Source organism: Salvelinus sp. IW2-2015, linkage group LG26 (genome assembly GCF_002910315.2).
Source record: "Salvelinus sp. IW2-2015 linkage group LG26, ASM291031v2, whole genome shotgun sequence".
NCBI lineage: Eukaryota > Metazoa > Chordata > Actinopteri > Salmoniformes > Salmonidae > Salvelinus > Salvelinus sp. IW2-2015.
The window spans coordinates 7,435,969-7,580,147 of record NC_036866.1 but is presented as its reverse complement, the minus strand read 5'-3'; the positions used below and the strand labels follow the sequence as shown (position 1 = coordinate 7,580,147).

Here is a 144,179-nt window from a genome sequence, read left to right as displayed (position 1 = left end):
GCCATTGTTGCATGTTTTCAGTCAGCTCTTAATGAAAAATGTTCGTTCCTTGTATGCATGCATAGTATTTTCATTTGGTCACAACATTTTACTGTTTGGAAAAAAACAGTTAATGGTTGGATAGTCTGCAGCAAATTGGACCAAAATATGCATTCCCTAAAAAGAATAGAAGCCAGTACAATAGAACAGTGACTCACAGCTTCCTTGATATGGCAAGAGAAGACGTGGACCTGGAAGTCCTCTGAGCTGCGGTAGCTCTCAGTGAAGGAGAAGCAGTCACTCTCGATGGAGCCCTCCCGACCCCGGGCGCAGAACAGCACCTTGTAAATGGGGAAGGAGGCGATCTCCGTGCCTGACGCCTGGTCCACAATCCTGAGGAAGGAGAGAGGAAAGGGGAGATCAGGAGATAAGCAATTGCAACTATTATTGAAGGGGATAGGGGTTCCTTAAGTAGGCCCACTCACCTTACAAACTTATGTTAATTGTTTTATTGTCATATTTTTACATTTACATTACATTTACATATTTTTCTATTGAGTCCAACGACATGCTCCGTTAATTTCCTCTGTTGTAATGTGTCATATTATTTCCCGCAAATGCAATGACAAAGGTATTTCAAGACACCTTGGTTCTTTATATAATTTCCTTTTTTCTGGTTAGGTGCAGAGAAATATCTATGATTTTACACATTAAAGTTTATTTTCTTATTTCGTGCGGTTATCTTGCTCATTCCCTAATTCCCACGGTTGGCTAGAGGATTGTTATGGATTTGTTTCTATACATTTGTCAAACTACTCAAACCAGAGTGTAGGTGCTTACAAATGACACTGCCAATAAAGTGTGTATTCAATCGTTCAACCTTTGTTTCGATGCAATATAAATGAGGCCCATTTCAGATGTGTAAGAGTTTAGCCTACTTGTTGCATAGTCATTCACACAGAATCAAGTACATGTAGCAATTATATTGAAGCCTTTAGTTTAGGTCTATGTAAATACAGGAGAAATTCCCCAGACATGAAATGCACACATAGATAACACACAGCTGTGCATTGGTGCAGTATAGTGGTGTGGATGACTGACCTGACACACAGACAGATATGCCACTACTTATAGTGACCACATACTCACACATACTATAGTCTCTACATGAATGACCTGACGCAGCCCCCGGGTACATTAGGCACATGAGGGTGACAGTATGGGGACTGACCTGACGCAGCCCCCGGGTACATTAGGCACATGAGGGTGACGGGTATGGGGACTGACCTGACGCAGCCCCCGGGTACATTAGGCACATGAGGGTGACAGTATGGGGACTGACCTGACGCAGCCTCCGGGTACATTGGGCACATGGAGCGTGACGGAGATGGGGATGGCACTCTCTGCCCGCAGTGTGGTCATGGCTCTCTGGGCCTCGGGCTCACTGCGTGGGGCCTTCACCCATGTACAGCCCAGGTAGGACAGCTTACTGAACTGAACACTGTCCTCCTCCTGGACCAGTGGGCTGCCTGCTGCAGGACACACTGACAGCTCTGAGGGGGACAGACAGACAATAGGTCAAAGGTCACTTATTGTTCAGAATGTTAGGGCAGCTCTGTGGAATAAATGGGTTGTCTAAACATCGGTAATCATCAGTAAAATGGTACCTGAACTGAAAATGGGATAATATTTACAAAACCACAAACAGTTATTTGAAGCTAATGTGATTTAGCCTTTGACGATTATAAAAGTAATTTGAGGCAAAGTTTGATGCTAATGTAGTAAAGAAGACAACCCACAATGCTAGTTTTAACATGTACTAGCCTGCCTAAATTAGTCCCCAGCAACTTGTGGAGAGAGGAAGCCAGGGTCATGTCAAACCTGTACTTGCGCTCAGCAACAGGAAGTGAAACTAAGGACAGCACAGTCATGGCCAAAACTGTTTGTGTCACACATACACACTACTTAGAACCAGGTTGGACTGAAGATCATTTGTTGTCAACTTGATCAATGAAAGTCAATGAAGTCAGGGTAACTGTATGGATCATTACAAAGCATGCTCACCCCTTTTGTGTTTCCTTGGTTTAATTTTAGAGGCATTTTCTTTTTTTGACTTGGTAAAACATCTGAGTGGCTGGTAGATTTTTTATTTTTTAATCTACCTGCCACAGCAGCTGGTGGTCCAAAAACGTAACCTTATGCCCTGTTTGGGTCAGACAGCCATGTACAATACAGTACCAGTCAGCATACGTTGACCGTTCCTTGTCTACATGATCAATACAGTACACTCTAATACAACTACTTAGTAACAATGATATGTTTACATTATTTTTCTACTGATTTAATCTACTGCACATAAAGCATGTGAAACTATTCTTCAATCGTGTACAGTGGGGCAAAAAAGTATTTAGTTAGCCACCAATTGTGCAAGTTCTCCCACTTAAAAAGATGAGGCCTGTAATTTATCATAGGTACACTTCAACTATGACAGACAAAATGAGAAGAAAAAAAATCCAGAAAATCACATTGTAGGATTTTTAATGAATTTATTTGCAAATTTGGTGGAAAATAAGTATTTGGTCATTAACAAAAGTTTCTCAATACTTTGTTATATACCCTTTGTTGGCAATGACAGAGGTCAAACGTTTTCTGTAAGTCTTTACAAGGTTTCACACACTGTTGCTGGTATTTTGGCCCATTCCTCATGCAGATCTCCTCTAGAGCAGTGATGTTTTGGGGCTGTTGCTGGGCAACACGGACTTTCAACTCCCTCCAAAGATTTTCTATGGGGTTGAGATCTGGAGACTGGCTAGACAACTCCAGGACCTTGAAATGCTTCTTACGAAGCCACTCCTTCGTTGCCCGGGCGGTGTGTTTGGGATCATTGTCATGCTGAAAGACCCAGCCACGTTTCATCTTCAATGCCCTTGCTGATGGAAGGAGGTTTTCACTCAAATCTCACGATACATGGCCCCATTCATTTTCTTCCTTTACACGGATCAGTCGTCCTGGTCCCTTTGCAGAAAACAGCCCCAAAGCATGATGCTTCCACCCACATGCTTCACAGTAGGTATGGTGTTCTTTGGATACAACTCAGCATTCTTTGTCCTCCAAACACGACGAGTTTTTACCAAAAAGTTCTATTTTGGTTTCATCTGACCATATGACATTCTCCCAATCTTCTTCTGGATCATCCAAATGCTTTCTAGCAAACTTCAGGGGCCTGGACATGTACTGGCTTAAGCAGGGGGACACGTCTGGCACTGCAGGATTTGAGTCCCTGGCGGCGTAGTGTGTTACTGATGGTAGGCTTTGTTACTTTGGTCCCAGCTCTCTGCAGGTCATTCACTAGGTCCCCCGTGTGGTTCTGGGATTTTTGCTCACCGTTCTTGTGATCATTTTGACCCCACGGGGTGAGATCTTGCGAAGAGCCCAGATCGAGGGAGATTATCAGTGGTCTTGTATGTCTTCCATTTCCTAATAATTGCTCCCACAGTTGATTTCTTCAAACCAAGCTGCTACCTATTGCAGATTCAGTCTTCCCAGCCTGGTGCAGGTCTACAATTTTGTTTCTGGTGTCCTTTGACAGCTCTTTGGTCTTAGCCATAGTGGAGTTTTGGAGTGTGACCTGTTGAGTGTTGTGGACAGGTGTCTTTTATACTGATAACAAGTTCAAACAGGTGCCATTAATACAGGTAACGAGTGGARGACAGAGGAGCCTCTTAAAGAAGAAGTTACAGGTCTGTGAGAGCCAGAAATCTTGAATGTTTGTAGGTGACCAAATACTTATTTTCCACCATAATTTGCAAATAAATTCATTAAAAATCCTACAATGTGATTTTCTGGAGAGAAAAAAAATCTCATTTTGTCTGTCATAGTTGAAGTGTACCTATGATGAAAATTACAGGCCTCTCTCATCTTTTTAAGTGGGAGAACTTGCACAATTGGTGGCTGACTAAATACTTTTTTGCCCCACTGTATATATGCTATAATGTACTTCTACATTGAGGTCACTGGAACAGCCAGCAAAAGCCTTGCATTTTCAGAGAGAACAAAATAGATATGAAAATGTATGGGATTCTATACAATGACATTTTCATGAGTTAACCATCCAATAGGCACATCCTGAACTGATTCATTGCCCTAAGGGATTGTACAGATGAGAGGTGTAGAGTAGTACCGGCAGGTGTGGAGTACAGCGCCAGGCCTTGGGGTTGTGTCTGTGAGCCGGGGGCTGTGGAGTTCAATGTGTCGCGAAACGTCTCGGTTCCCTCCTCTCCTGCTCCTCCACTCCGGTCCTCCATCACTACGTGGTCATCCAACAGCTCCTCCATGGCCCTCTCCAACTGTTCCTTCCCATTGCAGGACATCTGAGGAAAGGAAGGGATTGAGAGGTGAAACCCTGTGTGTTGGACTGGCTTTCAGAAGAGGCTCAAACTGTGGCTTTATACTAGAGTAATTGTATAGGAATAACCAATAGAGATGTGTGTGTGTATTTAACAGTTGACATATGACAAATCGACCGCTAGCTGCTACATGCCCCCTAGGCACTAGACAGGAGGAGTGGTGTGGATAGGTATTAGCAACATGGTAAAAGCTCCTCATAGGCTAGTGGAATCTCCATCATATTGCTATCCAATCCTTTCTGATCTACAGGAGAGCCAAGGGGTTAGGGGTCAATATTGGCATARTTGTTCAGCATTGTTAGCATCTACCTTGAGTCTGGGCTTGCCCTCTGAGCCTGAGGGGGATCCTCCGGTAGACGGCTGCACCAGCACAAACTCCTCGCTGGTGACAGTGGCCACTGATTCGGTGGAGCCGCTCACTTTGCCAAGAGAGGTGTTGTCCATCGTTAGCCAGGAGCCCCAGGGGCCAGCGCGCTCTGCCCCCGTCCTCTGCCACACAGCACAGCCTTCTGCTCAGCCCCCTGCTGCTGGAATCCTGGATTGGACAACACATTTCACTACATTTGGGATTGTCATGATAATATAGAAGCATAGGCTTAGCTTACATCCTCTACAGTGGGATATGGAGTAGGTAGGGACTGTCCATTTGTAATGTGTTTTTTCTATTTGCAAAGTCATCTCATGTCTGTGGCTACATTTGCCAGTTACCTGAACAGAAAGGCCTTATTTGAAACTGGAGTGGAGAGCATAAGCTGACAGCATAGCCAAGCCTGATATTACACTGAGCCTCAAAGCCCTATGTCATCTGAAATGGAGATCATCGATTCAAAGTCAAATTACGCTTAGGCCCAGCGTTTGCTGAACAGCTCATTAACTCATTGAAGTAAACCAATCAGTTGAACAAAACAGGCATCTGCTCTTCATTGTATTTGGAAGATTTAGAGGATCATATGCTAATTTCAGACCCTTTCGTATGATTCCTGTTTGAAAAGTGCATTATTTTCTGCTATTGTGAAAGATGTCATCTAAAAATAGCCTGTGAGTTGTTTTTCCCCTTAGTCTCAAATCTTGACAAGATCAAATCAAACGTGTCTTGGGTGTCCGAGGTTTCGGCTGAGTGTCAGTAGTGACTGCACAAGAGTCATTGCTTTGATCCGAATAAGACACTGAGTGCACTCACTGATTGAGTAAAAAGCCATTTCAAGTCTGTAATAACTTGCTTTAAAGTCATTCCAAAAACCAGGCAGGGGAAAGGCCTATGTAGGGAAATGTTGAACAAAATGTAAAATTCAAATATAGCCTAAAGCTTATCAAGACTACAAGCCTTGGTCTCACGCTGTAGTAATGACCTTAAGATGGTTAGAATGAATAGCAGAGCTGTTCTCATAACTGGGCAAACACAAAGACCTTCTTCCGAAGATAAATGTACCTTGAATTTCAGCAGACACAGCGACCGTCAGGAGTTGCTAGTAGCCTGGTAGAGGAGCTACTTGGTTGCTTTAGTGCTAACACAAGTTTGCTAGCCAGTATCCACCTACGCTAACACATTGACTAACATGTGGAGTAGGTGRACCTACATGTAGTGAGAGTCACTGACTCCTATTGGTGAAAAACTACAGCACACAGMCAGTTTCCCACTGAGGCAACAGACAGTCATGTGCTCCCATCACACTCATTCAATTATGTACATTACAATCTGCAGAGGAGGAAAATTATGCATGTTCCCAGCAAAGGTGTAAAAGTACCAAATTGTCATGCTTGAGTAAAGACACATTAATAGAAAATGGAAAGTAAGAGTCACCCAGTAAAATACTACTAGAGTAAGTCAAAGTATTTGGTTTTAAATATACTTAAAACCTGTTTGGGATAGGGGGCAGCATTTTCACATTTGGATGAAAAGCATGCCCAGAGTAAACTGCCTGCTACTCAGTCCCAGTTGCTAATATATGCATAKTATTAGTAGATTTGGACAGAAAACACTCTGAAGTTTCTAAAACTGTTTGAATGATGTCTGTGAGTAKAACAGAACTCATATGGCAGGCGAAAACCTGAGAAAAATCCAAACAGGAAGTGGGAAATCTGAGGTTTGTTGTTTTTCAACTCTTTGCCTATCGAATATACAGTGTCTATGGGGTCAAATTGCACTTCCTAATGCTTCCACTAGATGTCAAYAGTCCTTAAAACCTTGTTTGATGCTTCTACTGTAAAGGACGGGATTGAGTCAGTGGTCTGGCAGAGTGCCATGAGCTGACCACGCGCGTTCACGTGAGAGTTAGCTTGAGTTCCATTGCATTTCTGAAGACAAAGGAATTCTCCAGCTGGAACATTATTGAAGATTTGTGATAAAAACATCCTAAAGATTGATTCTATAATTCGTTTGACATGTTTCTACGAACTGTAATATGACTTTTTTTACTTTGTCTTAACTAAGCGATCGCGCATTGAGCATTTGAATTACTGGGCTAAACGTGCGAACAAAAACGAGGTATTTGGACATAGACTATGGATGTTATTGAACAAATCAAACATTTATTGTGGAACTGGGATTCCTGGGAGTGCATTCTGATGAGGATCAAAGGTAAGTGAATATTAATAATGCTATTTCTGACTTGTGTTGACTCCGCAACATGGAGGGTATAYGTTTGGCTTGTTTTGGTCTCTGAGCGCCGTACTCAGATTATTGCATGGTTTGCTTTCTCCGTAAAGCTTTTTTGAAATCTGACAAAGCGGTTGTATTAGGGAGAAGTATATCTATAATTCTGTGCATAATACTTGTATCTTTTATCAAAGTTTATTATGAGTATTTCTGTAAATTGATGTGGCTCTCTGCAAAAATCACCGGATGTTTTGGAATTACTGAACATAACGCACCAATGTAAACAGATTTTTCGATATAAATATGAACTTGATCGAACAAAACATACATGTATTGTGTAACATGTTTTCCCGGGAGTGTCATCTGATGAAGAATATCAAAGGTTAGTGATTAATTTTCTCTCTATTTCTGCTTTTTGTGACTGCTCTCTTTGGTTGGAAAATGGCTGTATGCTTTCTGTGACTAGTTGCTGACCCAACATAATGATGTTGTGCTTTCGCCGAAAAGCCTTTTTGAAAATTGGACACTGTGGTTGGATTAACGAGAAGTTTCTTTAAAATGGTGTCTAATACTTGTATGTTTGAGAAATTTGAATTATGAGATTTCTGTTGATTGAATTTGGCGCCCTGCAATTTCATTGGCTGTTGGCGCTAGCGGAACCCCATTCCCAGACAGGTTAAGTTTCAAAATAAAATGGCATTGCCAACACAAACTTAAGTGAAAATCATTCCTCATCTGTTACAATCCCTTAGGGCAATGAATCAGTACAGGATGTGCCTATTGGATGGTTCAAGTTAACTCGTGAAAATGTCATTGTACAGAATCACATATATTGAACAAGATCGGAAAATGTGAGGAATTTGAAATTATTTATACTTTTGATACTTAAGTATATTTTAAACCAAATACATTTAGACTTTTACTCAAGTAGTATTTTACTGGGTGACTTACTTTAGTCATTTTCTATTAAGGTATCTTTACATTTACTCAAGTATGACAATTTTCCACCACTGCATGTGGCTGGTGGTTATAGCATTTCTTTCACATGACCCATCAATTTAGACTAGCGTGTCTGGGTAAGTGTGATCTAATACTTATAGAATAATTTTTATCTGGACACTTTGTTTACCTGGAATGTTTCCTTATTGTATGCTACTACCACTTCTAGTCTTAATCTTTACTACACTACTCACTGTTTAGCACATGAACTCACATGTGAAACCATAAAGAGATGGGTGGGGCTGGCTTAAGAGTGTGAACAATGCTGAATGGGTGTAGACAAAGGAGAGCTCTTCAGTAGGTACCAAAACATTCAAAAGGCCCTTTTCTCAAAAGTGAGTTTACAAGTTTATCAACTTGCAAAGCAGAATTACTTTCCCATTGTTCCTCAAAAATGCAGTGAATGATATACCATTTTGTAGCTCTGAGTCTCTACTTGTATCCAATGTAAAAAACACAATTTCAAATGTTGCTACATAAGACTGAATGCAGGTGGTGAGTCACATTTTAGAACTCATTCTCAATAGAAAAATTATTAAAATTCACATTATTCAAATGGAATACTGAACTTCATGAATCTAATGCACTTGGAATACTACCTATATCACCTATCTAGAAACTTAATAAAATAGACTCAAACAAACACACAGTGATGTGTGTGGTGGTGTGAAAGCCCTGTGTGGGCCATGTACAGTGATTTCATTAAGTATTCAGACCGCTTGACTTTTTCCACATTTTGTTATAGCCTTATTCTAAAATKTATGAATTTATTTTTGTCTCAATCTATTTTCACACATTTTTTTAAAGTGAAACGTCTCATTTACAAGTATTCGGACCCTTTACTCAGTACTTTGTTGAAGCACCTCGAGTCTTCCTGGGTATGACGCTACCAGATGGATGATCAAATTCAAATCATGATTCTCCTTACAAAAACAAAAAAAGTATAAACTACAAAAATGCCCATAAATTATAATTCACATTTCCTGTTGCGGCAGGATTATTTTCCTGCTGTAGTAAACTGTCTGGTAGTCTGAGGACAATTCATTATTTTCTCCCACAGTTGGACAAAAAACTCAGACAAGATATGCACCACTGATGACCCAGAAAGCCTCAAGATTTGTGCGTCTCAAAACAAAAACKAAAGAATACAGTTTCTCCATCCTCCATTGAATGACAGTTTCACAAGTTTCAACTCCATCATTATACCCCATGTAAAATGTAAGACTCATGTTAAGGGGTTGTGTTAAGTTGGCTACCGCAAACTTCTCCACAAATCTCTTTGACCAACATCACGCAGTCATTTTATTGTGATTTGTTTCAACGTGTTCTTTAAAACATCCGAGTGGCGGCCATACGAGTGAGTGATCTTCGGGCTGGGGCTCTTTGTTACATCATCCTAATCACAGCTCTGACCTAGCTTTGATTCTAAGCTCTTTGAGCAAATTAAAAGTCTTCATCAGCTCTCCAGTTACAGATCATACATCTTCAAATCAAATCATTGTATTGGTCACGTACAAATACTTTGCAGATGTTATCGCAGGTGCAGCAACATGCTCTAGCACCAAAAGTGCAGTAATACCTAACAATACAAAATTAATACAACAATAAAAAAAGATTATATGATGGGGTGTATAGACATGGACAGTATATGAATAGAAAATGTGTCTTCAGAACGTGCACTCCCAGATAGGCCTAGTTAAACATTTCCTGTTCTTCCTCTTGTTCGTCCGTGTGCGGTTATCTGAACTAACTCAACTTTTTCACACATATTTACCAACACAATCATCACTGCACAGTAGTGATAAGTTATCTAGAGGGTAAAATGTAGCCTACTGGTATGCTACAGGTCTAGGCCAGGTTTCCCAAATAGGCAGACCGAGGGCCAAATTCATCCCAGGGTTGATTGTATTTGGCCCACCAAGTTTAAAAAAAAAAAWWWWWWTTTTTTTAATTGAACGACTTAAGACTAAAATCTTCAGGAAATCAGCTCAAGTGATTTAAACTTAGGAAATCTGTTTCCGAGTATTGCCACACATAAATAGAGAGGCATACGTGATCGTATCCCAAAGTAATCAAGGATTTTTTTTAAATCAGTTTGCAAGAATTCCAAATGGATAGTATTTGACAATCAATTTGCAGTGTACAAATTATTTATAACTATGTCCCCTCTAATTTTTGGTGCACTGAGCAAAATTTGAGCMTTTGGTGCGGAAACTTTAACATTGTGAACATTTTGTGCAACTTCAGGCGCAACTTACAGTGAAGACTGAGGCTGTACCCTTACAGTTTGACAGTAGCCAGCAGGCTATTGTAGCTATTTGAGCATAATGTAGGYCTACCAACAAAACCAATGGAGCAAATCCCATAACATTTTCATGTGGAAATAGAAATCAAAAGCTATGATATAGTCTACAATAGCCGATACGTGACCCGTTTAAGGAAACTAGGCGTATGTCGCGGGTCACTACTTCACATGAGCTATTTGATAGTATTCTGTGTTTTATATCAAAATGCATTTTTKGGCAGAAATTCCTTCTGGAACATGTGAACTTTCATGTGCCTTAACAAACTTGTCTGCCATCTGTAAATACAAATAAAATTGTTAAATTACAAGGTTTAGCCACAGAAAAAAACAGCAACCTTCCCACTAGCTATGATTGGCTGAGATAATGAGTGGACTGGACATGCAGGGTAGTAACATGCAGGGTAGTAACAACATGCAGGGTAGTTACAGACAAATAGGTGACTGTAAATTGCAAGAAACCACTTTACTAAATAAAATGTATTATTACCATACAAATAATTAGACAAACTCAGCAAAAAAAGAAACGTCCTCACTCTCAACTGCGTATATTTTCAGCAAACTTAACATGTGTAAATATTTGTATGAACATAAGATTCAACAACTGAGCCAAACTGAACAAGTTCCACAGACATGTGACTAACAGAAATGGAATRATGTGTCTCTGAACAAAGGGGGGGGTCAAAATCAAAAGTAACAATCTGGTGTGGCAACCAGCTGCATTAAGTACTGCAGTGCATCTCCTCCTCATGGACTGCACCAGATTTACCCGTTCTTGCTGTGAGATGTTACCCCACTCTTCTAMCAAGGCACCTGCAAGTTCCCGGACATTTCTGGGGGGAAAGGCCCTAGCCCTCACCCTCAGATCCAACAGGTCCCAGATGTGCTCAATGGGATTGAGATCCGGGCTCGTCGCTGGTCATGGCAGAACACTGACATTCCTGTCTTGCAGGAAATCACGCACAGAACGAGCAGTATGGCTGCTGGCATTGTCATGCTGGAGGGTCATGTCAGGATGAGCCTGTAGGAAGGGTACCACATGAGGGAGGAGGATGTCTTCCCTGTAACGCACAGCGTTGAGATTGCCTGCAATGACAACAAGCTCAGTCCGATGATGCTGTGACACACCGCCCCAGACCATGACGGACCCACCACCTCCAAATTGATCCCGCTCCAGAGTACAGGCCTCGGTGTAACGCTCATTCCTTCGACGATAAACGCGAATCCGACCATCACCCCTGGTGAGACAAAACCGTGACTCGTCAGTGAAGAGTACTTTTTGCCAGTCCTGTCTGATCCAGCAATGGTGGGTTTGTGCCCGTAGGTGACGTTGTTGCCGGTGATGTCTGGTGAGGACCTGCCGTACAATAGACCTACAAGCCCTCAGTCCAGCCTCTCTCAGCCTATTGCGGACAGTCTGAGCACTGATGGAGGGATTGTGCGTTCCTGGTGTAACTCGGGCAGTTGTGGTTGCCATCCTGTACCTGTCCCGCAGGTGTGATGTTCGGATGTACCAATCCTGTTTAGGTGTTGTTACACGTGGTCTGCCACTGCGAGGACGATCAGCTGTCCATCCTGTCTCCCTGTAGAGCTGTCTTAGGCGTCTCACGGTACGAACATTGCAATTTATTGGCCACATCCGCAGTCCTCATGTTCCTTGCAGCATTCCCAAGGCACGTTCACGCAGATGAGCAGGGACCCTGGGCATCTTTCTTTTGGTGTTTTTCAGAGACAGTATAAAGGCCTCTTTAGTGTCCTAAGTTTTCATAACTGTGAACTTAATTGCCTACCGTCTGTAAGTTRTTAGTGTCTTAACGACCGTTCCACAGGTGCATGTTCATTAATTGTTTATGGTTCATTGAACAAGAATGGAAAGCAGTGTTTAAACCCTTTACAATGAAGATCTGTGAAGTTATTTGGATTTTTTACAAATTATCTTTGAAAGACAAGGTCCTAAAAAAGGGACGTTTCTTTTTTTGCTGAGTTTAGTAGGCTACCCCTCTGCCTATTGACCTATTTACATATTCAAGCCCGTCTCAAAATACAACACTGTCCCTTTAATTAAGACAGACTTTTTACCTGACTGGTTTTTCAAAGACAATTTGAAAATATTGCTTACACGTTTTGTGCTCTTGTAGGAAGCAGTAAATCCCCATTGCTGCCCTATGCTTATCTATAACTGGACTTATAACTAGCAAAGAATATCAACAAATTCACACATGCGCAGCTCTGAACTGATCTGAAACGCGCATTCACTTGGGTCATTGACAGTTTGTTGCATTGAAAAGAAGCTGATATGTTGATTCGATCACAGAAGAAACATTGATCAATATATTTCGGCCCACAGCTGAATGTAATTTGGGATCCCTGCCATGGGCTAAATATTGCACAACAAATCTAGAATTTCTCACTACAGCGTGGGCTATATTTAAGCTAGGGTGTGGTGACGGCAATGAGCACGTCAACAGACCTTACAACATACAACAATACTGATGCAATTTAACTGACCTAACTGGGCGTGTGCATAAGCTACCTTACAGGAGAAACTGGCAACTTGTACTACCCAWATAAGACAAACGCTCTGCACCCGACCCTTTAACCAGTTATCACACCCTGGGACAATTACACGCACAACAAACTAGGCTATTCATCAGGGAAAAATAAAAGTCCACCCTGTACTTAATACTACAATAAAATATAGTCTAGCCAAACACAATAGTAAAACCTGCACACATTGAAGCGTCCATCGAAAACGACTGAGCTGACCCGTTGAGGTCATTCAAGGCAAGTCTGAATCATATTAGGTGGGGTAACAACTTCACATTTCCTTGCCTTGCATCTCCTTCCAGTTGATGGGCGAACGGCTGTCTACAGCCAGGGGCTATGACATCATAGGCTAGCTGCTAGGTTACAGCAAATTTCCTGCCTCTGGGAAATAAGTCTCAGTGTGGTAGGGTACACACAGGCCCGTCACCGATGCTTGGCTTGACACAGGATTTGACTAAGTGTGCATCCTCTAGTCCAGTGTTTCTAACTCCGGTCCTCCAGTACATGTTGGGGTCGGACAAACTCACCTGAGTCAACTCAATGATTAGTTAACTAATAGAATCAGGTGTGCTTGTCCGAGGCCACAACATGTACCGTTGGGGGTTCTGGAGGACTTGAGTTGGGAAACACCGCTCTAATCTAGCACACTTTGGTGAGAAACCACAGAATGAAAGACAAAGGGTAAAAAAAACATGTGCCCTGCATTTAGCTTTCTTCTCTAAGCAATTCTGAAAATATTGTTCTTCCAATGAATACCGAACACTACTTCTACTAGGCTAGAAGCCCATGTACTCATTTGWAAATTTAACTAGGCAAGTTAGTTAAGAACAAATAATTATTTAACAATAAATGCCGGCCTACCCTAACCTGGATGACACTGGGCCATTTGTGCACCGCCAGATAATGGCCAGTTGTGATACAGCCCGGTATCAAACCAGGGTCTGTAGTGACACCTCTAGCACTGAGATGCAGTGCCTTAGACCATTGCACCGCTCATAAACAGCATAATACTAGCGTGCCATATTTTGCTTAAGTTGTAGGCGAGGTTACATCATGTTGAGACGCCCCAACTAACTAGTCTGTTCAGCTGGTTTGCACAACAATGTTCAGTCTGTCTGCTCATGACTCCATACAGTATTCCTTTACCCAAGTTAGGTTATTCAAGACAAAACCTTGAGTTGTATGTCTGTATGTCTCTCTCAATGTGTATGTCACACACACACAGACACACACACTGCAAATGTGGACTTAAAATGCAAATAGGGCTGRGCAATATATATCACAACATTTTTCACAGTATTTGATGTTTTTGAATAAAACCGTTCAAATTTGCTTTATAAGTAGTGCATGACCTCAGGGTGGCAACATACATTCTAAGTGATTTCAATGAGTCTTTCTCCATTCTGATTGTTTTATACTGTTCAATCCAATTTCCACTAAAATGTATTCATCATTTTCATCCATTTCCTGCACTCATCGCAACAAGGTTGTCAAACATATATTTGCATCTGACCATGTAAACAGAGTGAACGGCAAACGCTTGTGACTGATCAATCAACAACTGCTCTCCTTGAGTGACAGCGGGTGAGGGAAGCGGAACGCAAGAGGAAGGGGGAGAGTGACGACTCAAATAGCAAAACAGAGTAAACATATGTATTTTTTCACGGACSTTACATGCAGAGGAGTGGCGTATCACATTTAACAAATATTGAAATACTGGTGTAGAAACCTAGCAGGTAATGTAAAACCCAAACCAGCCTGTGCATTAATACTAGTAAAAAGTCAAATATGCCACCCAGCCCCAAATGCAAACATCAGGTGCTTTATTAGAGAAAGGGGAGACCGAGTCCATTTCACAACTGAATGCGTTCAACCCGAAACGTGTCTTCCGCATTAAACCCAACCGCTCTGAATCAGTGTGGATCCATTACGCCTCGATCACACAGACAGTGTCATTGCATTTTGGTACACCAGAAGTACATTCATTTCCAATTGAACGCTGTGTTTGCTTTKCAGCATTGCGTTGCAGAGCGTTCTGTGTGGTGCATGCAAGTTGGCTTTATCTAACGTATGCATAAAACTGTATGGGTAGACGTCTTGACAAAAATGGTAACAGAAAGTGAATGTTATACTTTTGTTGCACACATATCCAGATGATGCTGCGTACAATTTTGCGCAATTACTATCGGTGTGATCAAGGTGTTAGTGCGAAGCCACAGTTCAGTAGCTGCGCGTCACTTCACTATAGTAAACAACTCCACTACCGTATCTGTTCTTCTGGTAAGAGGTCATTGTAAAACTAAACCAGCTTGTGAAATAAGGTTGTTTGCACTACCCGAGTCAGTGCTGAGGTWAGCTGCGTTTCTCAACTCCAGGATATGTAAATCTCTATGGATTTGGGTTGCTAGTACTGTGGGATGAGCGTACCTCCGACTACATCAAGTCGCTGTCAGTCGATACGAGGAAACAGTCGTTGGTTTTATTTGACTAAAGTTTTATTTAAAAATATGGATTTCAGCAAACAAACAAAGACACGCAGCTAGAGGACAAACATAGGTACACAGCCTGGGTTTAAGAACTTACATTTTTACAAGTATCAACTGACAGCGACTCAATATAGTCGGAGGTTCAGTCCGCCCACAGTCGCATCTGTTCAACTCCATTGATGTGATGTACATTGTGTTCTTATAAATGTCAACTTACAATTACATTCCTAAACTACAGACTTTTTTTGCAGGTTATAGTGCATTTAGACAATCGAGCCAGATACCATCAATGTGTAGAAATGGATCCTGCAAGTGAATTCTATTAAAACTAATTATAGATGGTTGCGGCCACAATCCAAACTTTTTAGCATACAAGCTGTCAACATTCGGTGTCCAGTTTGTTCATTTCACACCATCCCTAATTGTCCAGGATCAATTTCCCCCCGACTTATGAGCCGATACTATCAGACCTCGAATCAGTGATATGGTAACTGCAAGCCTCAGTGTCACGTGAATGGATAATAAGGTCCAACTGAGGTGAAGTAGTTGAAAAGCAAGTTACTGGTTAGCTAGCTAGTTAAGTTAATCAATCAATCAATGGTTCTGTGCTAGTCAGGTTCTGCTCTTTCTCCACCTCTACAATCCCCACAAACAGTGTTTACATAAACTATGCAACTAACGTTAGCTGCACAAGCTAACTACTGTTACAACATACGAAATGTATTATTTGTAGTTAATAGTTAACTAGTTATAGTAGCTGAGTTTACTCAACGGATCTAAAATAGAGCTACCTAGTTAAGTTAACTCGATTACAATGGTAGTTACGAAAAACGGTAACGTACTCTACCAATTACAAAGGAAGGAAAATAACGTTAATTAGCTAGCGAGCCTCTCAAAGCTGGCAGGTAGTTCATAGTAGAGAAAAATATGACAAAATGGTAAGCTAACTTAGCTAGCGAGCGAGGTTAACGTCCAAATTATGTATTTGGCCAAAAATTACTATTATTTAACACCGTTAAACTATCATAAACGGGACTGTAAAACCAGAAATGTCACAACATAACTATGTCACAGCACACATACTGGGCAACAGGAAGTGCCTAAAAGGCCATCTGTGCTAGCCATGCTAATGTGGCTAACACTAGCTAACCTGTTAGCTATGAATCAAAACAGTTCACCCACACCAGATAGAAAGTGGTGCAAGCTCACGCAAGAAATTGTCAGAACAAAGTCGCATAATAACCTAAAAATGTAAGAAAWCATATCAAATTGTCCTTTTCGTCACACGCAATTGTCGAAGCTGAATGTCTTCAGAAGGTAAATAGCTAACAACTTACTTGTTTAGAGTAAACACCTCCGGATAAATAGCAAACGTTAACTGCCAAGTTGCAGCAGCACCGCACACTCACCGCTCCTCCGCGAGCCACACTGGTCCGTGCGCGTTCACGGCGCAGTCAACCCTGGTTCTATCAGAGAGGAAGAGGTAAAGAGAGAGGTCCAACTCGACGAAATATGTGTCTCCCTCCTGCAGGTGGCGTTTTATCGCCCACCAAGCAAGTCTATTTTCTATGGAGGTCAATAAGTGTCGAATTTGGTCCCCAAGAAATTGCATGGCTTATTTCCTTACGTGAGGTTTATTTGTTTGAATAGAAGTCCCGTACGCTTAGGTTGTTACGATTCTTTTACATATATATATYTTTTTTTAATTTATTATAACATTTCAAATTACAACAACACCTGACATCCCCGTAGAACACGTGACATTCCTTAACTTTGAGGGGRAAAAAACTTTATATCGGAGTTGTCTTGAGATGGCTATGCATTATAATGTAATGAGGCTATGCATCTATCCATTGAATACAGACGGTTTTGACGTCAACAACCCTCATCGAATATTCAAAAAAGTAAAACAATTATTAGATGAATCCACCAAAGTAAAAAATAATTTGACGTTTCCACCAATACAAAGAAATGATTGGCGGGAGCTAGACAGCCAGCTGTGCCGCTTTGTGGACAATTACAAGGGTGGAGAGACAAGTATCTTGTCAGTATATCCATAATCTTTGACTTAATTCAATGTTGTAAACCCTGGCTTGATGATGCTATGTATTGGCCATTGAAAGGTTTGGTAGCCACCGGTCGGCCAATTCTACAGTATTTCAATTAAATATTTAAAGGACAAAATTGCATGCATGTATTTAAGTATTGTGTTGCTGTAGTGGGGACAGTAACATTAGTAATCTACATTTTTTCTTGTTTTATTTGAATATTTAGCTCACATAATATAATTGAAAAGTATGCATTAAGGTGTCTGTAATAGAATAAACGTGGCAATATCAAATGTAGACATTCATAAATGCATTTCTCTAGCTTCCAAAATATGTTTTATAACGGTGGGGGAGTGCCAACATGGAGGCACGGTGACTTCGAAACAACGCCCCCTATCTGTCATCTCTAGTGTATATTTAAATCAATGCTTTTATTACTCTCATTTGATTCGATTCCGGGAGAGAAAGGGTGGTAGTGTGATATAATTTATTCATTGCAACATTTTTGGTAGGCTAAATATGAAAACAGAAAGTTGGAAAATGCTGCAGACCACTGCAATACATTGTTGTTACATCCACTAAATTGGAAGTTGCCTATGGGCTTGTTTTTAGCTACTTTGAGCAGGCTGTGTGTGTGTGTGTGTGTGTGTGTGTGTGTGTGTGTGTGTGTGTGTGTGTGTGTGTGTGTGTGTGTTGTGTGTGTGTGTGTGTGTGTGTGTGTGTGTGTGTGTGTGTGTGTGTGTGTGTGTGTGTGTGTGTGTGTGTGTGCTAACAATAATGGACAACAAATATATTTCAAGCAGTTATAAATCTTTAATTGTCAAAAGGTAACAATGTGAAATCATTTTTTTGTTTGTTTCTCTTTTAATATTTCACCCTTTTGTTTTAGCATAGTATTTTCTTTTTATCTGTTAGTTATTTTATGAATAACCTAAACCAACAGGAATTAAATAAGAAAATGTATCCTTATGGGGCATGTAATTCGGTAGATATTCTCAATTGAAATGTTTTGTCTTTGTTTGGATTTAAATTGACAGATTTATAGAAGCTTTTGAACAGACACACACTTTTCACCCCTTTTTAAAGAGCAAATAAACACTAGAAACAACGCCCTAACACACAACTGCTTTTTCATGGACAATCATTTGTATAACAGCTTCCTGCTTCAATCTACATCTTACAGCATTTTTTCCAATATATGCATTCCTTTATTTAATGTTGGACAAAAATACAAGTACAAGACTTGCACTGGTGCAAAAAACTTGTAACATCTAATCAAAAGTGTAAGGACTTAATAGACAAATGTATGTTKATGTTGGTATCGTTGTATCCATATGAGCATTGCTGTTGTCACAGGTATGATAGGGTATAGGACTTTTCAGCTCTATACAGAAGTAGCTGATCAGGGTGCTTTTAGAAACCTATAGTAAAATTAATATCACCCCTATCATACATGTCTGTCATTTTTTGCTGTTTCACACTAAAACATAAAAAGACACCAGGGCAAAATAATATCATACATGGCAGGCAATGTTGTCTAATAATTGGTTAAAAATGAGTGCCATATAACAAGGTTAATAATTATGTATTTTGTTACCAATTACATAAATATTGTATTTCAAGTTCATCATAAGTTGAAATAAACACTCAAGTGTGTAAATACATGGATGTGTACAGTTCATAGAATCAACAATTAGATGATCAGAAGAGTGCAGACACCAAATGGCACAAACTACATCTAAATCATACCAGACTTACACGTCCCAATTCAAAATGCATCATGACCGAATCCAAAAAGTCATCAGCCAGTTAATCAAAGAGACAAACAAATAGAAATGCTTTCAATGCATTTGGTAATATATACATTTACAACTTTTTACATCATTGTCAATAAAGAGAAATACAATTTGAACTGTACTGTAGCTTCATTGTTCTGCACAAAGAATGGTAGTGCACTCAATGACACAGGTACAGAGACAGACAAATCATCACTAACTGCAATACTGCATCACCCACTTACAAAATGCCCCTGTCCTGACTTGAAAACTTATCTTTAAACTGTAATATTCTAGTTATTATATTATGTGATCAAATTCCATTGTCTCAAAAGTAGCCATGGTAGGCTACATACCTCTTTCAATAACATAAAACAATAGTCTTTCAATAGTTCCAGTTACATATGACAAACATTTGGAGGGAAAAAAACATACAAGCTGGACAGCTGCATTGTTAAACTTTTCTCTCCAACCAATTCGGGTTTTRCGTCTTGCATAGAGAAAGCTCTGAAGGAGTTAGGGTCTCTTCACTATTTTTGCTATGTTCATTTTCTTCTGATTACTTTCACTTGAAAATGTAATTTGCTTTTTTTTGTAGTTCAGAATCAAACAGAATCTCTTTTGGCAGATACAGGGAAATGACAAGAGTAGGTCCAGGTAAAACCACGATATAGATAGCCCTCGAACAGTGAAGATTAGAATYCCACACACTACCTCGCCAGACAGCGTATTGTTCTTGGTCTATTGAACACTAAGGGATGCTCCCTGCCTCTGTATTACAGGAGTCTAGTTTTTAATTCAACAGCAACAAACATGATAGCTACCTCTGTTTAAAAAACAATACTGTTTGAGTGTACTCAAATCCAGCTGGAAGCTAGCTGACACAGTGTAGGGAGAAAGAACAAGGAAGTGCATGACCAGGTCAAAGGGTCAACGCTCTGTGTTGTCTCTCAATGCTCCTTTTTCATCCTCTTCTCTTTAGTTGTCAGCAGAGAGACACAGTGGCTACCAGAGACTACCCTCATAAAAACATAGTCATTTACCAGTCTCTTTTATCCAAAGCAATAATGAACAAATATTCTGTGTACAGTGCATGGCCTATACAGGGATTGAGCTCACAGCCCTGCAGTAGAAAACACGACGCTCCAACCAAATGAGCCAACAGGACATCGGAAGTGGGTCACACGTCTGTACTTATAGCGCGAGTGTTGGTGTAGAAGTCCGGTGCTGGGTTGCTGCGATGCTGGCTGGTGCTCAGCARGGAGCCATGCAGGGAGGGCAGGGCGAGAGCCAGCGCTGGGTTCTCATAGTGCGTGGGCATGTAGGTGATGCGCTCGCCGCCGTTGTGCATCTCGTCGGTGGTTCTGATATAGAAGGGTGATTCGTAGGGCGAACAGGTGGGGCAGTAGTTACGGGGGGGGCCCGTGGCGTGGGAGGCAGGGAGTTCCGGGGAGAGGGAGAGGGGAGTGACGGCTGTCCTGTCCACCCCGGGAGCACTGCATGCGTTGCAGGCAAAGTGGGGCTGCGTGACGGWGCTGGTGTCCCCTTCTGACCCATTCTTCTTACAGCAGTAATACTGAAAGGCAGAGGGGGAGAGGGAGGGAGACGGAGAGAGGGATGTTGTGACAGTAAATAAGTGAACAGAGACTGTAGTGATTCTGAGGCTTAATATCTCTCTCTCACACACCTACCTGGAGTCTACAGTAACAGAGCACTGCTATGATACACAAGAGTATCACCGTGGCGAGAATTCCTCCGGTTATGACAACAGTTCCAGCTGTCATCCGACCAGCTCTCCATCAAACTCTGAAGGCACAGGAAGTGGCATAATCATCACAGATGGCCACTGGACCAACAGAAATCTGGGTCGTGTTCAGTAGGACACAATGTAGCAAAATGTTTTGTAACGAAAACGAGAATGTGTGTTCTAACGGTACATGTTCAGGTAGTACCTTCCCATTTCATTCAGAACATGACCCAGATGACCCAGATGAACTGAATACCATAAAACATTAATATATTGTTCTATGGCAGTGTTTCCCTATCCTGGTCCTGGGGTGCGCATTTTAGTTTTTGCCCTAGCACACTTCATTCAACTAATCATCTCCTCATCAAGCCTTTGATTTGAATCAGGTGTGTGAGTGCTAGGACCAGGATTGAAAACCCCTGTTCTAGGGAAGAAATTGGAACTCACATTCAGCAAAGTGTGCAATAAAACCTGTAAGAGAGAAGATCATGGGCAGTACAACGATCTCAGACAATGTCAATGATTAGTATACTGCAACATGCCTGCTTGTAATGTACAGTAGCCTTCTGTAACAATGGAGCTGTTCTCCTCTCTTACTACTATTTCATTTCATTACTTGTTTGGTTTTTATTGGGCCAGAACATTTGTATTCTCAATAGCATCTCATTTGATAAGAGAATGGGGGGTGGCTAAGACTCGATGACAGCTCAGCCCCTGTGTACTGTACTCACATCAGAAGATTGTTCTGGGGGTAGGAGAGGAAACCCCGGGGCAGGAGAGGAAACCCCAGGGCGGTAGAGGAAACCCTAGGGCGGGAGAAGAAACCCCAGGGCGGGAGAGGAAACCCTAGGGCAGGAGAGGAAACCCTAGGGCGGGAGAAGAAACCCCAGGGCGGGAGAAGAAACCCCAGGGCGGGAGAGGAAACCCTAGGGCGGGAGAAGAAAGACACCAGGCGGGAGAGGAACCTAGGGCGGGAGAAGGAAACCCCAGGGCGGAGAAACCTAGGGCGGGAGAGGAAACCCAGGCGGAAGAGGAACCCAGGCAGAGGACAGAGAGAAACCCAGGGCGGGAGAGGAACCCCAGGGCGGAGAGGAAACCCAGGGGCGGGAGAGAAACCCCAGGGCGGGAGAGGAAACCCAGGCGGGAGAAGAAAACCGGCGGAAGAGGAAACCCAGGCGGGAGAGAAACCCCAAGGCGGGAGAGGAAACCCTAAGGCGGGAGAGGAAACCCCAGGCGGGAGAGGAAACCCTAGGGCGGAGAGGAACCCAAGGCGGAGAGAAACCCAGGGCGGAGAGGAAGACCCCAAGGCGGAAGAGGAAACCCCAGGCGGGAGAGGAAACCCCAGGCGCGGAGAGGCAACCCAGGGCGGGAGCGACCAGCGTGAGAGGAACCCAGTGGCGGGCGAGGAACCCAGGGGGAGAATTGATGATGACAGATGTGACAGATACACAGCGTCGTCGTCTCGAGACCCAACCAAACTAAGCCCTGTTTAACACAACAAGAAATAAAGAATCCAATATCATTTCATATCATCAATCAATCAATCAAATGTATTTATAAAGCCCTCATTACATCAGCAGATGTCACAAAGTGCTATACAGAAACCCACCCTAAAACCCCAAACAGCAAGCAATGTAGATGTAGCAGTACTATGGCTAGGAAAAGATGTAGAAGTACTATGGCTAGGAAAAGATGTAGAAGTACTATGGCTAGGAAAAGATGTAGAAGTCCTATGGCTAGGAAAAACTATCTGCCATATATCATCTAATAAGCTATATTTAAACTATCTTTTTTATTTAAATATCCATGTTACTGTTTCCTGGCTACACTTCCTTATAAGTTATCTTGAAGAAAATAAAAAAATATATATATAAATATATAAAACAATATATATATATAACAAAAATAAGTTATCTTGAAGAAAAAATAATAATATATATATATACATAATAAAAATAAGTTATCTTGAAGTACAAATCCTTGCCACAAGATGGGGCTGCAAATTTACAAAATGGTCAGAGAGGAAAAAAGACGTCAGTGTGCTGGTCATGTCCGAAAAACAAAAACAATAGTTCACATCCAGGATGACGTTATACAGACGTCACTACACTCTTTGAAAGTGCAAGTGCATGCACGAGTACCCGAAGAGCATTCAGACCTAGTACATTGTTCTACTGTAGGTTCCTTAGATGTTTCCAGACAGGAATTATCTGGACAAATTCAGCCAATTACCATTCAAATGATGAGCTCTCACTGTAGCTGTGCCATATACTGTCATTATTTATCCACCACTATACTGTAACCTGGGCTACACCAAGTCCAAACAATACATTCTATTTCTATCACAATATGCTGGTGAACAAGAACCTCTTCATCAAATAGTTATTAAGGGATTTATTAAGGGAGTTATTAATATATTGTACTGCAGTGGGCTAAATCAGGGTCAAACAGAGTGTTTCTTGGTAGTCAAACAAATCTACAAATCTACTCTCTCGTCTACACACACACACCACACACACACAACCACACACACGACACACACACACACACAACACACCACACACACACACACACACACCACACACCACACACCAACACACACACACACACACACACCACACACACACACCACACACACACACACACAACACACACACACAGAGAGAGAACACACCAAGGTAGAATTGCAGACATCAGGTCAACGTCTCAGAAGCCATGCAGGGTCTATTATAGCAGTGGTTACAGCGTGGGACCTTCCTTGATTAGATTTTATAAATTTTATTTGCAATTGTTGTATACCGATCTAAAACAACGCGTAGGCTAGAAACAAGCTGTGAAATGCCAGAATATATTTGTGTGTCTCTACGACATTCAGAAGCTGTCACGACTTCCGCCAAAATTGGTGCCTCTCCTTGTTCGCGGCGGCGTTCGGCAGTCGACATCACCGGCTTTCTAGCCGCCACCGATCTACGTTTCTTTTCCATTTGTTTTGTCTTGATGTACACACTGGTTTCCATTACGTTATAATTTATTCCCTATTTAACCTCTGGTTCCCACATGGTTTGTTGCGTGCGTGTTTGTTTTTTGTTAAGTAGTCGCTCTTTTGTGTCGAGCTGGAATATTTTTCCCTGTATGGAATTTTTTGTGATTTTCCGAGTAAAGTACGTTTTTACTCAGTTCTGTGTCCTGCGCCTGACTCCGTCCTACCTGCTGCACACTGACTCTTGACAGAAGCTAAAGCAGAGGGAGCAAATAAATTGTATAAGTAATATAATGTGTGACCCTGTCGCTATCAACTGATCTAATCACTTTCTGTAAAATAGAAAATGTATAAATAAATTGAGGTTTCATATCAGTGGCGACCGTCATGAGCCCACACTGTTTAGCTAACATGCTTGTTTTGCATGTTACTTTGGCATTAATACATGTCACATATCAATTTGCAAACAATGTAAAAAATAAATAAAAAATAGAAGAAGAATAAAGCCGCATACAAACATGGTCTCTTTTTGCTTTTTGGATAAGGCAGCTCCAAAATGCAGGTGTTTCAGCCTTGTTCAGTGCTTTTCTGTTTTGGTGGGGCAGCCTGCAGAAAATACAGAGCGTTGGGGTTGGTAATGTTCCTCAGTAATGTTCTCTAGTTGAGCCTTGATTGGCTCAGTGTTCTGTCAGTCATGGGGACACTACGTCACTGCAAAATCTGCTGGAGGTCATTTTGCAGGTCTCTGCCAGTGCCCTCCTTGCACAAAGGCGGAGGTAGCGGTCCTGCTGCTGGGTTGTTGCCCTCACGGCCTCCTCCATGTCTCCTGATGTACTGGCCTGTCTCCTGGTAGCGCCTCCATGCTCTGGACACTACGCTGACGACACAGCAAACCTTCTTGCCAAGCTCGCATTGATGTGCCATCCTGGATGAGCTGCACTACCTGAGGCACTTGTGTGGGTTGTAGACTCCGTCTCATGCTACCACTAGAGTGAAAGCACCGCCAGCATTCAAAAGTGACCAAAACATCAGCCAGGAAGCATAGGAACTGAGAATTGTCTGTAGTCACCACCTGCAGAAATCACTCCTTTATGGGGTGTCTTGCTAATTGCCTATAATTTCCACCTTTTGTCTATTCCATTTGCACAACAGCATGTGATAATATTATTGTCAATCAGTGTTGCTTCCTAAGTGGACAGTTTGATTTCACAGAAGTGTGATTGACTTGGAGTTACATTGTGTTGTTTAAGTGTTCCCTTTATTTTTTTGAGCAGTGTACATTATCATAGTTAAACATATTTGGTAGTGGAATAACACTACATAGAACTGCAGAAAATTAGCTTCAAAACAACAAACATTTGTAGGTCCCTCAAATGAAACAAAATCAAGCTGGTGTTGTATTTAATAATCTCAATAAGCAAAAATAATTTTTTAATAAATCTAATGTGAAAAAAAGGGGACCTGGGGATAAAAGGTTGTACTACAGAATCATGGACTGTCTTAGAATGCTATAACAAATAGTTGGCCTTTAAAAGTGATTTAGTCGTCAGTCTCTCTGCTATCAGTGGTGTGTTTCAGGGATCAACCTATCCAGGTGATGTCAGATTAAACGCTTCGGTCATACTGACAGACAGACAGGCAGATGCCAACTCTAGTGTATAGTTAGGTATAGGCTTAAATACTGTGCATAGAAACACATAGAAACACACCATCTACACACCATCTTGGCTGTCCATTGTTGACACACACACACACATTCACACACAGACACACACACCATAGCCGTATATAGACTGTCTGCCACAGGGGCTAACATAGATCACACGGCAAACTGGCACACACTCTGACTGACACACTGCAAGTTGACACACACTCAAAACCAAGTGCTCAGCCAGGCATGCAGACACATAGTCAGTCAAAGACCAAGACACACAGACACACGACACACACAAAAACAATTTAACTAAACCAAATAAAATAAAATTTTATTTGTCACATGCTTTGTAGACAACAGGTGTAGTAGACTAACAGTGAAATGCTTATTTACGGGTCCTTTTCCAACAAATAGAAATAGTGACATGAGGAGTAAATACACAGTGGAATAAATACACAGTGGAATAAATACACAATGGAATAAATGCACGGTGGAGTAAATGCACGGTGGAGTAAATACATGGTGGAGTAAATACACAGTGGAGTAAATACACAGTGGAATAAATACACAATGGAATAAATGCACAATGGAATAAATGCACAGTGGAGTAAATACACGGTGGAGTAAATACATGGTTGAGTAAATACACAGTGGTGTAAATACACAGTGGAATAAATACACAGTGGAGTAAATACACAGTGAAATAAATACACAGTGGAGTAAATACACGGTGGAGTAAATACACCGTGGAGTAAATACACAGTGAAATAAATACACAGTGGAGTAAATACACAGTGAAATAAATACACAGTGGAATAAATACACAGTTTAATAAATACACAGTGGAGTAAATACACAGTGAAATAAATACACAGTAACTAACGAATAACAATAACAAGTAAAAAATAACATGGCGATACAGTGTTCAGACTCTTTACTCAGTACTTTGTTGAAGCACCTTTGCCAGCGATGACAGCATTGAGTCTTCTGATGGTATGACACTACAAGCTTGGCACACCTGTATTTGGGGAGGTTCTCCCATTCTTCTTTGCAGATCCTCTCAAGCTCTGTCAGGTTGGATGGGGAGCGTTGCTGCAAAGCAATTTTTAGGTCTCTCCAGAGATGTTAGATCGGGTGGAAGTCCGGGCTCTGGCTGGGCCACTTAAGGACATTCAGAGACTTGTCACAAAGAAGCCACTCCTGTGTTGTCTTGGCTGTGTACTTAGGGTTGTTGTCCTGTTGGAAGGTGAACCATCGCCCCAGTCTGAGGTCCTGAGCGCTCTGGAGCAGATTTTCACCAAAGATCTCTCTGTACTTTGCTCCGTTCATCTTTGCCTCGATCCTGAATAGTCTCCCAGTCCCTTGCAGCTGAAAAACATCCCCACAGCATGATGCTGCCACCACCATGCTTAAACGTAGGCATGGTGTTAGGTTTCCTCCAGACGTGACGGTTGGCATTCAGGCCAAAGAGTTATATCTTGGATTGATCAGACCAGAGATTCTTGTTTCTCATGGTCTAAGAGTCTTTAGTTGCCTTTTGGCAAACTCCAAGCGGGCTGTCATATGCCTTTTACTGAGGAGTGGCTTCCTACCATAAAGGCCTGATTGGTGGAGTGCTGCAGAGGCTGTTGTCTTTCTGGAAGGTTCTCCCATCTCCACAGAGGAACTCTGGAGCTCTGTCAGAGTGACCATCGGGTTCTTGGTCACCTCCCTGACCAAAACCCTTCTCCTATGATTGCTCAGCTCTAGGAAGAGTCTTGGTGGTTCCAAACTTCTTCCATTTAAGAATGATGGAGGCCACTGTGTTCTTGGGGACCTTCAATGCAGCAGACATTTTTTGGTACCCTTCCCCAGATCTGTGCCTCGACACAATCCTGTCTCGGAGCTCTACCGATAATTCCTTTGAGCTCATGGCTTGGTTTTAGCTCAGGTGTGTGCCTTTCCAAATCATGTCAAATCAATTGAATTTACCACAGGTGGACTCCAATCAAGTTGATGAAACATGTCAAGGATGATCAATGGAAACAGGATGCACCTGACCTCAATTTTGAGTCTCATAGCAAAGGGTCTGAATACTTATGTAAATAATTGCTTTGTCATTATGGGGTATTGTGTGTAGATTGTCGAAAAAAAAACATTTAATCAATATTAGAATAAGGCTGTAACGTAACAAAATGTGGGAAAAAATCAAGGGGTCTGAATACTTTCCGAAGGCACTGTACACAGTGAGTCAGTACCGAGTCGATGTGAGTGGTAATTTAGGTAGCTATGTACATATAGGTAGTGGTAAAGTGACCAGACAACAGGACAGATAATAGACAGTAGCAGCAGCGCATAGTGTTGTTTGTGTGTGTGTGTTTGTGTGTGTGTTGTGTGTGTTGTGTGTGTGTGTGTGTGTGTGGTGTGTGTGTGTGTGTGTGTGTGTGTGTGTGTGTTGTGTGTTGTGTGTGTGTGTGTGTGGTGTGTGTGTGTGTGTGTTGTGTGAAAAGTGCGCTGATAGAGGAAGTGTGGGCCCCCAGTCAGCCAGACAGAATTTAGTTTGAGCAGCAGAGCAAGATTGGATTAGTGGAGTCAGTCTAATGAGATAACAATCAGACGGCAGCAGGTGGACGCTGCGCCGCCACAGCAGGGATCCTAGGCTCCACGGAGGACGCACACCACTTCCTGTCAGAAGCACGAACAGGAAGTGACCAGTCATGTCTGTTTTTGTCCACCTGCATCTTTCCAGCTGTGGGCAATGACTTGCTCAGACGGTGATGTAACATCTTTTATTGGCGCACAACTATGCCTGTCTAATAGTTGGTCAATTGAAGTAAAAACCTTCTGTTGGCAATCTTTTCAAAAGGCCTCCTCCACATAATACCTTGATTAAACAAAAATATTCACTCTGCTTTTAGTTAGCTTTCATGCATGCTGTCATATTACTTCGTAAGTTCCCTTTGAAATCAGTGAAATCACTTAGGGGGAAAAAGTGCTGGTTCTGTGGCTGTCCCCAATAGAAAAACTTTGGTTCCATAACCCTTTTGGTTCATGTAGAACCCTTTCCACAGAGAGCTCTACATAGAACCCAAAGGAGTTTACCTGGAACTACAAAGGGTTCTACATGAAACCAAAAAGGTTCTCCTAAGGGGACAGCTGCAGAACGTTTTTTCTAGAGTTAGTGAAGTATACTAATTTCCTTGTCTAAGTACTATTGAAACATAGTTTTTTGACTGTAACACCAGAGCCTGTACTCAGAAAGCCCACAGAGTAGTAGTGCTTATCTAGAATCAGTTTTTGCGTTTTAGATTATAAGTGGATCGACCTGTTCCTAGATCAGCACTTTCTACTCTCTCTACGCTGAGACTCTTATGAATACGGGCCAAGGTTATTGCTACACAACCGCAATATATGTGGATGAAGAGACAGGTATGGGGAACACACACAGAAACACACCAGACCATCTCCCAGCACTAAGTAATTTACCATCCCATCAGTATGGAACCATTCATTCAGTATGGAACATCCCATCAGTATCGAACCATTCCATCATGTATGGAAGCATCCCATCAGTATGGAACCACCATCAGTATGGAACCATCCCATCAGTATGGAACCACCCCATCAGTATGGAACCATTCCATCAGTATGGAACCATCCCATCAGTATGAAAACCATTCCATCAGTATGGAACAATCCATCAGTATGGAACCATTCCATCAGTATGGAACCATCCCATCAGTATGGAACAATCCCTTCCATTTGTTATGTCATTTCAATATTTGCAGAGAGCTAATCCTGGCTATTTCACCATGTATTTCATGGACATGGGCTCCTGTTAGAGATTCTACACATGTGAATGCACAACACACACACACACACACCACACCACACACACACACACACACACACACACACACACACACACACACACACCACACACACACACACACACACACACACCACACCACACACACAACACACACACACACACACACACACACACACACACCCACACACACATGCACATAAACATTGTCTCAATTTCTCTCTTCTCTCGCGCTCTCACAAACACACACAGAATACAGAAAGAGGAGGGAGAGAGAGAGAGCTGGATAGCCACTCACACACCACCACCGCTGGGCCCAGATTAGAAAAACAACACCATGGCCCGTCGCAGCCTTCAATCCCCTTACACAGCCTGAAGAGCCCAAACACTGATAAGACTGCAATACACGAACAGGCTGTCGCACCAAGTCGCACTGTCTCTGTCAATGGACCAAGTACATTTAGGGACACTTTTCTGGAAGGGCCCATTGTAAGGATTTTACGTAAGCAGTTACAAATGTCCTCAGATTTGCAGAATTACGTAAGATCGAAGAATGCATGCCATTTATGTCAACAATCTAAGATGAAAAGGCTCCGAGATGCGGTCCTGGAGAGATGCAGCGTGTGGGGACCAGAAGTCAAGAAACAACATTTGACCAACTGGGGACATTTTTGTTGTCTCCACAAGGTCAAATGCTATTTCTAGGGGTTTAGGGTTAAGGTTAGAATTAGTGTGAGGGTTAGAATTAGGTTTAGGGTTAGGATTAGGAGCTAGGTTGGAGTGTTAAGGTTAGGAGGGTTAAGGGGAGAACGTTTAGGGTATAAAAGCCTAAGACGGTACCGGCTTAAGGCATTAGAGGGGTTTAACGTATAGCAAGGCAGGGTTAGGCGAAGCGAAAAAAAAATAAGGATTTTGATGCCGACCTTGAGTTAACTCCTAATAGTAGTCCCCAGTAAAGGTAATAAAAGAAGTACAAGGGACAGTTGGTTAAGTAGGTGTGTGGTGTGTCGATGTGTTCGGTCGTGTGTGCGATGTGGGAAGTTGTTGGTGGAGTGTAGAGTGAGGACCGCAGCGGCAGGTGGACTATGTAATGTGTGTCGTAGGTGATTTGTTGTGTCGTGTGTGTGGTGTGATGTTTTGGTGTGGCCTAGTGAGTGTGATAGTGTTGTTGTGGTGGTGTCGTCTAGCTGACGCCGGGCGGCGTCGCGGTGCGTGCGGCCTCAAGTGCGGTTGTTATGGTGTTATGCGTGTAGAGTATATGATGTGTGTGACTGATAGTGGTACAACCTGTCAAACACAGCCTTCAGTCATTCTACCCTCTATCACCATTATGAGTGTGACACGATCCGATGACTGACTCGCATACATTTCGTGAAAGTTGCCATGACACTGGGAATGTTCCTCGACCCTGACCAAGCCCAGCTTCCTGAAGACAGACCTTTCATACCACACACACACAACGTCAACAACATCTATTGGACACTCACAACACTCCCTCGTAGTGCTAAAAGCGTCTCATCAACCTCTCACCTCACAATCTTCCATACTTCCCCCATGCTCACTCCATCTCTCAATCCTATATAACCTGTTAGTTTCTCATCCGAGCCCCACACATCTCTGCACCCCAATTCTTCATTATCATAGGATTTCCATTATCAATCCTGTCTAGATTCCATGCAAGTACCGACCCAGCGACGCAGGTTCTCACTCCCTCTCTCATTAATTCCGCCGCAGCCTAATGACCAAGCGCCCTCATAGTTAACCGTCATTGTGGAATGATAACAGTCGGCCAGATGGTATAGTAATCAACCAGAGGCCATAAAACTCAAAAAGAGTGAGGCAACAGTGGCTTCAATAGGCCAGAGGACAGGAAAAGAGACCAACCACCCATCATAGGGACACTAGGCCATCTCATCACAAGGAGAGCGTAAAGGAAATCCATAAAATATAACCTCATGTTTACGTACCATCCAGCCACATACAATCGAGACGCTACGGCCCGCGGTCGAGTCACGTCACAGTCAGCATATGACACCTAATTGATTATCCTTGTCAAGGATCCAGACCCATCTCACCTCCCTCTGCTAACAACCTATAGCTAGACTGGTTAGTCGTTCAATCCAAGCCTATCTCACTCCTCTCAATCCTATTAATCCTGTTGTTCTTCAACATCCACCACATCTCACCTCCATCGCTCATCTATTAACCTGTTGTTATCTATCATCCAGCCCACACATCTACACTCCATCTCACATCCTATAACCTGTGTGCTCATCCAGCCCATCTCACATCCATCTCTCTCCTTATTAACCTGTTTTCTTCATCCAGCCCATCTCACTCCATCTTCTCATCCTAAATTAACTTCTTTGTTTCTTCATCCAGCCCATCACACTCCATCTCTTCCTATTAACCTGTTTTTACTTCATCCAGCCCATCTCACTCCATCTCTCATCCTATTAACCTGTTGTTTCTCATCCAGCCATCCTCACTCCATCTCTCATGCCTATTAACCTGTTGTTTCTTCATCCAGCCCATCTACTCCATCTCTTCATCCCATTAACCTTTATAGACTCTAAACATTCATTCCACTTCTGCGCAGAGCTCGACACTCCCTGTCGTCTGTACTGCTCACTATCACCCTCCAAGTTCTCTGTCACAGTGCTTGTGCACATCTGATACAGCTCTCATCAGATGCATAGACTGTTTGGCCTGACTACCTACAGACACCAATTTCATACTCTAATAAGATAAAGTGAGTATTATTAACTCTACACTGCCGATTGATTACACGCCTACACTACAAGATAGATCTGCAGTACGATCTAATAGCAGGACCATCTGCAGTAGAGTAATGAGAGTTATGACCATCTGCAGTAACAGACTAATAGAGAAACATTCTGCATGAATAACCACCCTATCATAAGAGATCGCATCTCAGCAGTAAAACTAAATAGATGACTCACTGCATGCCAGTACTCACTCGGAGATACGATCCGCACGTAGCACATCATAGAGACTCCATCTGCCAGTACAGACTAATATGATAGCCATCCTGCTGTATGGCCACTGTGCCTACCCTAGTGTGAACTGAATGAACTCATTGACCTTTACAAAAAAAGGAGCTACTGTTTGGAGAGGAGTGAATAGTTCGGAGTGGACACGTCCTCCACACTATCCGTTATATTCTTTCTATTTTGCGAAGGGAACGAGTGAACTAATATATTCAAAAGTCGATCTAGCTAGTACACTAACTTTACCGGATCCATCTGCACAGTACAGTACTAATAGAGACCTCTATACTGCATGTGACACAAAGAGACCAATCTCCCAGCTATCAGGACTAATCAAAGAAATCAGGTTCTGCGTGTACCTATGCATAATAGAGACCATCTGCAGTACAGACTAATAGAGAACATCTGCAGTACACTAATAGAGACCATCTGCAGTACAGACTAATAGAGACATCTGCAATTTAGTAGAGACTAACTGTCCTCTCCCAAGCCAACTATCCACTTCAGTTGATCCAGTTTATTTTATGCCATTGTTAATTAATTAAAGGATTAGAGAGAGAGAAGAGAGTGAGGAGAGAGAGGGAATAATTTAATTGGATAAGACACTGACGGTTACCCAAATTGTACCCTATTTCCTATATAGTGCATTATGTAGGGAATAGGGTGCCATTTTGGATGCACAGTAAGCCATCTTTTTACATTCAGCAATTCATGCCAAAGTATTAGGCCTACACATTGATGGTGGATGGAGTGAGTTTCCCCTATAAAACGATAAGAGCTCTTGAAGACCTAGTGAAAGGCGCTATATTTTATAAATGCAAATCACATTCATAACACACAAACCTGCCACAAGACAGGGGTATGTATTCCAAGCACCACTTCCAGATCACATTCACACATGACATCACATCCACATAGGCTTAGCGATGTTACACTGTCACTGAACATTATCCCCAAACAGTGCCGTGGTCATGGACATCAACACATTACACATGCAATCACATGACCATATGCAGAGCCCATGTGTCGGATACACTGGGTACCGGCACAGACTAAATCCTTTTTCACTAGGATGTCATCAGCAGCCCCTCACACAGCGTCACGTCTTCTGAAGGTGGAATTCAACGCCTTGGCATACATTATCACATATTAAGAGTGTCCAAAGCCAACAGCTTGCAATAGGAGAGTATTTTCAACCATTGCGAGCTGGAGGTGTATCACTTCACCAAGCAGGCTCCTACCAATGGTTTAGTCATTGACACTGGCCTAAAAGTAGAGGTAGGATGTTTTCAGAAAGTTTTGATGAGTAGGACTTACTGCCAAATTCTCTAAAACCACGTTGAAGGCGGCTTATGGTAAAGAAATGAACATTCAATTCTCTGGCAACAGCTCTGGTGGACATTCCTGCAGTCAGCATGCCAATTGCACGCTCCCTCAAAACTTGAGACATCTGTGGCATTGTATTGTGTAACAAAACTTCACATTTTAGAGTGGCCTTTTACTGTCCCCACCTGTGTAATGATCATGTTGTTTAATCAGCTTCTTCATATGCCACACCCGTCAGGTGGATGGATTATCTTGGTCAAGGACAAATGCTCACTAACAGGGATGTAGATAAATATGTGCACAACATTTGAGAGAAATAAGCTTTTTGTGCGCATGGATAATTTCTGGGATCTTTTATTTCAGCTCATGAAACATGTGACTAACACTTCACATGTTGCGTTTATATTTTTGTTCAGTGTACATCACTGAAATATAACAAAACTGTTTGACATAGAAACACCTGATTTTCTGAAGGTTTTTTGAAATAATGTTGATTAATTATACAATCATGAAGAATGTTAATAACATTCCACCCATGACCACTAGAGGGMGATTTGGTCATTCTGCGGCCGGAATTACCCCTCTCTGCCTCTGCTGCTTGAGCACATATCCATATATCCATAAGGCATGGCAATCATTCTCTACATGAGAGTATGAGAAGAAGAGAACCTAGGGCATTTTTACAGATGATTGATCGAGACAGTCCTAAACTAAACTGCCCAGCCAACCAGTGTTTTCTCTAGCCATCTCTGCGATACGTACAATACTTTATTGTCCAAATGCATGGAAATTCAAATGATACCCCCGGTAAGAACAGTGTAGCTAAACCACAACCACTGAGCACATCTGTGCTGTAATCTGGCCGCCACTATGTCATCAGTATGGTGTGTGGTGACAGAGTGACGATGAGGGTACAGCATTCATCTCCTAGGAATTACATGTACCTGACTGCCACACCAGTGATTGGAGCCCTACCTTCCTTCAGGCCTCTAGGGAGAAGGGCATCTGTGAGCTGATACTCAATTATGCTGTAGTGCTTTCTCTCTCTCTCTCTCTCTCTCTCTCTCTCTCTCTCATCTCACAACACACACCACACACACACACACACACACACACACACACACACACACACACACACACACAACACACACACACACACACACAACACACACACACACACACACACACACACACACACACACACACACACACACACACACAACACACACACAACAACACAACAACAACACACAACAACACAAACAACACACACTACCCTCTCTCTCTCACACACACACAGACACACAACAGCCCTGTGTCCGTCTGTCTGTCTCTCTCGCTCTCTCTAGAGCCCACATGGAATCAAAAAGGGTTCTCCAATGGGGACAGCCACAGAACCCTTTTGGAATACTTTTTCTAAGAATGTACCAGTCATCCAATCCAAAGCAGCTGACGCTACTAAAACGTAGAGCCTCAAGAAATAATGTAATACCTTTAGAACTGTAATAACCATGGACCTACTTAATTCTCTGCATACTATTCTTCAATCGATGTTCAACCATTAGTGGGATGACACAATCAAAGAAACCTTGGCCTCCATCTCTGGGTTATAATGTCTTAATTACAAATCCATTCTAATCAACAGAGATCACATCTTCCTATAGACCTTGGGTGTTCCAACTTGACTTCAAACAGCTGACTGGAGCATGTTACGAACAGCTTCATTTTTCAGAGCCAAACTAAAATCCGCTTACCCATGTGGCATCCCCCTAAATCTCAAAGTGGGCACAGGGAGCACATTATATGTGGAAGCCTTAAAGCCTTGCTGCTGTATGGGATGCCTGGGCTTGCTATCAGGGAGCACATTATATGTGGAAGCCTTAAAGCCTTGCTGCTGTATGGGATGCCTGGGCTTGCTATCAGGGAGCACATTATATTGTGGAAGCCTCCAAGACTTGCCGCTGTATGGGGTGCCTGGGCTTGCTATCAGGGAGCACATTATATTGTGGAAGCCTCCAAGCCTTGCCGCTGTTTGGGGTGCCTGGGCTTGCTATCAGGGAACACATTATATTGTGGAAGCCTTGCCACTGTATGGGATGCCTGGGCTTGCTATCTTGCACAAAAAGCACAACCCAAATGGGATTCATGGTCACAGAGTTAATGTAATTTGTGTCATTCTGTTATCCAGAGCTACAGTAGGCTCTAACGTCTTTGTGTTACAGTATGTTTGGCTGGATAGAGAACAGAGAGGGAGAGAGCCTCAGACTAAATTAAGAAGGGTTGATTCTATTGCATGTGGAAGAGCAGACTCATATTTTATGTTGTCTTATAATGGGCCTACCTTGCAGAAGAACATTGTTTCCTTGTTATTACAACTTACTTTTTGAACAAAATCGTCATCTTTCTCATTTTAACCCAGATAAGGTTTGGTTTAATGTTTGTTGACAACTGAATCCAAGATGTATTTGCCTGAAGGGAAGCCATCTACAGTAAACCAGGGATTCAATTTTACCACCAGTACACAGGCAGCAAACACTGGAAGCTGAATAGGTTGCTTCTGGTTATTTCTGTTTAAAGACAGGACTTGCAAAACCCCATCTGATACATTAACAGAGCCAAGCAACATTTGGTTATGGACAGCTATCCACAAAGAAAGGTAGAGGGGCAAAGGACAGACAGTTATGGACAGCTATCCACAAAGAAAAAAGTAGAGGAGCAAAGGACAGACAGTTATGGACAGCTATCCCACAAAAAAGGTAGAGGGCCAAAGGACAGACAGTTATGGACAGCTATCCACAAAGAAAGGGAGAGGGCAAAGGACAGACAGTTATGACAGCTATCCACAAAGAAAGTAGAGGGGCAAAGGACAGACAGTTATGGACACTATCCACAAAGAAAGGTAGAGGGCAAACGACAGACAGTTATGGACAGCTATCCACAAAGAAAGGTAGAGGAGCAAAGGACAGACAGTTATGGACAGCTACCACAAAGAAGGTAGAGGGGCAAAGACAGACATTATGGACAGCTATCCACAAAGAAAGGTAGAGCAAAGACAGACAGTTATGGACAGCTATCCACAAAGAAAGGTAGAGGCAAAGGACAGACAGTTATGACAGCTATCCACAAAGAAAGGTAGAGGGGCAAAGGACAGACAGTTATGGACAGCTATCCACAAAAGAAAGGTAGAGGGCAAAGGACAGACAGTTATGGACAGCTATCCACAAAGAAAAGTAGAGGGCAAAGGACAGACAGTTATGGACAGCTATCCACAAAGAAAGGTAGAGGGGCAAAGGACAGACAGTTATGGACAGCTATCCACACAAAGAAAGGTAGAGGGGCAAAGGACAGACAGTTATGGACAACTATCCACAAAGAAAGGTAGAGGGCAAAGGACAGACAGTTATGGATAGCCATGCCAAAAATGTAACATTTTGGTTCAATTACTTGAATTCTCCTGGTCATTTAGGGCAGCGGGAATTCACTATTTTCCCTCCACCCTTGATAAAAGCATTGGATCAATGATGACTTTCCTTCATAGATTACTGAGATGTATTATAGATGTCCTCTACCATCCAAGGTTTCTCAGTGTATGTGGAGAAAAAAGAGAGCGTCCGTCTCCATCTCCATCCCGCTCCCCGACCATTTCCATCTCCAGCTGAGGCTGTATGTGCCGACAGGGCACTCCGGAAGATGAATGAACGCTCTACACCTCGCTGTAAAGCTATTCTTCTACTCTACTACACTCCATTCAGTTTATTGGGCTCTAATCTCGACCCCTGCCTGCGTGTATGCTAGCCTGCTCCTCCTGAGTTCTACTCTACTACACTCCATTCAGTTTAGTTGGCTCTAATCTCGACCCCTGCCTGCTGTATGCTAGCCTCCTCCCCTGAGTTCTACTCTACTACACTCCATCAGTTTAGTTGGCTCTAATCTCGACCCTGCCTGCTGTATGCTAGCCTGCTCCTCCTGAGTTCTACTCTTTGCTCCCCATAATCTGTATAGATTTCTGGTTTATATCTGTTCCAGCTCTGTTCACTCCTGCTCTGCTCAGCTCTCACTGTTCAGCTCTTCACAGATTCTTGTCTCAAGAGGACCACAACGAAATAAGTCCCAGACTTTATTGTGTGTTATCCTCGATGATTTTATTCATGTGCATGTATGACTTTACGTTTTATGTGTGCTTGTTTTTTAAATGGTTGAATTAATAAACTAAACTAAAACTAAAACTCTTCAAGACTCTACCTCTTCAACACTCTCTTCAAGACTCTACCTCTTCAACACTCTACCTCTTCAACACTCTCTTCAAGACTCTACCTCTTCAAGACTCTTACTCTTCAAAACTCTACCTCTTCAACACTCTCTTCAAGACTCTACCTCTTCAACATTCTCTTCAAGACTCTACCTCTTCAACACTCTATTCAAGACTCTACCTCTTCAACACTCTCTTCAACTCTACCTCTTTCAACACTCTCTTCAAGACTCTACCTCTCAACACTCTCTTCAAGACTACCTCTTCAACACTCTCTTCAAGACTCTAACGCTTCAACACACTCTTCGAGACTCTACCTCTTCAACACTCTCTTCAAGACTCTACCTCTTCAACACTCTCTTCAAGACTCTACCTCTTCAACACTCTCTTTAGATCTACCTCTTCAACACTCTCTTCAAGACTACTCTTCAACACTCTCTTCAAGACTCTACCTCTTCAACACTCTCTTCAAGACTCTAACCTCTTCAAGACTCTACCTCTTCAAGACTCTCTCTACCTCTTCAACACTCTCTTCAAGACTCTACCTCTTCAACACTTCTCTTCAAGACTCTACCTCTTCAACACTCTAATTCAAGACTATACCTCTTCAACACTCTCTTCAACTCTACCTCTGCAACACTCTCTTCAAGACTCTACCTCTTCAACACTCTCTTCAAGACTACCTCTTCAAACACTCTCTTTCAAGACTCTACCTCTTCAACACTCTCTTCCGAGACTCTCACCTCTTCAACACTCCTCTTCAAGAAACTCTACCTCTTCAACACTCTCTTCAAGACTCTACCTCTTCAACACTCTCTTTGAGACTCTACCTCTTCAACACTCTCTTCAAGATCTACCTCTTCAACACTCGTCTTCAACTCTACCTCTTCAACACTTCTACCTCTTCAACACTCTCTTCAAGACTCTACCTCTTCAACACTCTCTTCAAGACTCTTACTCTCTTCAAGACTCTACCTCTTCAACACTCTCTCAAGACTCTACCTCTCAACACTCTCTTCAAGACTCTACCTCTTCAACACTCTCTTCAAGACTCTACCTCTTCAACACTCTCTTCAAGACTCTACCTCTTCAACACTCTCTTCGAGACTCTACCTCTTCAACACTCTGTTCAAGACTCTACCTCTTCTCTTAACATTCTTCAAAACTCTTAAATCAATGTCAATGTAGAGACCATCAGATATTCAGGTCATACAAGGCCTTACATGTTTTCTGGGGGTCTACTGGTATTCAAATTTATTCTATTGTCACTGTAATAGTCATTGGAAATATTCTGTTGGTATTCTCAGACCATGTTATGGTAATGATGACAACCATAATATAACGGTTTCAACTGTTTTCCTAGTAGGGCTCCTCTGTAGTTCTCTGGCCTGCAGGCTTTGACATTTTTCTGCTCAGCTCACACGTCTGGTCTGGTCTGGTCTGGTCTGGTCTGGTCTGGTCTGTCTGTCTGTCTGTCTGTCTGTCTGTCTGTCTCACCCCAAGGACAGCCGACTGGCCGAGCAGACAACTTCAGGTGTTAGGCCCAGCCTAGGCAGTACAGCAGCGAAGCAGTGCTCAGACCTTATTCAGCACACGCCTGAGAGCATCTTCATTCACATTCGGTTACTCAAAGAGCCCCCAGAGGAGAACTGGTCTGCGGGTTTAACTCAAAGAGCCCCCAGAGGAAAACTGGTCTGCGGGTTTAACTCAAAGAGCCCCCAGAGGAGAACTGGTCTGCAGGTTTAACTCAAAGAGCCCCCAGAGGAGAACTGGTTCAAGGTATTAACTCAAAGAGCCCCCAGAGGAAAACTGGTTTGAGGGTTTAACTCAAAGAGCCTCCATGAGATGGGAATGCTTATAGGGCACACCCTGGCTGGCAGAAATGTTCTCCACACAAAGTGCTTTAGTTAGCTAAATCAGCGCCTAGCTAAATCGGCATGCACTTGAAGCTTGACTGTGTAAATGGCAGTACGAGTGAACTACGACTTAGCTATAATGTTGCAGGTTTTGCTAAAATGAACAGATATTATTAATTGTGAATTTGGGGCCAGGACCGAGTTTGGGAAGCCCTGCTGTAGGGCAATTCAAAAGGCTGGTTTAGTACCTTTTTACTGAAGAATGTGTTTGATTTCTATGACTGTTATTATTTTCGTGTATTGACGTGTATAATGATGTGTATAGTGTATATTGATGTGTATCCTGATGTGTATAGTGTATACTGATGTGTATAGTGTATATTGATGTGTATACTGATGTGTATATTGTATATTGATGTATATAGTGTATACTGATGTGTATAGTGTATATTGATGTGTATAGTGTATACTGATGTGTATAGTGTATATTGATGTGTATAGTGTATACTGATGTGTATAGTGTATACTGATGTGTATAGTGTATAGTGTATACTGATGTATATAGTGTATACTGATGTGTATAGTGTATATTGATGTTTATAGTGTATATTGATGTATATGCAGCTGTGCATCTGTGAAAGAGACCTTGGTCCCTGTTAAAATAAAGGTTAAATAAAAGTTAATACATTACAACCATACAAAATGCCTGGACAGTTGGTACAGATGGATCATTCGGGGGATTGCATTGACACAGCTCTTTACGAGGCTTTCTCAAATCACTTTTAACAACACTGGGGTAAACTCACCCCTACTCTTCTCTACCAATGTACAGCCAAGCACCTACCTGGGTGAACACATGGCAGCTATTCTGCAGTCAAATTCTCACAACACACCGGCTATGAGGAAAGCAGAGGGTTGCACGTTTGACATCAGCTAAGGACAACTGAACTGTGTTTCTGAGAAGGTTTCCTTGTTCTGGAGTAAAAACAGCAACACCAGAGAGTGTAGCTGATGAGTCACCCTAGATAAACCCCCTGCAAGAGGGATTTTAGCAGAAAATAACAATTCCCAAGTACAGTAGTAGTGTTCCAAGAGCGAGGCAGGTCCTGGTGAGGTGCTGTGCCAGGGATCTGCCCCCAGCTCTGCCTCCAACTCTGGCCTGACAGTCTTCATTCACCTTGGCAGTGTTTCAATGCTCTGCTGCTCTACTCATACTGCAGATCGCCCTGAGCACTCGGCAGAGCAGCATGGTGCTTTCACCAACCCCAAACGCTGCTGTGCAAACATAAAAAGAAAAACCCACAAAGTCGTTTCACACGGATAAAATCTACATTCTTACCCCGAATGGGGAAGAACTACAACATCCATGTTTGATTGATTGTTAAATATTCTAAATGTTTTAAATCTTATAGAGACGGGTGCAAATCTTAAGTGCGCTTTGCATGTCGTGTCAATGTTTGAATGTTTGGATAGACAGAGCAGAACTGATCTCCAATAATACTCTATTTTCGTTGGCCTCTGGCCTTCAAGCAGCCGTCCAGCTAACACAGTGGATTGTTMCTCTTTGTCCAATTACATTAAAAGTGATGAAGAAACCCTGTGGTTTCATCATGGTCTTTGGGTTTTGAATGCTCCTACTCAGCCCACAAGGTCTCTCACTCATTGTTAGATAATGACATTCATCTTTTGATAGATCCATCTCTAACTTTGCACTTGGAAACACCAGGATCCTGCAACTATAAAAACTTGGCTTTTCAATATTTAAAATAGCAATCCAGCAATGCTATTTTTTTTTATCACAGAGTAGTTTTGGCAAAGTATTCCATCTCCCTTGAAAAGCATTCATCTCCGCCTGTTCTCCAAGGGAATTACATATATGGCAACGTCAGGAGGTGGTTCGAAAACTTGACCAAAAGGAAAGGCGAGAGAGTGCTTCCTTCTCTAGGGCGAGTTATGGGAGATACCAGATACCAATCCAGAAGGGGATATCATCAAGTATATATTCTGTAACTTTTCTTGGGGAAAATATAGCTTAAAATAGTTCATTACATTTACAAACCAGAGGAGCAACTAATAGAGTATGTTCTACCGTTTGGTTTCATGTATGAAGGGGATGCATATCAGTGCTATTAGTTCAGCTAGCTACAGTAGCTGCTTTAGTGGTCAATGAAGTCTTCTCCTGAGATCCTTGACTATCCTCCTCTGGTAAATGAGACGTTTTAACCCGACTGCACTCTCACCTCACTTAAAGTGCTGTATGTAAGCAATAAGGCACAAGAGGAAGTGCTGTATCGTGAATATAGTCACAGGTAAATGGTGTTGTTCGGTCCGACACGATAGCGGACGTTTCTCCTGTGTGTGCTAAAGAGCTGTCTGCTCCAAGGTCGGACAGGCAGACAGCGAGGCTTATATTAACCCCTGCTGTACCAAACTAAATACTAGACTGGAAGCAAGGGGAAATAATGGGCAAACTGAGATAAATGCAGGAGATGATTCGGACAGCTACATGAACATGATATTCTTATGGAGGCGCAGTAATCATTTTCAGATGTAAATGTTAGCAGGCATAGGTGTGCCTTTGACCGCCAATACAGCACGGCTTGGAAACGCTGCTCATCCAATCAGCATCCAGGATCCAAACAACCAGTTGTATACGTATTTTAAATCATCACTTAGATCTCAGAAGTTAAAATGCCAAAGAGAGACTTCGACATGAGAGATATGGAACTTTTAGAACAAGGAATGCTTATGTAATGAAGGTGGAGAGGGGAGTAGTGCAGTGATTTATTTTAGTACAATAACCTTATTGTCAATTTCAAAACATGATCGTAATTAAGATCTAATTACTCACTGCCTCACCACATTTCTAATGTCAGAGTTTCTACATGGATAAATACTGTATCATCAAGTTATTGCCTGCACTTCTAAACACTGGTTGGTACCTAGTGAAAAAGCTCAGTGATGCATTGTGCCGTAAAAGATGGTTAAAAAATTWAAATAAACCCTCACTCAAGACATGGGCTATCAGCTCCATCAACAGAAGCCAATGGGATTGCACTGTAAGTAGCCTACAGTATGACATGGCATATTCTCTCTATGTTGTAGCTGTGATCTTCTGATCTCATATCCTGTTAGACACATATGGACAACACTGCAGAGTCCCATGGGAAATCAGTCCATTGCAGCATTGCCTCTGCTGAAGGTGAAAGAATAAGGGGGAGATGGCGTGATAGAGTCAGAGAGAGGACAGGCGACCTTATCAATCCATTCTTATTGAGTAGTCTTTCCCCTCTCTGTGTGCATGGGTCAGTGAGTGGGCTCAACATCCAGACCTGCAGCATAACCACTTCATTTTGATCTGTGTGTGTGTGTGTGTGTGTGTGTGTGTGGTTGTGGTGTGTGTGTGTGTGTGTGTGTGTGTGTGTGTGTGTGTGTGTGTGTGTGTGTGTGTGTGTGTGTGTGTGTGTGTGTGTGTGTGTGTGTGTGTGTGTGTGTGTGTGTGTGTGTGTGACTGATATCCTCTTCAATATGACAGTCATGCAAGCAGCACTGTGTCCCCAAAGTACAAAACAATGTTTTGGATTTTTTTTGGGGGGGGAGAGAATACATGTCAGAGCTGTTATTTAAGCATAACATAGTTCACAATAATACTTAAGTCGAATGTGAGGTATAGGTTGAAATGGTAGCCTACACCTTGAGTTTCATATTGTTCTCAGCTACATTCTACAATTAGTGGGTTTTAATCGCCTCGGGTCTATCGACCCCTACTGATACCCATGACAGGCACATTTCACGTTCAAATACGTGCAGAAATAGACTCAAGAGAGCCACATTAGTCTATAATGTTTGATCCTGCCAGGTGGCACACTATAAAGTCAAATTTCTCCACATCGCCGCATGAATCATTTTTATTATATTCTAGAGACAATAAACTAACGCTACCACATATCTGTCCATAAACAAAACGCTCATACCTAAATGGAACGTCTGGATTTATTTGACCGTCTGGATTTATTTGACCAAGTATGTGAATGTTTAAGGTTTTCCAGAACGAATAGAATATCTCAAACTGTTGTAGGCTATTTCGCGTMGTCCGATAATTGAGCCCACATCACAAAACAAAGGTTATACTTACCTGTCGGGCACTGTGGGTGTTACATTGTTCGTTTCCTCAACTTGCGTTATTGCTCTTGAGTTTTACCACGGTTAAAGGCACCCCAAAACGTTATTGCATTGCCGAAAATAAAAGAGGGCACTTGATAGGCTACGGATTGCGGCGGACTGTCATTAGATGAGTAGCCTGCACCGTGTGGTGTCTCTGGAAGAACGCAACAGTCTTGKTGATGGATAGTAGGCTATGTTCAATAGAGGTCAGAGTATAGGAATAACCATTATCATCCGGTGAAAAATAGGTATCGTCGCGATAATTTAGTTTACTCACGAAAAATATATGGAAGAAATACCCACACGCGAACTAGTGAAAAGCAAATAATCGATACGCATCAAATTATTGTTTGGAAAGAATGATGGAACTAACAATGTTACGCCCTTAAAGCTAATTTAATTAATGGAAACCTCTAATATTCTCTGCGCAAAGAAACTCAGTAATCCAGAAGGTGGAAATGCAGATATCCAAACCAACAAGTTAAGAGTGGATGAGTGAATGGCTAGGTTGGTGAGAGAGATTGCATGCGCAAGGCCACTTCAACGACCCTAGCTAGAGGTGTAAATAACAGAGGACTCGTAACAAATTGCACGGGGCAAATGTGAGGCGCCACCYTAGTGGCCACGAGGTTCTGCTGAAATTATGTCCCTGGGTAAAGTACCACATCTGCTAGTATTGGTGCCATTGGAGACTAAATGCAGTTACGCATTGAAAGATAATTGCACTTTATAAATGTATAAATGCAGKTATTTTCAGCAATGTATTTGAGAAATTCCGGTAATGTTAATTACAAAAAGAGAGCAATCTCTTGAATGATTTGCCGTCAATCACCTGCACGAATTAGCCTGATCTACTCAGTCAAAATAAAGCCACCGCAAACATTGACAGCGCTATCTAGGCCTCGATACAGTGCCATCGGAAACTATTCAGACCCCTTGACTTTTTCCAAACTTTGTTACGTTTCAGCCTTATTCTAAAATGTATTACATCACCCCCCCCCCCCACCCAAAACAGGTTTTTGGACATTTATTAAACATAAAAACATAAATAACTTATTTACATAAGTATTCAGACCCTTTGCTATGACTGGAAATTGAGCTTAGGTGCATCCTGTTTTCATTGATCATCCTTGAGATGTTTCTACGACTTGATTGAAGTCCACCTGTTGTAAATTCAATTGATTGGACATGATTTGGAAAGGCACACACCTGTCTATAGGTCCTACAGTTGACAGTTCATGTCAGAGCAAAAACCAAGCCATGAGGTCAAAGGAATTGTCCGTAGAGCTCTGAGTCAGGATTGGGTCAAGGCACAGATCTGGGGAAGGGTACCAAAACATTTCTGCAGCATTGAAGGTCCCCAAGAACACAGTGGCCTCCATCATTCTTAAATGGAAGAAGTTTGGAACCACCAAGATTCTTCCTAGAGCTGGCTGCCCGGCCATACTGAGCAATCCGGGAGAAGGGCCTTGGTCAGAGAGGTGACCAAGAACCCAGTGGTCACTCTGACAGAGCTCTAGAGTTCCTCTGTGGAGATGGGAGAACCTTCCAGAAAGACAACCATCTCTGTAGCACTACACCAATCAGGCCTTTATGGTAGAGTGGCCAGATGGTAGCCACTAGTACCTAAAGTTTGCCAAAAGGTACCTAAAGACTCTCAGATCATGAGAAACAAGATTCTCTGGTCTGATGAATCCAAGATTGAACTCTTTGGCCTGAATGCCATTCGTCATGTCTGGAGGAAACCTGGCACCAACGCTACGGTGAAGCATGGTGCTGTTAGCATCATGCTGTGGGGATGTTTTTCAGTGGCAGGGACTGGGAGACTAGTCAGGATCAAGGGAAAGATGAACAGAGAGATCCTTGAACAGAGAGATCCTTGATGGAAACCTGCTCCAGAGCGCTCAGGAAGGTTCACCTTCCAACACGACAACGACCCTAAGCACACAGCCAAGACAACACAGGAGTGGGACAAATCTCAGAATGTCCTTGAGTGGCCCAGCCAGAGCCCGGACTTAAACCCGATCGAACATCTCTGGAGAGACCTGAAAAAGCTGTGCAGCAACGCTCTCCATCCAACCTGACAGCGCTTGAGAGGATCTGCAGAGAAGAATGGGAGAAACTCCCCAAATACAGGTGTGCAAAGCTTGTAGAGTCATACCCAATAATGAAAATAACATAAAATTGATCAGAAATACAATGTAGACTTTGTTAATGTTGTAAATTATGTTGATGTTGAGACTGGTGTTTTGTGGGTACTATTTAATGAAGCTGCCAGTTGAGGACTTGTGAGGCGTCTGTTTCTCAAACTAGACACTCTAATGTACTTGTCCTCTTGCTCAGTTGTGCACCGGGGCCTCCCACTCCTCTTTCTATTCTGGTTAGAGCCAGTTTGCGCTGTTCTGTGAAGGGAGTAGTACACAGCATTGTGTGAGATCTTCAGTTTCTTGGCAATTTCTCACATGGAATAGCCTTCATTTCTCAGAACAAGAATATACTGATGAGTTTCAGAAGAAAGTATTTTGTTTCTGGACATTTTGAGCCTGTAATCGAACCAACAAATGCTGATGCTCCAGATACTCAACTAGTCTAAAGGCCAGTTTTATTGCTTCTTTAATCAGAACAACAGTTTTCAGCTGTGCTAACATAATTGCAAAAGGGTTTTCTAATGATCAATTAGACTTTTAAAATGATAAAATTGGATTAGCTAACACAACGTGCCATTGGAACACAGGACTGATGGTTGCTGATAATGGGCCTCTGTACACCTATATAGATATTCCATTAAAAATCAGCCACTTCCAGCTACAATAGTCATTTACAACATTAACAATTTCTACACTATATTTCTGATCAAATTGATGTTATTTTAAAGGACAAAAAATTTGCTTTTCTTTCAAAAACAAGGACATTTCTAAAGACCACAAACTTTTGAACGGTAATATTTGCAAAATCTAAAAACCTATTTTTGCTTTGTCATTATGGGGTATTTTGTGTAGATTGATGAGGGGGAAAAAACTATTTAATACATTTTAGAATAAAGCTGTAATGTAACAAAATGTGGAAAAAGTCAAGGGGTCTGAATACTTTCCGAATGCACTGTACATACTGTTTTTAATTGCACATGACTACTGCATGATACATAAGTATAATAGGCAGATGATAGCCACAACTATCTTTACATTGAGTTGATGGGAAACCTAATGGCCAAACATGTCAAATCAAGAGTCAAACTCCCCCTCTCTCTAATGAAGAACACTATTTCCAGTTCAATGTCTTTTCATTCCCATTATAATAACAACATCTTACAGATCGCTGAACACGGCCCTAGAGATGGGATAAGGTCCTGAGTAGGTTGGGAATGGATCCATCCAGGAGTTTACCACTTAGGCTTACAGGCTACATTCTCCTAATCTAAACCATWACAGGCCACAAAATGTGCAGTGTAATGCCCATATTGAAGAGGTCGGTATACATAAAACACTTTATTTGGAGAGTCCCCTTACAAAGGGTTTATAGATGTTCAACAGAGTTGCAGTTAATAGTTTGATAACATCTATAGAGCCTCTCCAAATAGTGTGATCAGAYATAATATCCGATTACTCAAAAATAATGTATCATTTTTTTATTTTTTTAATCACACGTGCCGCCTTTTTGGAGGTGAGGGAAGAAAAAGTGACACATGAGAAGAGAGGAGAATGAAAGATTAGACCATTTTGACAGAAATACCGTGGGAAGGAAGGGACGTCATGGGGAGGGTATTCTGTTGAAGCATTGTGACAGAGTGTTTTGATCAGTGGAGATTCTAGAACCAAGTGTGAAACAAGATCTGTGTTTAAAATGCTGGGTCAGTCCGTCCCACCCAGACATTCTGAGAGGAGTGACCTTTCAGGAACACAGAGTCTGCATCCCAAATGGCACCCTATTCCCTACATAGTACACTACTTTCCCCCTATCAGCCCTGGTCGAAAGTAGTGCATCTGTCTAATGGTTATTAATAGTGGTGATTTTGCCCATTGACAACAATAAGGCCCAACCAACTGTAAAGGCTAATCATTTGTTTCAATCAACCTTCCATAATGACAACCCATTACACTAATAATTACACACTAGTAGGCGGTTAGTGTAAGTTCTATCCAGACTCTCCAGGAGTTAGTGATTCAATGAAATGGAGGGGTAAAAATTGAGGAGGGTAAAATTGTCATTGACTATAGGACAACTCTTGTAACATTGATCTCCACCTAACACCTAACACAATTGCTTGTTGGATATTTGAGGAACCAGTTTAACCTTGTGTTCCTAACCCTGTAATAAACAAACTTAGATCTACTACTAACAACTAACAGAATACAGCATCTCCCTTTGCTTTTGGCCTTTTAGTGGGGGACAATTATTGCAAACGTCAACAGGCTACAGTAGTTGTTTGTTCCTCATTAATAGCCAATAAGCAAGTCCACCTCGAAGAAACCAATGACAACATGGGCCGGGGGAGCCATCCCGTATCCATGGCGACCAGCGGCTTCCTGGTGAGCATGAGGTCTGTGGCTGTCTGATCAGAGCTAATATCATTTCCCGGGCTGCAGGGTGCTCTTATGTTTATCTGGCCTGCCTGCCCCTCCTGCTACTGTGCTGGGCTGAGCTCTCTCTGTCAAAGGGAGAGGCATAATGCTTCCCTCAGTTTAACAGCATCAATTACTGTGTCATACAGCTCATACAGTAGACCACTGGACAGCTKCTTTTCACTAGGTGAAAGGGTGTCACTTTGTCATGCCTGGCTGGCTGACAAATATCTATCTTTTTGGTGTTTGAAAGAGGGAGAGTAAAAGAGTAAGCTGGAGAGGGAGAGTGAGTGAGTGAGTTCATCTTTGCAAAAGATTGGCACAAAATCTCCAATACAAATTACAGACCTATCCTGACTGAGGGATATTTAATGAGGGATTGTTGGGGTGTAACTGACAATATGAATAATGCATCATCCATTATTATTCCTCAGTCACTGACTGTACGGAGAGGAAAGGTGGTGCATATTTAACATGCAGACAGTGTTAGAGGACCAAATGACCTCTGGGACAGCGGAGGAGTGCGGGAGATGATTGATCATGACTAAGCATTGTGCCGGCTCTCTCTGTAAGTGTATCCATCCATCATGTGACCCACTAGCTGTGTCCCAAACAGCCCCCTATTTCCCGATGGGCTCAGGTCAAAAATAGGTGTACTTGTCTCCACTATGCTAGTCCTCAGTCACCGGCACTGCAGCTCCACTATATCAGGCTTTTTTATGGATAAAAAGAGGCTTAGGTGGTGGGCGTTTCAGGAAGTGTGGCAATGGGCGCTGTCTGCCTGTCGGTGCCGCTGAATTTTAGAGAAAAGAAGCCCCCATCTTGGTGGTATAAAGAGATCTTTGAATGCCTATTTCCTCCAATCTCAAAATTTCTCTATGGAGCTGAAAGAAATTGTTTCAGTTTTCAAGATAATTTCCTGCAATTCTGTGCATGTTGCCATGGCTAATGCTGTGTTCTTTTGCTCAAACATAATAACAAAATCAATACTGGTTAAAAAAAATACTGCTTATACTATGTTTTTGGAATTTTCAATTTTCCCTGACTGTCCAGCTTTTATTTTGGTAATTGTCAGTTCTCAAATATTATATAATTTAAGAATATATAGGTCCATTATCTTTTCTACATGCACTACATGACTAAAAGTATGTGGACACCTGCTCGTCGTTCATCTCATTCCAAAATCATGGGCATTAATATGGCGTTGGTCCCCTCTTTGCAGTTATAACAGCCTCCACTCTTCTGGAATGGCTTTCCACTAGATGTTGGAACATTGCTGCGGGGACTTGCTTCCACTCAGCCACAAGAGCATTAGTGACGTCGGGCACTGATGTTGAAGGATTAGGCCTGGCTTGCAGTTGGCATTCCAATTCATCCCAAAGGTGTTCGATGGGGTTGAGGTAAGGGCTCTGCACAGGCCAGTCAAGTTCTTCCACACCGATCTCAACAAACCATTTCTGTATGGACCTTGGATTGTGCACAAGGGCATTGTCATGCTAAAACAGGAAAGGGTCTTCCCCAAACTGTTGCCACAAAGTTGGAAGCACAGAATTGTCTAGAATGTCATTGTACGCTGTAGCGTTAAGATTTCCCTTCACTGGAACTAAGGGGTCTAGCCCAAACCATGAAAAACAGCCCCAGACCATTATTCCTCCTCCACCAAACTTTACAGTTGGCACTATGCATTGGGGCAGGTAGCGTTCTTCTGGTATCCACCAAACCCAGATTTGTCCTTCGGACTGCAAGACGGTGAAGCATGATTCATCACTCCAGAGAACGTGTTTCCACTGCTCCATAGTCCAATGGCGGTGAGCTTCACACCACTCCAGCCAACGCTTGGCATTGCGCATGGTGATCTTAGGCTTGTGTGCGGCTGCTCGGCCATGCGCTACGCGCTTCAGCACTCTGTGGTTCCGTTCTGTGACTGAGCAGTTGTTGCTCCTAAACGTTTCCACTTCACAAAAACAGCACTTACAGTTGACCGTGGCAGCTCTAAACTGACTTTTTGAAAAGGTGCCATCCTATGACGATGCAGCATTGTAAGTCACAGAGCTCTTCAGTAAGGCCATTCTATTACCAATGTTTGTCTATGGAGATTGCATGGCTGTGTGCTCTATTTTATACACCTGTCAGCAATGGGTGTGGCTGAAATAGCCAAATCCACTAATTTAAAGGGGTGTCCACATACTTTTGTATATATAGTGTACTTTATGTCTGGTTTTAAGTCGCTTGAGTTTACACTGAAAGCATTTGTACACTGTTTGGACCCAAGTATTTCAATGGCATAAAAATCCCTGTACACATACAACAGACAGCTCATGATAAGACAAGCAGTAAGGCATACTGCAGCTGATAGACTTCATGGATAGTCAATGAAGTGGAAATGATCTCTTCTAGATCACAAACCTTTTGTGTGATGCTGACTACCGGAAGAAACAAATGAGAGCACACTTCTCTCGTTGCAATTAACGTTAGTTTCCACTGCTATTAACAATTCAGCTAAAAGGCCTTCTTTCTATGGAATGACTAGAGTAGGTTAACAAGAATCTGTACACAAGTGTAAAACAGAATAACTTAAATTCACCCGCCAGTGCGGCACATTTCCTCTCAAGTCCCTGCTTGCTATTACATTCAGTGTGGCAGCTTTGAAGCCCCACACCCCTCACACACTCCCAGTCGAGACGATGCTTCTGCAACTGCTGACAGCGCTATGCTGTGGTATCTGCATATCTATTATACTTGGCCCTCATAAATAACCTGTAATGGAACTGTCATCTCACTAGTGCCATCACATATTAACTCTGCCTCAACGCCAACAGACTAGAACAGCACACAGGAGCTGCATTTGACTACAGTAAACTGTTTGACTACTGCAGATTGCGGCTGTCTTATCAAATGAACAGTGGATGCCATCAGTAACCGTGTGGTTAGGGGCCATTGTTGAGAATGTTTTTGGGTACTTACTGACTGACTTATTGACAGCAGTACACATTTTTGGAAGAAAGTGGATTGGAATTAAACACACACACACACTGAATCTAACATCCCCTCAGGGGTTAGCCCATAGGGTTGTAACTGATCTCCACCACATTGTTTTCAACAGGTAGCCAGCCTACTGCGTGTAGGGAGGCAGGTAGTTGCTAATTCAAATCCCAGAGCCGACAAAGTGTAAAAAAAAATCAGTCGATCTGCCCTTGAGCGAGGCACTTAACCCTAAATGCTTCAGGGTCGCCGTCACTAATGGCTGATCCCTGGCCGTGACCCCGCTCTCCGACGGTGTCTCAGGGGGAGTTGGGATAAGCAAAAAACACCTTTCCATTTCACACCTCACACTCGTACATGCCGTGAAACATGACAAATATAATCACCCCCTATTTGACCTTTGATCAGTGCCCTGACCAAAACATTCCCAGCAGCCAATATTACCCAGACAGCCAACTACACTCCATCCCTGTGGTCACACTGCTCCATTGAGCCGAGCTGAAGTACTCTGCCCCCAGGGAACCTTCAAGGCCTGCATTCATTCACACAGCCATAAATTCTCCCAGAGAGAGCACTGGGCGTGCCTGCCTCACTCGCCGGCCAGCCCCATTCCCATCCTCTGGCCAACCAGCCTCCTTCCCATCCTCTGACCAACCAGCCTCCTTCCCATCCTCTGACCAACCAGCCTCCTTCCCCAATCCTATTCTGGCAACCAGCCTCCTTCCCATCCTCTGACCAACCAGCCTCCTTCCCATCCTCTGCCAACCCGCCACTCATTTCCATCCTCTGACCACCAGCCTTCCTTCCCATCCTGACTTCTGACCAACCAGCCTTTCTCCGATTCCCATCCTCTGGCCAACCAGCCTACATGAATGATCCTCATTACCACCAAGCCTCCATTGGTCAGATATTGAGCGATAGCTGTATAGGTGAGTTGCCTTTCCAGCACTTGTTTACAATGGTGTCCCCCTTCGACATAGTTGTTACCAGCTTGAAAAAGTGTGTGTGAAAGACCTAGCTATCACTGTAATGTCTATGGACTTGGATTATCAACCAAATGGTTAACCAGGTGTTAGTTTTTCTGCGCCCCAAAGATGCGCTGGGGGCATTATGGAAATGATAAGCTTCTCAATTTGCTTTCACTTAATTTGTTCCTAAAATGTAATATATATTAATATAAAGACTTAAAAGTATTAAAATAAGAAGCCCATCATTCACACCACACAACACAACACACACCACACACACACACACACACACACACACACACACACACACACACACACAACAACACACACACACACACACACACACACACCAACACACACACACACACTGCTCAGAGGCTCCTCTTGAATATGGGAGTTATTATTGTACTGTGAGCATTGTTGATTGAAGCCATCAGAATTCAGCAGTTGACCAGTGCATAATGAAAGAGGGAGGGAGCACAAACACAGCTAATGACTCACTATGGGTGTGTTGTGTGTTGCAATTGCGTAGCGTATGTTTGCCTATCGGTCTATATTGCCAAGCTAGGTTCCTGGAGTAACATTGTAACAGGGGGGGGGGGGGGGGGGGCATGGCGACTATATCTAAGTACAAAGGTTTGAACTTGTAAACATATCTAGATCAGAGACCTCTAACCCTTTCCTGAAGAACTACCCTCCTGTTAGTTTTACACCAGACCCTGCAACACCTGTTCCTGAACGAACTAACCCTCCTGTAGGTTACAACCAGGCCCTCCAACCTGTTCTTCTGAAGAAAACTCCTCCTGTAGGTTTACACCAGGCCCTCCAACCCTGTTCCTGAAGAACTACCCTCCTGTAGGTTTATCAGGGCCCCTCCAAACCCTGTTCCTGAGAACTACCCTCCTTAGGTTTACACCAGGACCCTCCAACCCTGTTCCTGAAGAACTACCTCCTGTAGGTTTACACCAGGGCCCCCAACCTGTTCCTGAAGACTACCCTCCTGTAGTTTACACCAAGCCCTCCAACCACTGTTCCTGCAAGAACTACCCTCCTGTAGGTTTACACCAGGCCCTCGCTCCCTGTTCCAATGTGAAGAACTACTCTGTAGGTTTACACCAGGGCCCTCCAACCCTGTTTCCTGAAGAGCTACCCTCCTGTAGGTTTATACACCAGAAGCTTACACCAACCCTGTTCTACCTGAAAGAACTACCTCCTGTAGTTTACACCGGGCCCTCCAACCCTGTTTCCTGAAAGACTACCCTCCTGTAGGTTTACACCAGAGCCCTCCAACCCTGTTCCTGAAGAACTATCCTCCTGTAGGTTTACACCAGGGCTCTCCAACCGTGTTACTGAAGAGCTACCATCCTGTAGGTTTACACCAGGGCTCTCCAACCCTGTTCCTCAAGAGCTACCCTCCTGTAGGTTTACACCAGGGCTCTCCAAACCTGTTCCTGGACAGCAACCCTCCTGTAGGTTTTCATTTCAACAGGGTTGGAGGCCCTGATGTAAACCTTTAGGAGGGTAGCTTTCCAGGAACAGAGTTGGAGAGCCCTGCTTTAGATGGTCTATCCTAAGGTTTCCCAAACCCAGTTCAAATCTACACAGGAGTTGCTTACCAAGAACACCGTGAATGTTTCTGTGGCCAAGTTAAAGTTGACTTAAAATCTATGGCGAGACTTGAAAATCGTTCTCTACCAATGAACAACAACCGATTTGACAGAGCTTGAACCATTTTGAAAAGAATAATGGGAAAATGTTGCACAATCCAGGTGTGCAAAGCTCTTAGAGACTTACCCAGAAAGACTAGCAGCTGTAAGTCAGGGGTGTGAACACATAGAGTACCAGTCAAAAGTTTGGACACACCTACTCATTTCAAAGGTTTTTATTTATTTTCACTATTTTCTACATGGTAGAATAATAGTGAAGACATCAAAACTATGAAATTACACATATGGAATCATGTGGTAACCAAAAAAGTGTTAAACAAATCAAAATATATTTTATATTTGAGATTCTTCAAAGTAGCCACCCTTTGCCTTGATGACAGCTTTGCACACTCTTGGTGCTCTGTCAGCCAGCTTCATGAGGTAGTCAACTGGAATGCATTTCAATGAACAGGTGTTCCTTGTTAATTTGTGGAATTTCTTTCCTTCTTAATGCGTTTGAGACATTCAGTTGTGTTGTGACAAAGTAGGGGTGGTATACAGAGCATAGCCCTACTTTGTAAAAGACCAAGTTCATATTATGGCAAAAAACAGCTCAAATAAGCAAAGATAAATGACAGTCCATCATTACTTTAAGACATGAAGGTCAGTCAATGCGGAAAATTCAATAACTTTGAAAGTTTCGTCAAGTGCAGTTGCAAAAACCATCAAGCGCTATGATGAAACTGGCTCTGAGGACCGCCACAGGAAAGGAAGACCCTGAGTTACCTCCCATGTGAGTTAACAGCCTCAGAAATTGCAGCCCGAGTTCAAGTAACTAACAGACACATCTCAACATCAACTGTTCAGAAGAGATTGCGTGAATGAGACTTTCATAGTCGAATTGCTGCAAAGAAACCACTACTAAAGGACACCAATAAGGAGACTTGCTTGGGCCATAAAACATGAGCAATGGAAATTTGACAGGTGGAAATCTGTCCTTTGGTCTGACGAGTCCAAATTTGAGATTTTTTATCCAACCGCCGTGTCTTTGTGAGACGCAGTGTAGGTGAACGGATGATCTCCGCATGTGTGGTTCCCACCGTGAAGCATGGAGGAGGTGGTGTGATGGTGCTTTGCTGGTGACACAGTCAGTGATTTATTTAGAATTCAAGACACACTTAACCAGCATGGCTACCACAGCATTCTGCAGCGATACGCCATACCATTTGGTTTGCGCTTAGTGGGACTATCATTTGTTTTTCAACAGGACAATGACCCAATACACCTCCAGGCTGTGTAAGGGCTATTTGACCAAGAAGGAGAGTGATGGAGTGCTGCATCAGATGACCTGGCCTCCACAATCACCTGACCTCAACCCAATTGAGATGGTTTGGGATGAGTTGGACCGCAGAGTGAAGGAAAATCAGCCATTATCTAAAATATATTTTGATTTGTTTAACACTTTTTTTGGTCACTACATAATTCCATATGTGTTATTTAATAGTTTTGATGTCTTTACTATTATTCTAGAAACGTAGAAAATATTCCAAAATAAAATATTCATAAAGTAAAACTCTTGAATAAGTAGGTGTCCAAACTTTTGACTGGTCCTGTTTGTAAATTAGATATTTCTGGATATCATTTTCAATAAATTTGCAAAAATGTATAAAGATATTTTTTCACTTTGTCATAATGGGGCATTGTGTATATTATGGATCCCCATTAGCCTCTTCCTGGGGTAAAGCAAAATTAAGGCAGTTGTACAATTTTAAAAACATTACAATACATTCATAACAGATTTCACAACACACTAACTGTGTGCCCTCAGGCCCCTAATCCACTACCACATATCTACAACACAAAATCCATGTGTATGTTATCGTGTGTGTGTATGCATGTGTCTATGTTTGTGTTGCTTCACAGTCCCTGCTTTCCATAAGGTGTATTTTTATATTTTAATTATTTAAAAAAAAAGTTTACTGCTTGCATCAGCTACTTGATGTGGAATATAGTTCCATGTAGTCATGGGTGAGAAAAAATTATATATTTAATCAATTTTGAATTCAGGCTGTACCAACAAAATGTGGAGTAAGTTAAGGGGTGTGTATACTTCCTGAAAGTACTGTATACTCCAGGTTATTTTTAATCAACCTGTGAACAGTCAGATCGAGAAGCAGAGGATAAAGCAGATATTAAATGGTTTCTTAACCAGCAAGATATGACCCTCCCTCCTTGGAGGAAGACTTGCATTCTAGTTAACACTTAAGAGCTGACTAAATTGGTGTCAACTCACCATCTCAGGCCAGGGACCTAGAGGTTTAAGCCACTGCTATACAGTACTATAACTTCTGCTTTCCGTTGCTAATTCTAGTTTCTGTGCTGCCCGCCCCCCTTTGAGCTGTAATGAGGCATTACCCTGAAGGCAGCATACGTTCTCCCTGCTATGGCCTTCTAAATGTCCAGGCCTCCTCCAATGCTGCTGGGGCAGGGCTCATTAAGGAACCATTTAATAGACTAATTGGCAGAGTTCAGTGCACAGGGGCCAGTGAGGATCCAAGGAGACAACACAGGCACATTCGGACCCCTGGCTCGCCATGTCACCTGGATCCAAAATGAAGGACGATATAGTCTTGTCGTGTCACAGACAGCACCGCAATAGAAAACAACGTCCTGTGTCCTCTGACATTGATCGTTTTGACAGGGGGAACATTTTTAGATACAGCTGTACACAGGGGTGAGTGGGTGGTGTTTCCTGATGAGGCAGAGAGTAGTTTAGTCATAGGGAAACAAGTCGTCAACTCAGATCACTCATGGTCTGATGCAGACGAGTTATTTTATTTATTGTTTTTCCATCATCATGTCCCAGGATTCTTCGTCCTCTCTCCGAGTACACCTCAACACGCTGTAGGCCTGATGTAACGTCTTATTTGAAGTGACGTGCTGCAGAAAAAGCAGAGCATGAATAAAATGAGGAGCGAATGAGTAAAAGGATGAATCAGTGGATTGGTGGTTGGGGTGGGAGGGTTAGGTTCCGTCACATGTGATGGATGCACAGGGAGGTGATGGGTGGGGGCAGCCTTGGCCGGCCGGAGGGCAGGACAGCGAGGGGTACGGGGCGATGGAGGATGACAGGCTGCTTTCTCCTCTCTTTTCTTAGATGCTGACCACCTCTTCACACTCATAACTACCTGGGGTCACCGTTCATTTGGCACAAACAGATGAACAAGTTTTGAAATGGTAAACAAAAAAGACCGATCTTTTGCGACAGGTTTGGGTAGTGCTGTCCACAGTACTTCCTCCGTTTCAAAAGCTTTTCTGTCATTTGTGTGCCACTTGACCCCGATGTGTGGGCGTATCTGATGGGACAAGATTTTAAGCATTTGCATTATAATTCTTACCTTTATTTGACCTTCTTGTTCTACTTTGGACATTGTCACTGTACTGTTCCTACTCTGTGTGAACGTGAAATCAAATTCAACATCTCCACAAGTTTTCAATTTGGTTTATTTTCAAAAAAATAAAATGACATTGTTTCTTTCTGTTTCATAACAGTGTCATTTGAAAAGTCCCTCGTCCTCTAAGGAAACTAACCTGCTGAGCAGTTAAACAGGCAACAGGTAGAAAAGGAGGAAACTAACCTGGTCATTACAATATGAAACACATAAAACGTATCAAAGCGTACCTAAAGGCAGAAAATAAAACTTAACTGGTAAAAACCCAACTCAAAGTTCTACAAAACAAGCTTTAGGATTATTTTCTATTTCGAAGGAGCGATCGACTCTGCACACATTCCTTGTAGTGTTAGAGAAAACATGGGAGACGTCTACATGACATCAATATCAAACCAAAAAAAGAGGACTGACTGTAGGTAGCTAACATTCTAACACGTAAGGATCATGTCTGCACATAGTAGGATGATGCTGGTTTGACCAGCTGTGCATTGAGGAAGTGTGTGTGTTCAGGCCATTTTGTGAGGGTACCAGTTGAGGAGGTGGGAACCAGTGCCGGTAGCCAGACGGGCGGCTGGGCCCAGGGCAAAGGGCGAGGTCACACGCAGCATGTCCCCCGTCCCAAACAGAGGGAACACGGATGTACCTAGACAACACAGGAAACACCTCATTAATGTAGACATCTTCCATGGCAGCAGAGTCAGAATCCTAACATAAGATAAAAACAGCATCTTTGCATTAGTCGCCAACAGACATCAATGCACAATTTTCGTATGCGCGACTTTTCCGGTGCCCCCGCACATTGACTCTGTACCGGTACCCCCTGTATATAGCCTCCACATTGACTCTGTACCGGTACCCCCTGTATATAGCCTCCACATTGACTCTTGTACGGTACCCCCTGTATACAGCCTCAACATTGACTTCTGATACCCAGCGGGTACCGGTAAGTTGCTCACATTGACTCTGTACCGGTACCCCCTGTATATAGCCTCCACATTGACTCTGTACCGTACCCCTGTATATAAGCCTCCACATTGACTCTGTACCAATAACACCCTGTATTAATAGCCTCCACATTGACTCTGTAACGGTACCCCTGTATATAGCCTCCACATTGACTCTGTAACGTACCCCCTGTATATACCTCCACATTGACTCTGTACCGGTACCCCTGTATATAGCCTCCACATTGACTCTGTACCATAACACCCTGTATATAGCCTCCACATTGACTCTGTAACGTACCCCTGTATATAGCCTCCACATTGACTCTGTACCATAACACCCTGTATATAGCCTCCACATTGACTCTGTACCGGTACCTCCTGTATATAGCCTCCACATTGACTCTGTACCGTGTAACCCCTGTAATACAGCCCCTCACATTGACTCTATATACAGGGGTACCGGTACAGTCTCCACATTGACTCTGTACATAACACCCTGTATATAGCTCCACATGACTCTGTACCGGTTACCCCCTGTATATAGCCTCCCACATGATTCTGTACCGGTACCCCCTGTATATAGCCTCCACATTGACTCTGTACCATAACACCCTGTATATAGCTCCACATTGACTCTGTAACGGTACCCCCTGTATATAGCCTCCACATTGACTCTGTACCGGTACCCCCTGTATATAGCCTTCACATTGACTCTGTACCATAACACCCTGTATATAGCTCTCCACATTGACTCTGTAACGGTACCCCTGTATATAGCCTCCACATGAACTCTGTACCATAACACCCTGTATATAGCCTCCCACATTGACTCGTGTACCGGTACCCCCTGTATATAGCCTCCACATTGATCTGGTACCGACCCCTGTATATAGCCCCACATTGACTCTGTACCGGTACCCCTGTATATAGCCTCCACATTGACTCTGTACCGGTACCCCCTGTATATAGCCTCCACAATGACTCTGTACCGGTACCCCTGTAACAGCCTCACATTGACTCTATATACAGGGGGTACCGGTACAGTCCTCCACATGACTCTGTACTGGTAGCCCCTGAATATAGCCCTCCAATTGACTCTGTACCGGTACCCCTGTATATAGCCTCCACATTGACTCTGTACCGGTACCCCTGTATATAGCCTCCACATTGACTCTGTACCGGTACCCCTGTATATAGCCTCCACATTGACTCTGTACCGGTACCCCCTGTATATAGCCTCCACATTGACTCTGTACCATAACACCCTGTATATAGCCTCCACATTGACTCTGTACCGGTACCCCCTGTATATAGCCTCCACATTGACTCTGTACCGGTACCCCTGTATATAGCCTCCACATTGACTCTGTACCGGTACCCTGTATTATAGCATCCACATTGACTCTGTACCGGTACCCCCTGTATATAGCCTCCACATTGACTCTGTACCATAACACCCTGTTATATAGCCTCCACATTGACTCTGTACCGGTACCCTCTTGTATATGGCCTCCACATTGATTCTGTACCGGTACCCACCCTGTATATAGCCTCCACATTGACTCTGTACCATAACACCCTGTATATAGCCTCCACATTGACTCTGTAACGGTACCCCCTGTATATAGCCTCCACATTGACTCTGTAACGGTACCCCCTGTATATAGCCTCCACATTGACTCTGTACCAGTACCCCTGTATATTAGCCTCCACATTGACTCTGTACCATAAACCCTGTATATAGCCTCCACATTGACTCTGTAACGGTACCCCTGTATATAGCCTCACATTGATTCTGTACGGTACCCCCTGTATATATAGCCTCCACATTTGACCTGTACCGGTACCCCTGTATTAGCCTCCACATTGACTCTGTACGGTACCCCCTGTATATAGCCTCACATTGACTCTGTACATAACACTGTATATAGCCTCACATTGACTCTGTACGGTACCCCTGTAGTATAGCCTCCACATTGACTCTGTTACCGGTACCCCCTGATATATAGCCTCACATTGACTCTGTACCGGTACCCCTGTATATAGCCTCCACATTGACTCTGTACCGGTACCCCCTGTATATAGCTCCAATTGACTCTGTACCGGTACCCCCTGTATATAGCCTCCACATTGACTCTGTACCGGTACCCCTGTATATAGCATCCACATTGACTCTGTACCGTACCCCCTGTATATAGCCTCCACATTGACTCTGTACCATACACCCTGTATATAGCCTCCACATTGACTCTGTACCGGTACCCTCTGTATATAGCCTCCACATTGATTCTGTACGGTACCCCTGTATATAGCCTCCACATTGACCTGTACCATAACACCCTGTATATAGCCTCCACTTGACTCTGTAACGGTACCCCTGTATATAGCCTCCACATTGACTCTGTAACGGTACCCCCTGTATATAGCCTCCACATTGACTCTGTACCAGTACCCCTGTATTAGCCTCCACATTGACTCTGTACCATAACACCCTGTATATAGCCTCCACATTGACTCTGTACCGGTACCTCTGTATATAGCCCCACATTGATTCTGTACCGGTACCCCCTGTTATTAGCCTCCACATTGACTCTGTACCAGTAACACCCTGTATATAGCCTCCACATTGACTCTGTAACGGTACCCCTGTATACAGCTCGCTATTGTTATTTTTCTGCTGCTCTTTAATTATTTGTTACTCTATCTTTGTTTTGTTGTTGGTATTTTTAAAACTGTATTGTTGGTTAAGGGCTTGTTAGTATGCATTTCACTGTAAGGTTGCTGTTGTATTTGGCGCATGTGACAAATACAATTTGATTCATATAGCTGCAACACTGCTGCTGAACAACATTATATGCTGGGTAAAGCTCAGCCTGCATGTTGTATTTCCATGGCCTTGTGGGTCTTTTTTCACAGCTTAACCAAAACCACGCACTGTAACAGTGTATCAATATCAAGGCTTATGCAATTAGGTAACACAATTTGGTCAAATAGCTATGGTAACAGGTCTAATAGGATCAGTGTCAGTTTCTCTGTGCAGGGCATTCACTAGTGGGAATTTCATTGTGTTTCTCTAGCTAATTAGTGCTCAGGCTAACCATGTGTGTGTATGTAAAATGTTTCTGCATCGTGTGTGTGTGTGTGTAATGGATGTGTTTACTGGTGTGTGTGTGAGTGTGTGTGGAATGGTTTGTTTACCGTGTGTGTGTGTTGTGTGTGTGTGTTGTGTAATGGTTTGTTTCCGTTATGTGTGTGTATGTGTGTGTGTGTGTAATGGTTTGTTTCCGTTTATGTGTGTGTAGTGTGTGTGTGATGTGTGTGTGTAATGGTTGTTTCCGTATGTTGTGTGTGTGTGTGTGTTGTGTGGTGTGTTGTGTGTGTTAAGTGGTCTGTTTACCGTGTGTGTGTGGTTGTAATGGTTTATGTTTACTGGTTGTGTGTGTAATGTTTTGTTTACCGTGTGTGTGTGTGTAATGTGTTGTTTACCGTTTGTGTGTGTGTGTAATGGTGTTTACCGTGTGTGTGTGTGTGGTGTGTGTTAATGGTCTGTTTACCGTGTGTGTGTGTGTGTGTAATGGTCTGTTTACGTGTGTGTGTGTAATGGTTTGTGTACCGTGTGGTGTGTGGTGTGTGTAATGGTCTGTTTTACGTGTGTGTGTGTGTGTGTTGTTGTGTTGTGTGTGTAATGGTCTGTTTACCGTGTGTGTGTGTGTGTGTGTGGGTGTGTGTTTTTTGTGTGTGTGTTGTGTGTGTGATGTGTGTGTGTGTGTGTGTGTGTGTAATGTCTGTTTTACGGTGTTTGGTGTTGTTGTGTGTGTTGTATGATTGTTCCGTGTGTGTGTGTGTGTGTGTGTGTAATGGTCTGTTTACGTGGTGTGTGTTGTGTGTGTGTGTGTGTGTGTGTGTGTGTAATGGTCTGTTTACCGTGTGTGTGTGTGTGTGTGTGTGTGTGTGTGTGTGTGTGTGTGTGTGTGTGTGTGTAATGGTCTGTGTTACCGTGTGTGTGTGTGTGTGTGTGTGTTGGTTGTGTGTGTGTGTGTGTGTGTGTGTGTGTTGTGTGTAATGGTTTGTTTCCGTGTGTGTGTGTGTGTGTGTGTGTAATGGTTTGTTACCGGGTGTGTGTGTGTGTGTGTGTGTGTGTAATGATCTGTTTACCGTGTGTGTGTGTGTGTGTTTGTGTAATGGTCTGTTCCGTGTGTGTGTGATGGTCTGTTTACGTGTGTGTGTTGTGTGTGTAATGGTCTGTTTACGTGTGTGTGTGTGGTGTGTGTGTGTGTGTGTGTGTGTGTGTAATGGTCTGTTTACCGTTGTGTGTGTGTGTGTGTGGTGTGTTAATGGTTGTTTACCGTGTGTGTGTGTGTGTGTGTGTGTGTGTGTGTTGTGTGTGTGTGTGTTAATGGTTTGTTTACCGGTTGTGTGTGTGTGTAATGGTTTGTTTTACCGTGTGGTGTATTTGTAACCGTACCGTATGGGGCACTCTGGGCTGCGTCAATCCGGGGTATGGAGGCTCAGGGTTTTCAGTAGTGGAGGCTGGGGGGGCACAGCAGGTATGAGGGACACCACCCTCCCATTTACATAGCATGGCTGCTTCAGCTCACCGGCACTAGGTGAAGGAGGAGGGGGCTGAAACCACCTTGGGGACAGAGTGGGTAGTAAGGAAGATCATGCATTGACTGGGACTTCGGGGAAAGCACCAAATCATAGAAACACAACCGGATAAAACAAATGCATTTTAGGGCACCAGCAATACATTCACACAGCATTCAGCATTAATAACACGCTCATTTAGAAGAATGTGAAAACAAAACCATTCAATAGAAATAAAACCCATCTCAAAGTAGAGCTGGGGGGATACAGGCTAGAGCTGGGGAATACAGGCTAGAAGCTGGGTGAATACAGGCTAGAGCTGGGTATACAGGCTAGAGCTGGGTGAATACAGGCTAGAGCTGGGTGAATACAGGTTAGAGCTGGGGGATACAGGCTAGAGCTGGGTGAATACAGGCTAGAGCTGGGTGAATACAGGTTAGAGCTGGGTGAATACAGGCTAGAGCTGGGTGGATACAGGCTAGGCTGGGGGATACGGCTAGAGCTGGGGGATACAGGCTAGAGCTGGGGGGATACAGGCTAGAGCTGGGTGAATACAGGCTAGAGCTGGGGGATACAGGCTAGAGCTGGTGAATACAGGCTGAGCTGGGGATACAAGCTAGAGCGGGTGAATCAGGCTAGAGCTGGGGGATACAGGCTAGAGCTGGGGGATACAGGCTAGAGCGGGGATAGCTAGATGTTGGGGATACAGGAAGGAGCTGGGGATACAGGCTAGAGTTGGGGGAATATAAGCTAGAGCTGGGGGATACAGCTAGAAGCTGGGGATACAGGCTACGAGCTGGGGGATACAGGCTAGAGCTGGGGGATACAGGCTAGAGCTGGGGGATACAGGCTAGAGCTGGGGAGTACAGGCTAGAGCTGGGGGATTACAAGCTAGAGCTGGTGAATACAGGCTAGAGCTGGGGGATACAGGCTAGAAGCTGGGGGATACGGCTAGAGCGGGGGGATACGGCTAGAGCTGGGTGAATACAGGCTAGATGGCTGGGGATACGGCTAGAGCTGGGTGAATACAGGCTAGAGCTGGGGGATACAAGCTAGAGCTGGGTGAATACAGGCTAGAGCTGGGGATACAGGCTAGAAGCTGGGGGATACAGGCTAGAGCTGGGGGATACGGCTAGAGTGGGGGATACAGGAAGGAGCTGGGGGATACAGGCTAGAGTTGGGGAATATAAGCTGAGCTGGGGGATACAGGCTAGAGCTGGGGGAATACAGGCTAGAGCTGGGGGAATACAGGCTAGAGCTGGGGATACAGGGTAGAGCTGGGGGATACAGGCTAGAGCTGGGGGATACAGGCTAGAGCTGGGGGATACAGGCTAGAGCTGGGGGATACAGGCTAGAGCTGGGTGGATACAGGCTAGAGCTGGGGAACACAGGCTAGAGCGGGGGAATACAGGCTAGAGCTGGGGGAATTACAGGCTAGAGCTGGGGGAATACAGGCTAGAGCTGGGGATACAGGCTAGAGCTGGGGATACAGGCTAGGAGCTGGGGGATACAGGCTAGAGCTGGGGATACAGGCTAGAGCTGGGGGATACAGGCTAGAGCTGGGTGGATACAGGCGTGAGAGCTGGGTGGAATACAGGCTAGAGCTGGGTGGATTACAGGCTAGGCTGGGGGATACAGGCTAGAGCTGGGGATACAAGCTAGAGCTGGGTGATATACAGGCTAGAGCTGGGGGAATACAGGCTAGGCTGCGGGGGATACAGGCTAGAGCTGGGGGATACAAGCTAGAGCTGGGTGAATACAGGCTAGAGCTGGGGGAATACAGGCTAGAGCTGGGTGGATACAGGTTAGAGCTGGGTGAATACAGGCTAGAGCTGGGGGGATACAGGCTAGAGCTGGGGGATACAGGCTAGAGCTGGGTGATACAGGCTAGAGCTGGGTGATACAGGCTAGAGCTGGGGGATACAGGCTAGAGCTGGGAATACAGGCTAGAGCTGGGGAATACAGGCTAGAAGCTGGGGGAATACAGGCTAGAGCTGGGGAATACAGGCTAGAGCTGGGTGAATACAGGCTAGAGCTGGGGGATACAGGCTAGAGCTGGGGGATACAAGCTAGAGCTGGGTGAATACAGGCTAGAGCTGGGTGAATACAGGCTAGAGCTGGGTGATACAGGCTAGAGTTGGGGGATACAGGAAGGAGCTGGGGGGATACAGGCTAGTAGTAATATCACTTTTTTCCAGAGGTTTGGATGATATATCTCTCCATTTCCTGTTTTTCTCTAAACAAATTAAAAAAGGCCAAGACATAATTCTTAACTGAATTTTCTTTATTAAAAAAAATACGAGGCCTCAAATAAACACACCCCCACACGTCTATTCTATTGTTTACGAATGTTTGACCACTAGCTATTTCAATATCTCATTTATATAATCATTTTGATTGAAAATGTATGAATTTAGTTCATTTTTTGATATAATTAAAACAGCCTGTGGTTATTTGCTATTGGATTGGCAAAATGACACAACTACTAACATATTAGCCTACAGCTGGCCTGAACATCACTGTTTTGAATGGACTTTAATCATCCAACGTCACACTTACCGATGGCGAGGTGAAGCCTGTTCCCAAAGCACTGCAGGTCCAGTTGTTCAAGCGCAATGCTTTTATCATGTTGCTCCTGCTGTCAGTTGTCATGCACACCTGTCGGTCTTCGCTCATCTTCCACAATGCCACAGGCCTTGAAACCATGGGTTATTACTTCCCCCGTATGATCATCAGGGAAGTAAGACGTCTGGAGGCAGACATTTTGCAATTTCCAGTCTTGATTTATGTAGTGGACTGTCAAACTTAGGTATGGCTCTGACGTTCTGCTCGACCACAGATCGGCTGTGGTGGAAAAATGACAAACACTAGCTAGCTTCTCTGCCATTCTTTTGCGGGTAGCAGTGTATAATCACGGCAGGGCCTCTTCCGTGAAATACTTGCGGCTTGGCAGCTGATATTTGTGGTCAACTGTACCTAGCAGCTTTTTAAAGCCTGGCTTTTCTACTGTAAAGACTGGAACCATATCCTTCACTATGTAATAGGTCACTGCATCCGTTACCTTCTTCCACCTCAAACTTCTCTTGTCATAAGGGATCCCGTTTGTAAAGGATGCGGGTATGGTAGTTTGTCTTTCAGCAGACGTTTTGGGAATGGGGCGACTGGAATCGGCGTTGCGTAGTCTCACGCGTTCCTCCCATTCCACCGCGTGTTGCAGGTGATGGAAGAGGTTGGTTGTGCTGCTGCTTTTCGTAGCAATTGTCTTTGACACATTTTGCACAGGACATTCGTTTGCTGAACATCAGACCTCTTCAACCCGAACCACTTCCATATTACTGAAAAAACATTGCAGCCCTTTTTGGGGATGATTTCATCCTCACGAGAGGCTGAGTTGGCCCCCTCACGTTCCATGTTGAGAGGCTGAGTTGGCCCCCTCACGTTCCATGTTGAGAGGCTGAGTTGGCCCCCTCACGTTCCATGTTGGTGGAACTCTTACCGCTGCTACACTTCTCCGGAGGGGTTACAATTCGTGAAAGGCTGTCTAGGGTTGTGATTGGTGGATAACCTCTGTGCACGTGTTTGGCTGACAGAAGAGACCGTGAGATGCTGTGTTTGTAAAAAGTTACAACATTATAACAGAACCTCCATTCTTGCCATACAGGCATTTTCCACATCGCACTAAAACAAACTTGAATATATCGAAAAAAACTCGATATCGCCCGGCCCTCTCTCAAAGTTCTTCATTTGTGTTTTATTTTGTTCCTCATGCAGGAATTTGGCACAAACAGGCTTTTTATTTTAGTTAATGAATTCAGAAATGAGAACATCGGGGGAGAGGAATTGTTCTCATTTTCTTCCAATTAACAAACAATTAAATATGCATTGCAGCAGTGCGTCCGGGGAGGATGTGCAGGGGCAGAGGTCTAATGCCTAACAAACACGACAACAGGAGGTCAGACTGCAGACTGCAATTGCTTTCCAATGAAATTAGTTCTTACCAGCTGCTTAGTGGTGTTAGGCAGGTTGCCAGATAATGACGCAAACAACTGGACCTCAGGTAGAATATAAAACAGTCTAGTTGTGACTGTTCTTTCAGTCTGACAACCTAAAACAAAGTATGCAGTATTTTCTGAGGCCAAAAGTCTGACCTCTGTCCTTACCTTAGCTGTGTCTCCATGGTTACCCAGGTCTGCCTTGGGCTGTACCACCTCTAGGGCAGGGGTGGGGGCAGGGGCGTTGGGTGTCCAGCCCTGGTCCCAGTCACTACAGCACAGCAGCAGCGGGTCCTTACTCTGCAGAGCTGCAAACGGGTTGGCATTTAGGCCCCCCTGGAGAAACACAAACACACAACCTTAGATCATTCCCTTTGTAATCCCAGTTCCATTCTACATTAGCCTCGTTCCAGGTCTGTTTGAGCAGTCTCATCACGATTGACCATAGGAGTTGGAGAGACAGCACACATATATAGGACCAGTCTAATTGCACACATTATAACAAGGTCTTATAACGTCACCATATTCTAGAACCAAAGATAGCGGATAAATGAAGATAGTTCACTCAGGCCATTTACATTGAGAAAAAAATTGTCAGTTCCGGTCTACTTAACTGGGTGGGTCTCCAATAGTCATCAATGAGATAGCAGCTGGGTCTGGTCTACTTAGTTCATTGAACCAGGAAAAAAAACAGCAAGTGGGGTGTCTCGCTTTCTCTTTCGGCTATGCTAAAATTATGTTCTGATAATTGTGGGGTCAAAGGTCATACTTGGGCTGTGGAGTTGACTTCTGTGACCTCGATGAACTCCAGTGCCGGGAGGTCAGGCAGAACTTCCTCTTCGTTGGTTTTGTTCCCGCCCACGAGGTTAGGGGTCTAAAACACACATCCATTACTTAACTACTGCACTTTACAATGCATCCTTCTTCCCTCCTATCCTTGAAGAAGTCACTACAACATGATGGGATATAGAGAAATATATATATATATATATATATATATATATATATATATATATATATATATATATATATATATATACACACACACACACACACACACACACAAAACACTCTCTCTTTCTCCCATATATTTTTTTTTAAAACAAAATATATATATATATATATATATACACACACACACACACACACAGAGATATAACACAATGGGATATATACAGGGAGAGAGATAACACGTTGGGATATAGAGAAAGAGAGATATATATACACACACACAGAGAGCGATATAACAATGGGATATAGAGAGAGAGAGAGAGATATAACATTGGGATATATACAGAGAGATATAACACGATGGGATATAGAGACACAGTGCACAAAACATTAAGAACACCTGCTCTTTCCACGACATAGACCGACTAGGTGAATCGAGGTGAAAGCTATGATCCCTTATTGATGTCACTTGTTAAATCCACTTCAAATCAGTGTAGATGAAGGGGAGGAGACAGGTTAAAGAAGGATTTCTAAGCCTTGAGACAATTGAGACATGGATTGTGTATGTGTGCCATAAAGCTGGTGAATGTGCAAGACAAAATATTTAAGTGCCTTTGAACGGGTTATGGTAGTAGGTGCCAGGCGCACCGGTTTGTGTCAAGAACTGCAACGCTGCTGGGTTTTTCACACTCAACAGTTTCCCGTGTGCATCAAGAATGGTCCATCACCCAAAGGACATCACTCAAAGCCAACTTGACACAACTGTGGGAAGCATTGTAGTCCACAAGGAACAGCATTCTTGTGGAACGCTTTTGACACMTTGTAGAGTCCATGCTCTGATACATTGAGGCTGTTCTGAGTGCAAAAAGGAAGGGAGGGGGTGTAACTGAATATTAGGAAGGTATTCCTAATATTTGGTACACTCAGTATAAACAAGGATTCTATTAAAAGGCTTTTGCTGAACCCTGTTGTGTCAGATCAGTGATCTGTTCAAGGAAAAGAGGAAGGATGCATTATATAGTATTTAAAAATGGTTGCTTACTTCTACCACATCAGTGTTGAATCATTCTCTCCCTGCATGGCATGAGGCTGTGGACTCAACACTATTCATTCTTCTAAATGCACCAGGACAAGACCATCTCCATGAATGAGAAAAATCTAACAGGTCTGAAGCTGAAAACGCCTCCCTATGACTTGAATGGAAAACAGTAATGTGTGACAAAATCCATGGCTGTCTACCAGACTCCAGCCAGACCTCGACACAGTGCATGGGTGTTAACCAGCCAGGCCTCAGACCTCCACACAGCACAAGGCTGTTAAGAAGCCTCCAGCCAGGCCTCAGACCTCCACACAGCACAAGGCTGTTAGAAGCCTCCAGCCAGGCCCTCAGACCTCTACAACAGCACAAGGCCTGTTAAGAAGCCTCCAGCCAGGCCTCAGACCTCCACACAGCACAAGGCTGTTAAGAAGCCTCCAGCCAGGCCTCAGACCTCCACAGTAGTTTCCATAACGGGTGGATGATGCTCTTGCATCCCCACATAACACAGTCCTGACGGAACACTGCAAATCATCTCTTTCCCGTTTCAGCAGAACTACTTTAACTGCCCCCCCCCCACTCTCTCTCGCTCTCTCTGCCTCCCCCTCTCAATCAATTCAAGGGGCTTTATTGGCATGGGAAACACATGTTAACATTGCCAAAGCAAGTGAAGTAGATAAACAAAAGTGAAATAAACAAAAATAAACATTACACTCACAGAAGTTCCAAAAGAAGAAAGACATTTGAAATGTCATATATGTATATATACAGTGTTGTAACGATGTGCAAATGGTTAAAGTACAAACCGGAAAATAAAAACAAATATGGGTTGTATTTACAATGTTGTTTGTTCTTCACTGGTTGACCTTTTCTTGTGGCAACAGGTCACAAATCTTGCTGCTGTGATGTCACACTGGAATTTCACCCAGTAGATATTACTCATATCTGCTGTCCTGCGCCTGACTCATCTCACCAGCTACACACAGACGCATTACAGAATTATTCACCACCGAATGGAGTCAGCAGGACCAGTGGTGGTAGAGGAGCGCATCCAGCAGCACACGACCATGTTGCAACGTCTGGGCACCGCCATGGATCGCATGCTGCAGACGATGGATCGTTGGGAGAGAGGAGGTCGTCCAGCGCCTCCACCAGCCACACTACAGCAGGCCCCACTGTCCACCCCTCCTTCACCCGGTCCCAGCGGGATTTGGCTCGCTCTCCCGAGGGAGTATGATGGGACGGCTGCCGGATGCCAGGGGTTTCTACTCCAGCTGGAGCTCTAACTGGCGACCGTCCACCCGGCTCCTTCGGGACGTGAGAAAGTGTCCGCCCTCGTCTCCTGCCTCTCAGGCAAAGCCCTGGAGTGGACAATTACGCTGAGTTCACCCGCCGCTTTCGGGCAGTTTTCGACCACCCGCCTGAGGGTCGAGCGGCGGATGACTGTCTGTTCCACCTGAGGCAGGGGACAAGGAGCGTGCAGGATTTCACTTTGAACTTCCGGACCCTGGCCGCCAGCGCGGGATGGAACGACAGGGCTCTGATCGATCACTACAGGTGCAGTTTGCGCGAGGACGTTCGTCGGGAGTTGGCCTGCCGAGACACCACCCTCACGTTGGACCAGCTGTTGGATCTGTCTATCCAGCTGGACAACCTGCTGGCTGCCTGAGGATGTCCGAATCGGGGCCTGTCAGTTCCATCCCCCAGCACCTACGCTCCAACGCCCATGAAGCTGGGAGGTGCTGCGCTTAGGGCGACCGGAGTAGGGGCCATTCCCTGCACCATCTGTGGCCGCAGAGGGCACACTGCTGGTCGGTGCTGGGGAGGTTCCTCAGGGAGTCGAGGCAGCAGGCAGGGCACTATCGTGTCACCCCAGGTGAATCGGCACCAGGCTCACCCAGAGCCCCCTGTTGTTCACATATATGTGTTTATTAAATATCCTGAGTTTTCCCCGCATTCCCAGCATAAGACGCTTGTAGATTCAGGCGCAGCTGGGAATTTTATTGACCGTTCATTTGCTCATAGTTTAGAGATCCCCCTTGTTCCTGTGGATATGCCCTTCCCTGTGCACGCCCTAGATAGTCGACCATTAGGGTCAGGGCTGATTAGGGAGGCAACCGCTCCACTAAGCATGGTTACRCAGGAGGGTCACAAGGAGAGAATCAGTCTCTTCCTTATTGATTCTCCTGCGTTTCCCGTGGTGCTGGGCCTACCTTGGTTGGCCTGTCATGACCCCACTATTTCGTGGCAACAGAGGGCTCTCAAGGGGTGGTCATGAGAGTGCTCAGGGAGGTGTGTAGGAGTTTCCATCGGTGCGACTACGGTGGAAAGTCCAGACCAGGTCTCCACCGTGCGCATCCCCTCAGAATATGCCGATTTGGCTCTCGCCTTCTGTAAGAAGAAGGCGACTCAATTACCACGCCATCGACGGGGGGAATGTGCGATAAATCTCATGGTAGACGCAGCACTTCCCAGGAGTCAAGTGTATCCTCTGTCACAAGAGGAGACGGCGGATATGGAAACATATGTCTCCGAATCTCTGGGGCAGGGATACAATCGGCCCTCCACTTCACCTGCCTCTTCAAGTTTCTTTATTGTGAAGAAGAAGGATGGAGGTCTGCGCCCGTGTATTGACTATCGGGGTATCAGTCAGATCACAGTGAGGTACAGCTACCCGCTGCCTCTCATCGCCAGTGCGATCGAGTCAATGCACGGGGTGCGCTTCTTCACAAAATTGGATCTCAGGAGCGCTTACAACCTGGTGCGTATCCGGGAGGGAAACGAGTGGAAGACGGCATTTAGAACCACCTCAGGGCACTATGAGTACCTCGTCATGCCGTACGGGTTGATGAATGCTCTATCAGTCTTCCAATCCTTTGTAGACGAGATTTTCCAGGACCTGCACGGGCAGGGTGTAGTCGTGTATATCGACGACATTCTGATATACTCCGCTACACACGCCGAGCATGTGTCCCTGGTGCGCAGGGTGCTTGGTCGACTGTTGGAGCATGACCTGTACGTCAAGGCTGAGAAATGTCTGTTCTTCCAACAGTCCGTCTCCTTCCTAGGGTACCGCATTTCCACTTCAGGGGTGGAGATGGAGAGTGACCGCATTTCAGCCGTGCGTAATTGGCCGACTCCCACCACGGTAGAGGAAATGCAGCGGTTTCTAGGGTTTGCCAACTACTACCGGAGGTTTAGGTCAGGTAGCGGCTCCCATTACCTCATTGCTGAAGGGGAGACCGGTGCGACTGCAGTGGTTGGCTGAGGCGGACAGGGCTTTGGGTCACCTGAAGGCTCTGTTTACCTCGGCTCCCGTGCTGGCTCATCCGGATCCCTCTTTGGCATTTATAGTGGAGGTGGACGCGTCCGAGGCTGGGATAGGAGCCGTGCTCTCTCAGTGCTCGGGCACGCCACCAAAGCTCCGCCCCTGTGCTTTCTTTTCGAAGAAGCTCAGCCCGGCAGAGCGAAACTATGATGTGGGGCACCGGGAGCTGTTGGCTGTTGTCAAGGCTCTGAAGGTGTGGAGACATTGGCTTGAGGGGGCTAAACACCCTTTCCTCATCTGGACTGACCACCGCAATCTGGAGTACATCCGGGCGGCGAGGAGACGGAACCCTCGCCAGGCAAGGTGGGCCATGTTCTTTACCCATTTTATTTTCACTCTGTCCTGTCCTACAGACCAGGATCCCAGAACGCTAAGGCAGACGCACTGTCCCGGATGTATGACACAGAGGAGCGGTCCATGGATCACACTCCCATACTTCCGGCCTCTTGCCTGGTGGCACCGGTGGTGTGGGAGCTGGACGTGGAAATCGAGCGGGCGTTACGCACAGAGCACACTCCCCCCGCAGTGTCCAGCAGGGCGCCTGTACGTTCCGTCTGCTGTCCGCGACCGTTTGATCTATTGGGCCCACATGTCACCCTCCTCTGGTCATCCTGGCATCGGTCGGACGGTGCGTTGCCTTAGTGGGAAGTACTGGTGGTCCACCTTGGCCAAGGACGTGAGGGTTTATGTTTCCTCCTGCTCGGTGTGCTCCCAGTGCAAGGCTCCCAGGCACCTGCCCAGAGGGAAGTTACAACCCCTACCCGTTCCACAACGGCCATTGTCGCACCTGTTGGTGGACTTCTTGATGGACCTTCCTCCCTCACAGGGCAACACCACGATCCTGGTCGTTGTGGATCGGTTTTCTAAGTCCTGCCGTCTCCTCCCTTTGCCTGATCTCCCTACGGCCCTACAGACTGCGGAGGCCCTGTTCACTCACGTCTTCCGGCACTACGGGGTGCCTGAGGACATAGTCTCTGATCGGGGTCCCCAGTTCACGTCCAGGGTCTGGAGAGCGTTCATGGAACGTCTGGGGGTCTCGGTCAGCCGCACCTCAGGTTTTCACCCCGAGAGTAACGGGCAGGTGGAGAGAGTAAACCAGGATGTGGGTAGGTTTCTGCGGTCATATTGCCAGGACCAGCCGGGGGAGTGGGCGGCGTTCATCCCCTGGGCAGAGATGGCCCAAAACTCACTCCGCCACTCCTCCACTAACCTCTCTCCCTTCCAGGGCGTACTGGGGTATCAGTCGGTTCTGGTACCTTGGCATCAGAGCCAGATCGAAGATGCAGTGGTGGACGAATGGTTTAAGCGCTCGGAGGAGACCTGGTATGCCGCCCATGTGCACCTGCAACGGGCCGTGAGGCGGCAGAAGGCGAGCGCCAACTGCAGTGAGGCCCCGGTGTTCGCACCGGGGGACCGGGTCTGGCTCTCGACCCGAAACCTGCCCCTCCGCCTGCCCTGCAGGAAGCTGGGTCCGCGGTTTGTGGGGCCATTCAAAGTCCTGAGGAGACTGAACGAGGTATGCTACATGTTACAGCTTCCCCCAGATTACCGTATTAATCCCTTGCTCCATGTGTCTCTCCTCAGGCCGGTGGTGGCTGGTTAACTCCAGGAGTCTGAGGTGTGGGAGGTTCCTCCGCCCCCTCTGGACATTGAGGAGGCCCCGGCTTATGCTGTTCGAGCCATCCTGGACGCGAGGCGTCGGGCGAGGGGCCTTCAGTACCTCGTGAAGGGGTACGGTCCGGAGGAGAGATGCTGGGTGCCGGTGGAGGACGTCTTGGACCCTTCGTTGCTGCGGGAGTTCAACCTTCTTCATCCGGATCGCCCTGCGCCTCGTCCTTCGGGTCGTCCCCGAGGTCTGTGTCGGCGCGCTGCTGGAGCTGCGCGTCAAGGGGGGATACTGTCACGACTTCCGCCCGAAGTCGGTCCCTCTCCTTGTTCGGGCGGCGTTCAACGTCATCGACCTTCTAGCCATCGCCGATCCACTTTTCATTTTCCATTTGTTTTGTCTTACACACCTGGTTTCAATCCCCCAATTACTTGTTCATTATTTAACCCTCTGTTCCCCCATGTTTGTTTGTGAGTAATTGTTTATTGTATTGCGGTCCGTATTTGTGGCCTTGTATTTATACGATGTGTATTGTGATATATTTTAGTAAAATTGTTTTCATTACTCATATCTGCTGTACTGCGCCTGACTCATCTCACCAGCTACACACAGACGCATTACAGTCTGTGTAATCTGAGGGAAATGTGTGTCTCCAATATGGTCATTCTTTTGGCAGGAGGCTAGGAAGTGCAGCTCAGTTTCCACCTCATTTTGTGGGCAATGTGCACACAGCCTGTCTTCTCTTCAGAGCCAGGTCTGCCTACGGCGGCCTTTCACAATAGCAAGGCTATGCTCACTGAGTCTGCACATAGTCAAAGCTTTCCTTAAGTTTGGCTCAGTCAGTGGTCAGGTATTCTGCCACTGTGTACTCTCTGTTTAGGGCCAAATAGCATTCTAGTTTGCTCTGTTTTTTTTGTTAATTACTTGACACATTGGAAATAATTTTCTTTTTGTTTTCTCATGATTTGGTTGGGTCTAATTGTGTTGCTGTCCTGGGCTCTGTGTGGTCTGTTTGCGTTTGTGAAAAGAGCCCCAGGACCAGCTTGCTTAGGGGACTCTTCTCCAGGTTCATTTCTCTGTAGGTGATGGCTTTGTTATGGAAGGTTTGGGAATCGCTTCCTTTTAGGTGGTTGTAGAATTTAACGTCTCTTTTCTGGATTTTGATAATTAGCGGGTATCGTCCTATTATCTGCTCTGCATGCATTATTGGTGTTTTACGTTGTACACAGAGGATATTTTTGCAGAATCTCAATTTTGGTGTTTGTCCCATTTTGTGTATTCTTGGTTGGTGACAACCATAAAGGGCAATGGGTTCTATAACTGATTCAAGGGCCACCTTGGTTCTCTTCTCCTCTCCCCCTCTCCCTCCCCTCCTAAAGCTGGGGCCGCCGCTAATGACTACTAACGCTGGGGCCGCCACACTGACTACTAACGCTGGGCCGCCGCTACTGACTACTAGCGCTGGCCCGCCCTACTAACGCTGGGGCCGCCGCTACTAACTACTAACGCTGGGCCGCCGCTACTGACTACTAACGCTGGGCGCCGCTACTGACTACTAACACTGGGGCCGCCGCTACTGATTACTAACGCTGGGCCGCCGCTACTAACGCTGGGCCGCCGCTACTAACTACTAACGCTGGCCCGCCGCTACTGACTACTAACGCTGGCCGCCGCTACTGATTACTAACGCTGGGGCCCGCCGCTACTAACGCTGGGGCCGCCGCTACTGACTACTAACGCTGGGGCCGCCACTACTGACTACTAACGCTGGGCCCGGCGCTACTGATTACTAACGCTGGGGCCCGCCGCTACTAACGCTGGGCCGCCGCTACTAACTACTACGCTGGGCCCGCCGCTACTGACTACTAACGCTGGCCGCCTGCTTAAACTGATAACTAACGGCTGGGGCCCGCCGCTAACTAACGCTGGGGCCGCCGCTCGACTACAACGCTGCCGCCCGCTACTGACTACTAACGCTGGGGCCGCCGCCGCTTACTGACTACTAAGGCGGAGCCGCGCGCTACTGACACTAACGCTGGGGCCGCGCCGCTACTAACTACTACAGCTGGGACCCGCCGCTACTAGACTACTAACGGCTGGGCCGCCGCTACTGACACTAACACGGGGCCGCACTACTAACGCTGGGGCCTGCCGCTACTGGAACTACTAACGCTGGGCCGCTGCTACGAACTACTAACACTGGGCCGCCACTACTACGCTGGGGCCTTCCGCTACTGACTACTAAACGCTGGGGCCAGCCGCTACTGAACGCTGGGGCTGCTTCTACTACTGCTACTAACTACTAACGCTGGGGCTGCTACTACTACTGCTACTAACTACTAACGCTGGGACTGCTACTATTAACGCTGGGACTGCTACTACTATTAACGCTGGGACTGCTACTACTACTAACGCTGGGACTGCTCTGCCAGTTCTTCTGTAGTCTGATAAGGGCTGTTATGTGGACAGTGTTAGTGGAGGAGAGAATGCTATAGTAAGAGAGACAGGGTGTCGTCTCTGTGTGTGTGTGTGTGTGTGTGTGTGTGTGTGTGTGTGTGTGTGTGTGTGTGTGTGTGTGAAATATGCGTGCATGTGAGAGGGTATTCTGTACCGTGTGAGTGGGGCAAAGGGAGCTCTTGGGCAGGGGTTGGGTGGTGTGCTGGAAAGTGATGGTGGTGGCTTCGTGGCAAGGCTCCAGGGTGGGGTCCTCGTCCTCTATTTCCATTCCCTCGCCGAACACGCCTTCRCCCAGATAGAGGCTCACTGGGTTGAATTGGTTACACAACTGAGAGGACAGATGGGATGAAGAGAAGGTTATGGGAGATTGCATTGGATCATTGAATAACTAAATGGGAAATGCCTTGACATTTGATAGGTTTGTAATGTCAGCACGTGACTGACCGCTGCGCTGACGGCGGGGGYGCAGCAGAGCCCATGGCCCTGGGCCTGCAGGGCGCTGTGGATGTACACGTCCTCCTCGGTGTGCGTGTCGCACAGAAAGAGCTGCAGGAAGTCGGCGTGGTAGCCATGCAGGGCTGCCACCAGGGTACGGTCACAACATAGCTTCTGAAAGGAGGTCTTGGCGTTGGCACTCCAGCTGCCCTGGGAGGAGAGAAACACGGTGGGTTTCAGTTCTTCTCAGTTCAGAGACTGTATGTATTAAGAGGGTGGGTTTCAGTTCTTCTCAGATCAGAGACTGTATGTATTAAGAGGGTGGGTTTCAGTTCTTCTCAGACCAGNTTCTCAGACCAGAGACTGTATGTATTAAGAGGGTGGGTTTCAGTTCTTCTCAGATCAGAGACTGTATGTATTAAGAGGGTGGGTTTCAGTTCTTCGCAGAACAGAGACTGTATATATTAAGAGGGTGGGTTTCAGTTCTTCTCAGATCAGAGACTGTATGTATTAAGCGTCTCAGAGAAGTAGTACTGATATAGGATTTGTTTGATATTATATGGACAGCAGGGTGGGGGATCTGATCCTAAATCCAGCCAGCGATACTAAAGACACTTTATTAATTCATGAATCTAGGTCCACGGAAGGTAGATTGTGTAAACAGTAGCGTAGAAGGTCTTACACCGAAAGGCTTGATTCCAGCCAGCGATGACGGGACTGCTTGTGCTGGGAGCTCTGAGTAACAAGACCTGAGGGGGATAGACAACTCTTTCTGTTACCACCTTGCACAGAGCAACGCATCAACCAACACATGGTGACATCAGATACTAGGGATACAAACAGTCACTTCCAATACCTTTCCTTCTCAATTCTACAGCTGATGATTAGTGGGCAAAAGAAAGGAAAACATTGTCTTCATCCCAAATGAGACCCTATTGCCTTTTCAGTGCACTACCTATCCAGTCCCCCATCTAGACAATTGCCTAAGGAGTAGGGGTCTAGGGTTCTGGACATGACCACAGGCTACGTCCCAAATTACACACTATTCCCTTTTAAGTACACTACCTATCCAGTCCTTTCAGATCTATGCCACGGGCAAGGGGAAAAGGGTTGGTTGTGGACAGGGGATTTGTCCCAAATGGCTGGTCAATAGTAGTGTACGATATACAGGGTTCATACACATTTTGACAGATGGAATTTCATGACTTTTAACCAAATTTCCATGACCAACAATTGGCGCCGCGTCTATGTACACTACCATTCAAAAGTTTGGGGTCACTTAGAAAAGCACATGTTTTGTCCATTAAAATAACATAAAATGTATCAGAAATACAGTGTAGAAATTGTTAATGTTGTAAATGGCTATTGTAGCTGGAAACGGCTAATTTTGTTTTTTAATGGAATATCTACAGAGGCGTAGAGGCCCATTATCAACAACCATCACTCCAGTGTTCCAATGGCACGTTGTGTTAGCTAATCCAAGTTTATCATTTTAAAAGGCTAATTGATCATTAGAAAACCCTTTTGCAATTATGTTAGCACAGCTGAAAACTGTTGATTAAAGAAGCTTCAGATAAAGGAGCATCAGTATTTGTGGGTTCGATTACAGGCTCAAACTGGCTAGAAACAAAGACCTTTCTTCTGAAACTTGTCAGTCTATTCTTGTTCAGAGAAATTAAGGCTATTCCATGTGAGAAATTGCCAAGAAACTGAAGATCTCGTACAACGCTGGGTAGCCTCAACTGGCTGCTTCATTAAATAGTACCTGCAAAACACCAGTCTCAACGTCAACAGTGAAGAGGCGACTCCGGGATGCTGGTCTTCTAGGCAGAGTTCCTCTGTCCAGTGTCTGTTCTTTTTCTCATAATATTTTATTTTTATTAGCCAGTCAGAGATGTGGCTTTTTCTTTGCAACTCTGCCTAGGAAGGCCAGCATCCCGGAGTCGCCTCTTCACTGTTGACGTTGAGACTGGTGTTTTGCAGGTACTATTTAATGAAGCTGCTAGTTGAGGACTTGTGAGGCGTCTGTTTCTCAAACTAGACACTAATGTACTTGTCCTCTTGCTCAGGTTGTGCACCTGGGCCTCCCACTCCCGCGCTGTTCTATGAAGGGAGTAGTACACAGCGTTGTACGAGATCTTCAGTTTCCTTGCAATTTCTCGCATGGAATAGCCTTCATTTCTCAGAACAAGAATAGACTGATGAGTTTCAGAAGAAAGGTCTTTGTTTCTGACCATTTTGAGCCTGTAACTGAATCCACAAATGCCGATGCTCCAGATACTCAGCCATTGGAACACAGTAGTGACGGTTGCTGATAATGGGCCTCTGTAATTTGATGTTATTTTAACGGACAAAAAAAAACTTTTTTTTTTTTTTTTWWWAAAAAAAAAAAMGTGCTTTTCTTTCATAAACAAGTGACCCCAAACTTTTGAACGGTAGTGTATATATAAAAAATGAAGTGTAATGTCGTCTCGACACTGGGAGGCTGCTCTCTGATCCCATGAACCATCTTCTGTCGTTGTGCAAGGCCCTTAACCCCCCCAAAGTAGAATACCTGTTTGACAACTGTATGAAACATGTGGTCAACCCTCAGTCTGGAGAGCTACTGGGTGTGCAGGCGTTTGATCAAGCCCTGCTCAAACACAGTTTATCAAGGTCCAGTTGAGATGCTAATTTTCTAAAAATGAGGTTTGTTAGAGGGGGGAATAAAAGCCTGGGCACCATTAGCTCTCCTGGAGGATGGTTGACCACTCTTCATGTATAACATTGCAACCAAATACGTATTATGCCTTTTGAAATAATTCGCTGATTCAATATATCAAAGATTAAAAGATTAAATGAATGGTAGGCTACAAATCTTTATATTCAACCAGACCAAAAATGGACTTGAGGAAATGTAACTTCGCTATGCATCTTAGCTACCTTAGAAGTGTTTACTTTGCAGGCTGACAAGCATCTATTGAGTTGCAATGTCCCCTACATTGGATGTCCAAATCAACTGGAAGTATCTACAAAAATAGTTTTGAAGCCACATAATCCAAAAGAAAGTCTAGAAATACTTTTTCCTAAAATTACTGTTTGCGGGTCACAAATTATCATTTTGATTCACATGATTCGATTCACCGCAATTGAACCGAATCCCAACTAATACAACGGCGTGAATTGTTTGTTTCGTCAAAAATAATCATTTAAATCATTATAAAAAGGTTAACTTTCTATGTCCTTATTCGCAATTGTCGTTGAAAGTTTTTTGGGACATGACTAAAAAATGAATACACGCTCATAATAGGTTAACAGTTACCGAGCGTGTACAAGATATGTTTTGAATTGGCTACCTAGTTATTAGTCTGTTCTCCATCATAGTCTAAAGGCCTACCTGCTACTGCAATGTCCGACTGTACCTCTAACACAGACGCACTAAAGATCCTGGCTGATATGATAATGTGCCTAAATAAATTACATTAACAGACATTTTGAAATTAATTACCATTACTTTTCCAAAACTTTTCAGATTTGATCAATTCCCCAAAATTTCCAGGCCTGGAAAACATCATTTAAAAATTGTATGACTTTTCCAGGATTTTCATGACCTTACAAACCCTGTATATAGGAAATATGGTGTCATTTGGTCACAGTCGGGATCCTACTTGAGGAAGTTGAGGCTGCTCCTCTGGACAGTGGTGAGGTCTCCAAAGTCCACGTAGTAGACCTCTGCATGGGTGTCGTTGAGGACACGGTGAACCACCACGCGGTAGAACCAGATGCCCTGGGGCGCCACGCAGCACACCTGGCCCGTACGCACGTAGCGCTCCGGCAGACGGTAACGCTCCGACACCTCGGGACAGGTGTAGCAGCTCCTGGAGGGAGGGAGGGGAATGAGAGGGAGGACGAGAGAGCACCAAAACATAGCATTCAGTTTCTTACACCCCTAGTCTCCTCTCCTTCATGTGCATTGACCTAAAAACACACTAGATAGTTGAGGGTAACACAGTGGACAACTACTAGATATGAACAGTTACTGCACATTCATACCAAACAAGCCAATTGGACTACATGTCAAATCCCAGCCACTGAGGCAGGGAAGCCTCTCCTCCCTATCCCTCCAGTCCAGCAGAGGGCTGTTGTTCACCTCATCTCAATCATCATGTTCTCCAGGGCGCGGGCCTCCTGGGTCTCATCAAAGCGGATGTAGAAGTTCGAGGGTGACTCCACGTGCTCCACCAGCACGGCCACCAGCTCCCGAGGGCCCCTGCACGTGGGGGCCCTCAGCCTCTGGCCCCGCATGGCGTCCGGGGGAATCACYGCCCCACGCCGACAACGCACCGGCAACGAGCCGTACATATCCACCTTCTGAGGGAAGTGGCCATAAACAGAATGTGTGTACACTCTTATGCATGTGAACAAGTATACATAAGCACATTCTACACAGATATGGACCATACTGACATAGATTTTCCGGTCTGCAAAACTGCAGGCTTTGGGTGCAGGCTTTCATTTGTGCCCAGCACGTACACACTTCATGTATTTTATCAGCACTATGAGCGTTGTGTCCCTCCAGGAGCGGAGCTGGCGGCCCTTTGTCTCAAGCCAAGGCAGATGCCTTTCCCCAGGCTCCAGCTCACCTGGTAGAAGGTCTTGGTGGTGATGCGGAGCTCCATGTCTTCCTCCAGGTTGGGCTTGGTCTCGCCTCCCTCTCCCTCCCAGAGAGACTCCCCACAGCTGAAGTAGTAGCCCGTACCTGACGGGTTCAGAGCCTTGACACCCTCAACGGGGCCTTCGGGCTCCGCCGTTCCTACCACAGCACCACACAAATAATACCAAAGTGACATATTGAATGAGATCAGTCATGACACACTTAGACCCAAAATACCTGTTTTGTTGAAACTTAAATGGGCAACAAAAGTTATACTTTTTGGTTATAACAATGAGTTAGTAATCAATCAAAATGTGATTGTCCTGAACTAACATATGGCTAGGAATAAAGTGGATAGGTGTTGTGTGTGAGCCAGAGATTGCCCCCTAACCACTGATCTAAGGTCAGATATTTGTTTACCCACCTGATGGTTCATTTGAGGATTGGTAGTGGTGTAATCTGATCCTAGGTTAAAGCCAGAGGAGCGTAGCAGACCTGGTTGTTGAGGCGTTGTGTGTCCAGGGGCATTCTGGATGTCCATGACCACCCATTGGTTGCCCTCGTTGCCCGCCATGCGCTGCAGGTAGAGCGTGTCGCTCAGGGCGCCCACCATCTCCGTGGTACTCATGAAGCCACTCTGGACCACCGGCAGCTCCTCCCCAAACACCCTCTGGTGTCAACCGTGGGTCATAAGGGCAACAAAGGTCAGCGCAACATACAAGACACTAACAAGAAGTAATACTTTGTGATTAAAAAAACTCAAAATGATTAGGCTTCATTAGGCATTGGTTAGTATGTAGGCATTCCAAAGGGAATGCATTTGATTTGTCAGTATAAATGATAAATTACCTTGAATTCTGCAGGGAGATCGTGGACGGATAGTCCCTCACTGTTTTGGGCTACAACCTATATGGAAGGTTCGTCGTGTTAGAATCTCTACTGTCATTAGATGGATTTGGTATTTGGGTGGAGACAGCATGTGTCCCAAATGGCACCTTAGTCCTTATATAGTGCCCTGGTCAATAGTAGTATACTATATGAGCCCTGGTAAAATGGGCCCTGGTCAATAGTAGTGTACTATATGAGCCCTGGTAAAATGGGCCCTGGTCAATAGTAGTGTACTATATGAGCCCTGGTAAAATGGGCCCTGGTCAATAGTAGTGTACTATAAAGGGAATAGGGTGCTCATTGGGATGCAGACAGTGGACTGACCTGGCGAAGCTTGGCCTTAAGTTCTGGACTGACAGTGCCCGCTTGCCCGTTCTCCAGAATACGCTGCCTAAGCTCCTCCTCCAGCTGCAGATGCCAATCAACACAAGCAAAACATGACAAGGGGGAGGGGCTACAAGGCATTTGTTCTACTTTTCACTACTGCTATTCAGAAGCACATTCGATTCCCTTCTCTAAAAATCAGGACTTTTGCCCTCTAAAGCTTCACAAGCACAGACCCAAGATACAGCACAGTAACTTGGTTGTAAGCCTGATGTTGGCAGATCTGAATGTTACGTTGTTTTTGATTGTGTGCAAAGCCTGCCAAGATCACGGGGGAAACTATTTTTACGTGGCTGAACACACAGCACAGAGGTAAAGACAGCAGGAACGACAGCAGAATACACACCTTGATGACACACTTCTGAAACAGTTGTCCGTCCTGCGTGGGTTCAGGTTCAGGCTGTGGTGTTGTGTAATCCATTGGCAGAGAGCCCTGGTCCCCCTCTGGGCTGTTAAGGACTGCAGCCTCAGGGAGGGGCGCTGGTACCACAAGATTCTGGGTACTGGACACTGGATTCGGAGTACTGGACTCCGTGGTGTGTCTTTCTACTGGGACTGGATATATAAAACCGATATTCTTTTTTCAATGTTTACTGTACATGAGCAGCAATCAATTAAATTCAACATTATCTGCTTGAAATAGAGTTATAGGTTTCACTGTGGGACCAACCAACCTGAGTTTGTCTGGGTCATCTGCCTTACGATAGGAACAGTTTTGAAGGTCTGCTTCAATGGGAATAACGGCTTTATTGGTCCGGTCCTCATCCGTGATGCCACCACTGCCCTCCTGAGGGACAGCTGGGAGCCCATCCTGCTTTGTGTGACTGCCACCAGGTCGGCGGCCGCCGCCAGCATCTCGGCGATGGAATAGAAGCCGTAGTTGTTGACACGTAAAGGGAAGCCGAAGCGGCGGGCGAAGGCTGTCTCCAGCTCCGATAGACCCACGGCCCCATGGGAGAGCAGCTGGTGGAGCTGGGCCCGGAGCTGAGCCGGCAGGGCCGGGGGTGCGTGGCCACGCCGCAGCAGGACCATGGGGTTGTGATGCTGGTAGCGTGGGGAGAAGAAGCCCACACCGCCACGCTGAGCAGGGGCCTTCCTGGCACTGCGCTGCTTGGCCACCAACTCCACGATGCCTCTGGTGGCGTCATCAGCCACGGCTGCAGAATGGGGGGAAAAAAATATGCACTGGTGTACGACACCCCCCCCTCCCCCCCCCGCAAGGCAGGAGGGACCACAGGCTCTGGGGACCCCCCCAAAATATCAACAAATAATGTTGGGTTGGGGGCCCCCTGGAGGTCACCCCCCCTTCCCAGATAGCATATGAACAGGTCATAAGCCATGGCAAAAATGTTGAGAATTACAGAACATTTGCTGTAAAATATTTTCGCTCAGCCTCATTGCAAAAAGGCCTTGCTCAGACCTTGCGGGGCTCCGTGACACTGCGGTATGCCACTGGAGAGATGGGTTGATATGCTGGAGTTGAATTGATATCTGTGTTCTGGTATATTCTTCCTCTCCTGTTACTGTGCATACTATACTCAAGCATGAGGCAAAATGTAACTCTTGTCAACAAATATGAAAACGATAGCATGCTATGTGCCAAAACAATTCTGCCTATAATGTCACGTGTTAAAGACAAAACAAACTTGCTTTGACACAACAGTCAGCAAATCAACAGTGGGACTAGTACTCAGTACTTACCCTTCAACACTATGCTGCCATCTCCCAGATAGAGGACATACACCACGTCGGGCATCTCGCGGATCATGTCCAGCACGTTGCGGAAGCCAAGGATCCTCAGGGGCATGGGGTGGCCCAGCATGTTGATGTAGTCTCTCTTCAGCTGATCTGGGGTCAGGCCCTGCTTGGCTGAGATGAGCAGGGAGCGCACATCCTTCTTCAGGCTCGAGAGCAACTGCTCCTGGGTCATTCTGCGAGACTTGACAGAGGCTACAGTTTAGCTAACTAATGCATTTTCTTTACAATAAACACTGAAATGTGCAAAGAATCCACCCCCCATTGGACCAACTAGCTAATTAGGCTAACGACTGGTCACAATGTGAAACGTATTTCATCAAAGTACTAACGTTAACTACTGTAGGTCGCTCACAAAAAAAAGATAGACTGGCTAGCCTATTTCAACAAGCATTCAGTTTCCATATTTTAGCTAACTTACACTAGCAACTCGTGAAGACCAATCTTTCCTACAGGAGGTCAATCAGTCTGTCAATTTATTCCACGGTACTCGTCTGAAGTCTGCAGGTGCAGATAAATGAATGGATTCAATTCGTTAACAGCATGTAGCCAACACTGTCCACATAGCATCAATTAGCACAGCTGAAACAGGTGGTTAGCGGTGTTCCATTCCACTTAGCTCTCGTGCAGGGCGTTAGTAACGTGCTGGACCAGAGATACATTCCACTTAGCTCTGGTGCAAGGCGTTAGTAACGTGCTGRMCCAGAGATACATTCCACTTAGCTCTGGTGCAGGGCGTTAGTAACGTGCTGACCCAGAGATACATTCCACTTAGCTCTGGTGCAGGGCGTTAGTAACGTGCTGACCCAGAGATACATTCCACCACACTAGCGAGACAAAATCGGTGCACGTCACGAGCCATACAGTTAGAAGATAACTACTTAAAGATGTATTTAGATTTTTTTAAATGCATTTGGCTTATTCACATCTAGTAGTCTCAGAACACATGTTTTCTTCCAAAGCTGTGCAATATATAGGAAAATTGAATGGTTACTCACTGAAGACACATTTTCTGGAATCAGGCAACGAGTGAGTGTGTACGTGCATGTATGGCGAGCAAATACAGACAAAATCACTTCCAAAATCATGATTAACCTGGTTATTGCCATGGCAAGTTGCTTAATTAACGTTATCAAAAATGATTACATATATCTACAAAAGTTACTACAACTATGAATACAATACAATTATTATATTAAAACACTTAATTATTTCAAAAGCTGAAACAACGGAGCTATAATTAATAGCCTAATATTAATGAACAATAATAAGACATATGAATGACAGACTATTCAATAATTTGTTCATCAAATCTAATCATTTCTAATAAACTAAAATACTTTGTTTCTTGGCCTAGGTGAGGGCCTTGATGAGAATTCATTACAGCAGGGGAAATGTAGGTCAAATACTTAATTTACAGTTTAATTAAATTGTGTCTGGGAGGATGTGTGTCTTTCCTGTACTAAAAACCAAACACCTTTTTGGAAAAGACAAACATCTGAGTCTGCACATTCCCAACAGTGACTCCCCGACCCAAGCACAAAGATCTGCAAAGTAACCCTTTCTCCAATTATATTCCTCACATGACTGGGTATGATCATGTAAACAAAACAAAAATTTCAACTTATATTTCAAACTAGCAGCCCTTGACAAAGGCTTCCTCCCTGTCCTATCGGTGATCGCAACTGAGGAAGGGAGGGCCGTTGAAATCAAGACAGCCACTCAAACAGCAAACCAACTAGCAACAAGCTTTGGGTTGCACACTTCTCACCAGCCACAGACATGCCAAGAGGGATGGAGAAACACCTGGAGTCAGCTTCCCCTTGCCACGGGCATGGAAGATGGCGAAGAGAGAACATTCTGGGTCCCCGACTTTCAGGGGCCGCCGTCACAGGGGCACCAAGACAGTGAGGCTCCCCGAGGAACATGAGGAAAGTAGTGCCAAAGAGGGATTACCCAGGAGACCAAGGGAGAGGAAGAGATAGAAGACAGGCCAGTCAAGTCCACCTCAACTGTTGTGGACGGCATAGCGTGAGAGAACGTGAGCGGAGAGGAGAACAAAGAGTTTATGGCCTTAATAGAGAGTGAATTTATGGCCTTATTGCTTAAATATACTGGGCCCTTATTCACAAAGTGTGCCAGAGTGAGAGTACTGACTAGGATCAGTTTAGAAATCATAATGAATAAGAGGGAGGAGCTGATCCTAAATGAGCCCTCCTACTCTGAGACACTTTGTGAATAAGGGCCCTATTTTTTTATTTTAAATTATAATTTATTTGAAAGGACCTTAGTTTACTGTTACTGTACAGTACGTCTGAATGCAGTGTACTGTAAGTCAATGTACTGTGAAGTAAATCTGAATGTACTGCGTAGTATGTCTGAATGTACTGTGCAGTAGGTCTGAATGTACTGTGCAGTAGGTCTGAATGTACTGTGCAGTAGGTCTGAATGTACTGTGCAGTAGGTCTGAATGTACTGTGCAGTAGGTCTGAATATCCTGTGCAGTAAGTCAATGTACTGTAAGTCTGAATGTTATTTGTCGCCACCAGGCTTGAAGTCGTGGAGTCTTGGAGTGTGTGAGTCGCTATTTCATGATGTCATCTCCAACTGGTTCTGTGTGAAGGTAAGCATTTTCCACCTTCCCTTACTGTAGACAAACAACACTTATTACACACAGGATGTACAGTACAGTACAAACCTTGACGTTGACTGTATAAAAATGTTTCAGGCAATAGTTCAGCTTAAAATATTTCTGGGTTTGACTATTTTCCACATTGTGTTGAACAGCACTCATCAATTAGTAGATTTCCTTATTGTACTTTGTAAGTATATAATTGTATTGTATCATTGAAATGTAATATTTTGTGAATGACTACATTTACAAGGATTCAGAACCCAATGTATTTTTAAAGAATAATATAAACTTTGGAGTAAGAAGGTGTTTGGTTCTTTGTATATTACATTGACAAACACAGTGGGCTGTCTTTCTCTGTGTGTCATTCCGATACGGCAAGTATTGATTGACAGCTAGCCACTGTGTTGATTGACAGGTTGTGAGGGAGCATGAGAGAGCTGTGATCTTCAGATAGGGTCACTTACTGCAAGGGAGACCCAGGGGACTTGTTATTATAATATTATTTGATGWCTCATTGAACGAGTCATTCATAGTTTCTACGAATAATTGGATTGTCTTAGGGACACACCTTGCGGGCTACTCGTAAAATGGTGACACAGGAAAACGCAATGACACATTTTTTTTCAAACATGGAAGAATTGTCTTAGTCTAGATGAGACATGCATCAAACAAATCTCTCTGAATTTCTCAAATGAGTTTAAAATGGATTTGAAAAGGCAACTGGTAAGATTTACCACAGCACAAGTCTTGTGAACAACCTCCATTGTCCATATGTTCATTATACTGTACACTACACAGTATGTCAGTACCTCTACAATCTCTATCTACTGCTTCCGGGACCAAGGCCTACTTTTCTACCTCCCACTCCTCTATGTTTTTTAGAAAGTGGACATCCGTCCAAAAATGCTCAATTGTTATCCAATTGGTCACAGTACGGTAACTCCTCTGACAGCTCTACAGAGAAACACAAACTACATCAAATATTCAAATATAATTTTCTCTGAGCATGAATCTTTTCCAGGTGGTAACCAAGGATCTGGTGAGCACGGAATGTTATAATTACTGAATAGAGAACATGGTTCTATGCTGTACTGCCCTGTCAASTGTGAGTGCTGTGCTGCAGGTGACAGACAGAGATGTTTACATTTAAGTGCCTTGCTCAAAGGCACCATCACCTAGTCGGCTCGGGGATTCAAACCAGCAACCTATCGGTTAATGGCCTAACACTCTTAACCGCTAGGCTTCCTGCTGCCCCATTCTAGCCCACCACAACTTCACCCACATCCTTCTGGGCAGGAAGAGGCTCGCCCAGGAGATCCAGGTACCTAACCTACAGTTCACTCTTTGATACGGGTCTGTATATTTTCCAGACCTGGGATCAGATACTATTTAAAATTGTTCAAATACTGTTTGCTCAGTCTAACCTAACTAGAGTGCCAGATAGGTGGGGTTTACAGTTTGAACTATTCAATTGGTCCATTAAGCCAGGCAAGCTAAATCATGCACAGATAATGTATTTTAAATGATTTCAAATAGTATTTAAACCTATGTGTGATATTGACATTTGATATTGACCTTGGTTGTTCATGGAATTTGGTAGTGAGCAGGCTCACTGATGTGTGAATCACATGGAGTGTCCAAGAACTTGAGTGAATGGGTGGTGGTATATATTCTCAACACTAGAGTGAATCATGCTGCCTTTTATATCTACATGTGGCTTTTGATTCTGTAGCTTGCCAATGTGGGATCAAGATGGACAGAGCAGAAATGTAAGACTCATCATCAATGACAGATTACAAACGGGCATTTGTAACATTTCCTGAACAAAACAACGCAACGACTCATTTCATTTTCAAAGGCTGGTGTCGTAAAACATTCTGTGAATGGAGCAGGTACATGTTGGAATTTCCAAAAACGTGTGTGTCCACTGTGTGCGCATTTCACCATTGTGATGGACTGAAAGGGTGGGTGTGTGAAGACCGGTCTATTCCTGCTCGTTGGCGACATCTGTTGGCCAGAAGAGAGGTAGGCCCGGAAGGGTAAGAGCCTAATTACACACACCTGAATATAATTAGCTTGGAAGTTGGGTGGTGTTTTTTATTAATTTTTTACCTGGCTTTAGCCAGATCTATATTTGGTCTGGAGCAGCAAGAGCTGACATACAAAGCCCTTCAACGCTGGGAGGGATCTCGAACCCAGATGTTATTTGGCCCTAGACCTGACCCCAGTAAGGTTTAAGCCTGTTGAATTTCTGTTTTCTTTTGTTGGATACGCCAGTAAACAGCTTAGCTGTCTGGTAGCAGAGAGGGACCGGAAGACCCGTGTAGGAAGGCTCAAGGAAGAGCTAGGTTTTGGTTTTATTGTTATCCGGCACTGTGGCGTTTTCCAGGAGAAAGGTCAATTTTGGTCTACGCTTGTGTTACTTCACACTCTAGTCACTTGCTGGCCAGCCCCCCACCGCTACACCGTGTTCATTTCAGAGAGGACCTTTGTCTCCCCATTGAGCTGCAGCATAGTCTAGCTGTAGAGGCTGAGACCAGCCCAAATAAAAGTACGTAATAAAAGAGGTGTGTGTCCAGACATCAACGTATGTCAGAATGATAAACATAAAAAGCCAAACAGCAAGCATTGCCAACTTGCAGGCCTTGCCTCCCCTCCTCCCTGTCCTGTAGGTGATTGTTGCAGCGGGAGAGAAGGCAGCCTGTGAGACTGAAGTCTTCCCTGGACTCCCTCTGTTTCCCCCCACCACCGCCACCATCCACCTCCTGCTACACACCCTCACCATCCCCTCTGACCTGCCCCCTGATGCTTAACCACCCCAGCTCCAGCCAATCCCATTCTGACAGGAGAGACCAAAGAGAAAGACAGATGGCCCATGATGTAGTAAGTAGACAGACAAAGGGAAGCGTCTTAATTCAGATGCAAGAGCTGCGTGGTTGGTCCCAGGGAACCTGATTTTGCCACTCGTTGTTTCATATCAGTGCTGATGAAGGGAAGGAAGCAAGGAGAGGACACCATTTAAGATTGAGATACACCCTTCATATCAGTTTGAAGAAGTGTGAAAATATAACTGTTTTGGGGGGGGGTTCTCTGTAAATAAATATAAATCAGTAGAAATATGTTTTTATTGTATGATTCATTCAACATACTGATGACACACTGCAAACCAGCTAAGTCAGACAGGGTAATATGAGGGTAAATAGGGTCCATAATAAATAAATGATAATATTATTATTAAAAAGGAACCATATAGTATAAACATGACTAGAGGGAACCATATAGTATGAACATGACTAGAGGGAACCATATAGTATGAACATGACTAGAGGGAACCATATAGTATGAACATGACTATAGAGGGAACCATATGTCACATAACCTTGTTGTAAGGACATGATTGCTTAACAAATAGCATGTAAATTACAGAACAACCCCCAAAAAAGGCAACTGATTAAACACTGTTGAACGCCGAGTCATACAATACATCACGTTGCGTTTATTCGTTTGTCAAATACAAAGTGGTTGGATCTTCAGAGGAGCAGAGTTTCACATTCCATCTGAAGCTACAGTACTGTTTTCAGGGTTCAGCGTTTCTTGGGCTTGGTTTGTCTGGGGCTAGGCTCAGTCTTCTGACTCACTGGTTTGGGTTCAGGGCTGGACACCTTTGACTTGGGAGACACTGCCACAGACTGCTTGCTCACTGTAATGCAAATTGTATGGATGAGTGTCCAAAACCCAAATCCAAAAGTTTTGACCTATCACTGAAGGGGTGTTATGGTGATGACCTATCACTGAGGTGCGTTACGCTGTTGACCTATCACAGCGGTGTTACGTTGTTGTCCTATCACAGCAGTGTGTTGACCTGTCACAGAGGTGTGTTATGGTGTTGACCTTTCACAGCGGTGTTACGCTGTTGACCTATCACAGAGGTGTGTTACGCTGTTGACCTAACACAGAGGTGTGTTACGGTGTTGACCTATCACAGCGGTGTGTTACGCTGTTGACCTATCACAGCGGTGTGTTACGCTGTTGACCTATCACAGAGGTGTGTTAGCGGTGTTTGACCTATTCACAGAGGTGTGTTATGGTGTTGATCTATCACGAGGTGTGTACGGTGTTGACCTATCACAGAGGTGTGTTACGGTGTTGATCTATCACAGAGGTGTGTTACGGTGTTGATCTATCACAGAGGTGTGTTACGGTGTTGACCTATCACAGAGGTGTGTTACGGTGTTGATCTATCACAGAGGTGTGTTACGGTGTTGATCTATCACAGAGGTGTGTTACGGTGTTGACCTACCTTTGGCCTCCAGACTGGGCCTGCCCTGTAGCTGTCTCTCCAGATCTTGGATCTTCTCCAGCGCAGCCTGGAGGGCCTCCTCTGCCTTTAGGGCCCGCTCCTCTGCTCGCTGGACACGAGCCTCAACCCCACTGACAGACAGGCACAGACAGACACAGACAGACAGGCAGGTACAGACAGAGACAAACAGGCACACAAAATCAAAAAAGCACACAGGCAAGATGGCCCTTGTAGGACAGAAAAATAAAGTGAAGCACTTTAGATAGTGTGAATGACAAATAACTTACAGTAACTCGTGCTGCAGAACCCCTACTGTGGCCAGGGCATCAAAGGCTCTCTGACCGTTAGGTGTGTGTGGACGGGCAACCATGTCTTCAGTCTGCCGAGGGCCAAACAAAGAAGATTTGGACATTGGATATGAATGTCTGTCTTTCTACAACAATGTTTTCATAATGAAATTATATACTGGTAAAACACACAGCACCATGTACTGACCCCATCCAGCTGAATAGTATCCTCCCCCAGGGTTCGCTCAATGATGTTACCATCATGGCCTATCAGCTTCATAATAGAGCCGGCCAGTGAGCACTCCATGGCCTCTTCTGGGTACTCTGTCTCCACCTGCAGGTCAAAAATAGGTATTGCAGAACAATTCCAAAACTGCAGTCGATGAGACATCTAACCTCTGGCTCTCTGGACAATATTAAATCGTGAGTGAAAATATGTGAAGGGTGAAGTTGCTAATAGAACTAGGGTCCATTTAGCATTTCCCCATTAATGGTAAAGATTAGGATTGGGGGATGGGAAGCTCATTCTAGATCTCACTCCGGAGCTGTATAAAAACAAATCACTTGCAAATCAAATCAAATGTTATTTGTCACATAGCCAAATATAACAGGTGTAGACCTTACCGTGAAATGCATACTTATAAGCCCTTAACCAACAATGCAGTTCAAGAAATAAAGTTAAGAAAATATTTACTAAATAAACTAAAGTTTAAAAAAATTAAGTAACACAATAAAATAACAATAACGAGGCTATATACAGGGGGTACTGGTACCGAGTCAGGTAATTTCAATGATTAGGATTACTTGTTGAACACCTCTCAGGTACTGGAATAGGACATGGCCAGTTTTGTTTCAAAATGTGTTTTAGTAGTATTTTTTGGTGTAGCTACTGCAGGTGTTAGCTCATCATGTGTAMGACCTCAATGAATTCCATTGGACTCTTCTTGTTCGGCTCCTCTTCTTCATCCAAAGCTTCTAGTGGATCAACTGCCGGTAGGTTCATCTAAGGAAAGTAGGTGATGTAATTATAAACGCAGCAATAAAATAAACTGCCTTTTTCAGGACCCTGTCTTTCAAAGATAATACGTAAAAATCCAAATAACTTCACAGATCTTCATTGTAAAGGGTTGAAACACTGTTTCTCATGCTTGTTCAATGAACCATGAACAATGTATGAACACGCACCTGTGGAACGGTTGTTAAAACACTAACAGCTTACAGACGGTAGGCAATTAAGGTCACAGTTATGAAAACTTAGGACACTAAAAAGAGGCCTTTCTACTGACTCTGACAAACACCAAAAGAAAGATGCCCAGGGTCCCTGCTCATCTGCGTGAACGTGCCTTACAGGCTGACTACACCGCTGTGTCGCGTGCACGAGCGTTGCAAAATAAATTAGAAATCTATATTATTCAATTTTTGCACCCACACTGCTCGCGCGCACCAACGAGCGTCTGCGTTACCAAGGGCTAAAATAGAAGTCAGTTCTATTTCTGACGCAGATCACGCTGCAAGTCCTACCTCTCCCATCTCCTCATTGGTTTATAGAAGCAGGTACCCACGTGCCATCTCCTCATTGGTTATACCCACGTGAGTGACTGAAGACGAACAAGGTCAGTGGCGGTAATGCACTTAATTTATGAAAGTTGCCAATCGCAATATAAAGTCAAGAGAAGAAAAAGCCTGGAAGGATGAGAGTATGAATAAAATTGATTCGGTTGACCGTTTTATGTGTGCATTAATTGGTGGAGTAGGGACCTTGTGCATTTCAGGTAAAATAGCAACTCAATGTTTATATCCCAGGACAAATTAGCTAGCAATTGCAAGCTACCTAGCTAAATTGCCATAAATGTTTATGCTTTCGACCTGTACCCAAATTAAAATAATTGGTTTTTTTTGATATTTTAACCTGCGTGTCGTGATCGCGTTTGTGGTGGGGGCAAAAATACATTTATGCACGAGTGGCGCACGCACACAGCCAGTTTGAGTTCCGTCTTAGGCCTGCTGCAAGGAGGCATGAGGACTGCAATGTGGCCAGGGCAATAATTGCAATGTCCGTACTGTAAAACGCCTAAGACAGCGCTACAGGGAGACAGGACGGACAGCTGATCGTCCTGCAGTGGCAGACCACGTGTAACAACACCTGCACGGATCGGTATATCCAAACATCACACCTGCGGGACAGGTACAGAATGGCAACAACAACTGCCCGAGTTACACCAGGAATGCACAATTCTCCATCAGTGCTCAGACTGTGCGCAATAGGCTGAGAGAGGCTGGACTGAGGCTTGTAAGCCTGTTGTAAGGCAGGTCCTCACCAGACATCACGGCAACAACGTCGCCTATGGGCACAAACCCACCATCGCTGGACCAGACAGGACTGGCAAAAGTGCTCTTTACTGACAAGTCGCGGTTTTCTCTCACCAGGGGTGATGGTCGGATTCGCGTTATCGTCGAAGGAATGAGCGTTACACCGAGGCCTGTACTCTGGAGCGGGATCGATTGGAGTGTGAGGGTCCATCATGGTCTGGGACGGTGTGTCCACGCATCATCGGACTGAGCTTGTTGTCATTGCAGGCAATCTCAACGCTGTGCGTTACAGGGAAGACATCCTCCTCACTCATTTGATACCCTTCCTGCAGGTCATCCTGACATGACTCTCCAGCATGACAATGCCACCAGCCATACTGCTCGTTCTGTGCGTGATTTCCTGCAAGACAGGAATGTCAGTGTTCTGCCATGGCCAGCGAAGGGGAAGCACGGGATCTCAATCCCATTAAGCACGTCTGGGACCTGTTGGATCAGAGGGTGAGGGCTAGGGCCATTCCCCCCAGAAATGTCCGGGAACTTGCAGGTGCCTTGGTAGAAGAGTGGGGTAACATCTCACAGCAAGAACTGGCAAATCTGGTGCAGTCCATGAGGAGGAGATTCACTGCAGTACTTAATGCAGCTGGTGGCCACACCAGATACTGACTGTTACTTTTGATTTTGACCCCCCCTTCGTTCAGGGACACATTATTCCATTTCCGTTAGTCACATGTCTGTGGAACTTGTTCAATTTATGTCTCAGTTGTTGAATCTTGTTATGTTCAGACATATTTTTACACATGTTAAGTTTGTTGAAAATAAACGCAGTTGACAGTAAGAGGACGTTTCTTTTTTTGCTGAGTTTATATCACATAAACAAAGCACTTTACTTTTTTAATTTTTTTAAATGACATCCCACCAGCCATCAAGCTAGTTGAATCAACGTTGTTTCCACGTCATTTCAACAACAACAATTTAGGCTATATTTTTCCTACTGATGATCCCGAATGAAAACGGAAAACTGATTGGGTTTCAAAGAAGTCATCAACGTGAAGGAATTTGGGATTATTATTTTTTTACACAACTGTTTACCTACCTCTATATATTCAACCTACAATGATATGGCAAAAAAAAATTCATTCACTTTGAATTTACGTTAGTTGACATTTCAATCAAATTTAAATCAAAACTAGACATTAAACTGACATCAGTGCCCAGTGGGATGGTATTCACACATCAGGTGGCTAACTGCAAGGTAGGGAGGGATCACAGTAAAGGATTATGACAGGCTCACCAGAGATTCCATGCTGGGCATCGCAGAGGGAAGGAGTTCCGTAAAAGAACGGTGGACCAAATTCAGTGTGACGCGCAGCTCCACGGGACTGCCCTTCTTGTCGGACAGCAGGATTCGACAGGACTCCATCCACTCGCCACATTCCCTCTGAGCAGCGTGAACGCGCACACATACACACACACACATACACGCATGCACACACGCGCACAAACACACAAAGTTTAGCATTCACATCCTTGATTCCAAAACATTGAGAATGTTAGCAGGCTCTACACAGCAAGCCTTTGTGTGGGTCAGTGAGTACCTGCAGTTTGTTGAGCTCAGAAAGCTCATTCTCTGAGTCATCCCGAGCCATGCTCCTCTGAATCTCCTCCTCCACAATGGCCCGGCAAGAGCTGCACAGGGAGAGAGAGAAAAAAAGCTCTGAGTTAGTGTGAACCATCTTCTTATACCCGAAATCCCCATGATCCACTCATCGCTAGGTTTTCAGACTTTACAATCCAGTGTGGCTCAGTTGGTAGAGCATGGCGCTTGCAATGTCAGGATTGTGAGTTCGATTCCCTCTGGGGCCACCCACACGAAAATGTATACACGCACTGTAAGTCAGTCTACTGTAAGTCAGATAAAAGCTTCTGCTAAATGGCATTGAGGAGTATACCACCTCAGTCATCGGCTTCATCAATAAGGGAAACCCAGGCGAGAGCCTACCAGATGAGCTAAATGCCTTTTATGCTCGCTTCGAGGCAAGCAACACTAAAGCAWGCATGAGAGCACCAGCTGTTCTGGATGACTATGTAATAACGCTCTCGGTAGCCGATGGGAGCAAGACCTTTAAACAGGTCAACATTCACAAAGCCGCGGGCCAGATGGATTACCCGGACGTGTCCTCAAAGCATGTCTGGACCAACTGGCAAGTGTCTTCACTGACATTTTCAACCTCTCCCTGACAGAGTATGTAATACCTACATGTTTAAGGCAGACCACCATAGTCCCTGCGCCCAAGGGAGCGAAGGTAACCTGCCTAAATGATTACCGCCCCATAGCACTCACGTCGGTAGCCATGAAGTACTTTGAAAGGCTGGTCATGGCTCACCTCAACAGCATCCTCCCGGATACCCTAGACCCATTCCAATTCGCATACCGCCCCAACAGATCCACAGATATCGCACTCAATCGCACGCAACACTGCCCTTTCCCACCTGGACAAAAGGAACACATGTGAAAGGAAAAAAAAGCGTTCAACACCATAGTGCCCACAAAGCTCATCACTAAGCTAGGGACCATGAGACTAAACACCTCCCTCTGCAACTGGATCCTGGAATTCCTGACGGGCCGCCCCCAGTTGGTAAGGGTAGGCAACAACACGTCTGCCACGCTGATCTTCAACACTGGGGCCCCTCAGGGGTGTGTACTTAGTCCCCTCCTGTACTCCCTGTTCACCCACGACTGTGTGGCCAAACACGACACCAACACCATCATTAAGTTTGCTGACGACACAACAGTGGTAGGCCTGATCACCGACAACGATGAGACGCCTATAGGGAGGAGGTCAGAGAACTGGCAGTGTGGTGCCAGGACAACAACCTCTCCTCTCCCTCAATGTGAGCTAGACAAAGGAGCTGATCGTGGACTACAGGAAAAGGCAGGCCGAACAGGCCCCCATTAATAACATCAACGGGGCTGTTGTGGAGCGGGTGGAGATTTTCAAGTTCCTTGGTGTCCAAATCACCAACRAACTATCATGGTCCAAACACACCAAGACAGTCGTGAAGAGGGCACGACAAAACCTTTTCCCTCTCAGGAGACTGAAAAGATTTGGCATGGGTTCTCAGATCCTCAAAATGTTCTACAGCTGCACCATCGAGAGCATCCTGATCGGTTGCATCACCGCCTGGTATGGCAACTGCTCGGCATCTGACGGTAAGGTGCTACAGATGGTAGTGCATACGGCCCAGTACATCACTGGGGCCAAGCTTCTTGCCACCCAGGACATATATAACAGGCGGTGTCAGAGGAAAGCCCATAAAATTGTCAGCGACTCCAGTCATCCAAGTTAGACTGTTTTCTCTGCTACCGCACGGCAAACGGTACCAGAGCGCGAAGTCTAGGACCAAAAGGCACCTTAACAGCTTCTACCCCCAAGCCATTAGACTGCTGAACAATTAAACAAATGGCCACCGGTACCCCCTCCATTTGTTTGTACACTGCTACGACTTGCTGTTTATTATCTATGCATAGTCACTTCACTCCTACCTACATGTACATATTACCTCAACTAACCTGTACCCCTGCACACTGACTCAGTACCAGTACCCCCTGTATATAGCCTCGTTATTGTTATGTTATTGTGTTACTTTTTGTTATTATTATTTTTAAATGTATTATTATTATTTATTTTTACTTTAGTTTATTTGGTAAATATTTTCTTAACTCTTCTTGAACTCCGCTGTTGGTTAAGGGCTGGTAAGTAAGCATTTCACGGTAAGGTCTACACTTATTCGGAGCATGTGACAAATAAAGTTTGATTTGATATTTACCTGGTGATATATTTGGAGAAGTAGTCCAGTTTCTCTGAGAGGTTCTTGGCGTCTTCCTCTAGTTGCTCCAGGGAGACCTCCATGATGGCGGTGGTGTTGAGCCCCGGCAGGACGTCACAGTGGTCTGGGACCATCTGGAGGAGCATGTCCACCATCCAGCGAGTCAGAGCCGTGTGGATGGAGTTCACCTGGAAACACAGGCCAGAGACAATACGTAGGGGCTGGAGGGGTACTCTATTCCTTTTATAGTGACCCTATTCTCTTGATAGTGCACTAACAGTAGTGCACTATATAGGGAATAGGGTGTCTTTTGGGACGCATCCAATATCTTCCCAGAAGGTCTCTGGTCAAAACCAGTGCACTATAAAGGGAATAGAGTGCAATTTGGAATGCATCCATAAAATCAAACGTACACACATTCCAATAGCAGGTAAAGGAATTGCTATCCAGGGACAGCTATGCCCGTCTCCAGTACCTCCTCACATAGCCTTCGGTTCTCACAGTCAAAGAAGTTGGCTTGGGTCAAGATGAACTCCCGGAGAGTGTTGAAGACATCATTGATCTCGATCCTGGAATAGACACAAATTGTTTGACAAAAAAAAAAAGAAGCTTCGCAACAAACGGGCTCTGGTCAAAAGTAGTTTAATATTGTGCAATTTGGGACAAACATATAGAGTACAAAGAGGGGCCAGGAGAACTCACTGGACGTGTGGTTTGTGCTTGACCCTCTCATTCTCAGGCTGGGTGCTGTGGACGTGCTTCAAGGACTCCTCCGCCAGCAACATCCAGCTACCCAGGGCCTTCTCCAGCTTCAGCCAATCACAGTGGGGCAGCTTCTCGGGGCGGCCAACAAGGGCCTTCAGTCGGGTGGCCCAGAATTCCATCACCCTAACCAGACACATCAGTTGCTTGTGGATTCCTGAAAGGGCCACACAGACCACCAAGGGATACATTCAGGTATGTATGGGATTATCAGGGTTCTTCAGTATGGACCAACATTTGTTGAATCCGGGGGGGTTCATGATGGGATGAAGAAAACCCTGCACACCCAGTACATAGTTCTCCAGAATTCTACCCTCGTGCTCCGGTTTCCTGGGTTCTGCTGTATATTCCCTCCAGACTGCGTCCGTCTCTCACACTCTCTCACCGCCATAGAAATGCAATCTATAGAACATGCATCCCAATTCTAATCAACTTTTCTGTGACGATGGGTCATTCCATTTCTAAGCTCACCACTCTCGCCGTTGATGCGTGTGCCCAGCTGCTTGTGAAGCTCCGACACAGCAAGGCCCAGCTCCCTCATGGCCTCCTGGCCCCTGGGGGGCTCGCCGTCTGGGGCCGGGTGTCTCCTGAAGAGCCGGAGGCCCACCTCCTCCCAGGCCTCCTGCAGCTGGCCCAGCATGTTGAGGGTCTCCTGGCAGGAGAGGAGGTCTTCGCCCCCATAGCGCTCACACTGAATGGTCAACGCCTGGAGGATGGGGGAGAGGATGGAGATGTCAGTGGGACTGTCTGTTATACCTGACTCACAGCAGCAGCTCCCGAGTGGCGCAGCGGCTAAGGGACTGCATCTCAGTGCTAGAGGCGTCACTACAGACTCTGGTGCGATTCCAGGCTGTATCACAACCGGCCGTGATTGGGAGTCCCATAGAGCAACGCACAATTGGCCTAGCATGGTCCGCGTTTGGGTTTGGCCTGGGTAGGCCGTCATTGTAAATATCTGTTCTTAACTGACTTGCCTAGTTAAATAAAGGTTCAATAAAATAAACAGGCCAGCTCAGTACAGCTAAGCTTGGCGCAGCACGGTTTGACTCAGTAGTGTGAAAAGGGTATTATAGTGGTGCTACACTAGTGACATACAGTGGAGCAGTATTCTTCAATCCTGGTCCTGAGGACTCACAGAGTGTGCAGGGTTTTGTTCCAGTCTAGTACTAAAATATATCCGGTGATACACATATGAAAGCGTTAAAAACCTCAACATTATAACAGGAACAGAAAAAAATTCTTACATTTGACCACTGTTTCAAATCTGAATAAAGCTGTTCTTCTGAAACTTTCTCAAATTTCGGATCCGGGCTCCTACAAAACAAACAAACATCGCAATGATATGAAGACAAAACAATGACAACTGCTCCCGTGACAGGCTGACAGTCATCTCTATGAGTAGGTGCCAGTGGGCATGTCTACGCTACCTGATGTTGGCGCCAACGGACGTGTGCCATTTGACGATGTCAGCCTGTATGCTACTTATCCCCTCACAGTGGCCATGCTCAGCCTCTCTCAGACTCTGCACGAAGGACGTCAGCTGCTCCTTCCACTGCTCTGTCAGCTGCATGATATGGTTCAGGTCTTCTGTGTCCTACGAGATACAAGGTTTGTTTATGTATCATTATTATTTTCATCAGTATGAAGTTGTTTTATTCCAATTCAGTCAATTTGGCAGTATATGAGGGATGAGACCAGAACAACATAGAAAAATAGGATACTGTATCAATAATAAAGGATTTCAGAAAAGCAGGAATTCCCATCCCGGTGAATGGCCTGTGACAGTGTGGAGTTTACCTTGGAGGTCAGGAAGAGTGTAAAGTGCTCAGCAGTCTTGGTCCAGGTCTGCTCACTGACGTGAAGCCTGCTGGCCAGCTGGAGGTTGTTCAACTTGATCACCTGGGAGGAAACAAATCAATATCAACAACTCTGATACATATGCAAATAGGGTTGTATTCATAACGGTACTTCGTAGCAAAACATTTTGCAACGGAAAACTAAAATGTCCTGGTAGCTCCTCCCTGTTTCTTCCGTTTGGTGCCAAAAGAATAAACCCCAGTTAACACTAGGATCAGGACGAGAGAAGTCTGCGGTTCTGCTCCCTTCTCTCCTCCCCTTCACTTTGAGATCTACAGTACCAGTCAAAAGTTTGGACACACCTACTCATTCAAGGGTTTTTCTTAATTTTTACTATTTTCTACATTGTAGAATAATAGTGAAGACATCAAAACTATGAAATTACACATATGGAATCATGTAGTTACTAAAAAAAAAGTGTTAAACAAATAAAAATATATTTTAGATTTTAAATTCTACACAGTAGCCACCCTTTGCCTTGATGACAGCTTTGCACACTCTTGGCATTCTCTCAACCAGCTGCATGAGGTAGTCACCTGGAATGCATTTCAATTAACAGGTGTGCCTTCTTAAAAGTTAATTTGGGGAATTTATTTCCTTCTTAATGCGTTTGAGCCAATCAGTTGTGTTGTGACAAGGTAGGGGTGGTATACAGAAGACAGTCCTATTTGGTAAAATACCAAGTACATATTATGGCAAGAACTGTTCAAATAAGCAAAGAGAAACGACAGTCCATCATTACTTTAAGACACGAAGGTCAGTCAATGCGGAAAATTTCAAGAACTGCTGCAGAGGATAAGTTCATTAGAGCACCTCAGATTGCAGCCCAAATAAAGGCTTCACATAGTTCAAGTAACAGATACATCTCAACATCAACTGTTCAGAGGAGATTGCGTCAATCAGGTCCTTTATGGTCAAATTGCTGCAAAGAAACCACTACTAAAGGACACAATAAAAAGAAGAGACTTGCTTGGGCCAAGAAACACAAGCAATGGACATTAGACCGGTGGAAATCTGTCCTTTGGTCCGATCAGATTTGAGATTTTTGGTTCCAACCGCCGTGTTTTTGTGAGACGTAGAGTAGGTGAATGGATGAACTCCGCAAGTGTGGTTCCCACCGTGAAGCATGGAGGAGGAGGTGTGATGGTGCTTTGCTGGTGACACTGTCAGTGATTTATTTAGAATTCAAGGCACACTTAACCAGCATGGCTACCACAGCATTCTGCAGCGATACGCCATACCATCTGGTTTGCGCTTAGTAGGACTATCATTTTTTTTCAACAGGAGAATGACCCAAAACACACCTCCAGGCTGTGTAAGGGCTATTTGACCAAGAAGGAGAGTGATGGAGTGCTGCATCAGATGACCTGGCCTCCACAACCACCCGACCTCAACCCAATTGAGATGGTTTGGGATGAGTTGGACCGCATAGTGAAGGAAAAGCAGCCAACAAGTGCTCAGCATATGTGGGAACTCTTTCAAGACTGTTGGAAAAGTATTCCTCATGAAGCTGGTTGAGAGAATGCCAAGAGTGTGCAAAGCTGTCATCAAGGCAAAGGGTGACTACTTTGAAGAATCTAAAATATATTTTGATTTGTTTAACACTTTTTCGGTTACTACATGATTCCATATGTGTTATTTTATAGTTTTGATGTATTCAATATTATTTGAGTAAAAATTAAAACAAACCCTTGAATGAGTAGGTATGTCTAAACTTTTGACTCGTACTGTATGTCCTAACCTAGCTATGCATTCTATTGTATTTCAACATGTCCTAATGTTGCTAATGCTACGACAAAATGGCTGACAAGGACTGACAAGATAGATGGAAAGACAGACAAACAGAAATACTGACAGAAGGACAGCAGGCCGACAGACAAGACAAGACAGACAGACAGACAGACAGACAGACAGACAGACCTTGAGTGACAGGTTGTAGGTGGTAGGAACGGACGGGCGGACAGACTGACAGAGACAGACAGACAGAGGACCAAAGAGAGAAGGACAGAGGAACGGACGGGCGTACAGACAGACAGAGACCGACCTTGAGGGCCAAGTTGTAAGTGACTCTGCTCCACAGGTCCCTCTCGTTCGTCAGTCTGGCCACCTGTCCCTCCAATCTCCTCCTCTGCATCTCATACAGGCCATGGTACTCTCCCACCACACTGAGGACACAGGTACATAGAGGTCATACATCCAAGTTCAGTTTACAGTACAGTAGATAAGAGTTGTTCCTACTTTTTCATATTTAGCCGTTTGTGTACATATTATGTACATATTATCCCAGATTATTTTCAGAGATTTCGTCTTTGCACAATTTAGATAAGGGGTAGAAGGATAGGAGACATAAAGCATGTTCAGATAGGGGATAGAAGACAAGAAGCAAAGCTAAAAACATTAAACTTAGTAAACAGCGTCTGTGTACAGTATGCACAGCAGCAGGTATGATGATGCCCAATCAGTCACTTACTCAGAGTTCTTCTGTGATTGTTCCAGAGCCTTGGCCAGCTCCTGCTGTGCTTTCTCAGCCTGCTTGGACACATACTCGTCATGCTCCTTCATCTTACACAGCTCTCTGAAGTGCAAACGCACAAGAATACACAGACAAAAATCATATACATAGCTAAGGGAAAAAAAATWGTATAAATTATGTACTGTATATATCAATATAGATTCTGTAATTGCAGACACACACAAACACCCCCCCTCCACCCAACACACACACAGTCCCAGGCTCACGTGTTGAGCTTAGAGATGGAGCTCCTGAAGCAGATGATCTCCTCTGTGAGCCTGCGGTCCAGAGCTCTCTGGGCCAGTGTCTCTGTATGGAGACCCTTCAGCTGCCTGGGGATACGGTCCAACAGAGCCACATACCTCTGTCTGGACCACAGGAGCACACAAGGAGGGACACAGTTAGACCTACACTGAGTATACCAAACATTAGGAATACCTTCCTAATATTGAGTTACACCCCCTCCCTTCCTTTTTACACTCAGAACAGCCTCAATTTGTCGGGGCATGGACTCTACAAGGTGTTGAAAGTGTTCCACAGGGATGCTGACCCATGTTGACTCTAATGCTTCCCACAGTTTTGTCAAGTTGGCTTGATGTCCTTTGGGTGGTGGACCATTTTTAATACACACGGGAAACTGTTGAGTGTGAAAAACCCAGCAGTGTTTGTTGCAGTTCTTGACACAAACCGGTGCGCCTGACACCTACTGCCGTACTCCGTTCAAAGGCACTTAAATATTTTGTCTTGCCCATTCACCCTCTGAATGGCACACATACACAATCCATGTCTCAATTTTCTGAAGGCTTCAAAATCCTTCTTTAACCCGTCTCCTCCCCTTCATCTACACTGATTGAAGTGGATTTAACAAGTGACATCAATAAGGGATCATAGCTTTCACCTGGATTCACCTGGTCAGTCTATGTCATGGAAAGAGCAGGTGTTCTTAATGTTTTGTACACTCAGTGTATGAACTGGATCCTGGATCGCATTCATAAGGGCACACTGGAGAAAAAGGTTCATGGAGTCCCCTCCCCCCTGTACTTACCTGAGCTTAGCCAGGAGCTGTCCTCTCTCAGCACACTCCACACTGACCTGTCTGATCAGCTCATGGAACACTATGTTGTAGATGTTCTGTTCCACACGCACGAGCTCTAGAAGGCCTTGCATCTGGGTAGGGGGTCACAGAGATGATGTGTGTCTCAAATGGCACACTATTCACTACATAGGGTAATACTTTGACCCGGGACCCATAGGGCTCTGTGTACACTATAGGGAATAGGGTGCCATTTGGAACGCAAACGATATCATCAAACAAGGCACAGAGAACAAAATGAGCTAAAATGGTTGAATTAAGTCAAAGGTAATGTCCTGTCCAATCCAGTTCAATTACCTACATTATGTCACTTCAGGAAACGTACATATGTTACCTATGCCAATTCTGTCACACTTGATTTGAACTGTACGTCATTACATGTTGTCATAAACATGACAACAAATGTGATAAAATGTCAGAGACAGAAAGCTATAGAATAAACATGATACTGTTTGCATCCCAAATGGCACCCTATTCCCTATATAGTGCATTATTTATAGGCCCTGGTCAAAAGTAGTGCACTACCTAGGGAATAGGGTGCTATTTGGGATTGACTCTGTGTCCTGGTTTACCTGTGACAGTCCAGTCAGCGCTCTGTACTCCTGGTTGACCCCTGCTCTGTCCAACATCTCATCCATCACCTTCATCAGCTGCACTGCCTCCAGCCGCCCGCTGGGCCTCCTGTGGCATTAACACACAGATACACGTATACACACACGTACAAACACACAAACACATGCACAGACACACACACACACGCACGTACAAACACACACGCACGTACAAACACACACCCACAAACACACACGCACGCACAAACACACATGTACAAACACACACGCACAGAAACACACACGCACAGAAACACACACGCACAGAAACACATACATAACAGTGGTCACCAACCCTGGTCGTGAGAGCTACAGTGTGTGTACAGATCAAGAACCTGATCAGGCCGGCCACGACCGGGAGGTCCATGGGGCGACGCACAATTGGCCCAGCATCGTCCGGGTTAGGGAGGGTTTGGCCGGCAGGGATATCCTTGTCTCATTGCGCACTAGCGACTCCTGTGGCGGGCCAGGTGCAGTGCACGCTGACCAGGTCGCCAGGTGTACAGTGTTTCCTCCGACACATTGGTGCGGCTGGCTTCTGGGTTGGATGTGCGTTGTGTCAAGAAGCAGTGCGGCTTGGTTGGGTTGTGTTTCGGAGGACGCATGGCTCTCGGCCTTCGCCTCCCGAGTCTGTACGGGAGTTGCAGCGATGAGACAAGACTGTAACTAATTGGATACGACGAAATTAGGGAGAAAAAAAGGGGTAAAATTAAAAAATTAAAAAAGAACCTGATCAGCTGAATTAGGTGTTAGTGCTGGGATAGAACAAAAGTCTGCACTTCCTGTAACTCTGATTACGGCTATAGACATTTGCCATGTTGTTACACCCATCATGATCCATTGTCATTCAGAACACTGCATGTTGACATGATCACTTTTTCACTCACATTGATGGAAAGACTTTGAGCATCCTTTCGTCGTCCTCCAACAGTACTGTGAATTTACTAAAACGGGAGAGAGGAATAGAAGTCAGAAGGTGAGGACATTATCATTAAGCAGAGGGGGAAAATACAACACACAGTAGAATCCTCCTCACTCACTCGTCATAGCACTCCAGTCCTTGAACCCCTTTGTTTTTCACAATGTGATATTCCTCTGGGATGAGGCTCTCCATAAGGCTCATGTCCTGGGGAGAACAACACAAGGGCCTGTTAAACYACACAGAACAGACTGTGTCTGGTAATGACTGTGTCTGGAATCAGATCAATTCATTGACGATGGCCACACATTTAAAGGCAATGGCATTTGGGTGCACTCATTTGCATCTCCCGGTGCCCCGGTGCGTAGAGATTTCACTTTAGAACCAATGGAATGGTCTAAAATGTGCAGCCTCCGCCAATCTGGTGCACCGGACTATGCAAAATATAAGCGCCCATTTGTGTTTTTACATGTATGTCCGGGCTCTACTTGCCTTTTGAATGCCCTGTGTGTGGGTGGTGCCCCTGTCAGCCATGGGTGGCAGGGGAATCCTCTCCCTCTGAGAGGCCATGGAATCACACAAAAAGGAGATGTCCCTGAGCCAACACACGGTACACAACACAAAACAATCACAGACAGAAAATTAGTAATGTATTTTTCTATAAACATGTAGATACACTGATATGGCAGCTCATGTCCCCCCTCCCCGTCCCCCATGGCTTTTGCATTGCAAATTCTCAACAAGGATTATTTTTGGTCAAACCTGCCCGCTCCTGTCAATGACGTTGGTTGATCGAGAAAGTATTTGTATTTCTTGCGTCCGACTGGGTGATGCCAAACCGCGTCCGTGTGTCGTATTCCATAGACCTAAGGGAGGCAGTTAAACCAACAATAAACAACCATAAACAAACAAAAAACGATTTACTTACAAACAATGTAGTAACACTGTATTGACTTCCTGGGACCACGCATTGAGAATGTGGCAGGAATCTGGTTAGACTTGACTCTGGCATTTGACATCTATGCTGGACCAAACCGCACTAAAGCCCTGGACCAGAGTTACCATACATAAACCATACCTTGAAGTCTTTGGGGGTCTTGGTTAGCTTTGGGGGTCCCAGCCTATCATGGGGACAGATGGTTGAGGTGAGGGTGGCCAGGAGCTCATCTGGGATCAAGTCATTCTGCATCGGGACAAGCTGCATCTTTGATCGATCTGTCACTGGCACCTGTTTCTCTTTCAGCTCAGGGAGTTCTGAAAGGGCTGAAGACAGTACACAGACATACAAAATAATGCTCAATTRAGTCAATCAATCAAATGTATTTATAAAGGTGTTCTGCAAAGTATTGTATTGTAAGGGAAAATGTCTGAAAGCTGAAATATTGGAATTCATAGGTACATGATAGAGAGAGAGCACATGTTATGCCACAGCTACTGTTGCAAGCTATGTGTAACTAGGGTCAGTGCTATCTTAACCATTTTAAATGTCACCTTCAGGGACGTCTGAAGGATCCCGCATAGCACACACCGTGTAGCTAGTAGCTAGCTAGCTAGCTTCACAAGCAGGATAGAAACACCACGCATACACCTGTCTGTCCATAGTTTACCTCTATCATGATCTTCCACAGGCGATACAAGAGAATGACTTGACTTTATCCTTCGGCCCTCTGGTTTCGGTAAGACAGGAGGTGACGGGCTTGATTTTATGGATGCAGACATCCTCAACTAACGTTAGCTAGCTAGCTAGAAAATGTAAACAATAATACTAATTATAGCGAGCTATCTAACGTTAGCCAAAAATAGCCCAATTAACGTTAGCATGTTCGCATGTAGTCGATAACTCGCCACTTCCAAGCAACTTTGTTCTGCATAGCGTTGTTATAAATATTAGCGTCCATGAGAGAGCAAAGTACCTAGCTAAAACCTTACTGAAGAACTTTAGTGTCACTGGAATTATTTCAAAACTCCTGTCAGACACTTCCCCCCATGGAGTTGTTGCTATGGACGCTCAACTGCAACAGATGGGCGTGTCTGTAGACTAGGAGGGTCGGAGAAAATCCCTCGTTCCCATGGAGAGTCCAAATTTCATAAACCCAGTCCCAGGAGGTTGGTGGCACCTTAATTGGGGAGGACCAGCTCGTGGTAATGGCTGGAATGGTATCAAATACATCGAGAGCATCCTGACCGGTTCCATCACAGCCTGGTATGGCAACTGCTCGGCATCTGACCGTAAKAAGCTACAGAGGGTAGTGCGTATGGCCCAGTGGCTTCCAGCCATCCAGGACCTATATACTAGGAGGTGTCAGATGACAGCCCCAAAAAATGTCACAGACTCCAGTCACCTAAGTCATAGACTGTTCTCTCTGCTACCGCACGGCAAGCGGTACCGGAGCGCCAAGTCTAGAACCAAAAGGCTCCTTAACAGCTTCTACCCCCAAGCCATAAGACTGCTGAACAATTAATCAAATGGCCACCCGGACTATTCTTTTTTTAAATGCATTGGTCTCAGAGCATTTCGTGTTATATTATATGTAAATCAGCGACCATGATATGTTACGAACTACAAATCGTATTAAATGTTACGAATTTGCAAAACGTAAAATATGTTACGAATTTGCAAAACCTACTATATGTTACGATTTTGCAAAACATGATATCTTACGAATTCTAGCTGGTTAACGTTAGCTAAGATAGGGTTTAGGGCTAAGGTTATGGTTATGGTTACTTTTAGGAGTTAAGTTAAAAGGTTGGGGAAAGGGTTAGCTAAAATAGTTAATGTTAGGGTTAGGCGATGAGAGGGTTAGCTAAAAGGATTAGGGGAAGGGTTAGCTAAACAAGTTGTAAGTAGTTGAAAAGTTGCTAATTAGCTAAAATTTGAACTGCAACCTTTGGGTAGCTAGACATTCACGTTATATTGAAGTGGATTAAAACAAGTGACATCAATAAGGGATCATAGTTTTCACCTGGATTCACCTAGTCAGTCTATGTCATGGAAAGAGCAGGTGTTCCTAATGTTTTGTACACTCAGTGTATGTACAAATGTGTTGGACGTGCGCTGACAATGAAATTGTTATTGTCTAATGCTGACTATTCTAACTATTTGCTGTATAATCAAATACAAACAATTTATGAATTTAAAAAAAACATGCTACTAATCACAATAACAAGTAAATCAATGTTAGTAGACAATAGTTAATCAGGTGGCAAGGCATGGGAATGTTTCCTGGGGAGTGTCAATGCTTGTTATCACTTTAGTGTTGTTTTGCACATTTAGCCACACCGATCTTAGGTTTAAGCWAAATTTGTAACGTTTTGAGCAGTGGTGTAAAGTACCTAAGTAAAAATACTTTTAAGTACTACTTAAATAGTTTTTTGGGGTATCTGTACTTCACTTTACTATTTATATTTTTAACAACTTTTACTCCACTACATTCCTAAAGAAAATAATGTACTTGTTACTCCTTACATTTTCCCTGACACCCAAAAGTACTCGTTACATTTTGAATGCTTAGCAGGACAGGAAAATGGTCTAATTCGCGCACTTATCAAGCGAACATCCCTGGTCATCCCTACTGCCGCTGATCTGGCAGACTCACTAAACACAAATGCTTCGACTCACTAAACACAAATGCTTCGTTTGTAAATGAAGTCTGCGTGCTGAACTGTGACCCTGGCTATCCGTAAATTTAAAAAACAAGAAAATCGTGTTGTCTGGTTTGCTTAATATAAGACATTGTAAATKATTTATACTTTTATTTTTKATGCTTAAGTACATTTAAAACCAAATACTTTTAGATTTTTACTCAAGTAGTATTTTACTGGGTGACTTTTACTTTTGTCATTTTATTTTAAGGTATCTTTACTTTTACTCAAATATGAAAATTGGGTACTTTGGTTTTGAGTTTTAAAACATGTTAAAATGATTCAAAGGCCTATGCTATGTTTATGTGTAGGTMCATCCACATAATTATATATAGAACAGTATTGTAATGTTTCTCTATTGACTTWAAAAAAAWAMWWWWTTGTAACACAGTGTCGTTTTTTGGGTCCAAGATTTTTTAAATAAATGGCGTTAATTGTCTTCGTATCTGTGTCCTCTATCTATATCTCTATATCCTCTATTCTCACATTTCTAATGACACTCAGACATATCCGAMAATTGTACGGACTAAATGTACTATATTTTTAATTGGTTTCTAAATGGATTATGTAAAGATTCGAATAACCGCCTTCATCTCTGGTTTATGTCTGTAGTCCATGCTGGACAGGCGCGTGCGCATTGTGTGCAATGATTTCCAACAAGCAACTCCATTGGCTAAGAATTTGGAAACGTGATTGGCGTRGTACTCTCACGCAGTCTTGTAGTGCGGAATGCTTCTTCGTTTACAGTAGGTTGGAGTCTCTGTTACAACTGTAACGTTRTAAACCCTCTAACAACATCAACTGACTCAWAGACAAATGCCGTGTGTCTGTGTAGATTAGGGTACAAAATAATTTGAGGTACCTTGCTATAACAAGATTGTCAGTCCATTTGTGGGACACAATGTCGTCTTCCGTTCCTTTTCACACACAGCTCACCTCCATTATGGAGGTCTTGATGAACGCGGCCGTGTCAGAAATATGCGAACTTGTGGACGATGGATACGCCGTTTTACACTTGGAAATATCTCGAAGTCAAAAAGAAAATGACGTTTTGAAGGAGAGATTACATATAATGGAGACGCGTAATGCGCATGGACATGGAAAGAAGTCAGTAGGCCTAGCTCACGAGCACTCCATCAGAAATCACCTCCCAGTGAAACCAGTCCTCAACTTGGGTAACTTTTGTTTACAATTGTAGGGATTTAACCAATGTTTTTGATATCACCACTATTTTACTAGCCACCGTAGTCAATKATATACTTTTCGTGGGTTTTCTCCTAATTTCTGTTGTGCCAGGTCCGTATTTAACTTCTTTTTGTGTATTTAGAGACTGGTGAAAATCGATATAACGGGAGTCCCATGGGGAAAGAGTTGAACCACCTTTGCAGCGATGAGGAGCATCCAAGCAAAGAAAATGAAGATTCTGTAAAACAGTCTTGTGCTGTTATGAAGGTAGATGACTAATGTGATAAAATGTAAAATATCTCTTACTAGAAAATGTTAACTACGGTTTCAGGCACCCTAGTTAAAAATGCAGTACTTGTATGATAGTCTAGGACAGGGTTAGTCAAGTACTATTTGAGAAGGTCCGGTCACACAGATTTCCTAGTTGGTTAAGATCCGATTGGATAATGTAATTTATCGGCGTAGTAACAAACCCACACCTCGCAACCCATGCAACACCAAACTGTTCACACCCTCATGTTTGCTGAGAGAAAATGTATCATTTTTTAAAGCAGATTTAACGCAATTCTACACATTTTGCATGGGGCAGAGATTTTTTTGTTATTGTTTTAAAGCGAATTTCCTGCAATTCTACGCATTCTCCCATGTCTTATGTGTGTTTATATGATACCAGGGGTCGAAGCCCCGACCGAGTAAAAAAGCCCCAACATTGTATTAAATTTTTTCGGGAACCTGCAATCCGAATTGACCRYGTTCTGGGTCCGGATCCGGTCCRCAGTCCGCCAGTTGAGTATGGGGGGTCTAGGAGTTCTTCTCAATGGACTATTATATTATTACTTTCTTTACATAATTGGAGTGACATGCTCTTGTTATTGACATTTTATTGACATTTTCTTTTACCTGCATTGGTCATAAAAAAGTGCATATTCAATACATACAACAATACAGACCATACTTACATAATGATCTCTGAGATGTCATATTATTGAAAACTTTTAAGAAAGGATGAATCTGGTTCCCTTACAGTCTATGGTGAAGGAGATGCGTAAGCCTGGGTGCATCCAAATCAAAGAGGAAAGACTGGAGGGCACCATAAGCCTACAGAATTACCCAATGATAAAAGGGGAGAGTAAGTGCAATGGAAGCCTATAATAAAATGTAAAATGCCAGTCATATGGAATTATCTATACTAGAAAATACCAACCCCATCTTAGAATGATTTCTCCAAAAGTCAAGGAAAGGCAATTATACACTACGATTCACTGTTCAGGTATATTTAATACATTCTTTCCTCTCTATAGGCAGTGTTGAATCAGGTGCTGATGAAGACAAAAGAGATGTGATTGGGCACACTCAGATCGACAGTCTCTTTGAGGACTATGATTCTCACATCAACGCAGACCAAGAAAGCGAGAGCACGTTCCAGAAGCTTCAGCATACGAATGTTGCACACCACGTACAGAGGCAGGGATACTCAGGCTTGTGGACACCAAGAAGCACTGAAACAGATTCTGAGGATCCAGCTTGCTCTTATGCTGCAGAAATGAGCCCCACTCGTGTCACAGCTCACACAAAGCAACAACGACAGAATTCCGTAGCTGAGGAAACTTTGTTCGCTGTTGAATCTCACAATGTGAAACCAGAGGCTGCAWTGCTTGATTCTGGACCCTATGAAGAAAAATATCAATCTAGCAGTAATGATAATTATTATGATAATGATAGCAGTAATGATTTGCATCCACAAAACAGCATCTCTTCCGAGGCTAGTGAAAACTTTGGAAATATTTTCTCTAACAGTCAAGAAAATATGAGAGAGAACACAGCAAGGTCAAAGGTGGGCATAGTCCAACGCTACATGGCAGGACATACAATTCAGCACAGGGTTGGCAAGCGAGAAAAACGGTTTGTTTGTGGCTTCTGCAGAAAAAGTTTCACTTGTCCAAAGTATCTTCAGTCTCACCAGCGGGTTCACACAGGAGAGAAACCCTTCAGCTGCTCTCAGTGTGGGAAGAGGTTTGGCCAAGCTGGTTATCTGAAGAAACATCAGAACGTCCACACGGGAGAGAAACCATTTGTTTGCCCACTGTGTGGAAAGCGGTTTGCGGACTCTAGTAATCTTATCAGACACAAGAGTGTTCACACAGGAGAAAGACCCTTCATCTGCATACAGTGTGGGGAGAGGTTTGCTGCGAAAGACAACCTTAGAATTCACCTAGAGAGAAACCATTCTGGTTGCTCAAGTGCTGAAGATGTGATGTCACCGAGTATACCATGAACACGATTAGTCATGAATAATTCAGCATTTTAACATTTTTGACTGATACTCGTTTTGTCTGTAGTGGGCTATTTGACATTTACAGTTGAGGACTAGTTTTGTAACAAAATGAATGGAATTATAAAAAAAATATTTTTAATGTGTGCCTCCATTAATATTCATATTTCAAAAGTGCTGCAAGCAATATATGAAAGGTGCAATAAACTTTTTTCAGAATTTCACCTGAAAATGTATGTTTTTGTGAAGTAAACAATTTGAAGAATAAGGCCGTGACTTCTGCGATTTCCYTGCAAATAAAAGTCCTGCAAATGAAGACGGTAATTATTAAAAATAAAAAATTAAATTTTATTTTTACAAATGGTCGAAATTTGTATGACTTATAATTTTGTTTAACAATATAACATTTTTTAAAAAGCGGCCATCAGCAGTAGAAACGATAACAAAGCGGACTTTCCTTGATTCAGTAAAAACCTGAGGGATGATATGTAACCACTCTCAAATTCATAGACAGAACTATGGWTGACTGACCATCCATGATATCAAAATTATAGTTTGAACMATGTTTTGAGGCTATATTGGTCACATGTTCTATGTTTACAAACATTGGAGTAAAACAAGCTTATATTTTGGGTTCTGATGGGGTACGACAGTTGAACAAAGTTCATGAGGCATTTATAAGTTAAATTCTTCAAGAATCAATGAATACATATTTTTTATAAGTCCAAAAATAAATGTAACAACTGCTGATTGCCCCTTTAATAGCACAAATCATATTATAGCATTGACAATATTGTTAACAGGATTAAAAGTAGTGATTACTAGATCGTGATTATGGTAATAACAGTAATACAAATAAAACATAATGCTATTAATAGTAATAACAATATTATTAATAATATAATTATAAACTTTAGAAAACCCATTTTAAACACATTGTTATTTAGCCCATTTGTATTGCACGATGTCCACTACATTTTTTATTTTGGAACATGCATTGCACAGTACATAATTGCCTGTACGTTGTGTCGCAGCAAAAGGGAGTCCATTCTACTCAGGAGCAATTCTAGTTTCCAAAACCACAGAGTTTACACCCAGAGGAGTGTCGCTGGTCATTTTGCAGCCCTTAAAGAGTGGCCAATCATCTTAAATGCTGTAGTTTTTCCTATTGGACACAAAAGTCAGTTGGACTTCGGAGCTGGTGTCAGCCAGACTAACTCTGTGATAGAACTATCAATATATCATTTGTAAATACCTCTGAATTTATTGTACTCAATACTTAAGTAATTATAAATATTATACAGAGCTTGCACAGTTAAAAATAAGCATTGTCAATGGGACAAACATTTGACTTTTATGGGTTTTACTGCATGTGAAATATCAGCAGGCCTATTTCATTAAATTAGAGAATGTATTGGATAACTGAAATTGAAATTGTTATAATCCATCAAAATAAACAAGTAACTCAACAATATTAAAGAATAACACATACAGTATAATACATTTCATTTTTCAGGCCTTCGTATCTGCAGAATATCTATACCTGTACAACTGTACTTGTTGTTCGTATGAGTTTCTCTCATAATACAATATGCTCATTACATAATTGTACAGTTGGTCCTACAGTTATTTACATTGATTACCACAATTTTACAACATGTACAATATCTGTGAAATTGAGATATTTACAATAGATATGTGTATTCACAGTCCTGCTGCAACATAAAGATAAGTGTCACCTTGATACAAAACGTTTCATATTCATTTTTTCGGCTTGATATGCCAAAAATATCAATGCACACACAATGCTTCATTATTCTCCATTCTCAAATCTACTTATTCGACGTCACATGCATTTTCCTGCATTTCTGGACATTGCATCCAGGAGCACTTAGATTGTCTTGTCTTGACAGTCTTTCGTCATTCCAGCAGTTACTTCCCTGGTTTCTCCCAGGATGGCAGAACGTAAACTTCACAGATATTTTACATTCTTGAATATCCAGATTGAAAGGACTATATATATATATATATTATTTAATCTCCTCATTGCATCAGCATTTAATCTTCTCATTGCATCAGCATTTCCAATCTCACTGGATGTTTCTCCAAACACTAGAGACTCAAAGTATATACAGTTCTGAGGTCGAACACTGGCAGTAACCTCATTAGTCGTCACTCTCCCCAGTAAGAAAACTTGTTGTTTGGTGCTGGCGCCTATGCACACTGAGTAAAACACATCATTCTCATTCTTGTGTCAATGAGTAAGAGAGAGTAATCTGAGAGTAATCCCAATCTGGCCCTCAACCATCACGGTCACCTAATAATCCCCAGTTTACAATTGGCTCATTCATCCCCCTCCTCTCCCCTGTAACTATTCCCCAGGTCGTTGCTGCAAATGAGAACGTGTTCTCAGTCAACTTACCTGGTAAAATAACGGTAAAATAAAAAATAAATAAATAAAATAAAAGAGTAACAGTATTACTAAATCACAGTGTCTACCAAATACAACCCAGAGGATTGGAGTAAAACATCTGCCTTCATGGTAGTCTGGGGGCTGTTTAACAGAAGAAAGTAGCCTATACTACAAGTGTCCTAATGGAGACCATGCAGGCAGCAATCCAGTTTAGTTAGGTTTAATAACTCAGAAGGCAGGAAACTTAAAATGCAGTCCCCAGAGCTACTATCTGCTAGTACTCATGGCTAGGTTTGTCATATTAGCATACACTGTTAGTTAGTAACACCCAGTTAATGATGCTGTGCCTAACTAATAAATCCCAGATAGATCAGACATCACTACGGTTTCTGAGATAAATCAAAAGTCAATAACATTCTCCTTTCCTAGTACAAATACTCATGATTGTGGACTGTTTCAGTACAAACAATTTGTATTTCAGAGAAGCACATTTTTTCCCCCTTGTTTTGTTCTTCACATGAACAATTCTCATAACTGTGTCCACTAGGTCATTGCGGTAGACAGCCGTTTGTCCGCAGCCACAAAGGGATTATTCTGCCCTGCAACAGCTGCTGTCTCTTATCTTTTTAGTTTTTTAATCAAAAGTATTTTCCTGCTCTTTTCGGAACCAAAAGAGTATTTTGTCTCAATATTGTTGTTTTCTCAAGTGTCTCTAAACCTCAGGGGTAGTTTYACCTCTCAACCTTTGGAGGTCATTCTCACCGGTTGTGGTGAGGCTGACTTGTTGGTGGTCTGAGTGAGGGTGTAGGAGATGGATGGCTCACAGGCAGGGCCTGTGCGATGTCCTCACTGGTAGACTGGGTGACTCCTTTGTTGTTCTGGTTCTGTCTGTCTGGAGTAGATGACTCTGGTACAGCCTGAAGGTTTCGCCTGTTTCTATGAGCGACGGTGCCATGTTCAGTTTCAACAACGTAGGATCTCAGCTCTGGAGATTTGCTGATGACCACTGCTTGTGTTTTCCATCCCTTCTCTCCGTCCAGCTTGACTTTTAGACTCTGTCAAGGGTATAGTTCAGGTAAGGGGCGCACTGAATGCCTCCTGTTGTAGAAGAACTGGTACGCTTGTTTGACTTTCTGGTACTTATGTTTCACACTATCGTGGCTGATGTGTTTGGTTGTAGTTTTTCCAGTGTGAGGACAGCTGTCCGGATTTGACGTCTTGTCATGAGTTGCGAGTTCTCCGGTTCCACAGATAGGCGTGGCTCAGTAGCACATCAGGGCAATATGTGGATTTGGATGTTTGAGAATTAGTTWAGCTGTTTGAACAACTTTTTCTGCAATTGTTTTCCTGCGGGTAATAGAGGCTGGAGGTGGTATATAACTCGTCTAACTCAGTACAGACAAACTGGGTAGTGTTGTTGCTAACGAGCTTGGTTGGAATCCACCATCACACAACCATGCTTTTGAGGCTTGTGGTAGTTGGTAGATGGTCTATGTCTCTGGAGAAGTAGTCCACCGCTACAAGGTATTTATTGCCTTCGAGCTCACACAGGTCAACCGTGATCTTCTGCCACAGACCCTTTAAATAAAAGGTATTGTGACAAGTTGAGTTGTTTTTTTCTCTGTGCAGAACTTGCATGATGTCACTTTTCTTGCTTTGTAGGCGCTGATGCCCGGCAACCACATTGATATCTTGCGTCTTTCTCAGGCACTTTGTCAGCCCCATGTGACCTTTGTGTATCGGTTGTAGAACATCTTCTTCCTGTGAAGCTGGGATGACGATCCTGTCTTGATACAGCACTAGTCCATCCAGCTCTCGCTGTGTGGTATCCCTGTAGCGAGTAGGGTAGCTGCGCYATTCTCTCAGGCCAGCCTTTTCGGATGTGGCTGATAACCATTTGGAGGTCTCGTCGTTGCATGTCACCTCTCTGATGTCATCCAGCCTGTGTGTAGACTGTAGACACTGGTCTGCTTTCCACCATATGCTTGGATTTCTTTTTCTGAGTCTGATGTGTTTTCTTTCAGCGGGTTTCTCTACAGTGTGTCAGCCACCACTTACTGTTTTCCAGGAACATCCACAGCTTTCACGTTGAAGTGCATGAGCAGTCGCTGACGCCAGAGTGGTGCTTTGTCCAGGTTGTACGTGTTAATCATTGGAACGAGTGGCTTATGGTCTGTCTGTAGAATAATGCTGTCCATGCCGTGCAGGTAGAGGGAAATTGTTCACATACCCAAGATCCTGCCATTCTTTGATAGTGTGCGTGAACAAAATGCACCCCCTTCTTGTTCCTGTAGGAGTGTAGCTCCAAGACCGTAGCTGCTCATGTCCGCACTGACTACGGTTGGTTTTCTGCCATTGTTGTATGCTAATGCCTGTGTTGAAACTAACATAGCCTTGACCTTGCGGAAGGCCTGCTCCTGGAGGTCTCCCTACATCACTGATATGGTGGAGCACCGATGACAGGCTGGGCAAGAACTTGCCCAAGTAGTTCAGCAGTCCCAGCATTTGTTGGACTGGACGTCTGTCACTTTGCTGTTATCTGGGTTTATCCCATCGGCTCCAATCACATGACCAAAGTACTGGATCTCGGACTTCCCAACATGGCAGTTGTTTTTGTTCTGCTTTATTCCTGACTCTTTAAAAGGTTTGTAGCACTTTGCTCAGATTCCTGTCATGTTCTTTCTTGTTTGCACTGTAGAACAGTATGTCATCCATCAGAATGACTGTGCCCTCGTGTCCGCTCAGGAGCTTGCTCATCTCCCTCTGGAAGATCTSTGGCGCGCTTGTTATTCCCAAAGGTAGGTGCTTGAAGCAGAATCTTCCTACAGGAGTAAGTTACCTTCCTACAAGTCGTCAGTTCTGTTGCTGGGGCCAAGCGGTATCTGCCAAAAACCGCTAGACGAGTTGAGTGTGTAAATTACTCTCGCCCCGGATAGCTGTGACGCTACATCCTCCAAGGTGGGCAAGATGAACCTGCTTCATTTGAGATGTTTTAAGTCCATGATCCACGTTCGCACTTTGCCATTTTTCTTCATCACCAGCACCATGGGAGCACACCAGTCATTACGCTCAATGACTTCCTCAACGATGTCATCTGTTTCCATTCTGATCAGTTATTTTTCTGCTTTATGGAGGAGTGTAAAAGGGATTCTGTGTGGCGTAGCCAGAGTAGGGGACTGTGTCGGGCTTAAGCTCAATCTTGACTGGTTCACAGTTCAGTAGCCCTCTCTCCAAACACATCAATACTAATCTCGTCTGCTTTGAGAACCAAACCCATCTTGCATGCAACAGTTCTACTAACTAGGACATTTGCATGTGGTCCAGAATTTGTACTTTTCTCCTTTTTCACTCACATGTGGCTAGGAATGTACCCATGCAATCAATCCTGCCACTTGGGACGTGAACAATAGTTGCAGTTTTGACCAGATGGGGACACTGTCGCAAGCTCTGCTAAGTGCTCTGAGACATCACTGTGATATCTGCACCAGTGTCAATCTTAAATGTGTGCTATTCACTGGGAGCTCAACATGCCACTCGTCATCAGAATTAGACTGCTTTGTAACTGACCCTGAAAATAATGAAGAGAAGCGAAGTGGGTGGGGGGGGGGGGGGGGGGGGGGGGGGGGGGGGGGGGGGGGGGGGGGGGGGGGGGGGGGGGGGAACGTTGGGCAATGCGAGCATGGGCGAGGGAGCGTGAACAGGGCGGGACCCAAGTTGGGGAAACTTGAACTTTATGCAAATTCTCTGCGATATCATGTCATGTTTGACGAATCTAAGCTCACTATAGCTTCCAGCTCCTACTGGATTAGCTGTTGATACCTAGTATGTTTGCTAGGACCCAGATGAGTGCAAAGCTAGCGTGGTTATCCCAATTATTGTTGATATGCTCTAGTTGTAATAATAATTACAATCCTATCCCGTATTTGTTCATCCTTTGTAGTGCTCAGTGTTCAGCTAGATTCCTCAAAGTTTAAAATTTGTCTCTCCCCCTTTCTGAATCTGTTTATGGTTCAATCGTGAATCACATTGTGCCGTGGCACAAAATGTCCATTCAGCTTTTCAGTCACCACATCAAAGTCGAACTCATCATTGATTGTAGTCAAAGGTGAAGGTCATTGTTGATTATCTCTGCATTTCTTCCAATTGCATAAAGTACTGAATTTATCCGCACCACACTGCTCTCCTTGTCCAGTTTTGATGCCAAAACATTGTCTCCAGATCAGCCATGGCCATCAGCCAATCGAATGGCTCTGCTGGGTTGAATTTGGGTGGGACATTTTTCCTCACCAATCTTCCGTTTTGGGAATGTTTTAATACTGACACCATGTCATGATGGAGACCAGGCAGGCAGTGATCCAGTTTAGTTATTTTTAATAACTCATTAGATTGGTACCTTAACATGCAGTCCACAGAACTCTGCTAGTACTCATTGCTAGGGTTGTCATGTTAGCTTTTACTGTTAGTTAGTAATGTCCAGTTAATGATGCTGTGCATAACTAATACATTCTAGATAGATCAGACCTCACTACAACAAGTAAGGGTGTTTTGTCTCCTAAAATGTTGTTTTAACGTCAAGTCAAAAGGTAACCAGGTTGAAGATGTTTGTTTCCTTTCATAACATTGATTATCCATGCCTCCATTAAGAGCATGTGCTTTGTAGATTGTTGTCTTGTTTTCGATTGTCAGGTTGTGGTTAATCCATACTTCCTCCATTGTCCACACTCTTGGACCAAAGCATGCAGTTCATCATTGAGGCCTTTATAACATGGGCTTCTCATAGCCTATTCATACTTGATATCGTATGCAAGTGGTCCATCTATGGCAAATCCTACGAAGAACGACACCTTTTCAGTGCTGAAACCACTGCTTATTCCACCAAGATATGCCGGGCGTACTGGGATTTTAAGTTTGCCATAATTAGCATAAAGTTCTCCTTCCTCTATGGTTCCATTGACCCTACAGAGACGGTCAATTATTTTCTTTTCCTTAAAAATGTCTCCACTCCGCCAAAGTTGGGCCAAATTAGTGCGTGCCACGTGTGCAAAACACTCATCAAGTTTGGCTTTAGGAACAAGTCTTTCTAATCCTTTTCTCTGGCCCAAGTAGAAGTGGGCAATGGTGTTCCTCATCCTCATAAACTTTGACAGTTTCCGTCTGAATGAGTTCCGAAGTGAGTTCACATATGTTCTAATATCTGTATCTTCTGCGTTTGAACTTGGCCAAAGCAACAACAAAGCCAGATAGTATGGCTCTGGGAAGGGATGTTGCACTCCTATATCTTGCAATGTTAGCATGAGAAGATCAGTGAGTTCCTTGTGACTCTTCACATGTTTCGAATTTGGCTTTAGTATGCTGAGAATTATATTTGCCAAAATGAAATTGTTTTTGTCTTTGTTTTTTTCTTTTGTAATTTGCTCACAATGTTGCCGTAAAAATTTGTAGCACTCAATGATTTCCTCCATTTCCTCTGCAGTCTTGTCGAGATGATGAAGTACCCCTGCAAATGTGTCTGCGTTCTTCTCTTCAAGTAACTTCCTACACTTTTCGATGTCCATGTTTAGTCTAAGCTTCGGCTTGCTCGTTTGTTCTCTCGATATTTCCTCTGGTGAAGAGCAAACAAGTGTTATATATGTCTTGAAGTGTTCTGATATTTTTGTCCGATTTCTTGTCTCGAAGTCTCCTGCATCGTTTCCTTTCATGTAAGTGTAGTAATCGTTTAAGAATTCAAAAACTTTTTTGACTTGGGTTTTCAAATTAAGGAGAAAAGACTTGTGTTCTTGGATAATGTCAACATATTTTCTGTTGATTTCATTATCGTTCTTGGGTACGCTGTTGATGGGCATTTTTCCATTCAGAAAGCTCTGCATGTACTTCTGTGTTACTGGATCAGCTTCTTCAAAGAATGGCAGCTTGCTTAGAATTTCAAAGACTGTCAGTACCGTCTCAATTTCCCCCACATACCCAAAGATGTTGTATGATGATTTTGACAGATTGTCATCAGCTTCCTCATCAGGTTGATCCTCATTCATGGCCAGTTCTTGAGCTCTTTGAAAAGCCTTTATAGCATTTTTTGCTAGCTTTAGGTTAGTATCCAAATCCCCTGGATTGCGTGGTGTTTTTTTCTTTTCATTCTGGATGTTATGTTTAAGATAACTTTTGTAAACTTGTCCAATCGTATCAACAGTGTATGGGTTTTCTGTGATTCTCTTGGCATTTTCTGCCCAATTCAATGCCTGCGGAAAATCACGCTGATTGAGGTAGAGATACCTTGCAAGGGCTTGAGGAATGGATGCACTTGTAAAAAAACGGGATGATGCTTTCACAAAGATGTCTTGGATTTTGTGTCTCCCCTCTTGAAGGTGAATTTTCTCTATCAAGGGAGAGAACTGAGTATCTTTTTCATCTCCATCTTTCCTGCGCTGCCTTTTAATCAGCATGCGTTCTATTGATAGCATCAGGGCGTCTTTTACTACACCAATTTTGAAAAACAAATCACAGTGTAGCATGTTGATGGTTATTTCACTCTCGTTAATCCCGTGGCTTTTGTGCAATTCTTCCAGACATGCAGAAGCTATATCACGATGAAGGATGCTAATTGCTTTGTATCCTCCACGTTCATCGACTTGAACTATTTTCAGCAAATTTGAATAAGGTTCCATTCGTTCAAGTACATTGTCTTCTCCCCAGTAAGCCATTTTCATTCCAAAAAAGTCCTCACAGAGAGACACAGATATGTCTGATTCAGCCACGTATGAGTTCAACAGTGCAAAGTAGAAAAGTAGTTGAGCTTTTTGTGTGCTCATGTCTAAGTCCTTCAGAGTGTGGCTGACAACATCAGCGATGTATTTCTTGTCAAAGTTGCTCTTCATGATCATGAAGCTGTAGAAGTTTTCCGGTTTTTCATGACTTTCTTTAAGTTCTTGAAGTTTTTCCTCAAAATCATCTTGTTCCTTTTTCGTTAGTATAGCTGTGATGTACTGACTTTCTGTTGCACAGTGTTTGTACTGGACCTTGGGGTTATGGGATCGAACACAACTCAGGATGATGACTTGTGAATTTGATGAATCTTCCACAGTTCTGCCTGTGTAGTCCTCTTCAACAGTTTTGCGTATGCAGGTCTGCAGAGTTTGTGTGTTTTCTGCTTCCTTTGAATCATCTACTAACAACAGAACTGGTGTATTCTGAGATTTGTCACTTTTCCCAAGCCTCATCAGCTTTTTGACTTGAACAGCCACTTCAGCTTTTGGTAATGTATTGTCCTTCAACACAGCACATCTGAATTCTCTGCGTAAATCCCACATCACATGCATGGCTAAGGTGGTGCCTCCGCAACCTGGGTGGTGGAACAAATTCAGCAAAACACATGTGGTTTTGGGATCTTTTGTCTGACATTTCACAATTTTCATGAGATTGTCATATTTGTCTCTTCTAATGAAAGGTTTTGCTTTGGGTTTCTCACAAAAATAGAAGTTCCACCAGTTGACTTTACCCCCTCTGTAGAATTCCTTTTCTACTTTGATTTTGAAGTCTTGAAACTCTGTGCTATTTTCTTCATAGACTTTCTCACATTCATTCTGACACAAAATATCTAGAGCCGTCAATCGGTCTTCATCCTTTTGTTGGAGAACAACAGTGCTGGAGTCAGAAGATGGAAGGAGTCTTCCTGATGGCTGATTGTGTGGTCCAAGTGACATTATAGTACCATTGACTTCACTGAGTGTCAACTCATATATTGATTGCGTGCTGATGTCAGACTCACATTTATCCTGTATCAAGTCTTTCCATTTCTCAAATGTGCTCCTAGATTCACAAATACTCACAATGCTTTCCTCAACATGTGAGTAGAATGCCAGGAAAGTATCAAAGACAGGATCTCTATCAGTTACAGGTGACAGTAGAAGAAATATGACAAGAGTTCTTCCATTTGGAAGAACTTCAGGTTTGCAAATGAATGAAACCATATGCTCKATCTCTTTGCGTTTCTCCTTGAACCAGACTTTGTAGTCCAGCTGTCTACCAGATTCACTTTCAAGGTCATGCCTCCCATTACAAAAAACCCAGCTGGTCTGCTTATACAGGTTGAGATTTTTTATCACAACACTTGGGTCGGGTTGGAATTGGGCTGGGAGATGGAGATTTGCCACTCTTGATTCTCTGTATGAACTGCATACGCCACCAGGAGCTGCAGAGTCAGGATCAAAGTCCAGGACACAGAACAATTTCAACTTGCTCAGAAAAGGAAGATATTCTAGTTGCTCAGTGTGACTCTTGTTCATAACAATAACGAATCGATCATAGTAGTCCATCATATTTCCTCCACAAGTTAACAAGTACTTCAATTTACTACCCTGATTGGTCTCTCTCCTCAAATAGTTTTTGCCGTCTTGTGCTGTCATCATTTGTAGACCTGAAGAAATAATTGCAAAACTAAATCAATTACTGGTGATCCAAACAAATATTGCTGGTGATCTTGTTTGTGACAATTTGATAATTATGACTTTTAAAAACAATGCAGTTACATTGGTTGTGACTTGAGATTCATAGAATAATGTGACCGAAATCAAAATGTTTGTATATAATCTTTTCATGTTTATACTGTATATTCACCTGCCCGGGTACAGCAGATGTAAATTAGCTGTCAGCTAAATCTTTAACATATTTTTAATTTTAGCCCATTTTCTCCCCAATTTTGTGGTATCCAATTGGTAGTTACAGTCTTGTCTCATCGCTGCAACTCCCGTACGGACTCGGGAGAGGCGAAGGTCGAGAGCCGTGCGTCCTCCGAAACACAACCCAGCCAAGCCGCACTGTTTCTTGACACAATGCCCGCTTAACCCGGAAGCCAGCCGCACCAATGTGTCGGAGAAAACACTACACCTGGTGACCGTGTCAGCGTGCAGTGCAACCGGCCCGCCACAGGAGTGCGATGGGACAAGAATATCCCTGTCATCCAAACCTGGACAGCGTTGGGACAATTGTGCGCAGCCCCATGGGTCTCCCGGTCACGCCGGCTGCAACAGAGCCTGGACTCAAACCAGGATCTCTAGTGGCACAGCTAGCACTGTGATGCAGTGCCTTAGACCACTGCACCACCCGAGAGGTAGCTGTCAGCTAAATATGGTGCAACGCATCACTTCTCAAATTCTGAGACTGAAGTTGTTGTACATTGTCCCTGACAAATAAAGTTAATCTATAAAATAAATATTGTTTCACTTACCCATATCACTTTTCAGTTGGCCAGCAAGTTCATTGTGTCTGATTCTCTCAAGAATCTGAAGTGTGATATTTAATGTCTCTTCCTCATAGTGCTTTGTCATTGAGTCCGCTACGTCTGTGCGGCTCTTGTTGTCTTCCAAGTGACACCGTGCAATCGATCTACATCCTTTCAGTTTGAAGTCTTTCAGACAAGACTTAAACCGTTTAAACTCGTCCTGCTGTAAGTCATCGAGGGTATTCTGGAGCAAGGTAAGTGAACTTGGCATCTGTGGGAATTAAATAGGGTTAGTTTTAAATATTTTATTTAGGCCTAGAAGACAATCAAAATTGCAATTGTATTTACTACCACACACGTATTGTTGTGTTTAATTGACTTATATCACCTGCTTTACTAAGCAAGGACTTACTGTATGTTGTGTGTGTGTGAGAGAAGCGTACCTCATTAAATAACCAAGATGCTACACAACCCCTACCTTGGACGGTAACTTTTCTGCACCCATGGCCTGTGGTTTTGGTTCTTCTTTCTTTCGTGTAACCGTTTTCCCTGATGGTTCCACTATTTTGAGCTCTTCTGTGTTTGGTTCTCTCTTCATCGGGGATACAGTATGAACTGGTAGAGCTTGACATAGTTCTACTTGCTTCTCAGGTGGTTTCTGTAGATTTTCTTGGTCAACGTTGATGTGTGTGGGGGGTTGTAATATAGGCTCTGGTCCATTGTTTAACTTTTCTAGCATGCCAATTATTTTAACAGCAGGACCATGTTTTATGCCTAGTTCCACAAGATCATTCTTTTTGAAGCAAAACAGGCAACTGCCTGACACTTCCTCTTCCACGATCCGCTCTAGATATTGGTGGTATACCTTCGCCTCTTCCCTTAACCACTGACAAACTTGTTCTTGTGTCCATTTCTTGATGTATGCAGGAAATTGTGATTTATGCTGTAATCCACTCTTCAATTCCTCAAGCATTGACACAATTTTCACAGCCGGACCATGTTTTATGTTCAGATCCAGAAGATCCTTCTTTTGGAAGTATTCTAGGTCTTCACCTGATACCTCCTCTTCTAGCAACTTGTCTGCATATATGTGGTTAATTTTAACCTGCGTCGTCAACCACTGATGAACTTCTTCCTTCGTCCACTTTTTGATCTGAGTTGCAGACTCCATTGAATGGCTCATTGTGAATCAAATATTACTGAAATAGAGAAGAGACAAACCATATTGTTGAGTTTTAGCTGTAAGCTTCCTTTGGATTTTTTTTGCCTATACTTTAATATATAATCAAATTCATTAAAACCTTGTTATTTAAGGTAGCCTATATTTAAAATATATAGTGCCTTCAGAAAGTATTCATACCCATTGAACATATGCTGTTGTGTTACAGCCTGAATTCAAAATGCATTACATTTATTTCTCGCCCATCTACACACAATATCCCAAAATGAAAATTGGAAGAAAAAAAAGGGGGGGGAATTGTTGCAAATGTTTTGACAATAAAATACAGAAATCTAATTTACATAAGTATTCACACACCTGAATAAATACATGTTAGAATAACCTTTGGCTTTAATTACAGCTGTGAGTCTTTCTGGGTAAGTCTCTCAGTGATGTAAAGTACTTAAGTAAAAAATTATTTAAAACTACTAAAGTCGTTTTTGGGGGAGTATCTGTACTTTACTTTTTATATGTTTTACTCCACTACATTAAATTGTCTAATTCACACATTTATCAAGAGAATATCCCTGGTCATCCCTACTGCCTCAGATCTGGCAGACTCACTAAACACAAATGCTTAGTTTGTAAATTATGTCTGAGTGTGCCCCTGGCTATCCATAAATTAAGAAATCAATATGTACTTTTTTTTAAATGACAAAATGTGATGTTAGATGCCAAATAAGTTGTTTTCGGCAATTATCCAAAAACAACTCCAAAAAGCCAATTCCTTACCCAATAGGCTGAACAGGTGTAATGAACGCATGTAAAAATGACCATAACAATGTTTTTGGATAATTGCAGAAAACTTTTGGCAGCTAACGTCACATTGTGAATTTTTTAAAGCATTCATGTATTGAAAAAAAGCACATAAAGGCTTCATAATTCATAAAGGTATTTTCTTATTTTAATTAGCTATCCATATTTTTTTCTTGTCTGAAGTATCAAGCTCTAAGTCCATTTGGAAAAAATAAAAAATAAAAGACTTTCCATCCACCAGATGGGACTGTTAAGAGAAAAGTACCTACTTTTCCAAAACCCCATTTGTTTGATCAATTAAAAGCAATAGTCACTATACTTTCCAAACCACAAAGGCTGAATTAAAATGTTTTCTAAAAAGGTATTTATAAACTGTTGAGGCAGCGGAGGAAGACCAGGGTGCTGTAGCGTTAACATTCTGTAAATGTAATTGACTAATTGTAACAATTTGATCCACATTTATTAACATCTCCCCCCCTGAGCGATTCATCGCAACAGGCTAGAAGTCAAACTCACGGAAATTGAGGTGGGAGGGGCTACAATGTGGTACTTTCAGACGCATGAAATGTACCGGGCGTTCAATACGTATGCAGTGACACAATTTCATGCGTTTAACACGGAACCCAAACCAACAGCGCGCGTGCGCTATCGTGCATAAATGTATTTTGTCCCCCTACACCAAACACAACACGCAGGTTAAAATATCAAAACAAACTCTGAACCAATGACATTCATTTGGGGACAGGTCGAAAAGCATTAAACATGTATGGCAATTTAGCTAGTTAGCTTGCACCTCCTAGCTAATTTGTCCTATTTAGCTAGCTTGCTGTTGCTAGCTAATTTGTCCTGGGATATAAACATTGAGTTGTTATTTTACCTGAACTGCACAAGGTCCTCTACTCTGACAAATTAATCCACACATAAAACGGCCAACCGAATCGTTTCTAGTCATCTCTCCTCCTTACAGTCTTTTTTGTCGTTGAATTTATATGGTGATCGCATCTAAACTTTCATAGTATTACCACGACTACCGGTAAAACAGTTCGTCTTTCAATCACCCACGTGGGTATAACCAATGAGGAGATGGCACGTGGGTACCTGCTTCTATAAACCAACGAGGTGATGGGAGAGGCAGGACTTTCAGCGCGATCTGCGTAAGAAATAGGAACGTATCCCTTGGTAACGCAGACGCTCGTTGGCGCGCACGAGCAGTGTGGGTGCAATAACTGAATAACATGGCTTTTTAACTGAATAACATGGCTGGTCAGCATGTTAAAGTACAATATTCAAAACGTTCTAATCGCATGTAAATGCACACTGAACATGTTGTGTAATAAACGCGTGTAAAAATGCCCATAAAAAGCGTTCAAATCAAGACGACTTGAAACTCTTGGCCTTCCATAGTCTTGAGAGAAGATGTGGTCGAGCCAGCGCGCAAATTAAACTTGAGAGCTTGCTAGTGTGACTTCGAGCGAGCAGAAATGCATTTCCACACGCAGTCAATTAATTCGAGAGCTGAGATTTTGGTTCGCCTGAAGAAATACTTACTATACGTCAACACTCAGAAATTACTGCGCTCTCACAAAAACGCCACGTCCCGACTACCAACAGGGATGTCTTCTCTCCCTCACACCAAGTTTCCAGTTTGCTCCCCAATGACCATCTTGCACTCGCAAATGCTTACAATACTTTTATAGCGGGGGAAATTCTAACAAATTAACATAGCCTGTACCAGTCTACTGACGGTTTGTGGACCAATCACGGCTTGACCGCTCTCGAATTGGATTTTTGACCAAAGAGCTGAAAGGGGACGAGAATGATGGCTGACAATAATAAGAGGTACATTTTATCGTTTTTCAGTAGAGAAACTACACTCAATAAAAATATAAAATGCAACAATTTCAACGACTTTACTGAGTTACAGTTTATATAATGAAATCAGTCAATTGAAATAAATTAATTATGGATTTCACATGACTGGGAATACAGATATGCATCAGTTGGTCACAGACACCTTTAAAAAAAAGTAGGGGTGTGGATCAAAAATCCAGTCAGCATCTGGTGTGACCCCCATTTGCCTCATGCATCTCCTTCACATAGAGTTGATCAGGCTGTTGATTGTGGCCTGTAGAATGTTGTTCCACTCCTCTTCAATGGCTGTTTGAAGTTGCTGGATATTATTGGGAACTGGAACACGCTGTCGTACACATCGATCCAGAACATCCAAAACATGCTCAATGGGTGACATGTCTGGTGAGTATGCAGGCCATGGAAGAACTGGGACATTTTCAGCTTCCAGAAATTGTGTACAGATCCTTGCGACATAGGGCTGTCCATTTCAGCATTATGCTGAAACATGAGGGGATGGCGGATAATGAATGGCACGACAGTGGGCCTCAGGATCTCATCCCGGTATCTCTGTGCATTCAAATTGCCATCGATAAAATGCAATTGTGTTCGTTGTCCGTCACTTATGCCTGCCTGTACCATAACCCCACCGTCACCATGGAGCACTGCTCAACCACACTCAACCTTCAGCAAACTGCTCAACCACACGACCCCATACTGCCACCTGTCCGGTAAAGTTTAAACCCGAGATTCATTGGTGAAGAGCACACTTCTTCAGGGTGCCAGTGGCCATTGAAGGTAAGCATGTGCCCATAGTGTCAAGACTGGTGAGGACGATGAGCACACAGATGAGCTTTCCTGAGACGGTTTCTGACAGTTTGTGCAGAAATTCTGCGGTTGTGCAAACCCACAGTTTCATCAGTTGTCCGGGTGACTGGTCTCAGACGATCCCGCAGGTGAAGAAGCCGGATGTGGAGGACCTGGGCTGGCTTGGCTACATGTGGTCTGCGGTTGTGAGGCCGGTTGGACGTGCTGCCAAATTCTCTAAAAAGATGTTGAAGGCAGCTTGTGGTAGAGATATTTACATTAAATTATCTGGCAACAGCTCTGGTGGATATTTCTGCAGTCAGCATGCCAAATGCACGCTCCCTAAAATATATGGGGCATTGTGTTTTGAGACAAAACTGCACATTTTAGAGTGGCCTTTTATTGTCCCCATAACAAGTTGCACCTGTGTAATGATCATACTATTCAATCAGCTTCTTGATATGCCACACCTGTCAGGTGGATGGATTATCTTGGCAAAGGAGAAATGTTCACGAACTGGGATGGAAACAAATGTGTACATTTTTGGGGTTGAGAAATAAGGTTCCATATGGTGTGTCCAATCAGATCAGAGTGTATGACTCAAAGGGCTCCCTCCAAGGCATCGGGTCAGAGGGTCTGGACTTGCTGACGTACCTCAACCCTCTCTATACATCATTTCCAAAACATAGGAAATCGTGGTATATTAACCCTTTACATTCCTGGGAATTGGCCTATATGGATAGGCTAAATTGAAATGTTTCTTACAGAAGAAATATGAAAAGCATATGCATAACCATGTTTGCAATTGTTTGGAGATTATGGGAAAATTATTAAACTACAAAAGGTGAGGACACAACAGCTGAGGCAGAAATATGAAGGGAATCAGAATATACTCTGGATACAGTCAGTGACATAAGAATATTCCTGGAAAATATGGGGTAGGTGCCACATCAAATTACAAGGGTTTGAGTGAGAGGACTAACTGGTGTCTCCATGTGGCCACACCTCCCCAAAGTGTGTACAATTTCTAAGTAATTTCAATGCACTTTTATGACTCAAAGAAAAGTCTTCAACTATAAAGGAGCTTTTTTGAGCTCTCCTAGCTGTGCTGTTGAGGAACTAGTGCAAGCACATTTTTTACATTTTAGTCATTTAGCAGGCGCTCTTATCCAGAGCAATTTACAGTTGTGAGTGCATACATTGTAATACTTTTTCATACTGGTCCCCTGTGGGAATCGAACCCACAACCCTGGTGCTGAAACTGAGCTACACGGGACTAGGCACACGTATAGTTGTTTTGAAACCCTGCATCCTCGCCATCACACAATTACTGTTTTTACGCATTCTATTTTTACCATTACTAGCTAAGTTATAAAATACGATATTAGGCTTTCACAATGCAATTCAGGAAAACAGATAATTTTGGTGCGCTTCGAATAGAGTCATTGTGAGTGCATTCAGGTGTGTGCCACGCTGAACAGTCTCATTCTGTTCAGAACAACCCAGGGTATGACGACATGTCATCTTGTAACTGTACATCTAACACAGAGATCATAAAATGTGGACACTGTATATGACATGAGTTTTATGATATGGAAATGTGATGTGCACATTTGGACTCATGGGTGTTTGCCTTGTTTGTATGACATCAAAGCGGTAACATTAATCCTTAATGTCTCATCTTTCAAAATACAGTCCTCTTAAATTTACAGCATTTCCCTCATTCGTACAACAAAACATTTGCTAAAGTTGCTGGGTACGAGTGTAAAGGGCTACACAACAAAATCCTTTATTTTATTGCAGCAATTCCCTCAGTTATGTCTGGGATCTGAGTGAATTGACCGTTGTGTGCCCATCACAACGGCGCCAGGCTCAGACGGACTCTGACAATTGGAGTCTTTGTCTGCTCCATAAGCCGTTGCCTTATTTTACGCAAGTCGCAAAGAAAACAGAAGGCCAGGGGCACAATGATCATTGAATCAAAATCGCTGTCATAATCATTGGCCAGTATTGAGAATGAAGTAAAACCACAAGTTCAAATCCCTATCTCCATTAATGGCTCATTTAGAAAAGGGACAATTTTATCTAGCTAGCCACCGGAGGACGACAACAACAACGAGATGCAACAATTCAAGTAGTTTCTGTCAATGAAGTATTGCTCTCGATGTGATTGGAGTGAAGCCTAATCCAAACGGCCTTCCCTTGACCCTTTTTTTGGCACGCCAGGACCATTCACAGTTGAGTTCACTCAGTTTAGCTCAACAATGATTGGCTATTATTTAATACTTTTTGTTTGTTTATCAAGGGAGGCCAAATGCTCACTGGCTTCCCTTGCATTCAATCCTACAGCGGCAACAATGTCATACTCTTTTTGACCAGACAGCATCAAATAGATGGCCTATACATACAAAGACAGCGGGCGCTGTTTCGCTCTGTCGGATGCTTTCTTATGGTGAGATACTTCAGCCGGAAAATTATGAAACACAAGAGAGAAGAAAGATAAATTATGTTGTTTTTTTCTTGGTTCTTTTTTTGGGGAAGCCTGGCTTCCCTTGGCATCCATGAATACACGCCACTGCTGAAGTGACTCATTGAAATGATTCAACCAAAATGTATATAAAACATGCTTGTCAAAATATGCTGACAGTACTTCAAAAACAGGAAGAGAATGTCCATCCATTTTTGTACATCAGTTGAAATAACGAACACTGAAATTTGAAAAAATTGGACGAGCGTTATCTCACGATAGTTGCTCATTGGAAATGCATTCTATACATTACTTTATTTTCAGGATTTACATTTATTTTAAATCACAAAGCTAATTTAATCCGTCATAATGTAAAGAGATTATTTTAAGTTTTTTTTTTATTTATTTACTAATCGAAGCCATTTCAGAATGCTATAATTAACTTATTCAGAACTGTCTCAAAATGTAATTTATTTGTTATGTCACCTTTTAAATGTGTAGCCTGATCCTATCTATAGGCCATCTATTTGATTATTGCCTTAAGTTTCGTTTCACTGAATTAATGTAACGAAACAAAATGTAAGCTTACGAGATCAGGATGGCCGTATGTGTCACGACTCCCACCGAAGGTGGCTCATCTTCCTGTTCGGGCGGCGCTCGGCGGTCGTCGTCACCGGTCTACTGGCTGCCACCGATCCCTTTTCCGTTGGTTTTGTCTTATTGGTTACACCTGTTTCTTGTTTAGGTTTTAGTTGGGCTATTTGAACCGGTATGCCCGCCTGCTCTTTGTACGGGCTTATTTTTCCTCTGTTCATGTTTGTGCGAGTTCCTTTGTTTTCCTCCGGACTGGTTGGGTCCTGGTTTTGGGCCAGTCTTGTTATTTGCGCCTGGTGTTTTGGCGTGACCATTTTCTCTGCGCCGCAATAAAACATTGTTCTTTACCCTCTGCTTCCTACGCCCGACTCCGCACCCACTACGCATAGATTGCGTGACAGTATGATGCTTTAGTCAACTTGAGCATACCCACAATAACTAATTAAAGTAGCTCATCATAGGGTGTAGAATAAATAGATGGTTGAATCATTTTATGGTGTTGGTAGAATGTTTATTCCGGCTCTATATCCATGGTTTATTCTAACACATAAAATAATGTATAACTTTCATTCTCATTTACGATATCACTATTATTATTAATATTATTGCATTCATGTGCCCACTCCAAATTGTACAATAAGAAAATATACAATTAAATCCATAGCAGTGCTTATTTGAGCAGGAGCTCAACGGAGCGGAGTACAGGTGTTGTGCCGAAAATCTCCCCCCTGCCCTTCATTAAAGAACTCCAAATCAAAACAATCATGCTTAGAGAATCTGGCAAATCATGCCTTTCAATCAAAACAATAATGCTGGCAAAGCACACATTTAATTAAGTGGCACGACCACTTTACTTTGAAATCGAACGTTCTCTGGCGTGCACATAGATCCACGGTATTTGTTTGAATCGGAATGGGATGCTGCAGATAACTTGCTTAAATGTTTAACGTCTTAACAAAACAGACGTGGTGTTTAAACACGCTAATGAACAGTTTTGTAACAGCCTATATGACGTACATTCATATCTGACTCATCTTCAGAGTCACAGTTCTGGAACACATAAATTACCTGGCCTGAGGTGCAAGCATCATGGGCCCATTTGTTGCATCTCACACACTTCACCCAAGTCTCCTTTGGAATGCGGTTTGAAAATGGCTCCACACAGACGAGGCAGAAGCACTTTTCATCTGATGATGACTATTCTACGATTTTTCTTTTTTTAGCTGCCTTGTTCTTTTCAGATCCAGATTTTGATTCCCCCTTGCTTCCCTTTCTTCAGAAACAGCCTTTTGCTAGATTGTGTCTTATTCTTTTCCATTTCTAGTGCCCATTTCACTGGTGTGTCAGTTAGAATTGCTGTTTTGCACCGTTTTCTTCCTTTGCAAGCTGGTTTTCGGGGGCCAGCTTTTGGATATGGCCGGATGTCCTCTGGAGGTGGTAGTCCGCTGTCAGCAATGGCAAGCTCGTGCTAGCATAAGAACTGGGCAGGTCTGTGTCTGAGCTCGTGCTAGGCAGGGCTGGAATGGTGCTGAGACCTGGCAGGGCTGAAATGGTGCTGGCCGAACCATACTTGTTTGAATCCATGTCTGCCCACCACTTTGTCAGATCAAATTAAATTGTATTTGTCACATACACATGGTTAGCAGATGTTAATGCGAGTGTAGCAAAATGCTTGTCAGGTTATGTACAGTGGTCACCCCAGTTTCATTGACTTTACATGTGTCTCCTGGTCCAAATTGATATCTCTGTAGCACCTCTGCTACACCGTCGAAGAAAACATTAACATTTTCTCTGTTGAAGCTACTTGCCCTGGCAAGGCTAGTTGCCTCTGGCTTTCTCAGCGACAGCGTTGGGTGCCGCTTTAAGAAGCATGTAAATAAATGTCAGCTGACCTATTAATATACTGAACAAGCTGCATCTCCAAATCAGGTGAAAAAACCTGCCGTGGCTTTGTATAGCCAACCACTGTGGTTGGCATGGCTGTCTGGCTCAACTTCTTCTCTGGTAACCTTTTGACAATACCGAGTCAGAGCACAGTAATTCATGTCAAAGTCCTTCGCTGTACTCCCGATTGATTTGTTCTGCAACGTCACCTGCCTCGCTGCCTTTAACATTATGCCAGGTGGTGTACTGACATTCTCTGTCTTTCTTTTATAATTTCTAACCATCTTTCTTTCCTTCCCTCCTTCAAAAACACATTTACTCATCGCAATTACATATTCATTACAGGCTTATTACGCCCACCTACCTGTCTACTATCCTTGTTGCCACAATGCAATTCATAACACCACACTAAATTCATGACACTGTATGAAGTAGAGTGTGTCTGTGAATATACTGTCTCATACAGTAGGCATTTAGTGTGTTAGTAGACACACACACACCAGAACCTGTCTTGTGTAGTCCAGGGATGTGTCTGCTACTCTAAACTATACGTATATATAATAATACATTTACAGTAACATTTAATACTATTATTGTTCTGTGTGTCTATGTATACTGGGGCAAGTTGTCACATGTGAAGACTTGTCCCAAACTGACATGTGTGCTAATGTTGGTTAAATCTCAAGGTTAGCTCAACATAGGACTGCAGCTAAAGTCTCAAAAGACACATTGTCTCCTCTAATCAGTGTAAAATTATAATTTTGAACATTCACACCTAACAAAGTTTTATTGCATGAATGTAAAGTGCCAATTTTTTGAAGGGGAAAAATAAAAAAAACTTGTGCTCACCTCAGATTAGAGTGACCTTGACCAAGTTGACCATAGAACACGTAGTCACGCAAAGTAGATATTTGATTTTTGAGATAGCGCCTAGTGAGATAGTTGAGATAGTGTCGGTGGTATGAACAGTTTGACAACAACGTACCTCGCTCTCCCCTACTGTCTGCAGTTTTCAGTTTTGCTATTTGTTTCAAGTGTATTAGTCTATAAATAAATATCTTTGACAAAATTCATAATCTCTCCCATGTCTTATTCGACTAGTAGTTGTTCTGAAATGTTTATTGCTTGTCTACATTTTACTCCCTCTTCTGTTTAATATAACACACATACATTAATTATTCATTTTGGTTGCCGATCCTGATGTGAAGTTTGTTCTATAGAAAGTATTTGACTCTGATGTGTGTCACAGAAACTATTTGACTTTAGCCACAAAATTAAGGAAATTAGAAGCGGGGGAGAATTTCGGGGGCAAGAAAATGGCCCTGCCGAAATCCTCACCTCTTCTAATTTCCTTAATTTTGTCACTAGAGTCAAATACTTTCTATAGAACAAACTTCACGTTTATTTATAGACGAATACACTTGAAACAAATAGCCAAACTGAAAACTGCAGACATTACTAGTGCCTTCCCCACGATCAAACCACCATAAAAAAAATAAAACACAGCCTAACGTGATCATTGACAGCTACCTCGAAGGACACAAAGAAATCTTTCTGCTACTAAGATCAGTGAAATGTACGCTGAACTGACAACGGAGGAGTGAAGAGCAGAAATCTCAACTAGCAAGCAAGTCATGAGTGAGAAGGGCGAGAGAATTCTGGCAGGGGGAGATTTTCGGCACAAGACCGGCACCTCCGATGTTCTACTGTTTGAGCTCCTGCACTTAAATATAAACAGTACAAGCACCCAAAATGACTAACGGCACCTATTTTAGTCCAAGTCCAGCACTGATCTACAGCAATGAATAGGACTTACCCATTCCAGCTGCATAGAGATTCCGTCACATCATTGCCCCTCTACTTTTCATGTCTGTAGGCTACTTCCTTTAAAACAAGGTGTTTTCTTGTGTCTAGGTCAGCGTTTGATCACTGAACCAATCAAATGATTGCTTCCCATACTTGGGCATACATAATCCTCATAGGAGGCAGACGTTTGAGATGAGTCAGCTCGTAACATCGACAACATGAAAAGCATGTCACAAACTAGGGTGTGGTACATTGGTATGAATCCTAGTGATTTACAGGTAGGCCTATTTCACGCACAGTACATGGCAAGTATGCCCTAGCATACATTCTTCCATTATGTGTTAAGCAATAATTGAAATAGCTGTGATTACTTAAAGCATTCTCCCCAAGGTGCAACGGCCCAAATAAACTGATAATAATAATGCATTACAATTGTAGTTCTTTTCACAAGATCTCAAAGCTCTTGACCTGGATAACTAACCTCATCTACCAACAATGTTTTAGCACACGTTTTGTGTGTGCTAAAATTTAAATTTTGTAAATGGGTATTTAAAATAGGTCTTCAACAATGTATTATAATAATGACATTTAAGATAACAACAGGCTAGAGATGGAAACATCCCAGTCGTCCAGTAGTTTTAAAAGGAAGTTATTAAATGTTAAGCCTACAGTTTTCCCTTTAGCCTCTCTACAACAGAATCAAAGTTGAAACAATACCTTGGAAACAAATCAGAAACTGTCACATACTGACCATGTATCAGGCTCCTCATCTTACCATTATGACAACATACTGACCATGTATCAGGCTCCTCATCTTACCATTATTGACACACTACTGACCATGTATCAGGCTCCTCATCTTACCATTATGACAACATACTGACATGTATCAGGCTCTCTCATCTTACCATTATGACAACATACTGACCATGTATCAGGCTCCTCATCTTACATTATGACAACATTACTGACCATGTATCAGGCTCCTCATCTTACCATTATGACAACATACTGACCATGTATCAGGCTCCTCATCTTACCATTATGACAAACATACTGACCATGTATCAGGCTCCTCATCTTACCATTTATGACAAACACTTAATTTTATAATCAACCAAATCTGACAGTATGAACATGTGAAATGTTAACCCTGATGTCCATTGTTAAAATACACACAATCCTTTTCCCATGTTAGCGATGAGGTGTGTCTGTGATATGAAAAACTCAAAATAAAAATAATGAAGATATGACATGATTGAATCTCTGTCCTCTTTTCCACCCTCTCTGTCCGACCTCCTGCCAGCCAAACCCTGAGTCTTTAATACTACCATTCACAGCAAAAGTGTTCCTAATATTAAATCAATTAGGGAATGGGAGAACAAAAGGACAAAATGATGAGCTCTCGACCAATTTCGTTTCTTTAACAGTGCTTTGGTGTAGTGACTAGGAGTGAATGCAATTATTAGTACTAGTGCCTGCTACTGCCATTGATATTTGACACACACACACACACACACACACACACACACACACACACACACACACACACACACACACACACACCACCACACCCACACCCACACCAGAGAGGCAGAGCAGACAGAGAGACACAGGCACAGAGAGAGAGAGAGTTTTATACAGGATCATATACAGGATCAAATACAAATCTTAGAATAAAGTATTAACATCTTTGGGACAGGGGGGCAGTATTGAGTAGCTTGGATAAAAAGGTGCCCAGAGTATACTGCCTGCTACTCTGTCCTAAAAGCTAGAATATGCATATAAGTAGTAGATTTGAATAGAAAACACTGAAGTTTCTAAAACTGTTTGAATGATGTCTGTGAGTATAACAGAACTCATAGTATAACAGACTCATATGGCAGGCAAAAGCCGGAGAAAAAATCCAACCAGGAAGTGGGAAATCTGAGGTTTGTAGTGTTTCAACTCTTTGACTATCCAAGATACAGTGGAAATGGGGTCATGTTGCACTTCCTAAGGCTTCCACTAGATGTCAACATAACCTCGTTTGATGCTTCTACTATAAAGGAGGGGGGAATGAGAGGGGATTGAGTCAGAGGTCTGGCAGAGTGCCACGACCTGGTCACGCGCATTCACATGAGAGGTAGCTTGCGTTCCATCGCATTTCTGAAGACAAAGGAATTCTCCGGTTGGAACATTATTGAAGATTTATGATAAAAACATCCTAAAGATTGATTCTATACTTAGTTTGAAATGTTTCTACGGACTGTAATATGACTTTTCGTTTGAACTTTCACCTGGACCTGCCAGCGCGTCGTCAGTTTGGATTGTGTACTAAACACACAAACAAAAGGAGGTGTTTGGACATAAATGATGAACTTTATCGAACAAATCAAACATTTATTGTGGAACTGGGATTCCTGGGAGTGCATTCTGATGAAGATCATCAAAGRTAAGTGAATATTTATAATGCTATTTCTGACTTTGTTGACTCCACAACATGGCGGATATCTCTTTGGCTTGCTGGGCTCTGAGCGCTGTACTACGATTATTGCATGGTGTGCTTTTTCAGTAAAGCTTTTTTWAAATCTGACACAGCGGTTGCATTAAGGAGAAGTTTATCTAAAGTTCCTTGCATAACACATATTTTCATCAACATTTATAATGAGTATATCTGTAAATTGATGTGGCTCTGCAAAATCACTGGATGTTTTGGAAGCAAAACATTACTGAACGTAACGCGTCAATGTAAACTGTGATTTTTGGATATAAATATGAACTTTATCGAACAAAACATACATGTATTGTGTAACATGAAGTCCTATGAGTGTCATCTGATGAAGATCATCAAAGGTTGGTGATTAATTTTATCTCTATTTATGCTTTTTGTGACTCCTCATTTTGGCTGGAAAAATGGCTCTGTGGCTATGTACTGACCTAACATAATCGTTTGGTGTGCTTTCGTCGTAAAGTCTTTTTGAAATCTGACACGTTCCCTGGATTCACAACAAGTGTAGCTTTAATTTGCATGTGTGATTTCATGAAAGTTTAATTTTTATAGTAATTTATTTGAATTTGGCGCTCTGCATTTTCACAGGATGTTGGCCACGCTAGCGTCCCACATATCCCAGAGAGGTTAAAGACTACCAGAACCCACTGGATTCTCCAATTACCTTGAATGAATTACAGGAAAAAATAAAAACCGAAAAAGGCCTTTGGTGTTGATAGTATCCTTAATGAAATTATCAAATATACAGACAACAAATTCCAATTGGCTATACTAAAACTCTTTAACATCATCCTTAGCTCTGGCATCTTCCCAATATTTGGAACCAAGGACTGATCCCCCTAATCCACAAAAGTGGAGACAAATTTGACCCCAATAACTACCGTGGGATATGCTTCAACAGCAACCTTGGGGAAATCCTCTGCATTATCATCAACAGCAGACTCGTACATTTCCTCAATGAAAACAATGTACTGAGCAAATGTCAAATTGGCTTTTTACCAAATTACCGTACAACACACGTATTCACCCTGCACACCCGAATTGACAACCAAACAAACCAAAAAAAAGGAAAAGTCTTCTCATGCTTTGTTGATTTCAAAATTGATGGAAAGTGGTGTTGGGGGTAAAACATACAACATTATAAAATCCATGTACACAAACAACAAGTGTGCGGTTAAAATAGGCAAAAGAACACACACATTTCTTCCCACAGGGCCTTGATGAGAGACAGGGTGAGACAGGGATGCAGCTTAAGTCCCACTCTCTTCAACATATATATCAACGAATTGGCGCGGGCACTAGAGAAGTCTGCAGCACCCGGCCTCACCCTACTAGAATCTGAAGTCAAATGTCTACTGTTTGCTGATGATCTGGTGCTTCTGTCACCAGCCAAGGAGGGCCTACAGCAGCAACTATTCTGCACAGATTCTGCCAGACCTGGGCCCTGACAGTAAATCTCAGTAAGACCAAAAATAATGGTGTTCCAAAAAAGGTCCAATCGCCAGGACCACAAATACAAATTCCATCTAGACACCATTGCCCTAGAGCACACAAAAAAAACTATACATACCTTGGCCTAAACGTCAGTGCCACAGGTAACTTCCACAAAGCTGTGAACGATCTGAGAGACAAGTCAAGAAGGGCATTCTATGCCATCAAAAGGAACATAAAATTCAAGGATCTGGCTAAAAATACTTGAATCAGTCATAGAACCCATTGCCCTTTATGGTTGTGAGGTCTGGGGTCCGCTCACCAACCAAGATTTCACAAAATGGGACGAACACCAAATTGAGACTGCATGCAGAATTCTGCAAAAATATCCTCCGTGTACAACGTAGAACACAGAATAATGCATGCAGAGCAGAATTAGGCCAATACCCACTAATTATCAAAATCCAGAAAAGAGCCGTTAAAATTCTACAACCACCTAAAAGGAAGCGATTCCCAAACCTTCCATAACAAAGCCATCACCTACAGAGAGATGAACATGGAGAAGAGTCCCCTAAGCAAGCTGGTCCTGGGGCTCTGTTCACAAACACACCCCACAAAGCCCCAGGACAGCAGCACAATTAGACCCAAGCAAATCATGAGAAAACAAAAAGATAATTACTTGACACATTGGAAAGAATTAACAAAAAAACWGAGCAAACTAGAATGCTATTTGGCCCTAAACAGAGAGTACACAGTGGCAGAATACCTGACCACTGTGACTGACCCAAACTTAAGGAAAGCTTTGACTATGTACAGACTCAGTGAGCATAGCCTTGCTATTGAGAAAGGCCGCCGTAGGCAGACATGGCTCTCAAGAGAAGACAGGCTATGTGCACACTGCCCACAAAATGAGGTGGAAACTGAGCTGCACTTCCTAACCTCCTGCCCAATGTATGACCATATTAGAGACASATATTTCCCTCAGATTACACAGATCCACAAAGAATTCGAAAACAAATCCAATTTTGATAAACACCCATATCTACTGGGTGAAATACCACAGTGTGACATCACAGCAGCAAGATTTGTGACCTGTTGCCACAAGAAAAGGGCAACCAGTGAAGAACAAACACCATTGTAAATACAACCCATATTTATGCTTTATTTTCCCTTGTAACAATGTACAAATGGTTAAAGTACACAACACTGTAAATATACATAATATGACATTTGTAATGTCTTTATTGTTTTGAAATGTTTACTGTTAATTTGTATTGTTTATTTCACTTTTGTATATTATCTACCTCACCTGCTTTGGCAATGTTAACATGTTTCCCATGTCAATAAAGCCCCTTGAATTGAGATAGAGGGAGACAGAGACAGAGAGAGACAGCCAGAGAGACAGCCAGAGAGAGAGAGAGAGAGACAGCCAGACAGACAGACAAAGAGAGACAGAGAGAGAGTTTGAGTTTTAAATAACCTTTACTGGGTCTGGGAACCCACAACACGATAAACACTCATACAAAACCATGGTTACACATCAATTAAAAACACAACATCAAATCTTCCTCCACAGTAACTAAACACAATAGCCTCTGAATACCCTAAATACTCATAAACAGATCAATATTGTTAACCATTTTGTAATACCAACTTGTAAGTCGCTCTGGATAAGAGCGTCTGCTAAATGACTTAAATGTAATAGGCAAACTCAACTCAGTCTCGCTGCCAACATCCCTCCAGCATTCCCACCACATCCACAGACCCCTGTCCCCCAATACTGTTCTTTCGTGTCTTCCATATTGCTAATGTAGCTGCCCCCTGACACAAAGTTAAGCAAGAGAACTACACCCCTTCGACTAAACCTGCACTTTGGCCCAAATATAAACTGTTGGGAAGAGAAAACCTCTCCCAGAGCTGAGAACCAGCTAGTGATCAGGTCAATCATCCCAACCAACCTGGGACACTGTAAAAACAGATGTGCCAGAGTCTCAGACTCAGCACAGAATGGACACCCTTCCCCAACAGTAGGATCCAGGTGTACCAGATGCATATTGGTGGCTATGGCTCCATGTATTATCCTCCGTTGGAGGTCAGCTGTCCTCTTTTCAATAGGCAGTTTGTATAAAGACCCCCAACAGCCTTTTGGGGAGGCACCTGGACCAAACACACCCGCCCACCTCGTCGATTTGACCCCTTCCAGGGAAGAAGCACGGGACACTTTTCCACAGATTTTGTACATGGCCTTCTTTTCCACCGCCTTGAACTCCCTCAGCAGGTATCCAAGGAAAGCAGCATCCCCACGTCCTCCTCGAATGCCCCGGCCGCAGCACTAACATTCAGCGCAGGGAACACATAATCCAGACCCTCCGTCCACCGATCAGAATTGGAAGTGTCAGCCACATACTGCCGATGAAGTACAGGCAAGGAATTACAGTCCTCAGCTACGACCTTCCTCAGTAGGCGAGATCATCGGATCCCTGCTCTTTCTCCCAGCTCCTCCAACGATCTGCTCCTGCTCTGCATCAGATGACCCAGCTTGGTACACCCCACACCTAAAAAACATGAACGTAGGCTGGCTGAACCCAGAGCACGGGACTGGATGGCAGTGTTGTAAAAAAGAGTCTCTTCAAAAAGCCACATCCTTGGTGGTGTGCCGGCCTTACGGGACTTGACAAAAACTCTCCAAGCCTGCATAACATTCTCATAAAATGGAGTCAAGCCAGACAAAATCACCCCCCTCTAACTTTAAGAGGAAAAGATGCTTGTCTAAGCCCAAACAGCCCGCTCTCCTCATCAATGTGTAGGCTGTGTCGACCCAGCTAGAACCATCACTGTACAACAGTCTCTAGGCTGCTTGAAGCCAGAAAGCCATGATCCTGGAAGAAATGTCCACCAGACCTTGCCCACCCTCATGCAGTGGCAGGTACAGGGCTGCAGCTTTAATCCAATGTTGTCCAGACCAGAATACATTGACAAGGGTCCTCTGAAGCTCTTGTATCAGACCCCCGGTGGCTATAAAATCATTAGTCTGTGCCACAGGGTAGAGGCAGCTACTGTAGACTGACTACCAGCACCCTTCCTCTATAAGACAGCTGGGTAGCACCCATTTCCACCTTGACAATCTGGCACACACTTTCTCCACTGCACTCTCCCAGTTCTTTTTCTGAAAGACATCGGAGCCGCCACTGAAGACCCCCTGGTAACCGTGGAGCGGACCCCTTCTGAAGCTGACCTGCACACAGCGATTCACTCTTTTCACAATTGACTTTAGCTGAGGAGGCCACCTCATACACCTTCAGAGCATTTGAGAGAACCTTAACATCCTCACCCCCTGTAATAAAAACTGTCACATCATCTGCATACGCAGACAGTGCTATCGTGGAACCCTTCAATACCCCTGGCACAGAGAAACCAGTAAGCCTCGCTCTTAAAAAACAAAGCATTGGTTCAATTGCCAGACAATATAACGGTCCTGAAATTGGGCATCCCTGCCTGATACCCCTTTTGACGGGGATAGGGAAGCTCAAACTACCTCCCACCTTCACCATACATGAGGCCCCAGCATACAGTAAACTCATCCAAAACAAAAAACATCCCCAAACCCAAAGGCTTTCATTGTTTAGAACAAGTACTGGTGGTCCACACGGTCAAAGGCTTCTCCTGATCCAAAGAAAGTAAACCCACATTCACATCAGACAGTTTACAAATGTCTAAAACATCTCTTATTAGAAACAAGTTATCAACGATAGAGTGGTCAGGTACACAGTAAGACTGGTCCTTGTGGACCAACAGCCCCAGATAATTTCAACCTGTTTAAAAGACATTCAGATGCAATTTTATATTCTGCACACAGCAATGCAACAGGTCAGCAATTTTTTTAGAAGAGCCAAATTCCCCTTTTTTGGCAACAATGAAAGCACAGCACGTTGACAGGATACAGGTAGAGAACCCTTATCAAAAGATTCATATACCACTTCATAAAAATCCCCCCAAAACTGCTTATAGAACTCAGATGGTAAACCATCGATGCCAGGGGCTCGGCCTGATGAGAGCTGCATAACTGCTGTGGACAGCTCATGCAGAGTAATGTCAGAGTTCAAAGCAACTCTCTGCTCAGGGCCCAATTGAGGAAGTCCATGTAACAACTGTTCAGTACACAGAGAATCACAATACTCCGCCTTATAGAGGGCAGAGTAGAAATCCAGGGCATGTTGGCGCATTTCACTGTCATCCGTGGTCACCTTCCCACTAGGGAGACGAAGGCAGACCATCTGTTTACGTTGCAATGAAGACTGCCCTAGGTTTTTCTTTAAAGCACCAGGAGCATCAATATCCTTGAGGGTAGCAAAGCGAGACCTAATCATGGCACCCTTCACTCTCATGTAGAAACGACTTCAGTTCATGTCTCTTGTCCTGTAAGTTCATGACTAGTCTGGGGTCATTCTGAGTGAGCAACTTCAATTCAATAGATTTTATGTCCTGTTCAAGGGCCCAGAT

General features: G+C 43.7%; 7 protein-coding genes and 1 pseudogene across 7 annotated transcripts in view; 3 read left to right on the top strand and 5 right to left on the bottom strand.

The window, feature by feature from the left end:
• Positions 1-16,805, bottom strand: part of LOC111952600 (rab GTPase-activating protein 1-like) — a 159,056-nt gene extending 142,251 nt beyond the window's left edge. Inside the window, 5 exon segments of the mRNA XM_070435100.1 lie at positions 198-372; positions 1,322-1,532; positions 4,160-4,349; positions 4,695-4,920; positions 16,653-16,805. Of these exon segments, the coding sequence (XP_070291201.1) occupies positions 198-372; positions 1,322-1,532; positions 4,160-4,349; positions 4,695-4,829 (711 nt within the window). The 5' untranslated portion in view covers positions 4,830-4,920; positions 16,653-16,805.
• A 1,375-nt stretch (positions 16,806-18,180) lies between these two features.
• Positions 18,181-44,480, bottom strand: LOC111952259 (protein FAM163A). The gene is made up of 3 exons (XM_023970806.1): positions 43,905-44,480; positions 20,830-20,944; positions 18,181-20,714 (listed from the first exon to the last, which is right to left on the bottom strand). Exons 2-3 carry the CDS (start codon positions 20,920-20,922, stop codon positions 20,319-20,321), a joined length of 489 nt encoding a protein of 162 aa, XP_023826574.1. The 5' UTR covers positions 20,923-20,944; positions 43,905-44,480; the 3' UTR covers positions 18,181-20,318.
• Positions 21,057-22,378, top strand: LOC139023089 (octapeptide-repeat protein T2-like). Its single transcript, XM_070435381.1, has 2 exons — positions 21,057-21,071; positions 21,641-22,378. The coding sequence occupies exons 1-2, from the start codon at positions 21,057-21,059 to the stop codon at positions 22,376-22,378; spliced, it is 753 nt and encodes a 250-aa protein (XP_070291482.1).
• A 13,094-nt stretch (positions 44,481-57,574) lies between the features above and the next one.
• LOC111952296 (tudor domain-containing protein 5) lies at positions 57,575-85,611 on the bottom strand. The gene is made up of 18 exons (XM_070435079.1): positions 85,538-85,611; positions 84,961-85,040; positions 84,486-84,723; positions 83,459-83,941; positions 83,131-83,339; positions 82,725-82,808; positions 82,362-82,418; positions 82,008-82,182; positions 81,502-81,671; positions 81,009-81,229; positions 80,527-80,736; positions 77,562-77,628; positions 76,889-77,089; positions 76,599-76,772; positions 67,836-67,940; positions 67,235-67,402; positions 62,953-63,120; positions 57,575-58,183 (listed from the first exon to the last, which is right to left on the bottom strand). The coding sequence occupies exons 3-17, from the start codon at positions 84,712-84,714 to the stop codon at positions 63,091-63,093; spliced, it is 2,583 nt and encodes an 860-aa protein (XP_070291180.1). The 5' UTR covers positions 84,715-84,723; positions 84,961-85,040; positions 85,538-85,611; the 3' UTR covers positions 57,575-58,183; positions 62,953-63,090.
• A 769-nt stretch (positions 85,612-86,380) lies between these two features.
• LOC139023088 (podocin-like) lies at positions 86,381-89,987 on the top strand (annotated as a pseudogene).
• Positions 89,988-90,318: 331 nt separating this feature from the next.
• Positions 90,319-108,122, bottom strand: axdnd1 (axonemal dynein light chain domain containing 1). The gene is made up of 25 exons (XM_023970728.2): positions 107,261-108,122; positions 106,732-106,916; positions 106,416-106,519; positions 106,146-106,248; positions 105,775-105,860; positions 105,622-105,678; positions 104,696-104,804; positions 104,076-104,197; positions 103,258-103,398; positions 102,989-103,093; positions 102,563-102,683; positions 100,459-100,560; positions 100,089-100,255; positions 99,906-99,975; positions 99,133-99,367; positions 98,602-98,818; positions 98,375-98,468; positions 97,900-98,087; positions 95,667-95,757; positions 95,363-95,509; positions 92,681-92,764; positions 91,970-92,095; positions 91,762-91,853; positions 91,475-91,605; positions 90,319-90,874 (listed from the first exon to the last, which is right to left on the bottom strand). Exons 1-25 carry the CDS (start codon positions 107,370-107,372, stop codon positions 90,759-90,761), a joined length of 3,105 nt encoding a protein of 1,034 aa, XP_023826496.1. The 5' UTR covers positions 107,373-108,122; the 3' UTR covers positions 90,319-90,758.
• Positions 108,123-109,997: 1,875 nt separating this feature from the next.
• Positions 109,998-112,976, top strand: LOC111952981 (zinc finger protein 112). Its single transcript, XM_023972029.2, has 4 exons — positions 109,998-110,470; positions 110,623-110,747; positions 111,507-111,609; positions 111,782-112,976. The coding sequence occupies exons 1-4, from the start codon at positions 110,197-110,199 to the stop codon at positions 112,753-112,755; spliced, it is 1,476 nt and encodes a 491-aa protein (XP_023827797.1). The 5' UTR covers positions 109,998-110,196; the 3' UTR covers positions 112,756-112,976.
• A 5,845-nt stretch (positions 112,977-118,821) lies between these two features.
• On the bottom strand, positions 118,822-136,839 carry LOC111952147 (sterile alpha motif domain-containing protein 9). Its single transcript, XM_023970675.2, has 4 exons — positions 135,768-136,839; positions 124,855-125,575; positions 124,383-124,647; positions 118,822-123,572 (listed from the first exon to the last, which is right to left on the bottom strand). Exons 2-4 carry the CDS (start codon positions 125,557-125,559, stop codon positions 119,947-119,949), a joined length of 4,596 nt encoding a protein of 1,531 aa, XP_023826443.1. The 5' UTR covers positions 125,560-125,575; positions 135,768-136,839; the 3' UTR covers positions 118,822-119,946.
• Positions 136,840-144,179: the final 7,340 nt, after the last annotated feature.

Bases quoted from the DNA above. Each gene is read 5' to 3' on its own strand.
- axdnd1 (XM_023970728.2), bottom strand. From the start codon at position 107,372: ATGTCTGCATCCATAAAATCAAGCCCGTCACCTCCTGTCTTACCGAAA. The intron at 102,684-102,988 runs GTAAGTGACTGA...CTGTGTCCTCAG, and splicing joins CAATCACAGAAGAACTCTGA to TGTGGTGGGAGAGTACCATG. The intron at 100,256-100,458 runs GTAAACTCCACA...TGTATCTCGTAG, and splicing joins CACTCTTCCTGACCTCCAAG to GACACAGAAGACCTGAACCA.